Raw genomic sequence first — 120,470 nt, forward strand, 5'->3', positions numbered from 1 at the left:
ATTAGAAAATCAGTAATCTTAAATTAGGATGCATCAATGGAGAAGAAGGCAATTGTAATCACAATACAATAATAGATCTACAAATACCAAGCAATACATTAACCAAAAATCTCAGTGACACTGTTGTAATTATGTAATCTCCGTGGTCTTATTAAGTATATAAAGTTTTGTTTTACATGAAAATAATTATTCCATTTAATTATGCATTAAATTTTAGTATCAGCTTATTGATAGCTCGATTACCAATCAAATAGTTTCGATGTTTTCTATACTATGAAGAAAATTTGATCTGATTAGATTAATTCAGATGTAACTTATGTTATACTTGGTAAGATATTTAAACAAACCAAGAAGTTCTCTTCAGACAAGTTCTTGTCTGAAATTGCAAATATTAACGAAAAAGTTTTACATGTAGTTTCTATTCATAAATGTATGATTTTATTCTAGGTGAATGTATCGAGTCATATATTATGCAGAATATATTGAGAAAATGGCAACCAATCTAAAAGTGCTAACAAAATTTTTTAGCAAGTTATCGATATACCACTATTAGAAGCTGTAAATGTTCAAAGAGTCAGAGTATACTTTATTAGAAGTGTGTTAGATGGAATTATACACTTTAAAGAAAATATCTTTTATTATTCCAGGTAATGCATATTGTGTAATGCCATATAATTGTGAAATCTATTATTACATACAAAGATTGAAAATTATTTAAACAGGTACCTGTATGTTGTCTCACAATCTCATTTAGTGAATGGATTATTAAATATTGAACATATTTACACACAGAATATTGTGGATATGGATATCTGGTAAGCATGTTATAACCATTTTTATTTTTAGGATTTATGAAATGATTACATAAACAAACGCACCGTACACATTACATGAAATATATGACCAAAAGAAAATATCAGTTAATAAATCAAAAAAAAAAAAAAAAAAAAAAAAAAAAAAATACATAAAATGTAAAATTTTACAAGGATCGAAAAACTATGTCCAGTTGGCTCAATGACATTTCCTATATAAATTTACATATAAAATGACAGCGACCTTTATTTCATAGCCATCACTGATGACCCATTGTTTTTTCTCTCGATCATACAGTTTTACAAAAAAAAAAAATTCTCATTTCATATAAAATTGAGGTCTATTCAGGAGTATATTTGAATATAAATGTTTTTATGTACTGGAAGGGGGACTGTAGTTTTCAAATATAATAAAGAAAAATAGACTAAAAAAAACATGTGTGTGTTCTTTAAACTATCTCAGAAGTTACGTAAATGGGTTTCAAATAGGTTGCTTTTCACAATAAAGTCAATACACAGTAATTATACTTTACTTTTTCAAAACACACTCTTGTTTTTTATTATCAGAGAGTTATTAATATTAGAAAATTTGGTTACATGAATATAATAGGAGTAAATATTATGTTTCAAGTTTCAAATAATTAGAATATGATATGAGTCATAATAGCTTAAATATGATTGCTAATAAAATACCTAGTTTATACACATTTAGATATATCTCTTTAAATATAAATTAGTGTTACCACCATGCGACTAATGGGAAATACAATATGACCGTGAAAAAAAAAACGGCGAAAGCGATGGCTATGAAACAAAGATCGTCAATTCTATGTAAAACTTGAGAATGCTCGACCGTTATTTTCAAGCCATTCTGACGCTGTTTTTTCGACCGGTATTTCTAGGTATGGGATTATGTCTCTAATATGTGGTTAGTAATTTTTTCCATTTGCATATTGTTAATTATAACGTCGTCAAACTATAAAATTTGCTATATTTTTACTTAAATTTTTTATAATATCAGAACATGTTTTGAATAGTTTAATTAGTAATAAAGCTACTAACATGTTCAGTTATTTTTTTCTATAAAGCTTTTTGATAAAAAAAATATACCCGTTAAGACGTTAAATTGCCTGAGAAAATACGATCGATGCCATTTACCATCCACTTTTACACAATAAAATGCCATCGATCGTAATTTCAAAAGTAGAAAACTTGCCGTTTTCCGCAATGAAATGCGCGGTGGGGAGAAAATTACAGATTCCTACTAACGACATTATTAATCGTAATAAAAATAATAAAACATGTACCTATTAGAAATCGATCTAAATTCTAATATTATCGAGCTTTAAAAATTCGAGAAAGTGATCGGATATTGTGTTTAAAGTGTTGTGAAATGTTCGTTAGTACATATTTTTGTGTCGGTAATCGGTATCGGTATAGGCAAATCGCGATGGAGTATAGAAATCTGGAGAAGATGGATATGCTAAGAGCATATGTACTTTCTGGCAGGGGAAAGCGTTGTAGAAGCTCGGAGACTATTCCGAAGAGTATCCGAATAGATAAATCCCAAATGCTCGAAACCGTAAGCATGGTCTAAAGCATTTGAGGGATTCGGGAAAAGCAACGAAGAACTGTTGCAAAACGTTAAAAATTCCATGCTCAGAAGAAGGAGAGCATGTATTGGAAATGGAGGTCGTCATTTTGATCAATTATTATAATAGCATGCAGTCAAGAAGCGAAGGGGATACCGGTGTATCATCGTTGGAAATATAGGGTATTCCATGCGAATTTTGAACTGTCGAGATATTGGATCCCCTTGTGTAAATTTGTAATGTATCTTAAAACCATTTACGATATAGCTCTAAAATTAATAGGGGAGCCAATATTTCCACAGTTGAAAATTTGCATAGTGTTGTTAAGAATCGTAGTGAAGCGATGTTATTAAGTGTAGTGTTATGTGCAGTTTTAAGAGTGGTAAAATGGAAAAAAGAAAGCTCTGCAGCTGTATCTCTCTGCTATAGGGATATCTTTTATTGTTTGCAAGTTTTTTCTTTTAGTTTATTTTGTGGAATGTGGAAAGTAGGGCTACTGGCGATCACCCATTTAAAAAAAGTAACGCACCTCTGCAGAACCTCTTGGCTGGTGTGGGATTTTGCAAGTACTTTTAAGTCTTTCTAGTCAATGTGGCAACACTGAGCATCGAACAAGCCGAGACCCAAGTAATTGCGAGGTAATTTATGACTGATTATCGATTGCTGCCGGCAGCTCTCAAAATGTCGCAATTTTTTTTAAACTTTCAAAGTTAAATAACTCTGGTTATTTTCAATTTATTTTAAAAAATGGTAAAGAGAAAATATGTTTCTTTGGCCAGATCTACCACCCTTAAAATATCTGCACCCCATTTCTGGGACACTCTGTATAGCGAACTTTAGATCAACCCAGTAAACCTTTACTAGTAAAATATATTTTAAAGGTCAAATTGAACCAAAATGCTAAGTGCAGGTTAAATAAAGCTGGTAATAGTGTTGTTGATTTAATTAAGCATATGAAACGTTTTTTACTTGCTAAAAAATCTGTATCGGCTTTATCCACTCAATTGCATTACGCGAAACAAGATAGCAAATCTATCGATGAGTACGCCGAGTCTATCGAGAAGCTCATGGTTGAATTAACTTTAACTCAGGCAAGTAATGGCGATAATGCTTTGTTGGCCTTACGAGGAGTAAATTAGAAAATCGCTATCAGTACATGATAGTGCATAATGGTCTTAGAAACGCAGAATTAAGAACTATTATTAAGTCGCAAACTACTCAAACTTTAAATGATGCTATTGTCGGGGCTAAGGAAGAAAGCTGTTCAAATCACGTTAGTTCTTCTTCAGTTTTTCATATTAAAAAGAAGCAAAACTTAATAGGGGATATTACCAGTGTAATCGTGGTAGGCCGCGCCAGTGTGAAAATTTAACCATGGATATAATACACAATTTTAATAGGTCAAATTTCCACCAAAGCCGACAAAATTACAACAAATAAAAATAACATTCAATAATTATCGCGGTACTATGATCCATAATCGTGGTTAGCAAGGTCGGGGACGATTTCCAACGCGTCGAGCGTATTTTGCAGACGATGCGAATAACACACAGGAGCGTCGCGACGAAGTAAATAATGATCAGCTGTTTTTTCGCTCCCCACAATAAAATAATAATTCTACTAATGCAATAAGTTTTCATATAAATTCACTAAATTACATTTCTATTTTATATGAATTAATAAGATAAAACTTTTAATTGATACCGGGGCTAGTATTAGTTGTATTTTGTAATTGAAAGAAATGACTGTTAAATTATCGATACGACTAGGAAAATTTTCATCAAAGCAAGGTAATTGCCGTTCTAATTTTTAACGAAAGTTGGAACTGCAAATATTGCATTAAAAATAATTTTTTTTCTATTAACTCATTCATTTTCAGTTATTAATAAATTCGATAGCAATATACAGGGTGGCGCCTCTCATACGCCGCGGAAGCTCCAAGGAGAACGGTAGTTTATATCGAAATGAAATTTATAGTGATGAAATGAAATTTTTAGTGATATAAAATTACCGGTAATATTACGTAACATTGGTAATTTATAGATAAACACAGTTTTTTAAATAATGTTGTTTTTTTATTTCAAAACTGTAAAAACATTTCAAAAACAAGAGAAGACCGAACGCAGGCAGAGTCAGAGTGGCCTATATTATAATAGATAATGGAGTGGATAATGGTAAATCATCCTCAATCTCGTCATATGGTTCTTCTTTCTCTTTCGTTGAGTCAAGTCTATTACTTCGGTATCTTCTTCCATTTCTTTCTCAGCAGCCTCTACCATTCTTGGATGTTCTTCTCTATTTAGTAAATTATAATTATGGGCAATATAAGTAAGTTTTCCGGCTCTTTCTAAGGTAAGTTTGTATCTTCTTGGCCGATGGACAAATTCATAAGTAGGGGAGAGCGGGTACAGTTGTAAAACTTTTTCGAAATTTATTTTTCAAAAATAAAATGAGAAATTTCGCGAAGTGTACTTATTATCTTTAGATAGCCTATACATTGATCATCAAAATGCACATAAGGAATCGAAGGTATATTCACCTATGTAGTCTTAAAAAAGGCAACAGTGGTGTGATGACATGTGTTACAATTGTACCCTGCGGTGGTATAGTTTTAACATAGAGGAGGGACAAATGTAACGTGTTTAGTATATTGATTTTTCATCTGAAGCAAATAAAATTTTAGCTCCTACAATCTGACAAACGTTAAGATATGATTTGGATGCATTCAAACAATAATAATTGCTAGAAAATGAATGCCAACTTTTATTTACAATATGTGAAAAAACTAGTTCAGACAACAATCTTCAAAAGTTATACCTATTCTATAGAATTTTTTCTAAGAATAATTCTAACCTAGTCACAATAGATTTTTCCAAACAGCGTTCTAAAAAAAACTGATGCGCCTATAAAAAAGTACAATATTAAAGACAAGATAATTAAAAACTTTAAAAAAATATCAACTTGCGAATTTCCCTTTTTTCCAAAAAATGCTTTTTCTTGTTCGGGGGATAAAATTCGAGTATGTGGATTGTAACCACTTTAGGAGTTTCACCAGCTTGTATTTTTTTTAAATAACGGAAAAGTGTTACATGAGAGAGGTCCAAACTTCTAGCAACTTGTCGAAATCCAAGATTTTCGTTCACAACCAAACCCGCAGCTCTTTTTATATGTTGTTTTGTAGGTCCCTTATCACTAATAGTTATTTTTACTTAGGCATGTTAATTAAAAAAATGAGTACATCTAACGAAACAATGGGTAGGTATCATTGTAACATGTTACAAAAGTACCCTTTGCCATTGTTACAATTGTACCGAAGTAACAACCCTGCACTTTTATTGAAATTAAAAAACTAGAGCAAAATTTACTTTAAACTGAACATATCATGTTAAATATACATGCATAGGCTACAAAAGTATATATCTACATTGACTGTAAACTATCAGATGTGATAGTTATTTAAGAACTGATAAAATGGCTTAAGTTTTGCTTTTGTGTCGATAAATAGATATAGCTCTATTGTTATGTCACTGCACCATTGCAAAAGTCTCAACTGTCGTCAGATTGTACTGAGTCTTGAACTTGAATAACTGACAAGGTGCCATAATAATGTATTTGAATTTAAAAAAGTTATGGTACCTGTTACATTTGTACCGCGGTACAATTGTACCCGCTCTCCCTACTAAAGATTCTTTCGGTTGCGCCTGTTTACGATGGTAAATTTAAATGTAAGCGAACATACTTATTTTTAAAGCTGAAGCAAATTTCACTGGAAAGGACAATTTTTTTAGCAAAAATATTACCTCTAATTTCTATTGTGCCAGTTAGTACTTCCATAATGAGATTTACTTGTAAAAAACAGTTTGGATAATACCTTGGAGTTTAATAGATGAACTCCGTTGCAATTAAATTTTCAGCTTCAGTAAAATTTTCGCCGTATAGATTTGGTTATAGTAGGTAGTCAGAAAGATGAGCAGGTCTTAAACATTTACTTGCCCGTTTTTCCAGAATTGCACACGTTTTCTTGGTTTCCGACAGCAACTGATGAAGTTGATATTTTGCTGCATAATATAGACGACCTTATTTCAAAAAAGTAGGTAAAAACTTTTGGGATTGTTGGTCCGTTAGTTTCAAAAATCCACTTATAGATTGGCTTAAACAAAACAAGTCATAAGCTGCTGGTATTTGTAGCCAAAATTTGTTTCGAGGGCTTACTGTGTTTGGTGAAAGAACATCAGAATTATCTGGGCTATCATCAACTGCTAAGCTTTCTCATGAGTGTTTAGTGTCCAAAAAGCTTTTTAGACAAGAAACAAAGCAGCCCCATCTTGTGTTCATCAAAAAAAAAGGAGCAGAGTAGAGCGAGGAAAAAAGCAATATTTCCAATGTTCCCGATCTTGCGGTAATATTACGTAATATTACCCTTTACATCACTAATTATTATACCAATTGGGTACCCACCGCCCATCACTGTTGGTAACCAATATATTCTTATAATAATAATAATAATACTTTATTTTGCATGAATATCATTTACAACAAATGTAATTTACAAATAAATAATAATAATAAAAAAAACATGCAAAAAAGGAACTGAAGACAATTAAAATTGGTTTAAATTCAGTTCCTGTCAGATTACGATATCAGCTAGTATAAATGTGTGTTATGTAGCTAAATTATTTTACTGTAACTTATCTACAAATATAACTAAATTATATAGTAATCCTATGACTAAGAAAATTTAGTATGAAATTCAAAGAAATAAAGTATCAAAGAAAGTATTTTATACTAAAATAATTCTGAGGTAAAAAAACTAAGAGGGAAGAGAACTATCCAGAAAATGTTTTTTAAGTTTATTTTTAAATGCATCACTCTGAAGGTTTATCATTTCTGCTGGTAAACAATTGTAGAGCTTCCAAATATTAAATGAGAAACATCTAGTGAACAATGCTGTTTTGTGAGGTGGTGGTGTAATAAGTCCCTTAAATCTAAGGTTTAAGTTGTGCACATCTGTTCTGAATTTTATTTTATTCACCAAGTATGGAGGACACTTCTTAGAAATAACTCAATTTTTAAAACTCGTTAAAATTAAACCAAATGAATGCATCTTACGTCTGTTTTCCATATTCACTATGGAGCCGCGCTCATATGTAATCAAATAGTCGGCTGATCGGCTCTATAAGAATGTGTTGTTTTCAGTTTAGCAACTAAATAGTCGGCTGACTAAAGATCGCCTGTCAGCGAATAGCCTTTTTCCCCAGAATTTTTTTTAATTAAAAATTAGCAGGGATGTAAAAGATAGAATAGTAGAATATTGCAAGTGAAGTAGTTGTTTGGTTTAGTTTCGTTTGTTTTGTTGAACACCCTCTATTAAATATACACAAGTATTGATTTTATCTAAAAATGCTGATCTATAGGTAATTCACAATACCCACCTACGAAATTTCATCATTTTGCTGTACACACTAAAATTAGTACAGGATTGCCACCTTTTGTATTTAAAACATCGGGACGTCACTAGTACAACCTTTTTTCTTAAATGTAAAATTTTATTTGTCTATTGGATTTTGAAACAATATTTTATACCTTTTTGAATTAACTTAAAAAACTATTCGAAATTTATGTAAATATTTAATAATTATGTAAAAATAAAAACTGAAAAGTTGAAAACAAAATTAGTGAACAATCAATTAAATCTAAAACAACTAGAACAAAACCCAAACAAAATCAAAAGTTTCAGCTGTATAATCTGTATAATTGGCTTTATTAGTTTATCTAATTATTTTTAAATGAACATTTTTTGGTAAAATAAAACACTTATTAAACACAATACATCAAAACACTTTAAAATATTACATACTTAGTATACACAAGCATAAAAAGGCCTTAACCCCTACAAGTGCGCTAATTCCCATTAAACTCTTTACTTTTAACACTGGACGCGCGTTTCGTTAACCAGCTTAGCATAAGCAGCAGATGATGAAAACTGATGGTCAGCTTCAAATTTATGGTTAGCGAAACGAGCGTCCAGTGTTAAAAGCAAAGTGTTTTGGTGTATTGCGGTGAATTTGTGTTTTATTTTGCTGCTGTAACTCCAAAGGTTCGAACCCCCAACTGTAAAGAATATTTTTTATTTGTTTTGTTGCTGTAATAATAAGAGCCTTGTCATTTTTAATAAAATCCAAAAATTCTTATATGCGATATATTAAATGAGATTTGAAGTTCCGTTCTAATGAGCTTAACTGAACATCTATTTTTAGCCTCTGTCTTCTTCAACATCATACGTGAAAATATATAAATAGCAACCTTAAACAAAGAAGGCATATAATTTATTCTAGTTTTAAAAATTCTTTATTTTTTTATTTAATTCTTTATATCCTTTTGGACAAATTTCCTTTACGCAAGTTTTTATTATCGAATATTCATTTAACAGAGTATCAATATCTATTTCTTTTAATTATAAAATTTCTAAGATTTTAATTAATTCCTGGAAAAGAACTGTTTTTAAAACCAAAAAATTAATAAACATGTAATTTTAATAATAAATTTTACCATTTTATTATTTGAATAATAAAAACGTTGCTATAAAACAAATAAAAGTCGGGACATTAAGGCTTTGCGTGGGAACGCGGGACTTTTGGATCAAAATTGGGACTGTCCCGACAATATCGGGACGGGTGGCAACCCTGAATTAGTTTGTACAGTTTTTGAAAAAAAAATCGATATTGTTAATTTAATTTATTTTTTTTAATTTTTAATTTTAAATGAACCTCTTCCCTTATTTTAAAATTAGTAAAGTGTTCATTTAGTTTCGTACTTATTCATTTATCCCTTCTGTATACAGACTATTATATTAAATTAATTCTCTTAAGCGTGGTCCAGACACAACGACTTATCGTATACGATTTGCTTGCGTCGACAAAACGTTGCGTGTGGCAGTAAGTGTGAATCAATTTTAGAACTGCACAAACACGGAAGACTGAGTTAAAAGTTTGTAACGAAGTTCTGGACTATCTTGAACGTTGTCTGTAGTTAAGACGTTTAACTTGTTTCTTTTTTTTAACTTTATTTAAATAAATAGCCAAAACTAACCACAACAGTGTTTCTTGATATGACAGAATACATAGACTGGAGGACAAGACGTTTTAAAATGGACACAACTTTGTCTGTGCCTTTTATCTGCAAAGTTTTGTCGACGCAAGCACATCGTACGACAAGTCGTTCCGTGTGGACCGCGCTTTAGTTTATATATATGCAGAATGTGATTCTATCTCTATCCCGGTATGCGTTTTTTAGAATCTGCTCTTTTTTCTTGCGAATATTATTTTTGTTGAACATCGCTATGAAGCACAATATTTTTATTTGAATAATTTTATTTAGATTTGTTTGTAATGTACTATTTCATTTTAAATAAATATTTCATTATATTGTCAGGTGGCATAGATTATTTGATTTCAATAAGATATTTCAAAATCTATTTTATAAAGTCTTTTAATGGCTACATGGCCTACCAAATATTGTGCAAATATCGCCTTAATCAGGATATATAAGACAAGGTAAGTTTATTGTTTTAATTAAAAAAAATAATTATATTATTTAAAAACAATTGCATACACTGGATCTTTTTCACGTTATAGGTATATTAATATTATATGTAATGCATATGTCGGGATATTTATAATTTAATGATTAAATGTAAGACGTGGCAACATCTTTTATATTATCAGTATTTACTAAATAAAGTTTTTTGTCTGTATTTTCGAAAGAAAGGTGACGCAATCGAAATGTCGATTGCAAATGTGGTCCCGAGTCGGCTTCTAGTAGTCTTTATGCTCTAAGGTGCGGAGCGTAGAGAGAGGGAAAACCCAGTCACGGGTGATGAACAGACAACAGACGGCGTGGTGTGCCGGTCGGTGCGCGGTGTCTTGCACGTGGTGTCTTGCACGTGGTGTCTTGCACGTGGTGTCAGGAAGACAAAAGAAAGAGCCGACTTGGGAATGGATGGTCGCCATCTTCTTGTCGGTTCGAAGGGATTTAGTTAAAAATCCGGATAATTATTAATTTTAAAACCCTTTCGCGACATCAGAAGTGTGGATAGAACTTACCAAACCACAATAAGCTTTTGAGTGGCATGGTGAAACCTGTAGGATGCATTTGAATAAGATAAGTAGGTACACAGTTTCTAATTAGGTTTACAAATCGAAAGTATTGGTTTTCTTTTTGTGGCTTTGGTCAGCTAGAGTCAGGAGCAAATGCTGCATTTAGACGGAGCATTGCTGCATTTAGATTGAGCATTGCTGCATTTAGATTGAGCATTTAGATTGAGCATTGCGGCATTTATATTAAGCAATTTAGTAGTTTTAGAGTCCAAACAGATAGCCTGTATAATGTTACGGAGGGAAATATTACAATGATTATTATTAAAACAAGTATTTACGGCATTATTTCATACCGATTTAAGTTTAATTAAGTTTTTATAGTCTGAAATTGTCTGAATAAGTTTTAATAATCTGTTTATTCCTGGTAAATACATGGTACTATGGTACAGAATGGTGGTTTAGAATATTAGCCACACCGTTTAAATTTTAATTCTGAATAAGTTTTCTGATTGCATAACAAATAGCAATACAGCAAAGTTTTTGTCGAAGAAAATATTGATCGGTATGATTTGTTTATTTATTTAGGCGAGGTGATAAAAACTCTCGCTTGCGATGGCTACCGTTGTTTTTCTACTTGTTTTTTGGCAGGTAAAATAGTTTGTTTATTGTTTATAATTTGAATAGATCTTTTAACGATATGTTTTGTTTATTATAGTCGAGAGCTAGTGTTTGATTTCGTCTTGGAAAATAGATAATTTTAAAAGTATTTTCATAACATGTTTAATGAGGGTCACAGCCTGTTTATGAGCAACCTGTCGAGTTGCGATGGTTTGTACAGGACTTGTTGTGGTCCTGTTCTGTAGGGCCAACTTATTGATGGTCTTTTCGGGTGTGGAATTAAAGTACACTGTTGTTTTTAATAACTTAAGTAACTTTAATTATGATGAAATAATTACAATGGTGACCCTAAGGGAAACTGTCTAAAATAAGTACGCGTCGAAGAGTAAAAAGATAAAGAGGCAAACAGAGTTGAAGAGCATAAAGTATAAAGTAACTAAAAGTGTAAAGTGACAGAGAAGCTGTCTTTCGTTTCTTTAAATAATATCTAACCTACAAAATGCCAGAGGCGTACAGTATATATTTTATATTTTTAAACCTAATATCACAGAATATCTAGCTACGCAACAGAAGCCTCGTTACATGTATAAAATTGTAGGTAGCAAAAGGAGACAGGCTTTAAAAGTCTGTCTCCAAATCAGATATTTTGATGTGGTAGTTTCGCTACTACATAATAGAGGGCAATAAATTTAAAAGAAAACAGTTTTCTACAAACAAAATTTAAAGAATTTTGTGCAGTGTTGCCATTGTGTAATTCATATCGTAATACTTCCTGATAAAGCCTACCTTCAAATTTGCTACATCATTTAAACATATTAAAATAGATCAGAGCTGTTTTTTCAGTTTGCTATGTTAGTTGAATTTTATGAGCTAAATTATAATCACTTCCTGGCGTTTGATTGTATAATGAATCCTGAATTTTCATTGTAATTCGGCGACAATATAATAAGTATTGTTCTACTATTATTATAGTTCTACCACTTCCTGACGTTCGATTGTATTCATACCAAGTTCATATCGTAAAATCGGGAAAAAACGGCGTTCGCGATAGCTATGAAATGAATATCGCTGTCATTTTATATGTAAATTTATATGGGAAATGTCATCGATCGTCCTTTTCCAGCCAACTGGACGCCGTTTTTTTCAGAAGCATATCCAAGTGATACCATAATATAGTACTATATTACGATACATGGCGTTCGATTGGGCTTAAACTTGGTATACTATATCTTCAGTGACACTGTAATATTATGGTACCATGAAGCATATAAAGTGGTACCTTCTATAGTACCATATTTGATGACATAGCAATATTAGGTATATGGCGGCAATAGGGCTTAAACTTGGTATACTACGTATTTTCGGTGATATTGTAATATTATGGTACCATGGAGCATAATAAGAGGTACCATAATATAGTACCATATTATGATACCATTTCCTGGCGTTCGATGGGGCTTAAACTTTTTATACTACGTATCTTCGGTTACATTGTAATATGATGGTACTATAATGCATATAAAGTGGTACCTTAATAGAGTACCATATTTCAATACCATTTCCTGGCGTTCGATTGAGCTCATATTTGATATATACTTGCGTATTTTTTATGACATTGCATTATTATGGTACCATGAAGCATATCAACTGGTACCATAATATAGTACTATATTACGTACATGGCGTTCGATTGGGCTTAAACTTGGGATACTACGTATTTTCGGTGACATTGTAATATGATGGTACTATGATGTATATAAAGTGGTGCCTTAATATAGTACCATATTACGATACCATTTCATGGCGTTCGATTGTTCTTAAATTTTTTATACTACGGATCTTCGGTGACATTGCAATATTATGGTACCTTAATGTATATAAAGTGGTACCTTAATATAGTACTATATTACGTACATGGCGTTCGATTGGGCTTAAACTTCATATTATTATATTATACTACGTATTTTCGGTGACATTGTAATATGATGGTACTATGATGCATATAAAGCGGTACCTTAATATAGCACCATATTACGATACCATTTCCTGGCGTTCGATTGGGCTTAAACTTGGTATACTACGTATCTTCGGTTACATTGTAATATGATTGTACTATGATATATATAAAGTGGTACCTTAATATAGTACCATATTACGATACCATTTCATGGCGTTCGATTGTTCTTAAATTTGGTATATTACGGATCTTCTGTGACATTGCAATATTATGGTACCTTAAAGCATATCAAGTGGTACCATAATATAGTACACTATTATGATATAATTTCCTGGAGTTCGATTGGGCCCAAATTTGGTATACTTGCGTTTCTTTATAAAGATTTCTTTAATTAATAATTTTAATTTATTTTACGAATTTTAATTTATTGTTCGATGTCGTGACAGCAACTTTTTGCCGAACTAATATATTATTAATTGTACCTGTGTCACTTTTTAAAATCTACCTAGGTCTATATAAATAACGTGGCAAACGGAATAAATTTGTTATTATAGTATTTTTTAGTCAGTTAACATTTTTTCTACTGCATTTTAATAAATTATTTCCATTATTATTAAACTTATATTTCATTACTAACGTTCCAGCATTAATAAATATCACTATCAATCGCCCTGTATATTATTAATTTTAAAGGTAATTAAAGGTATTTTCTTAGTTAACATTATAAGGGAGTGTATATTAAAAATGTATATGTTTTGTAATAATATACTTAAAACTATTTTAATAGCCGAAGGAATAATTAATATAAGTGTATCTGACAAGAAAAGAAGAAGAATAGAAAGAAACACATACTGCACTATACACAGTAAAAAGAATGGGATGCCAATTCAAGTCTTTTTGAATCTGGCAACTGTGCATATTTAGCCGAGCTATAAGGCCGTCGACGAGCCGTCGATCCAAAACCGAAAGTTCAAAATTTCTAATTATATTCTGATTATGATATTGTCGCGCCATCTAGTATTCTATTTGTGCAATTTTAGCTCTTTCATTTCGAGTATTTTTCTGTTGCGTAGCTAGATATTCTGTGCTAATATTCAGAGCAGTATTCTGTGACTGTCCTAGACTTGATTAGATTGTTTAGATAGACAGACGTGTGTCTGCGATAGCTATATAGTTTTGTGATCGAAATTCTTAAGTTATAATTTATAATTTTGTGCAAATATTTAGGGGTCGTTTATAAGCTTAAGGGTGTGATGCCTTTAAGGGGTTTTATTGGAGGACATTCATAAACTAATATTACAAATTTAAGTGAAATGACGATTATAACAGACTTTGTGTCCCTGTCTCTATGTTTTCTTTTCTTATGTGGTTTAACAGGTTGGGTTCTGGGCTCCGTTGAGGCTCTGTTTACCATCAAATTTTCTGCTCTGGCTGCTGACTTTTGTGCGGGGGTGAGCGATGCTATAGAGGCGCGGATGCTCGGGAACGTGTTGAAATGTCTGACTTCCCAGTCAGTTGTGATAAATATGAGTTGTCCATGAGTTTTTATAAATATGGTAGTGATTTTTGAGGCAGTATTTTTATTAATAATATTATTTTTAAATTGTTTATTGTTAGTTGATGGGTTTAATGATCATTAATAGTAATAAAAATGATTGATTCGATATTTGAGATATAAACAAGGGTTCTGACGAAGGCGAACTGTTCTATTGATATTGTTGACGATATGGCGTTGATTATTCTGAGATTGTTATAAGTTAAAGAAGTCTAAGAGATTTTCAAGCAATAACAAGGGCAATGATTTAGGGAATTTGCAGTATCTTAAAATTATTTTGAAAGTCATTTGTGAATGGTGTTAAGGTTTGGAGAATTTCTTAAACTATGAATGTTTGAATTCTGTAAACTTTGATTATTATTTACAGATGTTAACTGAAGTAAAAATAAATAATCGTCCATTAAAGATTATGTTTCATGTTGTTCCGTACGATTATTTAAAGCACGATGTAGGTAATGTTTGGTCGTGTAATTGTCAGTCAGGGTTTTGGTATAAACATTACATTAAAAATTTTGAATATTTTTAAAATCGAGATTATCAATATTTTTGAGTAGGTCAAACAGAAATATTTTTTCAAAATTAAATAATATTAGTAGTGAAATTGTTAGTCATAATAAAACACTGAACAAAGTTTATGATTATTATTGGTACTACTTGTACAATAATGGTACTACTTGTAAACTATGTAAATATCAGTCTAGCACTATAATCATATTGTTGTTTATGTCACGCATAATTTGTAGGTAACTAAAGAAGATGATTTGCAAATTAAGATTTTCGTGAGTTTTGTGTAAGAAGATATAAATTCGCACCTAATAGCCACAGGGTTATGTTGAGTTAAATATGTCTTGAATACTCTCAAAGAATATAATAGTTTTAAGAACTCTCGTGTGGAAGCTTTAGTGCTTTGTCACACGGTGGCGCTTTTAAACATAATCGAAGCCTGAAAATGCTAATATTTTAAATTTTGGGGACAACGCGCGGCGATATTTCGTACGGTGTTGCCAAAACATATTTTATTTCTCGATATTTAAAGAAATATGTATTGATTATATATTTCGTATTCGTTAGTACATGAGGCATTCTAAGGCTATAAAAACGTAGCTATGAAAATAAAATTTTAGATTTTTAATTTTTTTGTACCTTCTAATAAAAATTACTTCTATTCCAATAAAAAATTAACTAGTCTGATTATGTGTTATCTGTGCTAGTATTAGGAAACTAGAGTAAATACGGAGAATATTAATTCGTTCTCTAAGATGAGCACTACTAAGTAATTTTTTAAAATTCGACCCATAAGGGGGTGTAATTAGATAAAGGGGTGTAATTATACAAAAAAAAATCTGTACCTACTAGGAGTATGAACTTTTGCACAGAGTTTCCTTAAGTGACGAAAGTGAGTACCTAGAAGCTAATTTTTGACATTCATCCCCTAGAAATAAGGGATGAAAATTTGTACAAAAGTTTGTTACAATCGGTTTTAGAAGTATGAAATTCTGCACAGACGTTCCTTATGTAACGTAATTTAGCACTAAGTAGCACTTTTTGGAAATTCGCCCTCTAAGGGTGTGAAATGAGGGGTGAACGTTCTGAAACAATTCTGTTGAAGGAATATGAAAATTTGCACAGAGGTTTCTTATGTAGCGTAATTGAATAATTAGAGTTTTTTTTTGGAATTCATTCCTTAAGGGGGTAAAACTAGGTGTGAAAATTTGTATAATTTTTTATGTAAAATCCGTTCTAGGACTAGGAGTATGAAATTCTGTTCAGAGGTCCCTTAAATGATGAAAGTGAGTACCCAGAAGCGAATTTTAGGCATGCATTCCCTAAAAAATAAGAGATGAAAATTTGTTAAAATCGGTTTTAGAAGTATGAATTTTGCAAACGTTCCTTATGTAACGTAATTTAGCAATAAGAAGCAATTTTTGGAAATTCGCCCTCTAAGGGTGTGAAATGAGGGGTTGAACGTTCTGGAACAATAAATTCTGTTCAAGGAGTATGAGAATTTGCACAGAGGTTTATTATGTAGCGTAATTGAATAATTAGAGCGATTTTTGGAATTCATTCCTTAAGGGGATAAAACTAAGGGTAAAAATTTGTATAATTTTTATGTAAAATCCATTCTAGGACTAGGAGTGTGCAATTTTGTACAGAGGTCCCTTAAGTGATGAAAGTAAGTAGGTACTCAGAAGAAAATTTTGGACATGCACCCCCTAAAAAATAAGCACTCCCTATAAAACAATTGAAATAAAAAATTTTGTCTAAAAAATAAAAAAAAGTTGGGGTCCGAGTGATAAGAGTGGTCCATCTTATCACTTAGGGGTATAAAAAATATATAACAACCTAGGAATAGGTTGTGACCATACCAAACCAAACCAGACCTACTGAATATACATATAAAATTTTATCAAAATCGGTCTAGCCGTTTCGGAGATGGTAACAAAAAATTAAAAAAAACAACCCCTATTAAAAAATAGGGGATGATGGTGGAACGGTGAAAATTTAGGGTTATTTGTATTTTTTAATGCCAACTAAAAAAATAAAAACATTTTTTTCTTTTCAAAAAATAAAAAATGAGGGTGGGCTACCCTCTCGGCTACCCTTACTACATAAGGGTATAAAAAATAGATAACAACCTATTTTTAGACGTACTGAATATACATATAAAATTTTATCAAAATCGGTCAAGCCGTTTCGGGGATGGTAACAAAAAATTAAAAAAAAACAACCCCTATTAAAAAATAGGGGATGATGGTAGAACGGTGAAAATTTAGAGTTGTTTGTATTTTATAAGGCCAAAAAAAAATATTTTTTTTTTCCAAAAATAAAAAAATGAGGGGGGCTACCCGGCTACCCTTTTATCACTTAAGGGTATAAGAATAGATAACAACCTATTCTTAGACGTACTTACTGAATATACATATAAAATTTTATCAAAATCGGTTAAGCCGTTTCGGAGACCGTAACAAAAAACTTAAAAAAACAACCCCTATTAAAAAATAGGGGATGATGGTAGAACGGTGAAAATTTAGGGTTGTTTGTATTTTTTAATGCCAAATAAAAAAAATTAAAATATTTTTTTTTTCAAAAAATAAAAAAAATGGGGGTGGGCTACCCTTATCACTTAAGGGTATAAAAAATATATAACAACTTATTTTCAGACCTACTCAATATACATATAAAATTTCATCAAAATCGGCTAAGCCGTTTCGGAGATGGCAACAAAAAAAAAATAAAAAAACAACCCCTATTAAAATATAGGGGATGATGGTAGAACGGTGAAAATTTACGGTTGTTTGTATTTTTTAATGCCAAATAAAAAAAATTAAAATATTTTTTTTTCAAAAAATAAAAAAAATGGGGGTGGGCTACCCTTATCACTTAAGGGTATAAAAAATATATAACAACCTATTTTCAGACCTACTCAATATACATATAAAATTTCATCAAAATCGGCTAAGCCGTTTCGGAGATGGCAACAAAAATAAATAAAAAACAACCCGTGAAAATTTAGGGTTGTTTGTATTTCCTAATGACAAATAAAAAAATAAAAACATTTTTTTCTTTTCAAAAACTAAAAAAAAATGCGGGTGGGCTACCCTTTCGGCTACCCTTATCAGTTAAGGGTATAAAAATAGATAACAACTTATTCTTAGACGTACTGAATATACATATAAAATTTTATCAAAATCGGTTAAGCCGTTTCGGAGATGGTAACAAAAAATTAAAAAAACAACCCCTATTAAAAAATAGGGGATGAAGGTAAAACGGTGAAAATTTACTGTTGTTTGTATTATTTAATGCCAAATAAAAAAATATAAAATTTTTTTTTTCACAAAAAAATGGGCGTGGACTACCCTTATCACTTAAGGGTATAAAAAATATATAACTACCTATTCCGAGGGGTGTCTCACTCGGGTAAAAAATGTACACGTACTGCCAAAATATCCTTCCACTGCTAAGCGACTGCCAATGACTATGAAGAAGACTGCTTATGACTGCCATGTAATTATTATAGGCGACTGCCATAAGACCTACTGAATATACATATAAAATTTCATCATCATAGGTTCTTAGACCTACTGAATATACATATAAAATTTCATCATAATCGGTTAAGCCGTTTCGGAGGAGTGCGGTAACCAAAACTGTAACACGGGAATTATATAATATTATATGTGAACTGGCGGAGTGCGGAGAGCGGAAAGACTGATTATAGCAATAGAGAAAATTTAAAACTATAATTTAAAACTATTCAAGAAAGTGCACACAAAACAAGGCAACGCCGCGCGTCTATTCGTTCAATTCCGACCAAAATAGCGAGGCTCCACGAAGTTGGGGCCTCGCTCGCCAAAGCGAGGCCCCATCGACAGGTCAGATTTTGATTGCAGATGCAAGCGAGACGAGACTTCTAGGGTATGGTTGGTGATATTCTATGGTACTCTAAATAACATGTTAATTGTCATCGAATCTAGTTGACCATTTCGGTAAAATGTAATAGGGCAAGTTTAGTTATTAAGAATATTCTGCTAAAACAACGGCCCAGCTGCGTCGAAACACCGGTTCCCATTAGTTCACCGAAGTTAAGCGACGTAAGGCGATACTGGTTGATGGACGGGTGACCGTCTGGAAACTCTGTGTCGTGCTGTTGTTCTATGGCATGAGTGTAAAATCTATTGACGCACACTGCTCATTCACGCCGATTTGAGGCTGGATGAGATTGTATATCTCGTGAGTAAAGTCGATTTAGACACTCGCCAGATTGATAGGCTATTGACAATGATATGGCCGAGTACCGCGGTTCGGATTCCGTAAGAAAAAATATAACTTTGGTATGGATCTTAGTTGAGACACCCCGTACATTTGGAAAATTTTAAATTATGCACATTGCCCCTCTACATATACCCATAATTTTTTTTGTTTCTACATCTTTCCGTTTTCGTATAATCAACCGAGGCGAATGAGGTGCGTCACCCTGTATAATCACCCTATTCAACTAAATTCGTTAAATTCAAAAATTATGAAAGGAATAAGGAAATATCAAATGGTAAAAAAAATAGAAACTATGTATTATCATAATTACGCTAGATTCTCTTTAATTAGTTCAATAATCAGTACAATACGATATACTGAAAGAGAAAAGACTATAAAATACGGGAGAAAAATGAGAAGTTTATTACCTATCCACTTAATCCGGATCGGTCGACAATAGAATTTGTGATATTTACAACATTATGTAATTAATTGATTACCGGTCCTATTATGTAACTGACGATGTACGTAACTACGTAATAGAGCATATTTTTTGGTTAGTTTATTTAATGAAGCGTACACACGGCTTTGGTTGCTGATTCTCGTGTGTCAACGTGTTCAGTACAATACGATTTACTGAGAGAGATGCTGATGCTCTATTACGTAGACACGTACATCCCTAGTTGCATAATAAGACAGATAATCTATTAATTACAAAACGTACTAAAAGCGCAAATTCTGTTGTCGAACGCTGTAATCAGTATAAGATTATGTATTAAATAATTATGGAGGTGCATATGAAACATTAAACAATTCATCATTGTGTTAAGTTATACCACGTAATTTAACAAAAAGATCAATCATTTAATATCTCACTTCACACTGTCTCACTCCATTTAGAATGGTCGACAATAGAATTTGCACTATATACTACGTAATACAGCATATTTTTTGGTTAGTTTATTTAATGATATAACCGATAATGTGCACACGGCTTTGGGTGCCGATTGTCATGCACAGAGTCTATAGACTCTGTGATTGTATAAATGAACAAAGAGAAAAGAGCAAGAATTTTCCCAAGCGCATGAAGTTGAGCTCCGGATTAAGTGGATAGGTAATAATTTTCTCTCCCCGACTTACAAGATTGCCATAGCGATTCACTTCTAGACATGTAGGTAAATGATGACTAAAATAAACGACCCAAGATTTTCTCTTGCCGACCAGTATATTATCGTAGTCTTAAAGAAATTAGAATAAAATAAACTATGTTAAAAATTTTCATGTATACTACTGAAATGAAGATAATATATCTAAGCTAAATGTAATCTATTGTAGCTGTAGTAAAATGAGTAACTAATTGTCGAAAATCCAGATCCAACCCTAGATGCAACATTTTTTTGAAACCTCTCCTTATGGGGTTTGAAATTTTGATGCAAAATCTGGCAATACCGCTTAGAAGAAATGTACCCACCCATACCCACCCAATTTTTTTCTCTTTTTAATACATTTGATTTGCCATTAAGCTGCCTACATCACTGTCTTAGTGTGCGAACACAGTGCAAGCAGGTTTGCCGCTTTCTGGTAGCCAGCGCCAATCTGGGTACCTATTCTTGACATCGTTCGCAACTTTACGTATACGCATCACGTGTATTGTTATAAACAGGGTATCCCAGAAATAAGTGCAAGTATTTTAAAGGGTGGTAGATCTCGATAAAAGAAACATATTTTTTTCTTTATCGTTTTTCAAATAAGTCCAAAATAACGGAGTTATTTTACTTTGAAAATTTCCAAAAAAATGATTTTTGCTAAAATTTTGAGCACCTTCTTCATGTGCCTTCTCCTCATCGAAGGTTGGCTACCATCAATTGGAATTCCTCCCTGTCTTGAGCCAAACGGATAATTGCACTTGCCTCTCCTATATTAAACCACTGGCGCAAATTCCGCAAGCAGGAAAACCGTTTACGCCTGATGCCTCGTCGTCCTTCAATCTTTCGCTCAACGATCAGCTGTAGGAAACTATATTTGTTATTTCGAAAAATATGATCAAAATATGCTGCTTTCCGTCGTTTTATTGTAGTCTTGGTCCTTACATATTCTTTCCAATACTCCGAGATTTGTTTGAGAACCACTGGATCTTTTCTGGATTTTCTTTCTTATAAATTTAATCTACTACCTATGTTGCCATATTATCAAGAAATTATTTTTTTAAATAAAAACTAAAAAAAAATGCAAAAAAATTCCAAAAATATTTTCAAAAAATTCCGAATTTTAAAAAAAAATTATTTAGAAAAAAACCTCATAGGCATGTTTCTGGGGTTGAACTATACTACCAGTTAAGTTAAAATACTTGCACGTATTTCTGGGACACCCTGTATATGGTTACATAGTAGCGCCGCGCCGCGCCAGCTCGCGCTTATAACCTTGAAAAATTAAAGCGTGTTATCAAATCGGCTAGTTCACAGTGAAAGCAGGTAGGAGCCGTCAACCAGCGTTCATCGGCGTTCTCGCTTTTACCGGAACGAAAATTTATTTATTTCTGCTTTTGCAGGCGCCGACGGCGCACAGAGGGTATTAAGAACTAGAAGTTGGCCAAAATTATGTTTTATGATTTTTTTGCTTTTTTTGCTAGTAATATTAATTATTAGAGGAGAGGGTGCTAATATGGAACCCCATTTTGTTTTTCCTACACAATATTTTTTCCTCTACTCTGAAACCCTTTCCACCGATCAAATAGGGCCATTCTGTGCAAAACCAAGCAATTGGATGAGGATGCTAGAACAAGAAAGTAATTTGTATATTATCGACGATATTTGAGCGAGGATGGGTGTTATAGGGTAAAGACTATTTTCTTTAAGAATCTATTTAAATCAATGTTTTTTTGGCAGTGGCAAATATTGGCAAGATTTTTGTACATATTCCAAAGCTGGAGACTTTAAGCATTGAACGGATACTAATTTCAATGCGGAATATTGCCGAATAGTCTTACACCTTATAAAAATGCCTCTGATTTTTTAAATATTAAACATTATAAAGAAATAGAAGGAAACGTTTCAAAAAAAACATGGCATAAAACAGGACTTGCCAGCTGGCTCTGTATCCATCATGACAGTTATTATAAACAATTTGCAAAAAAAGCACTACAAACAATTCCACTATTTTATAATCTTAGAAATATTCAGAATACACTCAAGATAATTCATACTTATAATTGAAATATATTATTTATTTGATAGTCAACTTACGACTTAAAAAAAGCTAATAAACGTGCTTACATTTAGTATTTATAGATTTGTATTCAGTTAAAATAAAAAATGAAAATAAAAAAAATATCACTTTTGGCCAGGTTTATAGACCAAATACCCCTATGTGCGGCCCCGGCGCGGCGGGCGCGGCGATTCAATATGGTTAGGTTAGGTTAGGTTAGTTAATCAGGTAAATTTCCTCTTAATTAGCTACTTCCGAACCCTGCTCGCATCTCCGAAAAAAGCCATATAACAATACACGTGATGCATATACGCAAAGTTACGCATCACGTGTATTGTTATATGGCTTTTTCGGAGATGCGAGATGTGAGCCATATTTGAAGATGCGAGTGATCAAGAATAGGTGCCCAGAGACGGCGCTGGCTGCCGGAAAGCAGAAACCTGCCTCCACTATGTTCGCACCCTTACACGTTAAAATCCTATACACAGAGTTGGCCTGTCCCGATCGGTTTACATATTAATGAAGGCTTTCATTTGAGATTTTCAAATTTTGTCTAATAATTTTGTGTGATTAATTTACAGATATTTAGTACAATAATTTTCTCTTAAAATATTTTAATCTCGTTTTTATATTAATAAAATATTTGAGAAAAATTATCTAAATGTGTTTGATGAATGTTTGTACACAATTTTTTCGAATTCACTTAGTTTTATTTATCTGCATTACTTGGTATAATTAAATGCGATACATTTTCTAAAAAAAATCTATATAAGGTTTCCTAATTAGGTTAACAGTTGAATCATGCTTGCAAAATATACGAAATATAGTAGCGCATATTTTTCAAAACTACAAAACATTTCCGTAAATACAGGGTGGTCCGAACTGTTTTCCGGAAAGTTCGGCAGCATATTCTGCAGATAAAAATAAGTAAAAAGTTCGTATAAATGTATGGCCTAAAATGCTCAGTTTCGGAGATATAGGGTGTAGAAGTTTATTTAGATTTTTTTCCAAATAATTTCTGAAGTAACATCAATATTTGGATGAAATCAATGGTGTCTGGCAGTTTTTTGACATGAGAAATTTGATTTTGATGTTAATATGACCCCATGAGGCGCCCCCTACATGTGTTTTAACTGTTTTGAAGAGTAATAACTTTTCGTCCGTGCCTTTATAAAACAAAGAGTCAAAAAATATACATTTTCGTGATTTTTAACGTAAAAATGTCTCTTGGTAAAAATCGCTACAACCAACCGTTCTCAAGGTATTTAGAATGGAAATAGTCAATACATGTCATTATTAACAAAAAATAACATGTTATTTATTTTATCATTATTTATTTTGTCATTATTTCATATGGCATTTTCCACAGTAAATTTTTATCAAAGCCACCCAATGATTTTTCTCACGCGAAACCGTTAAAAATTTTGAAATACTCTAAATACAAAAAATGTTCATTTTTGAATTCTCCATTTAATAACAAAATAATATACAGGGTGTTTCATTTAAAAAAAAAACAAAGTAAAATATTTTATATTTTAGAAAGTTTGGCGTACAATATTGAACATCCTGTATGTTTTACGATTACCATATTTATAGCAAAGTAAGAACAGACCATCTAAAGTAAATACCTATATACAGCGTTCTTGCATTTTTAATATTTTTTTAAGAAGGGCTGAAAAATATATATTTTTGATTTATTTTTTAATATCTCTGAAACTATCGAAATATATTTATTCATATCTTAGGGTTATGTAAAGTGGTTTAAAAGGAATCCAAAAATGCAATAATATACAGGGTGTTCAATTTAAAATAAATCATCCAGGTTCACTCACACTTTTTGAGCCATCCTACAGGAGTTAAAATATTTTCCTGAAATACATCCTGGTACATACTTTAGGCACGGCATATAAATCACACGGCAGGCCGACTCGCTTTGGCGGGAACGCTACGCGCATATCCTTGCGCACGCCGCCATTATGGGTGCCAGCAACAGAAATTAACCAGTGTCGTAGTCAGTCGTAGTTTTTGTCATCGACAACATACAGTTACGGCAGCTTTGAGTCAGTAGCGTGCGGCTTAATTTATTTCATTCTTTTCTTGAGTGATATATTTTGTTTTTTTAGTTTTATTTTTTTATTGTGTGATATATTTGGTTTTTGTAGTTTTACTTTCGTTTTTTGTGTGTTATATTTTGTTTTTGTAGTTTTATTTTTGTTTTTCTGAACATTTTTAATATAATAGTGGTTTGGTAGTGTATTACCATAACAACATTAGACACCCGAGCTGGTTTAAACTCTCTGTTCTCCTTCTCCTGGTCCTCAAAACCCACAATATTATCACGATCACTATTATAAAATAAGTTGAACTTGATATTCATATCGATTACGATTAAGTAATACATAGAACACAATATCGATTAAGTTCATTCGGTTCATCGAAACTTTCAACTTTGTTTTTTAGAGTCTCAAATACACTAAAATTTTCTAAGCCAGGTTTGATATCGATGTCATATATTCATTTTCTTAGTGTCTCTGGGTCTTTGGACGTGGAAGGCAAAATAGATTTGTCAAGAGCGTCTTTGGGCGGGAAAAGTATATCGCCAGACATTTATATTTAAATTCATCAGTTTCCTCTTTGAGCTGATTTGTTAATTAGCGAAATTTGAATATTAACAAAATTTGCTACGTCCATTGATGGACATAATTTGTACGTAGCCTCTTTATATTGTTCAACAGATATTTTATTGGGTATTTCTTTAATTCTTGTTTGTAACTCCTGGCATGTTTTATAATTTTAATTGTCTATTCTCTACAGTTAAATATTTAATTGATTTTATCATTTTCACTTTTCGAGGAGTATGCGCGGTTTACGATTCATTTGTTTAGATAAAAGTATTGTGTAAATAAAATTCAGTTTCAGTCAATTATATTATTTTTTTTAATACGACCCTGTCTAATAATAGTTTATTTTCTGGGAAAGTTTTTGATACGTTTTAATCCGGCCCTGACTCGGCACCCATAATGGTGTTTTCAATCTCAAATTTTATAGAAATTTTAAACAATGGAATCTGGGTAGAGTTAGCCTGCCGTGTGATTTATATGCCGTGCTTTAGGTTTACACTTAAACAAAATTCTTAAGTTTTTTATTCTAGGAGCTACAGATGCCCGACGCACTATTGCCGGACCCTGTACAAAAAAACTAAAACTTTACTGTGCTACTATCTGCGTACCTATTTAACTTAAGTTGGAGTAAAAATATCAAAAATTGATATGGAGAGGTTTTGTAAAACTGTGGGCTAGGATGGGTCAAAAAATTGACTATTTTTTTTTCACTTTATACACTAAAAAGAAGGTTTGTAGACACCTCAAAAAAATGCTCTCTAAGTATGAGCTCTTAATTTTAATAGGAAAGTCCTCCGCCTTTTATTTTTCTATTTTTTCCTTATTATTATTAGAAATAAGAAATCATATATCGGTATCTACTATTTGGAAAAAATATCTAGTGCCATATATTTGTAAGAAATTGAATTCTTTACAAAAAAGGTCTCTTACAATTTTTTGTAAACCTCACCGTTCGAAAGTTATCAAAGGCTGAAATTTGATTATTTTAAGGCATATTTCTTTTTTCTTATGAATTTTATAACCCGCTAACAAAAAATCATTATGATACGCACAACTCATGGTTTAGTTAGGTTAGGAAATTCACTGCTTTACAAAAATACTTTCTTATGATTAGTCGATTAAATTAACCCTTTAAAATATAAGATCATCGTCTAACTGTTTTTGATTAATAATTCGAACAATTCCAATCCAATTATATCTCGTTGATAATTAAATAGAAAAAACTTTTTCATAAAAAATTGAAATTTATTTTTCTTCTAGATCAATACTTTTTATATTAAATTTGTCACCAAAATGTTATTTACTCGAAATTTAATGAATCATTGACTCTAGGTTAGAAAACATGCAATAATTTGTTTTTTCAATGTACTGTAACAATAGATCTTGTATTTTCAAATAAAACACTGGATTTCCCTCATAACTTCTTTATTACATTTTAGTACTTAGGATTACGACACAAACATGTGTATCGTGCGAGCGCACGGTACCGACTGACTGCTGCGGACGCCTCACTCCCAATCTTATCTCCCGTAACATTCTATCGCCTCTGTCATAAAAACCATGCATTATGAATAATACAATCTGACATAATACATAAACCATAATTTGTTAATCATAACAATATACTATATAAACAAGGTACTCAAAAAATCATAACACTCGGCCATCCTACTTTCTGGTCGTCCTCGACTGCCCTCCTTTATTGCTTCTGAAAAGATAAATAATAAAAAAAAAATAAAAAAAAAAGAAAAAAAAATATTTATTTTTAAGTTTCTATGCTCGCATTAGAGCTTTACTTATTTTTAAGTTTTTATGCTCGCATTAGAGCTTTACTTATTTTTAAGTTTTTATGCTCGCATTAGAGCTTTACTTATTTTTAAGTTTTTATGCTCGCATTAGAGCTTTACTTATTTTTAAGTTCTTATGCTCGCATTAGAGCTTTATTTGTTTTTAAGTTTTTATGCTCGCATTAGAGCTTTACTTATTTTTAAGTTTTTTATGCTCGCATTAGAGCTTTACTTATTTTTAGTTTTGATGCTCGCATTAGAGCTTTATCTATTTTAAGTTTTATATGCTCGCATTAGAGCTTTATTTATTTTTAAGTTTTTATGCTCGCATTAGAGTTTTACTTATTTTTAAGTTTTTATGCTCGCATTAGAGCTTTATTTATTTTTAAGTTTTTATGCTCGCATTAGAGCCTTATTTGTTTTTAAGTTTTTATGCTCGCATTAGAGCTTTATTTATTTTTAAGTTCTTATGCTCGCATTAGAGCTTTATTTGTTTTTAAGTTTTTATGCTCGCATTAGAGCTTTACTTATTTTTTTAAGTTTTATGCTCGCATTAGAGCTTTACTTATTTTTAAGTTTTTATGCTCGCATTAGAGCTTTATTTATTTTTAAGTTTTTATGCTCGCTTTAGAGCTTTATTTATTTTTAAGTTTTTATGCTCGCATTAGAGCTTTATTTGTTTTTAAGTTTTTATGCTCGCATTAGAGCTTTATTTATTTTTAAGTTTATATGCTCACATTAGAGCTTTACTTATTGTTAAGTTTTTATGCTCGCATTAGAGCTTTACTTATTTTTAGGTTTTATGCTCGCATTAGAGCTCTACTTATTTTTAGGTTTTATGCTCGCATTAGAGCTCTACTTATTTTTAGGTTTTATGCTCGCATTAGAGCTCTACTTATTCTTAGGTTTTATGCTCGCATTAGAGCTCTACTTATTTTTAGGTTTTATGCTCGCATTAGAGCTCTACTTATTTTTAGGTTTTATGCTCGCATTAGAGCTCTACTTACTTTTAGGTTTTATGCTCGCATTAGAGATCTACTTACTTTTAGGTTTTATGCTCGCATTAGAGCTCTACTTACTTTTAGGTTTTATGCTCGCATTAGAGCTCTACTTATTTTTAGGTTTTATGCTCGCATTAGAGCTCTACTTACTTTTAGGTTTTATGCTCGCATTAGAGCTCTACTTACTTTTAGGTTTTATGCTCGCATTAGAGCTCTACTTACTTTTAGGTTTTATGCTCGCATTAGAGCTTTATTTGTTTTTAAGTTTTTATGCTCGCATTAGAGCTTTACTTATTTTTAGGTTTTATGCTCGCATTAGAGCTCTACTTATTTTTAGGTTTTATGCTCGCATTAGAGCTCTACTTATTTTTAGGTTTTATGCTCGCATTAGAGCTCTACTTATTTTTAGGTTTTATGCTCGCATTAGAGCTCTACTTACTTTTAGGTTTTATGCTCGCATTAGAGCTCTACTTACTTTTAGGTTTTATGCTCGCATTAGAGCTCTACTTATTTTTAGGTTTTATGCTCGCATTAGAGCTCTACTTACTTTTAGGTTTAAATCAGTAAAACCTCCGTTGTGTTTTATATTCAAAAATAAATCTCATAAGGTCATCTTAACAAAGACCAGAATCTAATCCTTAATAAAATAATTAATAACCAAATTTCAAAATATAGCAACTGACAATACACGCTTTATACTGGCTGCTAAAGTATTTGCTTATATTAACACCATCTAAACATTTAATCCTGATCTACTTAAATTTTGATTTTTGTTTTATTTTTTAATAGTAAGTAAGAATGAAAATAAGTAAAGTGGGGAAAACCTAATCCATTTTAAATTGTTGTATTAAGAGTAAATTGTAACTTTAAAAGAACGTTCGTTCATCCTGACCTTACTAGCATCGTTGCAAATGGATGTCCCTTTTTATGGTTCTAAGGAATTGAATGTTGAAACATACAAAACTTTATATCTACTTAATAATTGTTCACCTTAAGTGAATCCATAAAGTCAAAGAGTATTTTATATTAGACGTTAGATTTCTTTTTTTTTAATATTAGACGTCACATTATGGCAGATACTGTATTTTGTAGTACCCCAATTGTCAGAATTAATTATTTATTACAAACTCATTTGCTCTTTGATTATTGCATAGATTTCATTTAGTTTTTGACTGAAAATTTTATTTACTATGGAACTGTAATTTTTTTTTATTATTTAGAAATATTATCTGCCAAAAGCTTTCATAAACTGATTTATTTTTCTTTTACTTCTATTTGCAGTTTTAAATCACACTTCTCCAAATTTGAGAATTAAATTCACCTTGCTTTTCATACAGTAACCAACCAAGTATATTTTCAATCGATTCATATTTTGACCCTATTTTAATAAGAATAAATATTAATGAATAATATTCCAATTATTTTTAATACTAAAGATATTTCGTTTTTATTTTTAATTATTATTTTTTTTTTACTATTTTTACTGAAAAGTTTAGATTCAATTAGACCACCAATCAGAACCCAGTTGAAGAGGATCGGGCCCATAATCCCCTGCAACCAACGATCCTCAATGATCATTATCGAAGCCAAACATTAATTAATTAATATGGGTTGCAGCATTGTAACCCTGTGCTTTTACTGATACGTGTTACTAAAAGTATAAGAACATTTAGTTCTAATTTTTTTATACCTTCCTGTAAAGGCGGATTCTCACGACTGGCGTACTTGACAAGTACGCCAATATTTGCTTACTTGGCAAGTATCCCCACCAGTCCCCACTTTGTACTACATTTGCAAGTGTACTTGGCAAGTACGCCAATATTTGCGTATTTGCGAAGTACCCCTAAAATCCTTTTCAAGTAAACAGTATAGTCGCATCGATGAATACTGGTCGTCCCGAAATTGTCGTGGCTAGTGATTCTTTTTTCTTTTTAAGTTCTTTTACTGTACACTGCAATACGATTTCTAGGTTCTTTATGTTTGGCCATCCATATGAAGAGCTCATTTTCGTATAAATCCCTAAATTCCAAAACAACATCATTTGAAGACTACACGGGAAAACCCAGTTTTGTCCATTTTAATTGGAGCCGACAAAAATGCAATTTACTGTTTTTAAAGAAATATGTTTTTTTCGGTTGAATAATTAGAAAAATATTTATATTACTACCAATTCTGAATTATTAATATTGCGAATTATCGCCATATTCTGAAATATTGAAATAAAAATCTAAATAGATAATCTAAAAAAAATAGTCAAAATGCAAAACAAAACAGGGGAAAACCAGAGATGTTCAATTAATTAAAGGTTGTATAAAACCTAAATCTAAACTGTTATTTTTTGTTGAAAATTTATATTTAAGTAGGTTTTTATTACAATACATAAATTTATAACCATATTGATAACGAAAAAAATATTCTGTATATACGTACATAAATTAATTACGTATGTGTGTACCTTTAAGATTGTTACATAAGGATAATAGTTTTCTATCGATCGTGTCAGATGATGTTTTTGAGAGATTTGTTGATTCATCTATGTTTTTCGGTCAGTGGAGATTATTGTTGTTTATTGTAAGCTTCGGCAAGTTTCAAGCGGAATAAATTTGTTTGTGTTTTTGATTTTCGACGTTTATTTTCTGTAATATCCCTTGTTTTAATAATATAATACTAATTGCAAGATACATGCTTGTCGCCCATGCGTAAGTACATCTCTGGTTTTTGCCATTTACGCGTGGACTACTCTGGTTTTTCCTTTGTACGGCAAAATAACCAAGCTGTAATATCTCTGGGACTAAGCGTATTATTGCTTTCTTTTTTCGAATGACGTTAACATTTGTCTATAAATTTGTATCGCTATCTTAATTTCTATGAAAATGTGACATATCTGTTTTTTCCCGTGTAGTCGTCATTTGTCCACTCCATTTATCGCTGTGAAAACGATTTAGGTATGTTGCCAATATTGATGTTATTAATGTAAATTTGATATTACATAATCTATTATTGTTTTAACGTTTTAAATTATCCGCAATTAACTCGAAAAACACTACGATCCGGAAATAAATAGGACATACGCTATAACAGTAACATTATTTGCGCAGTCGTTTTTTTGCGCCTCGGCAAGTGTAAACAAGGCTGGCCAAGTATACTTGGCAAGTGTACGATTAATCGTTTGACTCGGGCTATATTTACCGGCAGAGAGTGGGGACGCGACAAGTGACCAAGGAACCCGTTCTCACGACATGGCAAGTATATTCCAATAACAAATGTTTGTCAAGTACGCCAGTCGTGAGAATCCGCCTTAAAATTTAAAATTAATTAAAACTGAAACTTTTGTTAAAACTGGAGATGTTTTTTTTTATACAGTCTTAAATATTAAATATCAATTTACTTATAATAGTCAACTTCATGAAAGACTGGTATGGTTTTTCATAATTCCTTGTACGAAATATAGTGTTAGTTGTATGCAGTAATTTGTTTGTAACAGATTTTTTTATAAGTTATTTTTTTACCAAAGAACTTTAGTTTTTATCAATATGCTTCGAACATTTTATTAAACTATCGCAGTTGTCTTTAAAACAAAATATAGAAATATTAGAAATATTGATGATATTCTGATCCTCTTTGTTTAGCAAGTACTTAGTCATATTTAATTCTTGGTATATTTAATTAAAAAGAAAATTTTATCCTGTAAACATACAGAGGTACTCAATTGTTTTTAATAAGAAATTAATGAGTTTTGATAAACTATATACAGCAGTCAAATTTGCAACATTCCATGAAAGCTGGAGGCAATGAAATTGATATCTGTACCTAACTGCTATTCATAAGTAATAAACATAAATTATTATTTTGTTTTTTTTTCTGATACTTTAGTGTTGATGAACACTACAGATTGGAAATTATATTTTAATTTAATTAAATTCGATTTTTTTTAAATGCATTAAAAATTTTGTTAAATAAATAGTACAGAGTGAATAATGGTGTGATGACTTGAAAGGATACATATGATGGTTAAATCAAGTTCCAACTATATAAGTAGTAGGTAGTTGCTCAATTTGTTTCTATATAAAAGAAACAGATACTTCATATTCTTCTAAACTTCATATTCCAAATCGCTCAGCAAACTTATCATCTGTAAATGACTCTACTCGGCTGTGCTACCAAAAGAGACACCTTGCTCTCTCTAGGGTTCTAGAATATTGATAATATCTCCCAATTCATTTATAATTTTATAATTCATGAAGCACTTTAAATATGTCTTCAATGTCACTAAAACAGATTTCAATAAAAGAGATTAGCGAATAAATCATGGAACAAAATAATAATCATTCAAAAAGTGAAATCATATACTGTTTCCAAAGAGAACATTCAGAATAAACATTTTTTTTTAGAAGTAGAATGTTGTGAGGACATTGCGTTCAGTGCTAATTTATTTTATTTTTGTTGCAAAACAGTCTGATTTCTTATATTGATAAACTTTATTTTTTTTAATTGCTATTGTCTGAAGTTACAGCTTTTGGTATTTCAAACTTCTTATTTCCTTTTATTTTCTTTTTTTTTGAGGCCGAACAAAAGTAATTATTTAAACTTTTTATTTCTCCGACAATCTATCTTCTGGTAAAATCCTGAAGGCTTTACTAAAACCATAACATAAAATATAATCAACACAACACGAAATTAATTAAATGGTTTCTTTTAAACTCCTCTGTATAAATTGTTAAACATACAAAACAATTTTTTGTGCATACTAATTTCTTTTTACAAATCCAAACAAATATTGTGTTATGTAAAAAACTCTGTGTGTTTATCGACCTGTGTACGAACATTTTCTGTTATCAATTATCACCATATTTTTTTCCTGACCGTCCTGAAAATAATAATTAGTTCTTAATTATTTTAAAAAGAACGTTATATCTTTATAAGAAACAGAAATAATTTTTGAATCATAAACTTTATTAAAACAATAATTATTTTTAGACTATATCGTTCTATAATGTTTGTAGAGACTTATTTTTGCGATTATTTGTTCACAGTGTAAATTTAAACCTTGGTGATATTTGAAACCTTCATATTGTTTAATTTTATTCACTAGAAATTAATAGCCTTTACAAAATCAATTTAAATAATTTAGACATTAAAAATTTGATTTTGCTTGTATCAAATTTGCAAAGAGATTATGCAAAAGATGCTTGTTTTTAATTTTAGTTAAAACATTTTTTTGTTATACAGGCTGTCCTATATTGATATCACTATCATTAATTGATCTGAACCTTTTATTTTATTTGATTCTTTTACAAATTCAATTTATTGGAATATTAATTTCAATAACGTCTTTAAAATCATAAACAAGCTACTAAAAATTTTATATTCGTAACTATGAAACATAAATTAACAATTAATTGATATCTGTGTACTTATCTTATTCGAATGTATCCTCTGAAGCTATATTTTCTCACTGCTTTAGTGTTTATGTCAACATGGTCAATCAAAAGACTTATTTTAGCAAAAATGACTTGCAGTTTGCACCTTGCACATCGTAACAGCCTTGTCTTTTCCCATTTTTGAAGTAGGAGTGGATAAGCCAATTTCCAAATGTTCCTGTATGTATCCTTTTTATTCACTAACACTGCTGGACTTGTTGCTTTATGGCTTTATGTCCTTTTCCAGCAACTTAACTTATGGATTCACACACAACATGGCATATTGGCACTTTTTAAACTCTTGTGGTACTTCTAGTAGTTCTATCCCGCTTCTGATATGTAAACAATAGATCTTGTATTTTCAAATAAAACACTGGATTTCCCTCATAACTTCTTTATTACATTTTAGTACTTAGGATTACGACACAAACATGTGTATCGTGCGAGCGCACGGTACCGACTGACTGCTGCGGACGCCTCACTCCCAATCTTATCTCCCGTAACATTCTATCGCCTCTGTCATAAAAACCATGCATTATGAATAATACAATCTGACATAATACATAAACCATAATTTGTTAATCATAACAATACACTATATAAACAAGGTACTCAAAAAATCATAACAGTACCCAAACATGCTCAGGACTAAAAAAAAAAGTTTAAATAATTTCTTTGTTCATAGTTATAAAATTTATAAGAAAAAAGAAATCTGCCTTAAAATAGTCAAACTTCAACCTTAACTTAATAACTTTCGAACGGTGAGGTATACAAAAAAACTATAAGAGACTTTTTTTGTAGAGAATTCAATTTCCTATAGACATAGAGACGAGATATTTTTTCTAAATAGTAGATACCGAGATATGAATTTTTCTTTCTCATAATAAAGGAAAAAATAGAAAACTGAAAGGCGGAGGACCTTCCTATTAAAATTTAGAGCTCATACTTGGAGAGAATTTTTGAGTCTACCAACCTTTTTATCAGAGTATAAAGTGAAAAAAAATAGCCGATTTTTTTTACCCACCCTACTGTAGGTATATTTTTAAAAAATAGGTTGTTATAGTTACAATGAAATATTTATTTTATGAAATAAATTCTCCTTATTTAATTGAAATAATATTGAATGAAATAAATAAAAAATGAATTATTTTTATAAGCGTTTTTAAGTCCTAAAACGTCCATTAGGCAAATGTTAGTTTATTTAAGTTGTTAAAATAATCAGTCAGGCTATTCTCTGTCAAAATCCGAAATCTCTATTGAAAACGACATATTATACCCATGAAGAGATATAGCGTATTCCTGATTAAATCAACTTTAGCTTCATTTTATTTCGAATTGCTTTTCTGCTAGATTAGATCATGCTATCATTTTACAAATTTTTCGCGGATAAATTTTTTAACACCCGTTATTTTTGCATATGTTTTGCCTATCTTATAATATGTACCTTTAGCTCTCAAGAAATACTTACTATCTTTATTAGTTATTATTGGCTGTACCATGGCTGTATCCCTGTTTAGTACTTAATAATTTTAAATGAAATATAAGTTAGTAAACAGGGTTGTTCACCACATACGACACGGAGTATTGTAGCTAAACGATTAGATTTTTGCAAATTGTAAGTGTTGGGTTCGTTGAGGGACTATTACAGCCACAATCTAAAAATATTTTTACAGTGTCCCAAATAAATAAAAAATATCAAAGTTGTATTTTTTATATACCCTCTATATTATTACATTTTTAGTTTCTACGATTAAAATAAAGGTAAATTTAATTAAGGTTTACCGTTAAGGAATCGTTGGAGAACTACTAAAGCTACAACCTAAAATTAATTTTACAAGATACAGAGTGTCCCAAATAAATAAAAGATATCAAAGTTGTATTTTTTAAATAGAACACCCTTTGTATTATTACATTTTTAGTTTCTACGATTAAAATAAAGGTAAACTTGATTAAGGTTTATTACACTTAAACCTTACCGTTTTTGAAATATTTAGGTTTTTGTCAAAATACAGTAATTTTAATGCTTCATTTCTCTAGGCGCATTTAAGTTTTTAAAACCAAATATTGTACTGAAGTATTTCTATTGACTAATTTTGTGTTGCAATTATAAAAATTATTCTACCTTATATAGAGTGTCTACAAATTTATTTTAAATAATTACTAGCTGTAAATAGCAATAACTTGTTTAATTTAAAATAATAATAATTTTAATTTAAATTTTTAACACCCTGTAAATTTTATGAGAATCAGATGCAGAATCTCATTGTCTATCAAATTGTATTATACCATTCTTACCTATCTCCAAGTTTTTGTAGAAAATGCATTTTATTATAATTTAGACCTCATTTAATATATCCATATTGGCATTTTAGATTATTTTTAAAGATGTAACAAATTTTTAAAGAGTACAGATATTTCATTAAAATATAAAAAAAAACTGTTTAAATATTTGTTAAAGAGGACCAATTACTATGATCCAGTATTCAAACTACATTAATTTGACTGTTGCGTGGATTAATAATAATTGCTCCAAATACTAAAAAACTGAATTTTGTATCTGTATTAGACAATGTGGTAAAAAGTAACACCTTAAAAATTTTATTTCATTTTTTGACGAATGCTTATTTATACAGAGACGTTCATTTTCATGATTTATTATTATATTCATTTCTGATTGAAATCCACATTTATTTAGAATAATTTATTAACAAACACAATTAAGTATGTAATTAATTAAAATTTGGGCGGTAAATAATGGTGGTATATTTAATTAATGGTATACTCTTTTATAAAGATTTAAATAGTTTTCTTTTTGTATACAAATGGGCTAGTAATATTATCGTTTTTAGCACCTGCACTGTTGCATGTCGTACCATTTGTTGCTTTAAAAATATCTAAAATATTTCATGGGTATATTGATAAATAAGGTCTAAATTATAAGAAAATACATTTTCTACGAAAACTTGGAAGTGATAGATAGTGGTAAAAATCGTATAATACAATTTCATAGACAATTAAATTGTGCATCTGATTCTCCTAAAATATACAGGGTGTTCTATTTAAATTAAACAAGTTACTACCGTTTAAAGCTAGAACTTATTTAAAATAAATTTGTATACACTCTGTATGAGGTAGTAATATTTTTATTATCCCAACACAATAACTGATCAATAAATAAACTTCAGTAAATATTTAGCGTTAAAAACTTTGACGCCCTGGGAGAAATGAAGCCTTAAAATTTTTACTGCAATTTCACGAAATTGAAAATATTTCAAAAACGGTAAGGTTTAAGTGTAATAAACCTTAATCAAGTTTACCTTTATTTTAATCGTAGAAACTAAAAATGTAATAATACAAAGGGTGTTCTATTTAAAAAATACAACTTTGATATCTTTTATTTATTTGGGACACTCTGTATCTTGTAAAATTAATTTTAGGTTGTAGCTTTAGTAGTTCTCCAACGATTCCATCACTCACAATTTCTAAAAAAATCTAATCGTTTAGCTACAATACTCCGTGTCGTATGTGGTGCACAACCCTGTATACTTAATGGCACATTTAGTTTTTAAATTCCGTTTTTGGATTTTGATAATGGCCGATATACATATAAAATAATGTATGTCCTAAAATGCTTCGTTTTGGAGATACAGGGTGTAGAAGTTTCATTTTTATTTCGGTTTTTCCAAATAATTTTTGAACTAACGTTGTTTTTGATTGAAAAATGGTGTTTTTTGACATGAAAAATCCACCCTACTAACCCACTAGGGGCCCCCTACAAGTAGGACTCTTACTTGTAGGGGGTGCCACCTACATGTTTCTTTACTGATTTGAAGAGTAATAACTTTTTTTGTCCGTACGTGGCTAAAACCAATCAGTGGAAAAGTATACATTTCCGAAATTTTCTACTTAAAAAATATCTCCTGGTAAAAATCGCTACGGGCAACTGTTTTTAAGGTATTTGAAATGGAAAATAGTCAATACATGTCATAACTGACAAAAAATAAACATGTTGACTAGATAGTTATTTGACTGATATGGTAGAATTTGGGAACTTTTAATTTTTAAATTAATCATAATTATTTATAGAAAAAATTATGAAAGTTTCTGTTGAACCTTTGGCACAAAAACATTTCAAATCTATGATTTCAGTCTAATATCTATATTTACAACGTGTTCAATTTTTGTCAATGACGTATTGATAATTTCGATTCCAAATATCTCGAAAACCATTACTCGTAACGATTTTTACCAAGAGACCACTTTTAATGTAAAAAACGGAAAAAAATATTTTAACATTGAAAATGTTTCTGTTATCCTATACAGGGTGTCCCAGAAATGAGTGCAGATATTTTAACTGGTAGTATAGTTCAACCCCAGAAACACGCCTATGAGGTTTTTTTTGCAAAAAAAAAATGTTGAAAATTTTATATTTTTCTTGACATTTTCCGGAAAATGTTGAAAAACTTTGAGTGCCACTGTTCACTCCCCGGGAAATTCGTTTACCGGGCATAGAGGAGTGTCGGAGAGAATGCAACGTTGCCACCTCCTACCATACCCACATTCTGCATGTTTATCTATAAATTCAATTATTTTAGTTGCTACAGAAAAAAATTCGAAAATTCATTTTATTCATATTAGTGTAGATTGCTCTACTAATTCTAGAGAAACGCGCAATATTTTAAATACTTTTTACAAGTGGAGTAAACTGAAAAATAAATCTTAACAATTATAGCTTCTTTTTTCGCCATATTAGGAAATATTTTCAATCGTTTCAATAAACAGTTATAACCTTTAATGTTTAGTTAGAGCTTACCCTCTTTTAATGAAAGTGTTTTTTATCCAGCACACATATACGTAAACACATACACACCAAATATCTATTAAACTGAACATCACAAACCTATCACATGCCGATCACTTTTTAAAATATTATTTAAAAATTTTTCACATGATAATAATCAAACACTAAATTCATAAATACAATAAAAAATGTTAAAAAACTTGCTTTAATAACTACTCATATCCGGAGGCTGATGGTAGACAGTCCGGGGTTTTCTTCGACATTTCAAAACCGACACAACCCCGGACAACGATTTCGAAAACACTGAAGGAATTACAAATTACAAATTTTTATTTAGAAATTTTACCTTAGCGTCCTCTACTGGACTGATGTATTACTATTATGGGTCAACGTTTTGGTGGTTGTATAAAGATAGATAAATCAATTTTCTAAATGTTTAATGTATGGAGTAGGGATATCCCAAAAATAAAATAAAGTACAAGAAGGGTATACCCAAGAAAGAATTAAGGTAAAATCAAAGAGTATTCTACGTTATCTAAAATATAAAAATATGGGAAGCCCCGACAACAATCTGACACCTGATATCAAAGTGATAAACAAACATCGGCGCATGCGGCAGCGAGCACTTACACTTAATTTTTCAGTTCATTGCTAGATGGCCTTTTACTAGGGATGCACTGCAAACCGAGGGGTAAACCGCAGAGGAATTATGGTGTACACTATGAAGGAATTCTACAGGAATTCCAAGGAATTACGAGGAATGCCAAGGAATTACGAGGAATTCCAAGGAATTCCATAGGAATTACTAGGAATTCCAATTATTTCCGTAAGAATTCCAAGGAATTCCTTAGAAATTTAGAGGAATTCCACAGGAATTAAGAGGAATTACAAGCAACTTTATAAGAAATTAACGAACATTAGTAAACCATAGGTAGTACTAAATTTAAAGAAAAACATTTTGCAGGCGATTTTTTACTATCCGTTTTTCGTTTTCGCTTCCAAAATTTCCCAATATCAAATATCTACAGGTCAGATATTCTTTTAATTTAATATATTACCCTCGATTATATATCTAAAATATTTTCCAATAGTACGGCCGAACCATCCCCGAGGATCTACTTATAACGTTCCCTCATTTCGCCATTTTAAAGAAACCCTTATAAGATTTTTTATTCAGTACTCAGAAAGTGTAAAGTTGATTTTTTCATTTCCTCGAATAATACCTAGGTATATACTATATAGGGAAATTAATACAACTTTAGGTGCACTTCATCAATGATACCATGCGTAATCTTATGGAATTTACAGGTGATCGTATTATGACGTGCAACTGAAGTTTTATTAATTTCCTTTCCTATAGATACGAGTATAACTAGGTACCTATCATTTTCAAAAAATCCCGAGAAAAATTAATTTTAATAAGTAAGTGCCGACATATTTCCAGTATTTTCACCTCATGATCCCCTATTGGTCCTAAAATTTAACTAAAAAAAACGTAAATCTCGTAATAGTACTTTTTATTGTAAGATCTAGTACTTATAAAGACATTAGACATTTATAAAAATCACCTGAAAATTCATAGCGGAACTGCGAAACCGAGGTGGCAACGCTGGTTCAGACTGACAGAGTTACCGAGTTCTTACCAAGGAATTCCAATGAAGTTGTCGTTTCAGAAATTTATCTATTTAGTGCTTTATTATTATTATTATTAAAAACTCATACCTACATCGAAAATATTAGCCATGAATTACACTACCGAAGAAAAAGTATTGATGATTAAATGGTATTATCAAACAAATAGTTATCAAAAGGTGTCGGACATGTTTGTTGCTCTGTATCCGAATAGACCGGACCGATGCCTGGAAAATCTACAATCGCAAGGAATATCCAGAGATTTGAGACCAAAGGTACCCTAATAAATATCTGCAGATGTGAAGCAAGGCAGGAACAAAGAGAAGATGCAAGAAATGATACTGACTTGGAAGTTTTATTGTGCCTGGAAGAGAACGATGGAAAGATCAGCACCCGGTATAACTAGGTACCTATCATTTTCAAAAAATCTCGAGAAAAATTAATTTTAATAAGTAAGTGCCGACATATTTCCAGTATTTTCACCTCATGATCCCCTATTGGTCCTAAAATTTAACTAAAAAAAACGTAAATCTCTTAATGAGTACTTTTATTGTAAGATCTAGTACTTATAGAGACATTAGACATTTATAAAAATCACCTGAAATTCATAGCGGAACTGCGAAACCGAGGTGGCAACGCTGGTTCAGACTGACAGAGTTACCGAGTTCGTACCAAGGAATTTCAAGGAAGACCTTGAATGATTGACCTTGACCTTGAAGACCAAGGAATTCCAAAGAATTCGAAGGAATTTATTACGAATTTGAGAATTATTGAGTAAAAGGAATTACGGTGTACACTTTTCCCTCTGCGGTTTACCCCTCGCTGCAAACAAATATTCCAGCAAAACTAAAGTGTTTTTTCTTATTCTAAATTCTAACAAATAAATAAACCTGTAAAACTGTATAAATAAAATCGGTCTTCGATTTAAAAAAAAAGATCGATTATACCAAAAAATCGTTTGATAAAAATCACGTCGATTTGATAATAATCGATTCGAATCGTACATCCCTAGTATGGTGTGTAGTTTAAGGTTATGTTTAAGGTTAATCGTGGGGTTATTAAACTCGCACAAAAAACAAAACAGAAAACAACAAAAACAATGCAAACAATGCCAAATAAACCTGTAAAAAGTACTTTTTTATTATTCAAAATGAAATATCATATAATTCAGTTGGTATACGAATATTTTTGATTTATTTATAATGTTTGGTGTCAAAAATATGTGAGAAATGAGGTAAACAGTTTAAATGTCTTAATAAATTCGTTTTAATTTATTAACCTTTCAGGTATCTACCTAATGGTGGAAGAAATTAATTATGTAATGGTAGGAAAAATAATTTCACTTTAATTATGTATTAGAAAATCAGTAATCTTAAATTAGGATGCATCAATGGAGAAGAAGGCAATTGTAATCACAATACAATAATAGATCTACAAATACCAAGCAATACATTAAATCAAAAAAATCTCAGTAAACGCTATTGTATGTACTCCCTGTGGTCTTATTAAGTATAAAGTTTTTTGTTTTACATGAAAATAATTATCCCATTTAATTATGCATTAAATTTTAGTGTCGACTTATTGATAGCTCGATTACCAGTCAAATAGTTTCGATGTTTTCTATACTATGAAGAAAATTTGATCTGATTAGATTAATTCAGATGTAAATTTATGTTATACGGTAAGATATTTTTAAACAAACCAAGAAAGTTCTCTTCAGACAAGTTCTGGTCTGAAATTGCAAATATTAACGAAAAAGTTATACATGTAGTTTTCTATTCATAAATGATATTATTGATTTTATTCTAGGTGAATGTATCGAGTCATATATTATGCAGAATATATTGAGAAAAATGGTAAACTAATTAAAAGTGCTAACAATTTCTTAGGAAGTTATCGATATACCTAATTATTAGAAGCTGTAACAAATGTTCAAAGAGTCAGAGTATACTTTATTAGAAGTGTGTTAGATAGAATTATACACTTTAAAGAAAATATCTTTTATTATTGCAGGTAATACATATTGTGTAATGCATATAATATGTGAAATCTGTTATTACATACAAAGATTGAAAATTATTTAAACAGCTACCTGTATGTTGTCTCACAATCTCATTTAGTGAATGGGTTATTAAAAATTGAATATATTTACACACAGAATATTGTGGATATGGATATCTGGAAAGCATGTTATAACCATTTTTATTTTTAGGATTTATGAAATGATTACATAAATATACTAACAACAAATTGCAATGCATCTGTATATTAGAGACAAAGATGAAAGAGAGTAACAAGAATATATGTATTCAAAAGAAAAATATCAAGACCATATTTGTAGTAATTAAAATTAAAGAATAAAATACATAAAATGTACCATATGACCGAAAAAAACGGCGTCCAGTTGGCTGGGAAATGACGATCAATGACATTTCCCATATAAATTTACATATAAAATGACAGCGACCTTCATTTCATAGCCATCGTTGACGCCGTTTTTCTCGATCATACGGTAGTTTATGTGTGAACAAATTCTCATTTCATATAAAAATTGGAGCTCTATCTAGAGTATATTTTGAATATAAATGTTTTTTATGTATTGAAGGGGGGACTGTAGTTTTCAAATATAATAAAGAAAATAGACTAAAAAAACATGTGTAAAGTTCTTTTTAAACTATTCTGTAGTTACGTAAATGTAGTGTTTCAAATAGGTTGCTTTTCACAATAAAGTCAATACACACAGTAATTATGTTTACTTTTTCAAAAACACACTCTTGTTTTTATTATCAGAGAGTTATTAATATTAGAAAATTTAGTTACATGAATATAATAGGAGTAAATATTATGTTTCAAGTTTCAAATAATTAGAATATGATATGAGTCATAATAGCTTAAATATGATTGCTAATAAAATACCTAGTTTATACACATTTAGATATATCTCTTTAAATATAAATTAGTATTGCCACCATGCGATTAATGGGAAATACAATATGGTCGTGAAAAAAACGGCGTCAGCGATGGCTATGATATAAAGATCGCTGTCAATTTATGTAAAATTTTATGGAGAATGTCACCGACCGTTATTTTCAAGCCATTCTGGACGCTGTTTTTTTCGACCATACGGTATTTCTAGGTATGGAATTATGTCTCTAATATGTAGTTAGGTAATTTTTCCATTTGCCTATTGTTAATTATAACGTCGTCAGACTATAAAATTTGCTATATTTTTTACTTAAATTTTTTAGTAATATCAGAACATGTTTTGAATAGTTTAATTAGTAATAAAGCTACTAATATGTTCAGTTATTTTTTTTCTATAAAGCTTTTTGATAAAAAATAAGTATACCTAACTAAGACGTTAAATTGCCTGGAGAAATTACGATCGATGTTATTTACCATCCACTTTTACACAATAAAATGCCATCGATCGTAATTTCAAAAGCAGAAAACTGCCGCCGTTTTTTCCAATGAAATGGGCGGTGGGGGAGAAAATTACAGATTCCTGTATTATATTAACGTTATTAATCGCATGTACACAAAGCATGTACACTATTAGAAATCGATCTAATTTCTAATATTATCGAGCTTTTAAAATTCGAGAAAGTGATCGGAGATTGTGTTTAAAGTGTTGTGATATGTTCGTTAGTGCATATTTTTGTGTCGGTAATCAGTATCGGTATAGGCAAATCGCGATGGAGTATACAAATCCGAAGAAGGTGGATATGCTAAGAGCATAGGTACTTTCTGGCAGGGGAAAGCGCTGTAGAAGCTCGGAGACTTATTCCGAAGAGTATCCGAATAGATAAATCCCCAATGCTCGAACCTTTGTAAGTATGGTTCAGCATTTGAAGGATTCGGAAAAAGCAACGAAGAATTGCTACAAAACGTTAAAAAATTCCATGCTCAGAAGAAGGAGAGCATGTATTGGAAATGGAGGTCGTCATGTTGAACAATTATTGTAATAGCATGCAGTCAAGAAGCGAAGGGTATACCGGGTGGTGCATCATCGTTGGAAATATAGGATATCCCATGCAAATTTTGAACTGTCGAGATATTGGATCCCCTTTGTGCAAATTTGTAATGTATCTTTAAAACCATTTACGATTTAGCTCTAAAATTAATAGGGGAGCCAATATTTCCACAGTTGAAAATTGCATAGGGTTGTTAAGAATTGTAAGTGGAGTGATGTTATTAAGTGTAGTGTTATGTGCAGTTTTAAGAGTGGTAAAATGGAAAAAAGAAAGCTCTACAGTTGTATCTCTCTGCTATAGGGATATCTTTTTATTGTTTGGCAAGTTTTTTCTTTTAGTTTATTTTGTGTAATGTGAAAAGTAGGGCTACTGGCGATCACCCACTTAAAAAAAGTAACGCACCTCTGCAGAACCTCTTGGATGGTGTGGGATTTTGCAAGTACTTTTTTAAGTCTTTCTAGTAGATGTGGCAACAGCGGGCGGCGAACAAGCTGAGATCCGCGAGATCTCTCCCCCGCGCCGGGGATCCGCGAGATTCCCCCGACGGCTCTCAAAATGTCGCAATTTTTTTAAACTTTCAAAGTTAAATAACTCGGTTATTTTCAATCTATTTTAAAAATGGTAAAGAGAAAATATGTTTCTTTTGGCCAGATCTACCACCCCTTAAAATATCTGCACTCATTTCTGGGACACCCTGTATAAGGGAGCTCAAATCGAATTAAAATGCTACATTTGCCACACCATGACGTCATATATACAAGGGTATAGGAAATCTCGGCGCGTTTCTGTTATCCTATATAAGGGAGCCCAAATCGAATTAAAATGCTACATTTGCCACACCATGACGTCATATATACAAGGGTATAGGAAATCCCGGCGCAGCGGCGGCAGTCGGCCAGCGCGCGCAAAAACCATTACATCGCTAATTGTTTATTGATATATCTTTATTAGTTTAAAAGCAAAAAATATGGGGTTTGCTTTGATACCTTGTCAAGGCATAAGCGAAACTTTTAAATTGTTTCTTTTTTTCATTTAGGCCTTCGTTTTTCGTTAAATGAAAGTTATATTAAAAAAAATCTATTTTTAAACCAAATTTTCGCATGATTGAAATGATTGAGAAAGTCAAATTAATATTGACGTAATTACTAAATAATTACAAGATTTTTTTTCTAATTATTTTAGTGTATTTTTAGTCACCTAATTATAAAGGAGAGATATCCAACCATTGCATTATTTTACTCACAAATAAATGTTTTATGGTTTTCATTATAAAACATAATTCATTATACATCAATCATAATTTATTATACACGCCTTAACCCAAACACTCCAAGGAGGATATTTCGTGACCCCGTATTTAAAGTGGACAAGCTTTATTAGTCAATGTTTTAATTACCCAGCGTCTTTAATAAAAAAACAACTAATCGCATTATAAGGCCAATAATGCACAAGTAATACCATTAAAATTTTAGCGTTTTTAATTTGTGTAACATATTTCTTTAACGAATTAACCTGTAACAATAGTGGTAGGTACGCGCACAGGTTTTTTCGATAGGTAACTTATTAAGTCGTTAAACAGGCCTACATAGGTAACTAGTATTTATAATTTAATTCGAGTTTTAATCTCAAATAATAAATGTTTTTACTGGTGTATTTCCGAAGTGTTCATTATTAAAAGTAGATATTCTTCTAGTTATGTGAAGTAATAAGTAATGTTTCTGGTGAGATCGCGTATATGTCACCGGATTCTGGTTAGTATAAAGACTTTTTTCTATAGAAAGAGCTTTTTCTATATTTTCCTTTCAAAATAAGACTAATTTGTTCTTATTCTTTTAAATATTACAGTGTTTCTTTTTCCTAAAATGTTATACTTAATTTTCGCTTAAAATTAAAAAGTCACCAAATGGAGGAAAATATACGTTATTAAATAAAGTTTATACAAATCACTTTACCATAACAAAAAAGTAAAAACATGTCATGGCGGAAGATATTCAGGTGGCATTTCACACATTTATCTATTAAAATCGAGATTAAAATAATAAACTTGCGTAACATGTTATACATGAGATAGAAAGTTTCAGAATCGATTAATACGCAATACGCTACGCAGTCAACTTGTTCCTATGCGCGGATGAGCGTCTTCAAGACTCTTCCATCGGCCAGGGTCACGACGCCGCCGAAGAGGAATCGGCCTACGTTTGGCTAAACAGGTTGGACACGGTGGACTACGATATTGGCGAGTCTGAATATTTATAAAAATTTGCAAAGTAAAATATGTTGGAAAAATAATTAATCCATACATATATAAAAGCTCAAAGGGTTTTTTTTGCATCCATCCCGCCGAAACCGCTTCACCAATCTTGATGATTCTTTTTTTAAATGAAAGGTACACATATATGTGTAGATTTGTTATGAAGCATTTTTATAGTGCTTAATGGCAATTTCTTTGTGTAAAGCGACTAAATACTAAAACATACCTGAAAAACACCTAAACACAATACCTCCAGAAATAAATTATTTGTGTTATTTTAAAGGGAAAGACCTTTTTCTGTAGGAGATAGACGAAAACTAACATCGGTGTCTGGGGCTTAATTTTTATCGTTTCGGAGTTACGGGATGTTTTCAAAAAAGTGCATTTTTAACAAATCACCGTAACTTTTTTGCTATAGAAAATTTTGTATTTTTATGAAAACATTTCCAAAGCACCTTTTTATATAGAATTTAATAGTTTAAGAATATATTTTTTTAAATTAACAATTTAGGAATTATGAAGAGAAAATTTGATTTTTTATATGGGACACCCTTTATATTTTTAATTCATTGAAAAGAATTTAAAATTAGCTTGATATTTTGCTCGTTTCCTCTTTTCTCCAGATATACAGTTTGTAAAAATTCGCCCACGCTTTGAATAAGTCAGCTTTGAACGGCGGAATAATATTTGCAATGAGAGATGCAGAATTTTATAACAATTTAAATTACATTTAACAACATCAACACATTTAAACTATATATAATAACAATAAAAATTAATATCAAACCAAGACTTGAGATTTTGGTTGTTCGATATGTCGACCGTCTTCTGTTATGGATAGACGGGGCCGTTTTTGAACATTTCTCGCGGAATTAATTAACTCAGTGGGGATGAAAGATACCCTCGCATAAGTAGTTCTAATTCTTGCTTAGATTATATATGGGCAATTTAAAAATAAGAACCTTTATTCTTCCGCAAAAATTAAAATCCATAGGAACTAAGTCCGCCGCGCCGGCCTCCATGTCCAACGCCTGGGATCTTGGTTAGCTATTCAATTATTCTCGAAATTGGCTGCAAAAATTTGCTGATAACTTCAGCATTCTGAGGCGGTGCTTTGTCTTGCTGGAAAAATAAGTTTTCGTTTTCGATTTTTTCGAATATACAGGGTGTCCCAGAAATAAGTGCAAGTATTTTTATGGTGTGGTAAATCTCGATAAAGAAACATATTTTCTCTTTTCGTTTTTCAAATAAGTCCAAAATAACGGATTTATTTTTACTTTGAAAATTTCGAAAAAACATGATTTTTTGCTAAAATTTTGAGAACCGCTGGATCTTTTCTGGATTTTTTTTCTTGTAAATTTAATCTAATACCTATGTTGCCATATTATCAAGAAATTATGTTTTTTAATTAAAAACTAAAAAAAAAAATCCAAAAAATTTCGAATTTTCAAAAAAAAATTTCGGGAAGAACACCTCATAGGCGTGTTCCTGGAGTCGAATTATGCTACCAGTTAAAATACTTGCACTTATTTCTGGGACACCCTGTATATACAGGTTTCAAAAAACATGTGCCATCTTTCCTCACATAAAAATAAGATTTATTTTCATATCAACATAGGTCCGATTCTAATTTGTTTCGTAGCTACAGGTAATATTTTTTCCATTTATTGTAATTTTCTTCCAAGTGCTTTTAGCGATTCGAATGAAATTTTGAGGGTAAAAGTTACTATTAATACGATATATTTTAACGCTAAAAAAGTGTCAACATATTCACCAGGGACGTGCATATGGGTTTTCTTTGGAATATCTTTCTAAAAAAAGCATGTACGCCACTGCCTTTTTTTCTCTTGTTAGCGCAATAGTGTAAGCCGTTTAATGCCGATTAAAAGTTGTCTCTTCATATTTTGTCCATTTCGCTTTTCATTTGATTCAAGTCTAATAGAAACCTTATTATAAAAAAATAATATCATTAATTTGCAAAAGTTTTAAAAAGTACATTTTGATTCCTCATCAAAAAATATGAAAAAAGTTATTATAAACATGGGTATGGAAATGCATAGTTTCAGAGTTACAGGGTGTTAAAACTTTTTAAAATATTTTTTTTGTAATAATTATCTTAAACATCATTATTTTTTTATTTGAAAATGCTGTATGTTGGTCATTAATAGTAATGATAACAAACAGTAATAATATTCAATAATAAGTTAGGTAAAATATATAATTTATTAATTTTATTTTTATTTTATTTTATTAATTGTAATAATAAAATTGCATTTATCTCATCAAGGAGGCCGAACTGGGCAAAATATCAAGAGATAACTTTTAATTGGCATTAAACGGTCTACATAATTTTGATATCAAATGAAAAAAGTCAGTGGCGCACATGTTTTTTTTTGAAAATATCCCAGTGATAACCCGTATGCACGTCCCTGATGCATTTATTAACACCTTTTTAGCATTAAAATATGTAACACCCTCAAAATTCCGTTCAAATCACTAAAAGTACTCGGAAGGAAATTATAATAAATCGAAAGATTATTAAGACTAACATCCTGTAGCTACGAAACAAAGCAGAATTGGAACTATGTTGGTATGAAAAATAAGTCTTATTTTTACGTGAGGAATTTCCCCACGATAGATGGCACAGATTTAAAAATAATAATAATAATATAAAAGTAAATTATACACCCTGTATAATTTTTGTTTTTCGATTAGGGGCAGATCATCAAAAGGGGGCCACACCCTACTAGATAAAAGTGACAAACTTTTAAAAATTCTATATTTCAACGGGGACTATAACAAAATATTAAGTGTGCTATACAAGGTGTCCCAGAAATAAGTGCAAATATTTTAACTGATAGTATAGTTCAACCCCAGAAACACGCCTATGAGGTTTTTTTCGCGAAAAAAAAATTTTGAAAATTTGAAATTTTTTGAAAAATTTTTTGGAATTTTTTTTTAGTTTTTAGTTAAAAACATAATTTCTTGGCAACATAGGTATTAGATTAAATTTACTAGAAAGAAAATTCAGAAAAGATCCAGTGGTTCTCAAATTTTTAGCAAAAAATATTTTTTTTTGGAAAATTTCAAAGTAAAATAACTCCGTTATTTTGGATTTATTTGAAAATCGATAAAGAGAAAATATGTTTCTTTTATCGAGATCTACCACTCCTTAAAATATTTGCACTTATTTCTGGGACACCCTATATATATTTTTGTAAAGGTAATTTTAAATTCTTTTCATTTAATTAAAAATATTCTCAGAGTGTCCCAAACAAAAAATTATTTTTTCTAGTGATAACTCGAAACTTATTATTAATTTTAAAAAATATACTTAAACCATTAAATTCTACGTAAAAAGGTGTTTTGGAAATGTTTTCATAATACATACAGAATAATACAACAATATGAAAAGTAATGTTTTTATTTTTACTTACTTACTGACGGCTACGACTGTCGCGACTGCTTCAACGTATCTGTACCCCAGAAGCAAACTATAGGGAACTTCTAGGGTACAGGCTCGGGTACAGGTATGGAGTTTGTATACTAATACCCCCTAATACTAAATCGTTGAACTCGTCTGTGATCGAGTCGCATCGGCTGCGTCTCGACTGCTAGGACCAGTTAAATCGCAGTCGCTGCGTAATTATGGCGCGTTTTTTACCAACAATAGAAGAAATAAACAATAGCCTTCCAATTACGAAGATGAAAATTATAAGAATTTTATTTCGTCCTGATTAGTCAACTTTTTATAATAATTGTTATCCTCGAACCATATATAGATGGGTATATTTCTATTTCTTTGGTTGAAATTTCAAAAATAATTTTTTTATAAAAATGAGAAATTTCAAAATTATTCGGGGTTTCTATTTTGCAGAAAAATAGTTATTTGTACTTATTCAGGCCTATGCTATATCATATACGAAACATAATAACTATAATTAACTTGTTTCACTGTCTGTTTCTATTTCTTTAATCGGTGCGTCTCGATTCTAGATCGAGACGACGCACCGGACTCGATGTGGCACCGAAAGCACACCTCAACTGCGATAGCGAAAAATCGTAGTCGGCGGCACAGAATATACTAACGAAAAAGAAGCCCAAGTTACTTGTAATAAATCGGTTCCATTTTCGTGTCGCCATCTCTCGTTGTAGAGGACGTTTATAGGATAGCCAAAGGGGTGCGGGGCCGGGGGGAACAGGCGGGAATTGTAAAATACACTTTTTTATTTTAATTATTTTTATTCGCTTATTATGCCAAACAATCACATAACATGTTTTAAAAATAAAATTACAAACGGAAACAAAAGGAATTAAATAATCTGAAAATCTACTAAGTTTATTGATAAAAAAGTTATTAATGCAAATTGATATATTAAGTATAACCTCTTTGGTATAACATTGTTAAACAAACATTAACAAGTCATAACATATCAGATCATAGAACTAAAAAAAGTACTATTACATAAAAGCAGGTGATACAATACTTCAAAATTAATTTTAACATAATATCAAAACCGAAAAATCAAACTGCAAACACAACCACACTTATCACAACAGAAATTAACACACACTTCAGGGCTGTCTAAGAAAGACTGATCGTTCTGATTGGTCCTGGTCGTAGCTCACGTCGTATTGTCTGTAAGGAAAATCCCTGTACAAACATTTTTCCATTACTTTGACGATCAGCGCCAACAGCCGTCGTGAATCGAAAATTTTTGCTGGATTTTGAATATTTAACTCACATGGCCCTGGTCGGCAGTGGCAGTTGTTTTAGCCCGATGGTACACTGGACGTTTTTGCGACTGTTATGTCGCAGAAACACTGGCGCAGACGCTCTGTGTAGCTTATTTAAGGTCGATGCCGGTGCCGCGCGTTTCTGCGGCAACCACAAAAACGCGCAGTGTATAACCGGGATTAGTCGCACCAGTAAAAAAGTATGTATTATCATTTTTTCTGATAGAATCTACAAATTTTGCATCACTGATAATTTTTACCGTATCGAAATCTAACATTTCTCTAAATCTATTAATTTTAATATATAATATCATATCGAGGGTCACAAGGCAGGATTTCGTATTAATTATAAAACAATTTTTGCGATATTTTCACAAAAATAATTCAAAATATTTCATTTGATAATAAAGCATTGATATCTCGGCTCTATAAGATAATAATTCGTTTAAAAAAAAATATAATAATTTAATGTAAAATTGGGTATGTTTTGGGGATTTCCTGGAAAATCGTATCAAAAATGATACGAGTTACTGCACTGTGACCTTCGATATACAAAAAAGTTACCGAATTGTACGTAGAATCTAATTATAAAATAAAAATAGGGTATTCTCATTAAAAATATATGTTATATCCGAACAACAATCACAAATCCAAACATTTTTTGATATACCCTGTATACTCTACAGTAATTTTAAAATGTGCTTCTTAACCTTCCTTATAACTTTTCTGTTTAACATTTTGTTCTAAAAAGCGTTAAAAAAAACAAAACCAAAACATTTTTTATATACCTTGTAGTCGATAGCTTTTCATTATATATTATACTGCAGTTATTATGAATTAATTTAGCATCATTAACCATAAAACAAAAATCTATCTGGATGTATGTGAAATTTTCGAGAAAATTTTCTTTTATCCGATCATTATGACTCGTTTTATATATATTTTGTTAAAGAAGAATTATGCTGCAAGTTTTTTTACATTAAATTGAAAAAAAATATATATATACAGGGTCCGGCAATAGTGCGTCGGGCATCTGTAGCTCCTAAAATAAAAAACTTGGGAATTTTGTTTAAGTGCAAACCTAAAGTATGAACTAGGATGTATTTCAGGAAAATATTTTAACTTCTATAGGGTGGCTCAAAAAAGTGTGAGTGGATCGGGATGATTTTTTTTTAAATGGAACACTCTGTATATTATTGCATTTTTGGCTGTCTTTCAGATCACTTTACAAAATTTACAATAAAAATTATATATATTTCAGCCTTTCTTAAAAAAAATATTAATAATACAAGAACTGTCCTGAAATGAAAACTATATTAGATATTTACTTTAGATGGTCTGTACTTACTTTCCTATAAATATGGAAATCGTAAATCATATAGGATGTTCAAAATTCTACGCCAAACTTTCTAAAATATAAAATAATTTTTCTTTGTTTTTTTAAATGGAACACCCTGTATATTATTTTTTGAATAGATGGAGAATTAAAAAATGAACATTTATTGCATTTAGACTATTTCAAAATTTTTAACGGTTTCGCAGATATTCCCGGTTTTGTATTTCATATGGCGTTTTCCACAGGAAATTTTTATCAAAGCCACCCAATGATTTTTTCCTCGTATTTTACCTCTATGTATTTTACCATTGAAAGCGCCATATGAAATAATACTGCGTGTATCCGGAAAACTATTCAAAATTTTGAAATACCTTAAATACAAAAAATGTTCATTTTTTAATTATCCATCAAATAAAAAAATAATATACAGGGTGTTCCATTTAAATAAACCAAGAAAAATTATTTTATATTTTTGAAAGTTTGGCATAAAATATTAAACATCCTGTATGATTTACGATTACCATATTTATAACAAAGTAAGAACAGCCCATCTAAAGTAAATATCTAATATAGTTTTGATTTCAGAACAGTTCTTGTATTTATAATATTTTTTTTAAGAAGTGTTGAAAAATATATATTTTTGATTTATTTTTTAATATCTCTGAAACTATCGAAATAGATTTACTCATATCTTAGGATTATGTAAAATGATCTCCAAAAAAGGAAGCCAAAAATGCAATAATACACAGGGTGTTCCATTTAAAAAAAGTCATCCAGATCCACTCACACTTTTTTGAGCCACCCTATAGAAGTTAAAATATTTTCCGGAAATACACCCTGGTACATACTTTAGGTCTGCACTTAAACAAAATTCTCAAGTTTTTTATTCTAGGAGCTACAGATGCCCGACGCACTATTGCCGGACCCTGTATATTTGCTTCAAAATTGACATGTTTTTAAACAAAACATCTCGGAATTTGCCGATTGACTTCTGAATTCCAAGAGACTGCCAATGACTGCCGCGACTGCCTAGCGACTGCCAGTGACTGCCGCGACTGCCTAGCGACTGCCAAGCGACTGCCGATCGACTGCCGAGCGACAGCCTATGACTGCCATGTAATTATAGGCAACTGCCGAAAGACTGCCAAAGACTGCCAGCGACTGCCAAGAAAATGTACATGTAATTCCAACAGTGAGACACCCCTCGCAAATGGGTAAAGTTAGTAAAAATTTATATAAAACTTGGTGACCTCTGGATTATACACATAAAAATTGGCACAAAGATAAAGCGAATTTATGAAATTTATACCCTTAGGGAGTAGAATAGGGAATGAAAGTTTGCTGTACGAAAATGCAATACTATAACATTATAAACCAGACAGTATAAAATTTTATACAAGGGCTTATTTAGTGACATCATAAAGAAATATATCTTCCTCAATTATCCTTCAAAGATTAAAAAATAACCTATAAAGAGAGTATTAGTGCTCTTAATAAATAAAAAAAGATGAAAAATAAAAAACATCTATGCTCACTAGCTCTCTATAAAGAAGTAAAAAATCATTTAAATCAATGCATGAACGATTCGAGGTGTAATGCGAACGTAGTCGCGGGAAAAAGCTAGTAATTTATTAAATTATTTTATTTAACTGATTAATTTTCATTGAAAAGGAATTTTTGTAATTCGCCACTATATTAGTTAAAAACTAAGAAACTCATATCAAATTTAAGTTTTGCGATTTTGACTTATACTTTTTACAAAATCTGAACACATTTTAAAAGAAAAAAAGTTTTTGATAATATTTGTGTAGATTGACTACAAGTTGTATAACAACGACCGGTCTACCTAGTGGTCTGCAGCATCGCCTTGTGGTGCAAACGTGGGCCTGTTAATCTGTGACGTGACGCACAACAGCCAAGAAAAACAGAAGCGTGGCTAAGAATTTAGTAATTTAAAAAAAAGTCTTTTAGATACAGTAGTAGGTATTAAAAGTTTTGTGGGGGGGGGGTTTAAATGGGGTTTGCCTTTAACAGTTAAAAAATTATATCGTAAAGTGTAACTTTCCGTAAGAATTCTTATCTGTCATCGATCATGATCTGTCATCATTTTTTTTTGCTTGTTTGTTTTACGGATAGGTGCGATCGCATAATTATTATTGATAATGTTTTATTTAATGTTAACATTACTACTTTTTCAGTAAATCTTTAAATCTGTGGTTTTTTAAAAAACTTAAAGTTCGTTATTTAAACATATGTATGTAATACACTCATATTAACACTAATCATATTTTTACGTTTTTATTCATCATTTTCAATGCCCCCCCCCCCTGTAAAGGACTGTGAATTTTTTCACTCAGTACTTTTATACAGGTATGGACGAAAAGTTGTTACTCTTCAAACCAGTTATACCAAAAATATGTAGGTGGCGCTCTCTACAAGCAGGAGTCACCACAGCAAAAAACACCCAGACACCAATTTCAAAAATCGCCATTAGATCAGAAATTATTTGGAAAACCCCGAAGTAAAAATTAAACTTCTACACCCTGTATCTCTGAAACGAAGCATTTTAGGACGTACCTACATTATACACATTTTATATACCGGGTGTTTCAAAAAACATGTGGCATCTCTCGTGGGGGGATTCCTTACGTAAAAATAATATTTATTATAATTTTCTTCCAAGTACTTTTAGCGTTTTGAATAAAAATTTGAGCGTAAAAGCGACTACTATATTACTATAAATGCGACTTTTAATGCTAAAAAAGTATGTACGTATTCACCAAGGACGTGCATGTGGGTTATCACTGTCAAGTGGCAACATTTCACTCTCTCCTACATTCTCTCTATGCACGGTAAACGAATTTCCGGAGAGTGAACAGTGGCACTTAAAAGCTTTTTAAAATTTTCTGGAAAATGTCATATAAAATTTTCAACATTTTTTTAGCAAAAAAAACTCATAGGTGTGTTTTTGGGGTTGAACTATACTACCAATTAAAATATTGCACTTATTTCTGGGACACTCTGAATAATTTCATAATAATATCAAATATTCTGCTGTAATTATCATAGACAAACAAGGGGCATTCTTTGTCGAATTTTTTTGATTCTGTATCTTTCTTATTATAAGTGGTAAAAAATTAGTTTCGGCCCCTAATACAGATTTTATTGACGCTAGTTTCTTTCAATATAATGTTAATATATTTGTGTTCTTAACTTGTTAAATAATGCCAAAAATACGGTAATAATTGACAATGCATTAATTAATATTTTTGTAATTTATAAATCTGATATTTATTAAGAAATATCTTGTTTAAACGTTTAAAATTAATATTTGGCGAAGTACCTATATTTAACTTATTTGATTTTGTTGTTTCTTATAAATTCTCAAATACCTTGGTTGAATTGCGACAGATAATCGCATGGAATTTATATTAGTAGCGAGCAGAAAGATCGATATTTTGTTATTCGATCTTTAGACTAGATTGGTTTAGACTTAATTTTGTGTTACCACACATTGATTAAATATATATATATATATATATATATATATATATATATATATATATATATATATATATATATATATATATATATATATATATATATATATATATATATATATATATATATATATATATATATATATATATATAGATACCTAAGTGTAATTTATTAAATAACATAGAATACTCGTTACATATTAATATTTCCACCTTTAGCTGCATTTGGTATTTACATTCCAGAGTATCGAACTTTTCCATTGCTCGATACATTTGCTCCTCTAAATTTGGTATCGATTTTATAGATAAAAAAGAAGTTCTGGTCAGTTTTTGTTGTACGTACATCCCATTCTTCTATAAGGTGTTAATAAATAGCACTTTGGTACTGTTGTGAATGTGTTTTTGCCTCTGGGGATATCACATCATTTTGATAAATTTTGTTTGATTCCCAAGTAAGTGTTCGACTAGTGTTTAGTATTTCAAATTAGCCGAATATTGAACATTATTGTGCAAACACGATCTTTTCCATTAATTTAGGATTACAACTGATTTTAAGGTAAGCAGTAAAATTCTCATGAGATTAGTTGGCCATCTCTGATCTCTTTTATATTTCAATTTCATCTGAATCGGTGATTGGATATTTTTGAAAATTTGTATTTTTTCATAAAGGTACCTGCTCCATGTGTCTAAATTATTTTCAGCATTACAGTGTTGCCGCTTCATACTAAAAGTAGTAGCATCTTTGTTATTTTAAATGGAATGCCCGGTGTATTATTATATTTTTTGAAACCACTTTCATATCTCAATTTTTTTTATTATACTCAGGGGCGGATACAGGAATTTATTTTAGTGGAGCCCAAATAAAAAGTAATGTAGAATATGCTTTTTAGAGCGTCACTTTTAAACCAAAAGCTTAATATTTAACCCAATTTATAGATTTTAGGGGGGACCTTGACCCCATGGGCCCCCCTCTCTATTCACCACTGATTATAATAACCTATACTAATCTCTAATAATTAGTTTCGAGATATAAAATAAAACATGTGTAAAATTGACAAAAACATGACCTTTGAATTGATAGAGACATGAATACTCATTGGTTAAATCATAAATTCTGCATATTAAAAGCTGAAATTTGGTTTATAGGTTAAGGAAAGTCGACATATTTGATCTGTCTAAATCAGGATTGGATATGAAACAGGGAGGTCAGAAAAAATAATTATTTCCGTTTGTTATAAAATCGTTCAAATCATTGTGATTTTAAAATCAAGCCTATGTATATTATTTAAAAAATCGAAACCCAAATAAAATTGCTTTTCAATGATATATCATGTTTCTATACCTATGCCTTCTGTGTTCTCCAGTAAAGCCCTTACATGATAATAATTCTATTATAAAAATGATTTCATATAAAGAAAATCGGTACCATGACAAATATTAAAACTTTATAAGTATTTAGAGTTTACGTGCGAAATTTCTAAAATTCTCATGATAACGAAATACTTGAAATGAAACTATAATAATAGAATTATTATTTTTAGTTAGCTCTACTTAAAAAACCGAAAGGTTTAGGTATATAGGAACATGATATATTGTTGAAAAACAAGTTTATTAGTCTTTTGATTTTTTTAATAATATACATAGGGGTGAATTTAAAATAACAAAGATTTGAGCAATTTTATAACAAACGGAAATATATAATATTTTTCTTTCTTATCTGTGTAATATCCAATCCGTTTATTTAGATAGGTTTTATTATATCCACTTTCGTTAACTTATAACCCAAATTTCAACTTTTAAAATGTTTAATTAATGATTTTACCAATACTTATTCAAAATCATAGTTTCTTTAGTTTAATAAATAAAGCGTATCGAATATACATGGTGGCGCACCTCATTCGCCTCGGTTGTTTATACGCTAACGGAAAGATGCAGAAACAAAATATTTTATGGGTATATGTAAGAAGGCAATGTGCATAATTTGAAATTATTTTGAAACGTACAGGGTATGCCAGAACTAAGATCTACACCAAAATTACATTTTTTTTTATGGAACACCCTGTATTTTACGCCATATTTTGATCCTTGTACACAAAATAAGGCATTTATTATAAGGATTTTTTTAAACATGTTTACAAGCTTTGGTTTTTGAGATATTTAAAAATATTTAAATATGCGCGCTGTATTAAAAAAGATGTCAATACCCTGTACATTGCTTTTCAGAATTAATTCTTGTGCTGACTTTTAAGCCAAAGAAATAAATATGCTGAAAAATTTGATTGCTTCGTTTAATTTACACATTGGTATCAAAAATTGCTGGTCTATTTTAAATATTTATTTTACACACACCCTGTATTTTTTAAAATAAATCGAAGCAGATTCAAATGCTCTTTCAAACTATATTCGGGTTTGCTATACCTATCTAGCTCAGATTTTGAATAAATGGCAATTTTTCAATAAAATGGCAACCAAGAGGACTGGTGTCGTCATGGAAAGTTTCTAATGACAGTTCGACCTATTTTTGAAATCGAAATTAGTTTATGGACTTTATTTAAATTTCTAGCAGTTTACTTTTATTTAATTTACCTACAATAATTTAATAAATAATAATTTGTTAAATATGTATTTATTTATCAAGAAAAACGAAGAACTAGTTCTTGGATTTATTTTCCGATGACTCGTAGATATATGGATTTTCTTTAAAAGAGCCAATTACGGCAAATTCATTTACTTCACTTCCAACGACAGATTTCTGCCTAATATTTTTTTTATAAATTACACTACCAGCTCTGTGAAATAGGACAAGTAGTTTTTCAAAGGAACGCTTATCAGAAATATTCCTATTTGGATATCTTTTGAGCATAAGCTCTTGAGGCCAAGAAGCCATTTTCCTTAAAAAATAAAATCACTAGAAACATATCCATTCGTTCCGTGAGAAGATACTGTTTTATTTTTCTGGATAAAATAAGGAATACAATAGAACCCCAATTATCCGAGTCGCAATTATCCGAGCTCCGGATTAACCGATCCAATCTAAAGACCCTGGAGTGGAACTCTATAAACCAAATAGCGATCGAGAATACGGTCGCTTGGCCGTTTGGCACTCTCTAATGCAATTCGGATGATTCCGGGCATAATACGAGAGACCCGAACGTACTAGAGATAAAGACAAATGAATAGGTGTTTCTTCCAAAGCGATAGTAGTTCTATTTCACTTCAACTTATTAAATCGTATATCGTGTTGCTTTGTCTACGTTTCATGGAATTTGACATTTGACTTCACAATTTGAATTACGATATTATATATTATTTGTATCTGTTTGTATTTACAATATATTTTTATAGTTATTTATTTTATAGTTTACCTTGAAGAAATTAAATTATTTTTATTGTTTAAATTGGGTGAGTAGGTACAATAGTATTGGATGTAATACAAGTAGTATCTTTTAAATCTTATGTGAAATTAAAATAGCATCATCTAAACATAACCTTTTTTTCAATTTTTTTACATTTGCATATTTTTCTTTTATTACGTTTTAACCAGTTTTAACATTTGAAGAGGTACATTACATAGGTTTTTCTTTTTTTTTGTATATATGTATTTATTTATATTATTAATTTTAATGTACTTCTTGTCTTGTTTTTTCAAAACAATTTATACCTACTTGGTTGTTAAAAATGCGATTTTGTGTTTTATGTACGTATAGAAGAATGTGCAGTGAAGTAAGCCCTTTAGCTGTGAGCTCTGAAAGAGCCTCAAGGACAAGTCCGGCGCAGTGGTCTGCTATGGTTGATTTTTTTCTTGACCATCCAGAGATGGTAACCCGGACATTTTCAGGGCTAGATGCCCGACAAAAATACAATGAATTGTGGAAGGAACTGGCAACCAGCCTTAATAGCATGGGCTATGGAGCAAAGACTCCAGACAAATGGATAGACGTAAGTGTAAACAGGGCAAAGTTTGCATGTTTAAATAGATCCCAGTTATTTAATATTAAATTAAAAAATATGTTTGCCTATTTGTTTTTTATTTAGAAATAAATTAATTAAATACATTGTTACAGGCCTTTACAAAATGGAAAAGTAAAGTTAAGGCAAAAGCTCAGGCAATACGATTGGGGTTAAAAAAGACTGGGGGAGGGGCTCCTCTTCCTCCACTAACTCCAATAGAGGAGAAACTAATGGGCATCTTAGGATGGACCATTGTGGTTGGAGACGGAACACCTGAATTAGGCCTTGTAAGTTATTTTGTTATTATGTAGTCCAACAAAAATATCATTGTATTTTTAGGAGAATGTTTCTATGCCATCAACATTGTCGTCTACTCCGAATATAGTCCAGGCTAGTAAAATTTTAACGATGCCACCATTGGTCCCTTTAACAAAAAGTGAAGCTACACCTGTTCATGTGCCACCATTGGTCCCGGTTGAAACTACACCTGTAGCAGTAGTTCAGTCTCCAGTACTGCCTCACACTAGCTCTCAATCAACATTAGAAGCCAACTTTTATGATCCCGATGATCAGACAATGACTGATTCGGTGAATCCAGCCCCCATAGACAATAGGGAGAACGTACAGAAGCGTACAGCAACAACCAGGAATTTGGCTAAAAAACGGAAGAGGGTAGGAACTGAAGTCACCCTGTCCAGCATGCATCAAGAGACACTCTCTGTGTTAAAAGAAATTAGTAAGAATATAGGAAGACTTGCCGACAAGCAAGGGTGTAATTGCAATTGTAATTGCTTAAAATAAGTTTTTTATTTATTTTTATTTTGGTTAGAAGAATTTTGCTTTTTTAATTTTAGTTATCAGAATCGATTTTTTTAAGTTTTATTTTGTTGATGGATTTTTTTTTTAATTAATTTATTTTGATTATTAGAATTTATTTTTTATTTTTGTTATCAGAATTTATTTAATTTTTGATTTTGGTGATGGGATTTTTTTTTATTTGTTTGTTTCGATTAGAATTTTTATTATTTTTGTATCAGAATTTTTTTTTAATTTGTTTATTTTGGTTATTGTTACTAGATGTTAGATTAGTATATTTGACTGAATATTAGGATAATTTAAGGAGTATGCCTTCATTTAACTTTGTTGCAATACTTTCCAAAGATTTTGTTTAGTTTTAGTGTTTTTTTTGTTAAACAATGCAAATGTTAACTTTTATTTGATTTTTTTAGTTTTGTTATGCGAATTGATTTTCGTTTTTTTATTGACATTTTTGTTACTAGATGTTAGAGTAGTATATTTGACTGAATATTTTAAGGATAATTTAAGAGTATTCCTTTGTTCATTTAACTTTGGTGCAATACTTTCCAAAGATTTTGTTTAGTTTTAGTGTTTTTTTTTTGTTAAACAATGCAAATGTTAACTTTTATTTGATTTTTTTAGTTTTGTTATGCGAATTGATTTTCGTTTTTTTATTGACATTTTTGTTACTAGATGTTAGAGTAGTATATTTGACTGAATATTTTAAGGATAATTTAAGAGTATTCCTTTGTTCATTTAACTTTGTTGCAATACTTTCCAAAGATTTTGTTTAGTTTTAGTGTTTTTTTTGTTAAACAATGCAAATGTTAACTTTTATTTGATTTTTTTAGTTTTGTTATGAGAATTGATTTTTGTTTTTTTATTGACATTTTTGTTACTAGATGTTAGAGTAGTATATTTGACTGAATATTTTAAGGAGTATGGCCTTTGTTCATTTAACTTTGCTGTAATATTTTCCAAAGATTTTGTTCAGTTTTAGTGTTTTTTCCTGTTAATGTAAATGTTTTAAGATTTGTTTCTGGTGGTTTAATTTATATTTATTTTTTATATAATTACATGTACCGTATGATCGAATAAAAACGGCGTCAGCGATGGCTATGAAATGAAGATCGCTGTTATTTTATATGTAAAATTATATGGGAAATATTATCGATCGTCATTTCTTAGCCATCGCTGACGCCGTTTTTATTCGATCATACGGTATATAGTATAAGTGTTAACAAGTGGTATTATTGAAAAAATAAATAATATTTTTGAAATACAGCAGTATATTTATTATTTAAAGTTTAGTTTTATTTAACGTTGTAAAACATAAGAGATGGTGATTAAGATATAATACTAAAACTGTTAAAAACTAAATTTAAAAATGTAAATCATATAGAATAATTATATTTATTAATTTTTTAACTTAACATATGTATATAACTAAGAAAATAAAAAATGGATCATAAAATTATAACAATTTAGCAATTTTAGTATTAAAAAGCAATAATTTTATCTTTGAAAATATCTATTTAGGAGTTGCTGTCTGACTTGCCTAGCTTCTTCTAATACTGGCAAGCCTGGAACTTGATTGTTGCCCTGGAAGTTGATGATGTCCATATTCAAAATATTGTCTTGGAAATTGATCTCGTACTGAACTGCAGCTCTCAGAGATATGTTATGTAACACCGCACAAGCATTTATTATTGTTCCCACTTTAATAGGATTATACCGGAGTTTTCTTTCTCCTAAAGTGCATCTAAACACAAGTTTTAAGCGTCCATTACACCTCTCTATTATACTTCTTGTTATCTTGTGAGAGTGGTTGTATCGGCCTTCAGGACTGTCTGGATTTGGATTTTCAAATGGTGTTAACAGCCATGGCTCCAATGGATATCCTGAATCTCCTAGCAACCAATTATTTCTTCCTCCTAAAAGAATATATGCAATTTTAGTGTTTTTAGGCAAAAATTTTCTTAGAATGCTTTCAAAAGTAAAAAATATATCTTAAATTATAATCAAAACTAAATCAGCAAATGCACTCTTATACACATATTAAACTGTGGTTTTCCATGTTTAGATTTTATTTCAATTTATATTATCTTAGTTAGCTTATTAACTACACTATTCAAGAAGATAAACTACAAGTAAGTACCTAACAATGGTATTCTAATTGCTTTTCATGCAAATTAATAGTTTTTCTCTCGAGTATATACCTATATATTACAAGTTTATTAATTACTTACCTCTGTTATATTCTTCTTCAAGCAAGTGTTTTATTTGAGAACCTCTCCAAATAAATGCATCATTTGTTGAGCCTGGATACATGGCATTAATATTAAGAATTTCTAATTTGTCGTTACAAATTATTTGCACATTTTTGGAGTGAAAGCCCTTCCTGTTAACATAAATGTGTTCCTCATGGGCAGGTGCTAAAATTGCGATGTGGGTGCAATCTATGCATCCAATGATTCCTGGGAATCCAGCTTTTTCCATAAAGCGCCTTTTTATATCATTTCTTCTTCTTTCATCCATGGGAAATTTAATCCATAGTCGACTTAAATTTGTAGCTATACAAGTGGCTACCTCATCTATACACCTGCTAACCACTTGTTGACTGGCCGAGAGCAAGTATTCTTCACCCACACCTCTTTGGTAGTCACCAGTCGCAAAAAATCGCAGCGCAACTAATATGCGGGTTTGACGAGGAACCCGTGACCTTCTCTCTTCAGCTTCCATAAATGGCATTAAAGTCTCAAACAAATAGTGGACTACATTTTTATTTAATCTGAAGAGATCAATGAACCTCCTATCGGGCAATGCAAATGGATCACTTGCATCTCGCATGGTTCTTTTTTGTATGCGGTTTTGGTACATTCGTTCATCGTTTTGAACTTCATTTATCAAAAACATCTGAACCGGCAACATTTTTATTACAAATAATCACTGGTTGAAGAACCAAAAACTACAAAATAACAAGTAGGAAGAACTAATAACTACGAAAAACTACAAAATATCTAAGAACTACTAAAAACTATGAAAATTTAAAACTACAAAATAACAACTAGGTGGGAAAAACTAATAACTACGAAAACTTAAAAACTACAAAATAACAACTAGGAACAACTAATAAAAACTAGGAAATCGAATCTACGTAAACCAAAGACCAGCCAGAGAATAGATGTAAAAAAATGTGAGGTTATTTTCACTCAGACGTCATTTTCTTCTTTGTCCAGTTTGGCAATTAGACAAAATAAGATGTTTTCAGGATTGATTATATAAAAAATCTCTATCCGATTAGAAGTACGAATATTGCCGAGATTATACGATAGTCTTAGAGATTTGCTTATAAAGTTTCAATAATTTCAACGATCTCTATCTCTTCTCTTACTTATCTCTTTCGCTTTGGAGAAAATGTCGAGATACAGAGTTCCACCCCTGATTATCCGAGGTCGCGCGTCTATGCTCCGTATTAACCAAGCTTCTAAAATATACTATATGTATATTTACATACTTCCGTTTAAAATCGTTGGGACCGACGGAGAATCCTCTTGACCCGTGTGAGTGGTTCCCCTTATTTATATTTTTGGACTCTTTTAGCATGTAAATTTGAGTGAATGCAGTTCGTTATTGCGTTCGTAAGTAGTATAAACAGCTGGAGAAACATGGCAGCGAGAAAAAGAAGATGCAATATGAAACAGCAGCGCATAGATACTTATTTCACTGTTTTATAATGTAGATAGTATGTTATGTAGGTACTTATGTATTTACATGTTAAAAATGTTAATAAACCGTTTAAAGTATGTATATTGGTGCTTATTTTTTAATAAATCCGGATTATCCGAGGAGGGTGTACCCCACGTTACCTCGGATAACCGGGGTTTTACTGTACTTACTTATTAAACAACTGTAGGTAAATTTAAGTACACTGTTATAAATCTAAATAATAATGTCCATAAACTAATGTCGGTACTGAAAATACTTACTGTCACTAGAAAATTGCCATGGCGACACCAGCCATCTTGATTGCCATTTTATTGAAAAATTGCTTTTTATTCAAAATCTGTGCTATAGGTTAGGTAACCCTAATACAGTTTGAAAGGGCATTTGAATCTGCTTCGATTTATTTAAAAAAATACAGGGTGTTGCATTTGAAATCACGAAGTTTTTTTATAAAATAAATCTTAAAAAAGATCAGCAATTTTTGGTACCCCTGTATAAATTTGGCATAAAGGAGGCAATAACATTTTTCCGTAAAGTTTATTTCTCTGCCTTTAAACTCAGCACAAGAATTAATTCTGGAAAGTATTGTGTGGTATTTGGTTTGGTTGGTTGGCAATAATAAATACCTTTTTTGGGCCAAGAATCCAAAAATGCAATAAAATACCGGGGCTCCATAAGAAAATATATAACTTTGGTATGGAAGTTGGTTTGGATTTTGAAAAAAAAAATTTCATCTAATAAAAAAATAATATACAGTGTGTTCCTTGTAAAAAACGAAGAAAAAATATTTTATACATTAGAAAGTTTACCACTGAATTTTGAACATTCTGTATGATTTAAGATTACGATATTTATAGCGAAGTAAGTACAGACCATCTAAAGTAAATACCTAATATAGTTTTGATTTCAGGACAGTTCTTCTATTCTTAATATTTTTTTAATAAAGACTAAAAAATATATATTTTTATTTATTTATTAATCTTTTGAAACTATCAAAATATATTTACTCTTAGGATTATGTAAAGTGATCTGAAAGGAAGCCAAAAATGCAATAATATACAGGGTGTTCCATTAAAAAAAATAACCCCTATCCACTCACACCTTTTTGAGCCACCCTGTAGAAGTTAAAATATTTTCCTGAAATACATCAATATCAACCTTACGTTTTAATGATATACTTTTTAATAAAACTCACCTTTATTTTTCCCTTTTATTGGTTGCTAAATGGTCCTAGATGCTCTCTCTCTCTCTTTCTCTCTCTCGCGCGCGTTCGCTCTTTCGCTCTTTCTTATTTTTAAATTTTCAAATTAGCTGATATATTGTGAGATACAGAGGCCAACTTAATTTTTGTAAATACGGACCTGCATTTTTTATTTCAGGTTTTGAAAGAACTCGGCCTCCTGAGTACAATGATATGCCACACTTGATACGTCCAAAAAATCCTTTTTTTTTTAAAATTCAGCAATCCTTAAAATTTTTAAAAGTTTTTTGATGGCATCTTGGTGAACATGCCAAGGAGCAACTTTTCCCCAATTTAACCATCTTGTTACGTATCTATTACGGTTTCCGAGATAGCAATGCTCGTACCTCGAATTGGTAGCTCCCTGTATAGGGTGTGGAATCACAAAAAACACAACTTTGATATGTAACTTTTTTTTTCGAGACACCCTGTAGAACTCTATATTATAAAATGCTTTCAATCCTACATTTGCTGCCAAAATTTCATTTTAATACAAACTACATCAGTTCTCCTGACTTCCAACTGACTTTATTTTTTTAAGCAAAAACTATGCGTCGGAGAGATTAAAAACGTTTAGAAATGAATGGCAATCTTGAAAATATTTTTTAATTTGAGATAAGTCAGTGGTATACCACTTTTTTCTAACGTGTATCAAATTTCATAAAGATATCTGTAACAAAATCAGAGTTATTATGAAAAAAATATCTTTTTTTGAAAAATTTATCACCCTCTATCTTAAAAATTAAGATGTTTAGGATATATATTCATATGAGTTTTTCTCTTAGAATAGATCCAAGAATCACACACTTAAATATTAGCATTTCGTTAAGGAACACCCTCTATATTTATTTTATATTTTTTGTACTTTCTTCATGTTATTGCTCCACATTTCATGCAATTACGTAATAATTGCTTGTTTTTTTCTTTTCCGTTTTTGTTTGTTTCGTCTAAATTATTTCACGAATAATAGAAAACCAAATTTTAGATTTTATTATTTATTAATTTTTCTATTTTTTTTTTCATTTAACCAATGGGTTTTGTGGACACAGTTCCTATGCATTGAAACAAATTAATATAAATTATCAACTGCCCAAATTATGAATAATGCTATAATTGCTAAAGCCTGAATTTCGTGTCGGAAAATGTATTTTTACTAAAAATTAAAAAAATACACCACTGTCCTACATAATATTCATCAAAAATAATAATTGTTAGTTTATTAGTGTTATTTTTCTATTGTAATTTATCAATTTCCATTCTCACTCCTCAACCTAATATGTTGTCTAAAAACTATTAATTCTGTACTGCTACTTGGAGAAGCACCATAAGTTTTTTATAATGGAATTAATACGATATAGTTTAAAACAGAGTATAAAACAAGTGTTTTAAACATATTTTCGACTTTGGAATTCAAATTGTTTTAAACAATAAAAAACATGTATTGTTTAAAAATATTTTTTTTTCAGCATTGCTTAAACTAAAACTGTTAACAATTTAAAGTTTATTTTAGAATTTTTAATAGATCTTAGATATTGTAAATTTTTAAAAAATATACAGGGTTGTTCACCTCATGCGACACGGAGTATTGTAGCTAAGCGATTAGATTTTTACAAATTTTTTAGTTTTGGGTTCATTGAAGGACTATTAGAGCTACAATTTAAAAATGTTTTCACAAGATTTAAAACGTCTTTCCCAAATAAATCAAAGAGATCAAAGTTGTATTTTTTTTAAATGGAACACCCTGTATATTATTACATTTTTAGTTTCTACGATTAAAATAAAGGTCAATTTGATTAAAGTTTATCACACTTAAACCTTACCGTTTTTGAAATATTTTCAATTTTGTGAAATTGCAGTAAAAATTTGAAGGCTTTATTTCTCCAAGGCTGTCAAAGTTTTTAATACTACATATTTACTGAAGTTTATTTATTGGTCAGTTATTGTGTTGCAATAATCAAAATAATACTACCTCATACAGAGCGTCTAAAAATTTATTTTAAATAATTTCTAGTTTTAAACGGCTGTATATTTTAGGATAATCAGATGCATAATTTACCTAATTGTCTATCAAATTAAAAAATTAATTAATTATTATACCATTTTTTACCTATCCCTTCAAGTTTTCGTAGAAAATGCATTTTCTTATAATTTAGACCTCATTTATCAAAATTTTGAGAACCACTTCTTTTCTGGGTTTTCTTTCTTGTAAATTTAATTTATTAGCTATGTTGCCATATTATCAAGAAATTATGTTTTTTAAATAAAAACTAAAAACAATTCCAAAATTTCGATATATATATATATATATATATATATATATATATATATATATATATATATATATATATATATATATATATATATATATACAGGGTTGTTCACCACATACGACACGGAGTATTGTAGCTAAACGATTAGATTTTTACAAATTGTAAGTTTTGGGTTCGTTGAGGACTATTAGAGCTACAATTTAAAAATATTTTTACAAGTTAGAGAGTGTCCCAAATTAAAACAATATCAAAGTTGTATTTTTTTAAATGGAACACCCTGTATATTATTACATTTTTAGTTTCTACGATTAAAATAAAGGTAAATTCGATTAAGGTTTATTACACTTAAACCTTACCGTTTTTGAAATATTTTGAATTTTGTAAAATTGCACTATAAATTTTACGGCTTCATTTCTCCGAGGGTATCAAAGTTTTTAATACTAAATATTTACTGAAGTTTATTTATTGATCAGTTATTGTGCTGCAATAATAAAAATTATACTACCTTATACAGAGTGTCTAAAAATTTATTTTTAATAATTACTAGCTTTAAACGGCAATAACTTGTTTAATTTAAATGGAATACCCTGTATATTTTATAAGGATCAGATGCACAATTTAATTGTCTATCAAATTGTATTATACGACTTTTTACCTATCCCTTCAAGTTTTCGTAGAAAATGCATTTTCTTATAATTTAGACCTCATTACAGGCTAGTAATATTATCGTTTTTAGTAAAACGATGATATTACTAGCCCATTTGTATGCAAAAAGAAAACTATTTAGATCTTTATAAAAGAGTACCATACCATTAATTAAATATACCACCAGTATTTCCGCCCAAATACTAATTAATTACATATTTAATTGTGTTCGTTAATAAATTATTCTAAATAAATGTGGATTTGAATCAGAAATCAATATAATAATAAGTTATGAAAATGAATGTCTCTGTTGTTATAAATAAGCATTTGTCAAAAAATGAAATATCATTTTTAGGGTGTTAGTTTTTTTACCACACTGTCTAATACACATAAATAATTCAGTTTTTTAGTATTTGGAGCAATTATTATTAATCAACGCAAACAATCGATTAATGTAGTTTGAATACTGGAATCATATTAATTGGTTCTCTTTAACAAATATTGAAACAGTTTTTTTTATTTTTTAATGAAATAAACGAACTGTAATGACAATATTAGTATCTGTACTCTTTAAAAATTTGGTACATCTTTAAAAATAATCTAAAATGTCAGTATTCCATGGGTAATAAAATAAATGAGTTCTAAATTACAAGAAAATGCATTTTCTACGGAAGCGTGAAGAGATAGGTAAAAAATGGTATAATACAATTTGATAGACAATTAAATTGTGCATCTGATTCTCATAAAATATACAGGGTGTTCCATTTAAATTAAACAAGTTATTGCCGTTTAAAGCTAATAATTATTTAAAATAAATATTTAGACACTCGGTATAAGGTAGTAACATTTTTATTATTGCAACACAATAACTGATCAATAAATAAACTTCAGTAAATATTTAGTATTAAAAACTTTGATACCCTCGGAGAAATGAAGCCTTAAAATTTATACTGCAATTTCACAAAATTGAAAATATTTCAAAAACGGTAAGGTTTAAGTGTAATAAACCTTAATCGAATTTACCTTTATTTTAATCGTAGAAACTAAAAATGTAATAATATACAGGGTGTTCCATTTAAAAAAATACAACTTTGATATTGTTTTAATTTGGGACACTCTCTAACTTGTAAAAATGTTTTTAAATTGTAGCTCTAATAGTCCTTCAACGAACCCAAAACTTACAATTTGTAAAAATCTAATCGTTTAGCTACAATATTCCGTGTCGTATGTGGTGAACAACCCTGTATATATATTTTTTTTTTTTGAAAAAAACCCATAATCATGTTTCTGGGCTCGAAATATACTACCCCTAAAAATATTTGCACCTATTTAAGACTCACCCTGTATAGGCACCCTATATGTATCTATTACTACCAAATCTGACAAATTCAGCGAAACGAGCGGGACAATAAATTTAACTGGACTAGCAATAAGAATACAAAACTAGAAGAGATGGAACGATAATCTCTGTGCATATTGTCTTTATATTTATTTATTCTGAAGATCTGGGAGTGGGGGAGGGGTTCAACATATTAGCTTTTTTTGTTTTCCTGTTATTACCGATTCTGAACCGTCCTAGAATTGTGATGCGTATGCGCAGAAGGAAATATGAAGACATTATTTCATTTGCGCATGCGCTGGAGCGTTCTAGGACGATTCAGAATCGATAATAACAGGAAAACGAACAGACCTATTATTGATACAGATCAATGTATATGTATATGTTAATAATTATTAGATTTTTGTGACAAGTAAATTGAAATTGTACTTTGTTATAGACCCAACACTGATGAAGGCTATTGTGTTAGCCGAAACGTTTGTTTTTTTTTAAAAACAAATAAAGACAATGAAAAACCAAATGAAAACTTATCAACGTTTTTCCCGAATCTAGATCCCAAAAGAGTCAAAAAAAATTAGAGCGAGTATTAAATTTTGAGTAGTTGATAATTTAAATTTAAACATTGTGTTCTTAAATTACAGGCAATTAGATCCTTATGGATTATGGAAGCATCAAAATAAATAAATGTAAAGACAACTTGAACAGAGAATAATGGTCCATTCCTTCTAGTTCTCTGTTCCTATTTCTTTAGTCTCGGTAGTTTTATTGTAACGCGCAAGTAATTTTCCCTCGCTTCTCTGATTTTGTTTTGGTTCTAAACGACAATCGGGTGCCTATAATAATGCTCAATTTTTCTGTTGTTACCCATTAGGTTCCAACTGCAACTGTATTATACAGGATGCATAAAAAAATGTGACACATGAAATATTTTTAGATGAAACACCCTTTTTTATTTTCAGATTCAGAAATAAAGTCATAATGTTTTCTTTTATAAATTATAAAAAAAAACTACTAAAACTATAAAACTATTTATACTAAACTTCCTAAAAAAATTCCTAAAACTACTACAACTATTTCTAATGGTTAGAAATAATGTTTTATGAGATAGTATATCAACAGATATACTAAAAAGTATTTTAGTTAAATGCTACATGATGTTCAAATACATTTATAAATATCGATGACACTTAAAATACACAAAACCTTGTTTGAAACATGTTCTTTTCGTTTAATTACATGGATTTTTTAACGATTTAATAAGTACTTAACGACGAATCTATACTAATATATAAAATCCTTAAGTGACTGACATAATGATTAATCACGATCCTGCTCAAACCACTCAACGTAAGAAGCTCAATTTTGGCATACAGAGGTTCGATAACAAGGAATTTTTCGAAATTCCAGTTCCAAGAGGGTGAAACCACCACTCAAATATTACAATATTTTTTATTTAAAAAACGGTCATGTTTCCGAAAAAACGCTTAAACACGTATATTTTATTTTGGTTTTTTACATATTTTAAGATTTTTTAAAAATGTATACAGGGTGTTTCGAAAAATCTGGTCATTGATTAATCACGATCCTGCTTAAAGCGCTTGACGTAAAAAGCTGATTTTTTTAAAACAGATTGACTTTAGGGTATAGAGGTTTGATAAGAAGGGATTTTTCGAAACTCGAATTCTAAGGGGGTGAAACTATCCCTCAAGTATTAAAATATTTTTTATTTAAAAACCGTAGAGTTGTTCGGAAAAACTCTTAAACACGTATATTTTATTTTGTTACATATTTTAAGATTTTTTATAAATTTATACAGGGTGTTTCATAAAATATGACCATTGAGTAATCACGATTCTGCTTAAACTGCTTGACGTTTAAAGCTGATTTTTGGCAAACGGATTGACTGTGGAGTGTAGATGTTCGATAAGGAGGGGTTTCTCGAGTCTCAAATTCCAAGAGTGAGAAAACGCCCCTCAAATATTACTATATTTGTTATTTAAAAAACGGTTAGTCTTTTGGAAAAACGCTTGGACAAGCATAATTTATTTGGTTTTTTTACATAATTTGAAATTTTTTAAAAAATCATACAGGGTGTTTTTCAGGAAGTTGGGTAATTTCTTAACCACGATTCTGCTTAAACTGCTTGACCTAAAAAGCTTATTTTTGGCAAACGGATTTTTCGAAAATCAAATTCCAACGAGATGAAACTACCCCTCAAATATTACCAAGTTATATAATAATATCGCCATATTACTTTTTCTCATACTGACATAAATGTGAGAAAATTTTATCCAGTTTGTATGTTAATGGAAATTCTTGCTTTGCTTTACCATCACCATTACAAATGATTAATCGACGCGAACGAAGTCGCTGGTACACGCTAGTTAATTTATATTTATATTTGTTTTAGGTGTCGTAGGCTGCGCAGCAGATAGAACCCCAAAAGAAGATATCTCTGTTATTTGGAAAATAGTTAATAAAACATACAAATTACAGAACAACTTAAAGTATCAAGAAAATATACGCTAACAGGTATAGCAATAAATAATTTTTAAATTTAGTAAAATAACCGGAATTTTGTAGTTAGTAAATAATGATTATTATAATCGTCTTTATTAAGGCAAAATATCCATATAGTCTATACATACATCACATACAGGGTCTGTCAGTCAACAGTAAAGTGCCGTCTAGCTTCTTTACCTCCTATAATAATAAACTTAGGCATTTTCTTTACGGGAATACCTATAGTATGTACTACGACAGTGATGGCGAAGCTTTTGAGCTGGGTGTGTCAAAATTTTGAAAAATCGAAACATACTTTTAGTGGCGCGTTACACATCTCAAAAGTAAAACCTAAAAAAATATAAATATTTATAAATTTTGTAAGTTAATTGGTTTAATATTTTGTCACCTATTTGTTTATCACCAAAACTACACGAAATATTGAGCTGAAAATTAGTATAGTTACCCCTTACGGGACATACACGCTCACTAAGAACGGATTTTGATCAAATCCCATCCAAATTATAATTTTTTAATATTTTTCGGAAAATTATGAAAAACTTTTTGTAGCCCCCATATAAAATACAAGCAATGACATTAAAACTTCAAAATATAAATCTAAGTGATGTTTTGATAGTTTGTTATTAGCGTGGAGAAAGGAAACATTTCAATTTTTACTGAACGATGTGTAATAAACTAATTCCAGTTCAATTAGATAGTATAATAACGGCTTCTACTATGATAACGGTAAGCGATAAAAAATACATTTTTATAAATAAGTAGGTAAATACAAACGTAATTACTTAAATTTATAAAAATTGTAAAATTTTATAAAAATGTCAAAACTATCAAATACGTCAACAATATTTTTGATTGATGGTAAATATGGTTGATTTACGCTAAAAAACATCGAAATTGTTAATATCGAACTTTAGACTACTTTATTTCTTTATTCGAAGAGACCAATTGCAATAACTCTTTTGTCGGATTTAGCTGAACCGTTAGGGTTCCCAACTTGAGCATCGGCGATTCCGGGACAATTATTTTTAATTTTTTAAATAATTGAAACAAAACATTAAATATTAGAAATTCAAATATATTATATGTAAATGTGATTTTTTTGGTCCCGGCCAAGGCGAAATTTTCGCCGGGACAAACTTTCTGATTCCTGGTTAATCCCAGTTAAACCGGGACGGTTGGGAACCCTATGTACTGTTACATTAATAATTTTAATAGTGTGAAGTTAGAAGAGATAGCTTCTCATCAAATCGATATTTTAATACTCATAGGATACGGGGGCAAATTGAAAAAATCAGAAATTTAGAGAAAATATCGTGTACGAAAATTAGAAATTAAGCAAGAACTGCATATTGCGAAAATGTTAAACTCAGTATTAAACTCACTGTTGTGTTGAACTTTCAAAAACATTATAATAACTAGACGACCCGACCCAATAAATTTCAATAGAAAATAAAATTAGTAAAAATGTGTCAGTAATATGGATACTTAAGCATTCAAAATTTCATCCGTATAAATTGCAGATTATACAGGAATGAACTGAAGATGATCGCGAACACTGATTGAGGGCGACGTATACGCAGTACCCACAGAAATAATTTCAACGTTTGAGCGGGAATATACAGGGTGGCCCGAGCTGTATTCCGGAAACTTCAGCAGCATATTCTAGAGATAAAAATAAGTAAAAACGTTCGTATAAATGTATGTCCTAAAATGCTTAGTTTCAGAGATACAGGGTGTAGAAATTTCATTTTTATTTCGATTTTTTCCAAATAATTTATGAAGTAACGTAAATATTTGGATGAAAATTGGTGTCTGGGAGTTTTCTGACATGAGAAATTTGATTTTGATGTCAATATGACTCCTACTTGTAGAAGGCGCCACCTACATATTTTTAACTGGTTTGAAGAGTAATAACTTTTCGTCCGTACTTGTATAAGACTACTGAGTAAAAAATATACATTTACGACATTTTAGACGTAAAAAAGTTCTTTTGGAAAAAATCGCAACGAGTAATGGTCCTCGAGATATTTGGAATCGAAATTATATTCTTAACACAAATTAAACATGTTGACTAAATAGTTATTAGACTGAAATCATAAATTTGAAATGTGTTTCTGCCAAAAGTTCAACAGAAACTCTTTTGTCATCATTTCTTCGCAGAAAAATTTATTATTAATTAAAAAAAATAAAAATTTAGCGAATTTATTATATCAATAATGACACGTATTGACTATTTCCATTCTAAATATCTTGAGAACGGTTACTTGTAGCGATTTTTATCAAGGTACATTTTTTACGTAAAAACTCACGGAAATGTATATTTTTTCACGCATTAGTTTTATACAGGTACTGACGAAAAGTTATTACAAATGGGAGTCATATTGACATCAAAATCAAATTTCTCATGTCAAAAAACTCCCAGACAATAACTTTTATCCAAATATTGACGTTACTTCAGAAATTATTTGGAAAAAAATCGAAATAAAAATGAAATTTCTACACACTGTATTTCCGTAAACTAAGCATTTTAGGACATACATTTATACTAACTTTTTGCCTTATTTTTATCTGCAGAATATGCTGCCGAAGTTTCCGGAATGCAGTTCGGACCACCCTGTATATGGCAGACAGGCAGTTTCTTCGCAGTCATTGGCAGTCGCTTGGAAGTAAAATTATATTTTGGCAATACATGTACATTTTTTACCCAAGTGAGACACCCCTCAATACTCAATAGCCAGAGAAATGACTTCAACGTTTAGGTGGGCGTTATTGGTGACAAAATGTTATTAATATTAATCAGTAGTAATATCAATCGTAATCTAAATGGCCAGACTTACTTGCAGTATTTAGAAGGAGCTTATTTCAAATCTGGCAATTTTATTCCCCGATCCTATTTTTAGAAAGATTTCTACATAAAAGAAATATCTGCTTTGTGTAGAAATATTTTTTTATGTAAAAATATGAGCAACTTATAAGAATAATTGACAGGGTCAAGCATTTTGTTTAAGTTCTGTGTTTGATATAACGAATTTATTCCACTTTAAAGACTCACACTGTATTCCAACATTGCAAGATTCATAAAAAAATATATCGTTTCAAATTTTTATGCACGGCAAAGTGGGCACGTATCAGCTATAATTATTATGAAATACTTATCTTTAAAGATGCGTGTCATCAAAAATCAGGTCGCGTGTCAGCATTGACAGGCGTGTCAGGTTCGCCATCAGTGTGCTAGAGCCTACTTCAGAAAAATATTTTTATTTCTACAGGGTATCTTTTTAATTGGAATACCCTCCATATTATTGCATTTGTTGCTTCCTTCTTAATCACTTTACATAGTCCTAGGATATTAAGTTTTTATTGACTTCAGAATATAAATAAAGTTTAATAAAGAGAAAGAAATATATTTTTAGCCTTTTTTTAATTATTAAAAATATAAGAAATTACCTGAAATTAAAACTATATTAGGTACTTACTATATTTAGTTTGTGCTTATTTTTTATAAATATCGTAATCTCAAATCATACAGGGTGTTCAAAATCCCATGCCAAACATACTAAAATATAAAATAATTTTTGTATAATTGTTTTTTTTTATTTATTATTTTTTGTTAGATGGAGAATTAAAAAATAAAACATTTTTCGTATTTAAAGTGTTTTAAAATTTTTAACCATTTACCATTTAACGGTGTTATACTTTTTAATATCATATATATTTGGCTTATAACTTTTGATATACAGGGTCCGGCAATAGTGCGTCGGGCATCTGTAGCTCCAAGAATAAAAAAAATGGGAATTTTATTTAAGTGCAAGCCTAAAGTATATAGGATGTATTTCAGGAAAATAATTTAACTTCTATATAGAGCGGCTCAAAAAAGTGTGAACGAATCGGGATGATTTTTTTTAATGGAACACCCTATATATTATTACATTTTTGGCTTCCTTTCAGATCACTTTACATAATCCTAAGATATGAGTAAATTTATTTTAATAGTTTCAGAGATATTAACAAATAAATAAAAAATATATATTTTTCAGCCTTAAAAAAATTATTAAAAATACAAGACCTTTCCTGAAATCAAAACTATATTAGGTATTTACTTTAGATGGTCTGCACTTAACTTTGCTATAAATATGGTAATCGTAAATCAAACAGGATGTTCAAAATTCTATGGCAAACTTCCTAAAATATAAAATAATTTTTCTCCGTTTTTTCAAATGGAACACACTATAGGTTATTTTTTTAATAGATGGAGAATTAAAAAATGAACATTTTTTGTATTTAGAGTATTTCAAAATTTTTAACTTTATTAATTTATATTAATTCGCGGTTTTATATTTCATATGGCATTTTCCACAGTAAATTTTTATCAAAGCCACCCAATGATTTTTCTCTCGTAGCCCTCGGAGCCCGACGCACTATTGCCGGACCCTGTATATATTGTATTATCTTTCGTTATGCATTTTAGCGTAAATGTTAATGAATTGGATCACCAAGTTGGTTGTTGGTGTGCGAATTATATTTAACATGAAGTAAATTTGATTCAACTGTGGATCTTTTTGTTGTCCATTAGGGTGCACCAAAAAAAAATATATATATTTTTTTGAAAAAAAAAATTCTGGCAAAGTTTGAGCTTTTAATATTGATATTAAGAGGTGCCTCATCATGATTTGGAAATTAACACGGGGAAACATTTTTTTTTTCTATGGAATTTTATTTTCGTTCTAGCAAATCAGCGTTTTGTAAAAATGAATACATATTCTTGTAGAAAATTGAACGGTATTCAAAAAATGTCTAATATGAATTTGCATTTAATCGACTGGTTTGTGAGTAATTGAAGGTTAAAGTTCAACTTCAAATCGGATATGATACCTTCCACGATTTTTCAGATTTTATCACGAAATAATGGATAATTATGAATAATGAATAATTATAAAACATATTTTATGTTTTTGAGCCATTATTTAGATAAAATATAAAAAATTGAGGTTAGTTAATAATTAGTAAAAGTTATCATATATGATTTGAAGTTGAACTTGAACCTTCAATAACTTTCAAATGAGTCGATTAAATGAAAATTCATATCAGAGCCTTTTTGAAGACCGTTCAATTTCCTACAACAATAGGTACTGATTTTTACAAAACGCTGATTTGTTAGACCGCAATAAAATTTAAAAAAAATTGCTTCCCCATGTTATTTAAATGGGAAAAAGAAAATCACGAGAGGGCACCTCTTAATATTAAAATTAAAAGCTCAAACTTTACCAGAATTTTTTTTCATCATTCTGAATTATATTTTCACGATAACTAAAAAGAAAATATTTTTTTTTGGTGCCATCCTATATTGTCCATAATATTCTCAGATATATACTAATAGGTGAATTAATTTATATTTATATTTGTTTTAGATTTATAATGCATCAATATATTCCTAGAGACCCATATAGAAGATATTTGTGTTTATACCAAACCAAACCACTTGAAGTTTTGACGTCGACGAAGTTCCTAATTACAAGTTAATTAAAAGCTCTAAAAATTATCTAAAAGCCTAGATGTTTCTCTATAGCAGGTACTGCAATGTGTAATATAAAAAATAATTAATATTAACGGAATTTTATATAATCGATAGTACGGTTAGTATCGTAATATCGTTTATTTGTATATTGCTAAACAGGTATAAGAAATAATTCAGTGTTAGTTTGTCAATATATTCATATCTTATATAGATATCTAAATGATATATTATGCGCTTTACTCACTGTAATTTTTTAATTTAACTTAATTTTTCTAAACCTGTATCATCTAACTGAAGTATCTTTACACACATTTTTTTAATCCTTCTAAAAGTCTACTACCTGAATCCAACTTCAGAAACAATAGCGTCATTGACATTTTTTATCATATTGAAATCTAATATTTTTTTAAAAATAAAATGAAATAAAAAATAGGGTGCTGCATTAAAGAAAACATATGTTATACCTGCCATTCTTCTTTCAAGCACCTTGTATCTAACATGTCTTAACATCTAAACCTTTTCTATTTAAAATTTTCTCGTAGTTTTCAAACCAAACAACATAATGAACTTTATCGTTGACTGATCCTGTACAGTTTATAGGTATATAACATTGAGAAGGAGGTACATTGCAGATACTCTATGGTATCAAAAATATTTAAGAAATAAAATTAAGATCTTTAGTGTGTTATTTTTCCCCTTGCCCTTTATAATTTATCTATTTTTTATTTAAAATATAAAACTACATTTCAGGTGTTTTAGAGGTTGTTAGGTTATAGTATCATATTACAAATACATACCTAATTATATTTGGTTATGTTTTAAAAAATAATGTACTGTCGTTTTTGTGGGAAAGTCTTCTTTTGTTCTAGATTAATACTTTCTATGTGACACGTGATGTCTAACTTATGTTACATGCGAATAAGAGGTAAAAATTACATTCCTTCTGTAATTGCTGAATATTAAACTGCTCAATATTTAGTACATTTAATTTAGCTTCCAGGTGCTTTGAGGTAATTTAGCTCCGAGGTGCCCGGTGGCGTAGAGGTACAGGCTCTCGTCTACCAATCTCAAGGTGTGGGTTCGATTCCCACACCCGGCATTTCATCAGCCGACTATTTTTATTAAAATAAAAACAGTTTGGGTACCTAGGTCGACTCAGCCTTAAATGAGTACTTGGGATTCACAATCCTGAGGTAATAATAGGCGGTTGAAGCGTAGTGCTAGCCACATTACCTTCCTTGTATACCGAACGGCTTCAGTAGGGCAAGCTGTACCTTGCTACTCCCAAGACGTTAAACGCTATATATGGGAGCTATTATTATATAATTTAGCTTCCAAAGTACATGTCCGTTGTTATATTGCTGAACTTGTCAGTATGGGAAGATGGGTTTTACCTCCTCAACAATATATTAATCTTAAAGAACATGCTCCTTACTTATTGTCAGACTGGCTAGATAGTACTAGATGTAGAATAGCGTTTTATGGTCGTTTTTATTTTGCACTTAGTGGTATTCATATAGTTTTTGTGTTCTATGAATCTATTTTTAGCTGTTTAGAAATCTAGTTCGTAACTGCATGGTGGTATTCATATAGTTTTTGTGTTCTATGAATCTATTTTTAGCTGTTTAGAAATCTAGTTCGTAACTGCATATAATTTTATATAAATTAAATTTTTATAAGTATTATATCTCTATCCGTCTGATTATAAAATCAAAGTCTTTTTTGACGTAGTCACGTGGTACGACGTATTATACACATCAGTTTGTTTTCAAAGGCTGCTATAACATATTTAAAACTTATCTATATAATTTTAGGCAAGTAAGAATAGGCTTCATCTGCCTTATTTGACTGCATTTTTTTATTATAAAATGAAAGCCTTTTTTGACGTAGTGGTTTGACATGTGTGTTAACATGTTCAATAATTCATTATTCATACAATTTCATTCGTATGAAGAAAAAACTACTGTTGTCTATCTCCCAAGAAACTAAAATATCTCTGTCAAACTATCAAGAAAATTGATTAAAGGTCAAGGCTTCAGTGAAATCTGTAAGGTTTTGCCGGTTATGTGTTGAAAATATTTACATCTCCTTTCTGATATGCCTTGATCTTCAGCTTCTGACATATGAGGAAAAGCGCCATAAACATTAATACTACTTATTTCTTGATTCACCTATTAAGGGGGCTGATGCGACGGGAAGACACTGATAGCTGATACTGACTGGTGAGTGAGAAAAGTATGGTGTGCAACATGTATACCTCTGAAGCTGGGAGCAGAGGCATAGGATATATCAAACTTGTATTTGAAGGGTCGGCACTAAAAAATTATAATTTAATTTGCACAACTGATTCATAATGATGAAGCTCACTCTTAGTTAAAATACAATACTGACGAATAATTATAAAAAACGAAAACAATATAGGTATTAGCTCTTGTCTTAGCTGTTTTTCAAATTATATATGGTTATGTTTCAAAAAATAATGTACTGTCGTGGAAAGTCTTCTTTTGTTCTAGATTAATACTTTCTATGTGACACGTGATGTCTAACTTATGTTACATGCGAATAAGAGGTAAAAATTACATTCCTTCTGTAATTGCTGAATATTGAACTGCTCAATATTTAGTACATTTAATTTAGCTTCCAAAGTACATGTCCGTTGTTATATTGCTGAACTTGTCAGTATGGGAAGATGGGTTTTACCTCCTCAATAATATATTAATCTTAAAGAACATGCTCCTTACTTATTGTCAGACTGGCTAGATAGTTCTAGATGTAGAATAGCGTTTTATGGTCGTTATTATTCTGCACTTAGTGGTATTCATATAGTTTTTGTGTTCTATGAATCTATTTTTAGCTGTTTAGAAATCTAGTTCGTAACTGCATATAATTTTATATAAATTAAATTTTTATAAGTATTATATCTCTATCTTTCTGATTATAAAATCAAAGTCTTTTTTGACGTAGTGGTACGTCACGTGGTACAACGTACAATACGCATCAGTTTGTTTTCAAAGGCTGCTATAACATATATAAAACTTATCTATATAATTTTAGGCAAGTAAAAATTGGCTTCATCTGCCTTATTTGACTGCATTTTATTTTATTATAAAATCAAAGCCTTTTTTGACGTAGTGGTTTGACATGTGTGTTAACATGTTCAATATTTCATTATTCATAAGAGGCATAGGATATATCAAACTTGTATTTGAAGGGTCGGCACTAAAAAATTATAATTTAATTTGCACAACTGACTCATAATGATGAAGCTCACTCTTAATCTAAATACAATACTGACGAATAATTATAAAAAACGAAAACAATATAGTTATTAGGTCTTGTCTTAGCTGTTTTTCAAATTTAATTGATGTTTGTATGTATATTCGAAAATATCGTTTTTAACAACCCTACGATTTACTTTTTATTCGTTTCCCTGTCAGTTTATTTTTAAATCTTTGTGTGCTTATATTACACATATGGTTACAGAATTTTGACTATGGCATAACACGTACAATAGTACTATTATTTCTATACTTTATTTGTGAGAGCTACTGTGGGATTCGGTATTCATATAGTTTTTGTGTTCTATGAATCTCTTTTTAGCTGTTTAGATAACTAGTTGGTAACTGCATATAATTTTATATAAATTAAATTTGTATAATAATTATATCTCTATCTTTCTGATTATAAAATCAAAGTCTTTATTGACGTAGTGGTTTGACATGTGTGTTAACATGTTCAATAATTCATTATTCATACAATTTCGTTCGTATGAAGTCAAAACTACTGTTGGTCTATTTCCCAAAATACTAAAGTATCTCTGTCAAACTATCAAGAAAATTGATTAAAGGTCAAGGCTTCAGTGAAATCTGTAAGGTTTTGCCGGTTATGTGTTGAAAATATTTACATCTTCTTTCTGATATGCCTTGATTTTCAGCTACTGACATATGAGGAACAGCGCCATAAACATGAATACTACTTATTTCTTGATTCATCTATTAAGGGGGCTGATACGACGGGAAGACACTAATAGCAGATACTGCCTGGAAAGTGAGAAAAGTATGGAGTGCAACATGTATACCTCTGAAGCTGGGAGCAGAGGCATGGGATATATCAAACTTGTATTTGAAGGGTCGGCACTAAAAAATTATAATTTAATTTGTACAACTGACTCATAATGGTGAAGCTCACTCTTAGTTGAAATACAATACTCACGAATAATTGTAAAAAACGAAAACAATATAGGTATTAGGTCTTGTCTTAGCTGTTTTTCAAATTTAATTGATGTTTGTATGTATATTCGAAAATATTGTTTTTAACAACCCTACGATTTACTTTTTATTCGTTTCCCTGTCAGTTTATTTTTAAAGCTTTGTGTGCTTATATTACACATATGGTTACAGAATTTTGACTATGGCATAACACGTACAATAGTACTATTATTTCTATACTTTATTTGTGAGAGCTACTGTGGGATTCGGTATTCATATAGTTTTTGTGTTCTATGAATCTCTTTTTAGCTGTTTAGATAACTAGTTGGTAACTGCATATAATTTTATATAAATTAAATTTGTATAATAATTATATCTCTATCTTTCTGATTTTAAAATCAAAGTCTTTTTTGACGTAGTGGTTTGACATGTATGTTAACATGTTCAATAATTCATTATTCATACAATTTATTTCCTGATTTCATTCGTCTGAAGTAAAAACTACTGTTGTATATCTCCCAAAAAACTAAAATATATCTGTCTAACTATCAAGAAAATGGATTAAAGGTCAAGGCTCCAGTGAAATCGGTAAGGTTTTCCGGGTTGCGTTTTGAAAATATTAACATCTCGTGTCTGTTGTGTCTTGATCTTCAGCTACTGACGTATGAGGAAAAGCGCCATAAACATTAATACTAATTATTTCTTGATTATGCAATTTGTGTTGTTTGTGTGTTAGACTTTACGGTTATATTTGTTACACCATTTGGGTAAAGTTGTTACTTGTTTAGCTTTTGTTGTTGATTTTGGTTTATATTGTTTTTGCTAAATTCCAAGTATATAGGGTGTCCCAGAAATAAGTGCAAATATTTTAACTGGTGGTATAGTTCAACCCCAGAAACACGCCTATGAGGTTTTTTTCGCGAAAAAAGAATTTTGAAAATTCGAAATTTTTTGAAAAATTGTTTGGAATTTTTTTTAGTTTTTAGTTAAAAAACATAATTTCTTGATAATATGGTAACATAGGTATTAGATTAAATTTACAAGAAAGAACATCTAGAAAAGATTTGGTGGTTCTCAAAATTTTAGCAAATTTTTTTTTTGAAAATTTACAAAGTAAAATAACGGAGTAAATAAGTGCAAATATTTTAACTGGTGGTATAGTTCAACCCCAGAAACACGCCTATGAGGTTTTTTTCGCGAAAAAAGAATTTTGAAAATTCGAAATTTTTTGAAAAATTGTTTGGAATTTTTTTTAGTTTTTAGTTAAAAAACATAATTTCTTGATAATATGGTAACATAGGTATTAGATTAAATTTACAAGAAAGAACATCTAGAAAAGATTTGGTGGTTCTCAAAATTTTAGCAATTTTTTTTTTTGGAAAATTTACAAAGTAAAATAACTCCGTTATTTTGGCCTTATTTGAAAAACGATAAAGAGAAAATATGTTTCTTTTATCGAGATCTACCACCCCTTAAAGTATTTGCACTTATTTCTGGGACATCCTGTATAGGGGCATTAAGAGGGCTGATGCGACGGGAAGACACTGATAGCAGATACTGACTGAAAAGTGAGGAAAGTATGGAGCGCAACATGTATACCCCTGAAGTTGGGAGCAGAGGTATGGGATATATCAAACTTGTATTTGGCGGGTCGGCACTAATAGAGTATAATTTAATTTTTTTCAAATTTAATTGATGTTTGTATGTATATTCGAAAATATTGTTTTTAACAACCCTACGATTTACTTTTTATTCGTTTCCCTGTCAGTTTATTTTTAAAGCTTTGTGTGCTTATATTACACATATGGTTACAGAATTTTGACTATGGCATAACACGTACAATAGTACTATTATTTCTATACTTTATTTGTGAGAGCTACTGTGGGATTCGGTATTCATATAGTTTTTGTGTTCTATGAATCTCTTTTTAGCTGTTTAGATAACTAGTTGGTAACTGCATATAATTTTATATAAATCAAATTTGTATAATAATTATATCTCTTATTATATTATACAAATCAGTTTGTTTTCAAAGGCTAGTATAATCTATATAATCTTATTTCTTTATGAATAAAAATAGGCTTTATCTAATTTACAGGCTCCTTGTTTGACTGAATTTTTTCTGATTATAAAATCAAAGTCTTTTTTGACATTGTGGTTTGACATGTGTGTTAACATGTTCAATAATTCATTATTCATACAATTATTTTATAAATATGAAGTAAAAACTATTGTTCCCTATCTCCCAAGACACTAAAACATCCTTGTCTAACTCTAATATATCTTTCAAATTCTAAAATATTGAGCCTGACATCAAGAAAATGCATTAAAGCTCAAGGCTCTAGTGAAATCTGTAAGGTTTTGCCGGTTGTGTGTTGATAATATATATGTTACGTTTAAACTTCGAAATTGGCTAATGTCGACGTTACACGGATAATCTCGAGTTTAACCGAAAGATAACGTTAAAGTCGTAGGAAAACCTACGAAATAAATATATATAGACTTTACCCGGTTAATGTCGAGATTAGCTATTTTCTCCTGTTAATGTTGAAAAGTATATTACAAAATGATGCAACGTTGTCAATTTTATAAAAAGAATTTTTATTTATTCAAACAAGACTTCCATGACATTTAGAGTTACATAGAATATTAGCTGCCCTACAGAAGAGCCTTCTTTGGCCTGTTGGCTTTTACCCTAAGGCTACAGCCAGGCTGCCACCAACCATCTAACAAAAGTCACTCCCAAGACAACACTCTACTACCCATCTCACTCCAAAAATTAGCGTTGAACCCCTCTTTATTTATTATTTTTTCTGACTCTAATCTTACACTTTTGCTTATTTTATATTCGTGCCCCAAATTCTTAACCTATTTATCAAAACACATTTCTTAAGTATTTAACACAACAATTCTTAACCCATTTAACAAAATTTCCTACCCTAAATTATGTCTTTTTCTTTTCTTAATTTAATCGTCACGTTTTCTCATATTTTGTCTCTCTTGCTTAACTTGTTTTCTTCACTATCCTATCTCTAGTCTTTGCTACTTTTTTTTACTATTTTAATATTAACAACCTAACATCTTTACTATTTACACTGTTTACACTAAAATTTTTCTCTTATTTCTCTATCCTAGTTCTTTATTCATTTCTCTTCACATCACTATTCCTCACCACCTTTTCAGCGTGCTTGTTTTTCTGACTCTAATCTTACATTTTTTGCTTATTTTACATTCTTAACCTATTTAACAAAACAAACTTCCTTAACTTATTTAACAAAATTTCCTAACCTAATTTTTGTCTTTTTCCTTTCTTGGCTTAATCTTCACCTTTACAATTACTATGTCTCTCTTCCTTATCTTATTTTCTACACTATCCTATTTCTAGTCTTTGCATTAATTTTTACTATTCTAATATTAATATTAGACCAAACATTTTTTATTTACACTATTTACACTTAAATTTCGTCCCTTAATTCGCTTGTCCTAGTTCTTTAATCGTTTCTTTCCTCATCGCTATTCCTCACCACCTTTTCCGCAAATTCGTTCCATACCCTCACTATATCCACATTGTTCTTTTCTTGTTCGTTTCTTAAGCTCACTAATTCACTTCCTATCTCTTCTAGTTTTTTCCCTATTTCCCTTCTTGCTACAATTATGTCGCTTAATCTACACTCTTCCACTACATGCTCTCTATCTTCGAGCCCCCAACTACATTCGCACTGTCCATTCGTTTCTTTCAACCTAAATCTCTTTATATATCCCTAAACTTTCCATGTCCTGTAGCCAATTGGACTCCTTTCCCCGTCAGTCCCAAATGAACGAGATCCACTTTGCTACATATGTCATACAGTGGCCGTCCATCCTCTGACTCTTCCCACTCCGTCTGCCACGACCTCAGCATTTCAGCTTTTTTTTCCTTTTTTATTATTTCAATTCCGTTCCATTTCTTTTCTTCAATATCCACTTCTTCCCTTTTTCTTGCCTCTCTAGCCTCCCTATCTGCTCTCTTATTTTCTTCTGTTGTATTTCTCTTACACCAGCTTACCTTCCACTCTCTTTCAGTTTGTAAGAATGTGTTTAGGGTCATGTAAATGATTACTCGATTGCTGCCATACTAATACTAATTTATTCTACCTTTGTATAATATAAATTTATAATGTTCGATTGATTATTGCTATGGTTGTAAAATATTAAAACTAGGTTACTTTAACACTAATGATTGTTAATAGCAGAGTTTACTGAATAAGCATTTGATTTGGTTGCACCACATCTTCCCCTTTTCAAATGAATGAAATTCAGGGCAATGAATTGAAAAAAAATTATTACTATACAAATAAGGCCTAAAGTAGTTAATTCCCCAATGAATGGCAGCTAGTTCTTTCTCAATGGTGGATTTATTAATTCCGCCTTTCGTGAATCCTCTCGATGCAAAAGCAATGGGTAGGTCTTCTCCCCCGAAGTTTTGCGATAATACTGCTCCACAAGCTTCTCTCGACGCATCTGTTGTGAGCAGAAAAGGCTTATCAAAATCGGGATACTGTAAAATTTGTGGTTCTAAAAGTTTGTTGAGTTTTTTCAATTTTCCAAATGATTCTTGGCATTCTTCGGTCCATAAAAATTCTGAATTCTTTAAAAGTTTATTTAAAGGTCTTGCTATCTCAGCGAAATTTTTTATAAAACAAAAAAAATGCAACAAATCGCCTTGCGTCATCTGATGACTTGGGGTAATTACGAATAATATCATATTTCGTTTCGTCTGGTAGTACGCCGTTCGATGTAACTTTATGACCCAAATACGTAACGTTATTTTGGAAGAACATGCATTTTTTTGGATTTAACTTAAGATTAAATTTTCGCCAAGTTTCAAAAACTTTTTTTAAATTCTTGAAATGATGATTTTCCGAGCATCCTCCATGTACAGGAATATTTTTTCAGACGTAAGTCCCGCAAAAGCGATACTCATCATCCTTTGAAAACTGTTAGGACTGATCTTTAATCCAAAGGGCAGTCTTGTAAAGCGGTAAGAACCATTGTTTGTGCTAAATGATGTAATATCTCTTGAGCTATCTTCTAGCGGTATTTGATGAAATCCTGCCTTCAAATCCAATGTAGAAAACCATTTTGCCCTACCGAGTTGATCCAAAATTTCATCAATTCTGCTGATTGGGAACTTATCCGCACACAATTTTTTATTGACTGTATGACGGAAATCCACAACAAGTCGCCAACTTTTCTCCGCATCATTAGATTTTTTTGGTACATGTAGGATTGGGCTATTATATTCTGACTGAGACGGTTCTATTATTTCGTCTTTCAGCATTTTCTCAACTTGTTTGTTAATTTCGTTTACCTGTGAATAAGGTGTTCTGTAGTTTTTTTTATATAAACTGGCATGTTATCTGTTAAACGCAATTTTTGTCGATAAAAATTGTTTGTTGTCAATGAATCGTTCTCTAAGGAAAAAATATCTGAGAATTCCTGACATAAAGCAATCATATCCGGTTTAACAAAATCTGGCATTGAACTTATGTTTAATTCTTTTAGCAGCAAGTCGTTTCTTTTTGGTTTGCTTGCTTCTTTACTGCTATTTGCATAAAAAATATCGAAATTTTCTAAAGAAGAATACGTGATTTTGGGATTTTTTATGACTATGCTTTCAAAATTAGTATTCATTATTCTCAAATAAGGGCTTTTGTTTGAAGGCTTTTGTTTGATATTGTGCTTCCGGCCACGAAAACTCCTGGAGCTATTTCTTCATTTAATACTACCGAATCTTGTTTGACTTTTTGGAGTGAGTTTAACGTTCTTATCACTTCACATCTTGGTGGAACAGATATAACGTCATCTTCTGGACTATTATAAATTGGTAAAATAATGTTCCGATCCAAAGTTTCTAAGGTCATGTTCCATTCATTGTAGTCTAGTTGACAACGATATTTTACAATAAAATCTTTTCCTAGGATTCCATCGGCAGGTATCGGAAAATTTCTGTCTACTATATGAAAGTTGTGGCTAAAAACATAGTCCTCGATAAAAATATTTACGTTTGTAGTACCTATTGAGTTTGTACCTTCCGTAATTTGTTACCTTCCGTAACTACCTTAATTCTGCATATGTTTGATCTATTTACTATCTGTTGGGGATCTATTTTGTTTCTCTTGAATAATGATACGTCAGCTCCTGTATCGACTAGTAGAGTGATGTTTTGCTCTCCTGTCATATCTGTTTGCAATATTACAAAGTTTGAAAGCGTTAGGTCCATATTAAAAACTTTTAGGAGTGCCCCAAAGGACCTTGTTGAGGCTCCCGTCCGTTTTCCTGGTTGGCGTCCTGTGAAGATCGGTTTTGATCAGCATCATAAGTCCTTACATACCTGTTTGGTCTGCTTCTATAGGAAAATTGGATTGGTCGACATTTCGTACATATTATGATTGTTCCGTTGGTACCTATCTGCACTATAATTATTGTAGTTTGATTGACTGTTGTTTCTGTATTGAGAAGAGTTTCCAACACGTTGATTAAAATTTCCTCTTCCTCGAAAGTAATTTCTGGATGTTCCTCTACTCTGTCGCCTGTTTGCATAGAAAACTGATGCGCTAGATGAGTTTTCTGCGGTGACATTTACAAATTTTTGTATAGCTTCTTCAACTGTCTGGAAACTTCCAGCTTCCATAATTATCTTGATTTTTTCTATACTTGTGTTGGTGCTTAAAGCCTTGACAGTGGTGTTTTTCGTGTAATTTTCTGCTACAGACTCTGGTACGCCGTCGCTAATATATGCGTATTTAAGTTTTTGTGTCAAATTTTCGATGTCCGCCATATACTTATCATTATTATGTTTGAGATTAAGCATTTTAGAGGTGACCGATTGGGAGCTTTCAAATTTAATGCCATTCTTCAATTTAGTGTTAATTTCATCCAAAGTGGCACTTTCTCCTACTAAATATCTTGCTTTACCTGTTAGCCTGGTTTTGACATAAGCAACAGCATTTTCTTCGTGTGCTTCCACATTAGCCTTTAATAGTGTAAGGGCGTCTAAAAATGAGGTTAGCTTATCTTCAGACCCATCGAACTCATTGGGTACTATATTGCTAGCGAGATTGAAAAATTCAGAGCCAGTAAGAGGCATGATAAAATCTAATGCAATTGGTTGCTCTATTTTAATTTGTATGTTATCATCACTGTTACGTGAGTCGTCTTCTTCGGTAAGATCCACAAAAAATAACTCGTCTTTTATCTTGGGATCAATTTTTCTCAAAACGTGAGTAGGGATTTTATAGTTGGTAAGACCTAACAACTCTATCTCGTATAATATTAAATAATGGTTTCATATTGTTATTATATTTGATATCATCAAGATCGTTTTAGCAACTATTTACACTAAAATTAAAATCATTATAAAGGGTTAGTAAGTTATCTCTCACTTGGTTTCTGATAATTTCTGACCCGGGTATTTTCGTTTTTAAAACTCTTTTTGACTCTTTAATAACTTCTTCTTTGAAATTTGATAACTTGATTAAAATTTCCTCCCAAGTAACTTTAAAACTGACATTAAAATTTGAATAAACCAGAAAATAAAAGTTCAACTAAAATACTAATATTAATACACTAATATTAATAATCATAAAATAGTACATAAATATATATTATAAAATATAGAAATATATGTAATAACGTAAATAAAATTAAAATAATTAATAAATTTTTACCCATATCAAATAAAAATATAAATCATTAAATTAATATTTTAATTCTCTTGTAGATATTAGTAAAACGAACGTGCTTGACCTAATAAAACTTAAAACTGACCAACGCCAATAATAAAACAATAAATATACCGAAAGTCCTTTGCTTTCATTGTTGAAATATGATCTGCTGGTTTAATTGGCATCAGCTTACTGTTATTTTTTTATGTTCTTCTGGGAAGTTCGTGTATTGGGTGATTCACTTGTATTTTTCATATACCATCAGAAACGAAATATCTTGTAAGTGACAAACATAGACAGTACATACCATTGATTTTTGAGTTGGAGTTTTTTTTTCGGTGTTACTTAGCTTAGCATTGCCTAAGCATCTTCGACAGTTGGGGGTTGAGGAGGTCTTAGGTACATACTTCTGCTTATATTTCTCTTCAGCCCTCTTCTATACGCTTTCCGTAGCTTCACCACGGTTATGATAACGATGCAGCATGTAGTGATATACATGAGAATCTTCACATCAAGCGGTACGCCCGACAATCCTTGTTCATCAACAATAAAATTCGAAGTAACCATTCCCGAACTTGTAACGTCACTTTCTCGTTTTTGATTATTATTTTAATGTACTTAATTCAAATTCGCGTCCACACCGTTACTTAGGTGCCCAACGGACATAGACGACGCATAGTCGAGTTCGTAGGCAGGGTCGCCATGTAAGAATGTGTTTTGGGTCATGTAAATGATTACTCGATTGATGCCATACTAATACTAATTTATTCTACCTTTGTATAATATAAATTTATAATGTTCGATTGATTATTGCTATGGTTGTAAAATATTAAAACTAGGTTACTTTAATACTAATTATTGTTAATAGCAGAGTTTTTTTGCTTAATAAGCATTTGATTTGGTTGCACCACAAGTTATTTCGTATTTTAACTCTGTTAACTCTGCTATTTTACTTTTTCCGCTTTCTATCTTGTGAATTGCCGCGATACTATCTGTATAAATTGTCCATTTTCCTTCCTTTCCATTATCTTTTAAACACTTCACTGCTTTCTTAATAGCTTGTAATTCTGCCTCTCTACTGCTCAAACCGTCCGTCATTCTGTAACCTTTTACTATCATTTTCCCACTTTGTTTTATCACCATTCCCATGCATACTTTTTCCTTCTCTACACTTGCGTCAACGCACACCTCTCCGGTTATTTCCCTTTCCCCCTCCTCCTCTTTTTCTATACTTCGTCCCGGCCAGCTCACTTTTGTTCTATCTTTGCTTCTTTCTCCCATTCTTATTTTTTCTTCGTATATTTGCCTCCTTCTTAATGCTTCTAAATATAATGGCGGCTTCCCCGCCATCACTCCTAGCGCTTCATTTGATGTTGTTTTGTAAGCCTTTGTCACGCTAAGCAATACTTTTCTCTGTATGGATGCAAGCTTCCTCATATTCCTCCTCTTTCCGGGCTCGTTGCCCCATATTTACGCTCCATACAGAACTGCACTTTTAATGGCTTTCTCATAAACTCTCCCATAAAAATACCCATATTGCTTTTCACTTTCCTTCTTAATATTCCCTGACACTTCAACATAAACTCATTAGCCTTGACCACCATTCCTCTCAGATGCGACACATAATTCATCTTCTCATCGATACTCACTCCAAGATACTTTATTTCACTTTTCAGCTGTATCTTTCTTTCTCCTTGTTTAATTTCAGGTCTTCTTATTTTACCACTGCCACTTATAAACATTCCCTCTGTTTTTTTCTGTATTATACTTGACTTTACATACTCTCTAGTTTTTAACTGATCTCGCTGTTATTAATATGATTTGGTCATCCGCAAATGCTTCAATGTTTATTGTCTCGCTTTTATCCCAACAACTGCCCTACAGTGGCATTTTTTTGAAGCACATTTGGTTTTACAAGAACATCTTTTATATCCCTCTCCATCACAAAGTAATGAGGCCGCTGCTATTTCACGGAGTGATTTTTCAACGTTTGAAACATTTTCCTTGGCAATGAGAGGTGCCGGACAGACACTAAACTGATTTCTGGTAAATAATTGTGGTAATCTGCCCTTTTCAGTACCAATTTTATAGCACATATTATCTTCAACTGCCATAATAACGCCTAATATATTTCTTGCATCTGCTCGTCCTCTATCAAGATCGGGGACAGGCAGTCTAACAGTATCACCTACTTAAGCAGATGGTAATAACTTATCGGAATTCAGTTCTGTGCCAATTTGCCTGTTGAAGCAAACCCTCTTTTGCTTGAAACCTATTTTCAATAATAGATTCCTTTCTACAACATATTAGACATTTAAAATCATTTCGGTTGTCCTCGCTATTTTCTACGCAACAGTGTGTATGAACAAACATGTTGCACGAAACGCATATGCAACCATTCAAACAATCGGACTCGCAAACGACACAAAATATTAAGTTTTTATCTTCTCTAGCAGTATATAATATACCTGTATCTGAATTATATGATAGTGATGAGCCTATATCGGCGGAAGGGCTAGATTTGTTTCTTTATTTTGAACACATTGCGCCTATAATTAGTGAGAAGCATTTAATTATTATCAATAACTTGCTATCAATATACAATATATTATGTGCCTGTATTTTTGTTATTAGATACTGATTCGTCTATATCAGTAGAGGGGCTAGATTCGTCCCTTTCTTTTGAACAAATTGCACCTATAATTCGTGGGAAACATTTCATTAATATCAATAACTTGCTACCATTATACCATATGTATTTGTGTTATAAGATACTGAAGGGTCTATATCAGTAAAAGGGCTAGATTTGTCCCTTTCATTTGAACAAACTAATGAGAAACTAGTGAGAAACATATATTTAATATCATTAACTAGCTACCGATATAAAATATACCTGTATTTTTGGTACAATATTCCGATAAATTCGTGTCTGAAGAAGGGCCAGGTGTTTCTGCAAATAGTAAAAATTTAGTTACTATTAATAATTTGCTATCATTATACACTACCTGAATTATTATTTACCAGAACTACCTGTAGTTCTGGTAAAGCTACTAGAAGGTTCTGCAGAGACTGTGTCAGCAATTTTGCCATTATTGTTACTATTAGAACCATTTACTTTATCTAATAAAACTTGAAGGTATCTATTTTATTAATGCAGTCTTTTGGAAAAATAGAATCAGAGAGTCCGACTTATATTTTCGAACCAAACATTGCTTCATAAGGGGATTGTTTGATTGCGGCATGCAAGGCTGTTTTTCACTAATTGAATAAATTTAAGACCGTCAGACCATGTAGATGTATTATTTGTTTGCATCCAAGTTATCAACATATCCTGAATATCACGGTTAGCTCTCTCGACACTTCCTTGACAACTGCCGTGGCTTTCCATGAACAATTCGTAATTCCGGCCACTTAATTTTTTGTTCGTTAATTACACTGTTAACAAACTCGCGTCCATTATCTGACTGAAGTATTGATGGTGCTCCAAAAGTACAGAAAATTTCTGTTAAATGCCTAACTACTTCATCTGCCTTCTTTGAAGTTAACGGTCTTAATTGAACAAACTTTGTAAGGTGATCCAGATACACAAATATGAAACGAAATAGCCCATCAGATTGAGACTGCATGTCAATCAAATCGACTTGACACCGGCTATTCATTTCAGAAAAAATCATAGGTTTGACAACACGGCCTTTTCTTTTTGTACCGATTTTCTGTTGACACGGAATGAAGAATTTTAAAAAGAGAGCTACTACTTCTTGTGTTATATTTTTATATTTATCATTTAGAAAATTTAGCATTCTTGTTCTTCCTCCATGACCAATGCTAATATGTGCTTCATACAGGATATCAAATAATTCCTCATTTTTTACGAAATATAAAAATTTCTCTTTACCCTCTTGCAAAGGTACAATAAGTTTTAATTCATTTCCCACATTCACTAAATCATATTTAGCTAAACGTCGATATGACAACGCTGTTTTCTTATCTTGTTGCTTTGCTACTTTAACCTGATCACAAACTAAATCATATTTTCGTGTGATAAATACGCACTGTTATCATCCCTTTTTGATAAAATAAGTTTATTAAAATTCTCGTAAAACTTATTCTTAAATTTACTGGACATTTTACATTAATTAACATTAATTACACACATTGAGTACACATTATTTCCAGAAACAAAAAACAAATGCAGTTACAGTATCGACATTAACTAGGCACTAATGCTAATGTCGACGTTAGCTGGTTAATGTTCAACTCAGTCTGAAGGTCAAATAATATTCGGAGTTTAACCAACTAGCCGTGTTATTCTCGATATTAACCGGGTAATATTGAGATTAACATAATTTTGAACCTGAACCGTAACATATACATCACCTTTCTGTTGTGCCTTGACCTTGAGCTACTGGCATATGAGGAAAAGCGCCATAAACATTAATACTACTTTCGGTTATATTTGTTACAATATTTTTGTAAAGTTGTTACTTGTTTAGTTTTTGTTTATGATTTTGGTTTATTTTGTTTTTGCTAAATTCCAAGTATATAGGGGCATTCATCTATTAAGAGGGCTGATACGACGGGAAGACACTGATAGCAGATACTGGCTGGAAAGTGAGGAAAGTATGAAGCGCACCATGTATACCTCTGAAGCTGGGAGCAGAGGCATGGGATATATCAAACTTGTCTTTAAAGGGTCGGCACTAAAAAATTATAATTTAATTTGCGGAATTGACTCATAATGGTGAAGCTCACTCTTAGTTAAAATAGAATACTACAAATAATTATAAAAAACGAAAACAAAATAGGTATTAGGTCTTGTCTTGGCTGTTTTTAAAATTTAATTGATGTTTTCATGTATATTCGAAAATATTGTTTTTAATAACCCTACGATATACTTATTATTCGTTTCCCTGTCAGTTTATTTTCAAAGCTTTGTTTGCTTGTATTACACATATGGTTGCAGAATCTTGTCTATGGCATAACACGTACAATAGTACTATTATTTCTGTAGTTTATTTGTGAGAACTACTGTGGTATTCGATATTCATATAGTTTTTGTGTTCTATGGATCTCTTTTTACCTGTTTAGATAATTAGTGGGTAACTGCATATAATTTTATATAAATTAAATTTGCATAATAATTATATCTCTATCTTTCTGGTTATAAAATCAAAGTATTTTTTGACGTAGTGGTTTGACATGTGTTTTAACATGTTTAATAATTCATTATTCATACAATTTCATTCGTATGAAGTAAAAACTACTGTTGTCTCCTAATCTCCCAAGTAACTAAAATATCTCTGTCTAACTATCAAGAAAATGGATTAAAGTTTAAGGCTCCAGTGAAATCTGGAATGTTTTGCCGGTTGTGTGTTGGTAATATTTGATCTCATTTCTGTTATGCCTTGATCTTGAGCATACTGACTATATGAGGAAAAGCGCCATAAACATTAATACTACTTATTTCCTGATTATGTAATTTGTGTAGTTGGTGTGTTAGACTTTAGGGCTATATTTGTTACACTATTTGGGTAAAGTTGTTACTTCTTTGGCTTTTGCTGTTGATTTTGGTTTATTTTGTTTTTGCTAAATTCCAAGCATATTGGGGCATTCATGTATTAATGGGACTGGCGGAAGACACGGATAGCAGACATTGACTGGAAAGGGAGGAAAGTATAGAGCGCAACATGTATACCTCTAAAGCTGGGAGCAGAGGCATGGGATATATATCAAACTTGTATTTGGCGGGTCGACACTAAAAGAGTATAATTTAATTTGCGCAACTGACTCATAATGATTTCAGGTGAAGCTCACCCTTAGTTAAAATACAATACTGACAAATAATTATAACAAATGAAAACAATATAGTTATTGAGTCTTGTCTCCTATTGGTCTTAAAATTTAATTGATGTTTGCATACTATATATTCTAAAATATTTTTTTAACAACCCTACGATTAACTTATTCGTTTTTCTGTCAGTTTATTTTCAAAGCTTTGTGTGCTTGTATTACACATATGAGTTTTGGTTTCTTAAAACTAAAATTACTTTTTAAAAAAATTTATTTTTACTGAACTACAAGTTAACAGTGTGAAGGCTCGAATCTGACTGCCTGAGAATAATGGTTGAGTTCCCAAGGAAGGAACTGCTGACGCTGACGCTTGGGATGACGGGGTCCGCTAGGTGGGCTGCTCCCATAAGGATCTGCACTGGACCATCATATAATTCCTCCCCCCGAAGATCCAACGATGAGGGCTAACGAGGGAGTTGGACAGCTGGTAACTCCTCTGGAGGTGGCACACGTCTTATGAAGCATCGTTTTGAAATGAATTTTCTCCATAAAACGTAGACAATAAAAATGATTAAAAGTCCGTAAATGATTAATGTCCAAAAACTAGGACGGTTGGACACTTGACCAAAGTTAAGTTTCGGTTCACTCTCGAAAATTTGTGTTTTTATTAGGCTAAGTTCATCTAGTTCGAATTCGCCAAGTTTTATGCGAGATTCGGCACTATTAATATTGTCATTATTATATTCGATATCGGGAAATAAAAGCATACGATATTGATTGCTTATTGATTCGATATTACTAATAGTCTCTCGCGAAGTTGATATTTGACAGTTTCGCGGAATGTTTATGATATAAGTACCGGCTTGTAGCACTTGGATATCTTCTTGTTGTCTGCAGCTTAGCTTCAGTGTTTCTTCAGCTGGAACTAGGCTGATCCATTGGTCGGTTTCGGCAATGTTCTTGACGATCGGCTCGGAGATTTGGACTATAACTTTTTGACAGTTTGTAGTAGTACTGGAGCTTAATATTTGGAGCTCGCAAGGACTGGATTTCTGGGAATCTTGTAGATCGTTCTTCTGACAGAAGTATTCGTTCGAAGATATTTCGACACAAGGGTCGTTCATAAATGCGTGGTGCAATTCATTGCTTAATAAATACTTTTTTCTAGGTATTAAAGCCTTGAACTGACCTTCGTTTAATATAGGTATTGAATACAAATGAAAGTAAGAGAAAGTTTCTTTATATACAATTGGAATTTCGAAAATATAAGTTATTTTATTATTTAATAGAAAACATTTGATTTTTATGATTTTCTGATAAGTATGAATATTTTCTAATTTGAGTTCGATTGGTAATTGTTTATCATTTAAATGATTTTTTAATATTTTTAATTCTTCAAGTAAATCTGAAGGTTTGATTATACTAGGATGCATTACTTGTAAGATAGAGAATGTTAATGCGTTCTCAACGTCTTGAAGTATAGAATTTATGACGTCATACAAGTTTATAATTTGTGTGATAGTATCCTTTATGGTGTCTACGTGATTTCTCATAGTCTGTTGTTTAACTATTAAAGAAACTTGTTTAAGCCTTGTCTCCAAAAGCTTTTCGTTATGACTTATTTGTTCAATACTTTTGTTAAAATTCTGTATCAGTTTAATCGATAAAGAATGTTGATTTAAAATATTATTAGATAATGATTTTTGATTTTCTTGTAAATCTTCGATTAATTTATTATATTTTTCGCCGTCTGATGCGTCAAGATTTCCGGTTATAGATTTAAATATAGAACCTAAACCGTTAATAAGTCCTCTGCGATATCTTTTTTGTGGTGCTAATTCTAGCATCTTTTCTATCACTCTGAGCTCGGTAAAATTTAACATTTTAATATAGTTAGAAGTTTCATAAACATAATCATTATTTTCGTTAATATGATTTCTTAATAAGTTTGATTGATTGTGTAATTTATTTACTTGATCAAAGATTGGATTCAAGTCATTATAATAAATTATTTTATGAGAGTATTGCTCGATTTTTGCTGTCCCTAGTTTGATTGAATTATCCCTGGATTATCCTTTAAATTTTGAATCGTTATTTTGTCCTCTAATCCGAAGATTATTGGTAATCTATAAAGAAAAATAACAACGAAATAATATATTGTTATATAAAAGTATTTATGTATTTTTAAGAGGTCTTTTAAGATTATCCATATGAATTTTACTTTGATTTTCTGTCAAAACTACTTTTTTCTGTGTATCTTTAGATTTTAAAGGTACTTTCTTTGTAAATTTATTAGCGTGTTTTTGTCTTATATGCTTTTTAATGTGAGCCGTTTCTCTATTTTCGAATATATTCGGATCGTCTCGATTTTCATTTCTTTTAGAAATTACTTTTTCTTTATTTTCCATGATTCTAGAATTAATTTGCGAATAAAGTATTTTTGCTCGGTCTTTGTGTTCGTTTACATAATCGTTTAATAAAATTTTGTCTATTTCAATTTCAAAAGGATCGTCTTTACTAATATGTCCTTGAATGACATCTATTGGTTTAACTTTTGTGACACTATGTATAGAATGATTATATGCGAGAATTGCGTAAACAATTTTCATTCTTATAGGTGTTTTTTGAAATCCTCTAGTATTTAACAAGCGTACATGCTCTATTAGAGTAGAATGAAATCTTTCTATGACGCCGTTTGATTGTGGGTGATTTGGGGATATAAAATGTATTTTTATTTTATGTAGCCCTAGGAGTTCGGTTATAAGGGAATTTTTAAATTCAGTGCCATTATCTGAAATTATTTGTTTAGGAATTCCGTGGTGCGAGAAAAATTGTATTAATTTATCAGCTACTTCGGTGCTGTTGGTCGAATTAAGCGAATATGCTTGTGCGTACTTCGAAAAACTATCAACAATGGTAAAGAATTTGCTATGTTCAAGCGTAAACGTATCTACGTGTATTATCTCGAATGGTCTAGACGCTGTGGGTGTTATATTCATTTTTATTTTTACAGGGTGTCTTTCGTATTTACTTTGTTGACATATATCGCATCTATTTATAAATGTTTGAATGGAATTACGTACGTTTGGCCAATAATATTTATCTTTTATTTTTAATAGGGTCTCTTCAATTCCGCGATGATTTGATTTACTAGTGTGGTAGTTTTCTATAATTTCGTCGATATCGTTTTTATCGGTTACATCGATCAATTTTTTCATGCAACGTTTAAATTTGATTGAGGGCCATCGAAAATATGTTTGTAAAGTTGTCGAAAAACGTTCATAGATATCGGGATTTTCAAAATAAACATAATATTGAACATCCGGTACAATATAGCTCTTAAGAAATGAAATTATATCTTGTTCAAAGTTATTATTTGAAATTTGGACTATAAGTCGTTTTTTCTTTCCGAATAAAATCTTTGTTTTTGTTTTTACGGGAGAATGTAAAACAGATGATATAAATATTTGATTTTGTCCGTAATTTACAGCATAATCAACTATTGGTATACCTACTACAGGGTGTTGCTCTGCGTTAGAATGAACAGTAGCGTCTTCGTCTTGGTTTTCTACATTATCTATGGTTTCGATTTGATTTTCGCGTTCGTCAAGCTGTACTTGCATTGATATATTATCAATATCACGATATTCGGGTTTATTTATTTCCTCTCTAATTAATTGATCTAAATCGATTGGGTCGTTGGGTATTTCTTCGATATTCGTGGGTTCAATAATTGATTGGTTTTCAGTTAAATTTTGATCTGTTTCTTTTACATGAATTTCGACACGAGATAGGGCGTCTGCGTTGGTGTTAAGCTTTCCTTTTTTATATACAATTTTATAGTCGTACTCTTCAAGTTTTATACGCCATCTGAGTAATTTAGAACTTGGATCTTTTAATGACATAAGCCACTGCAAGGGTTTATGGTCAGTTATAATAGTAAATTGTCTACCGAAAAGGTATGGCCTGAAGTATTTGGTTGCCCATACGATAGCTAATAGTTCCTTTTCGATTACAGAATAGTTTCTTTCGGAATCGTTTAATGTCCGAGATGCGTATGCTATTGGTAAATCTCGACCAATAGGGCCTTGAGATAAAATCGCGCCTATAGCTACATTACTCGCGTCTGTCGTGAGATTAAAACTTTTAGAAAAGTCCGGGTATTGTAAAATGGGATCATTCATTAATAGATTTTTACATTGATCAAAACATGAAATAAATTCTTCATTATGTTCGATTTTGGCATCTTTTTTTAAGCATTTGGTAAGAGGTTTAGTAATTTTGGCAAAGTTATTAATAAAACGTCTATAGTATCCAAGGAGTCCAAGGAAACCTTTTATTTGTTTCGTAGTTTTTGGCAAAGGGAAATTTTTAATGGCTTTAATTTTGTCTGGATTTGGTTTCACGCCGCTTGGGGTAACAATATGGCCTAAATATGCTACTTCCTTGCGTAAAAATTCCGATTTATCAAGTTGTATTTTAAAATTAGAATCTCGAAGTCTTTGAAATACTGTGCGTAACCTATCAATATGTTCTTGTAACGAAGTTGAAAAAACTATTATGTCGTCTAAGTATGTTAAGCATTTTTCATTCTGAATACCTCGTAGTATATTATCCATAATACGTTGAAAAGTTGCCGGAGCATTCTTTAGTCCGAATGGCATACGAAGATACTCATAATGACCGTTTTCTGTGTTAAACGCGGTTTTTTCTATATCTTTTTGGTCCATTTCAATTTGGTGGAATCCGCTGGCTAAATCTAGTGTAGTGAAATACTGACACTTGCCTAATTTGTCTAAGAGATCGTTTATGTTGGGTAATGGATATTTGTCATTAATAGTTTTCTCGTTCAATTTTCTATAATCTACAACAACACGCCACTTCTGTTTGCCTGAAGCGTCACTCTTTTTAGGGACTACCCAAATAGGGGATGACCATGGCGAATTGCTGGGTCGGATTATATTTTGATCTAACATTTTTTTAACTTGATTTTGAACTTCTTGACGGTGAACATAAGGATATTTATAGGATTTGGAATAGATAGGAATTTCATCATTAGTACGTATTTGGTGTTTGATTTTGCTAGTGAAAGTTAAAGGTAAATTTTCGTCATAAAAAATATCTGAAAATTCGTTACATAATTTTAAAATACTATTTCTTTCTTCTTTATTTAAATGGTCTATACGAAATTTGGAGAAATTTAATTTTTCTTTTTGTTTTCTTTCGGCGTTAAAATTATTAAGATTAAATTGTTGTAGGTCATTAACATTAAATGTTTCGACATGTATCGGCTGTGTAAGATCTAGAGTTACATTTTTCGTACTGCTATTAAGAATGGTCGTCACTGCTTCGCCGTTTTGCGCTGTTGCAAGACTTTCTGGTATTTCGCAGTTTCTAAGCTTTTGATACGGTATTATTATATCGCCGTTTTCGATATTAGTTTTTATTTTTATTATTTGTTCAGATCTAGGAGAAACATTAATTAAATTTGTATCGCTTCCTACAGAATGATAACAAAGTTTAATTTTTGAAAATGGAGTAATTAAATATCCATCGTCGAAATTTAAATTAGCCTGGAGAATTTTTAAATTGTCTATGCCTAGTAGACCGTGAAAAACGTTGTGGAATTTAAAAAGGAAAAATTTAAGTTCTTTTTGTTTTGGTAACTTAAATATTTTTGATGTTGGTAATGTCGCGCTAAATTTGTGAGAAGATTTTTGGAAAACAGTTGAAACTACAAAAGGATCATATTTAATTAAATTTGGAAAATAATTTTTGGCAATTTCTGGGTCAATAAAAGATTTTGTTGATCCGGAATCGATTAATATTTTTATATTAAATTCAGGAAATATTATATATGGTAGTTCGCTGTAATTTACTGCGTTAAAAGATATTTTTGGTGGTTCTTGCTCTAAGTTTGGTCTTTGGTTTGAGGCTGGGTAGAAAAATTTTCCTCGTAATAATTTTCTTCCGTATAATTTTCGTCTTGTTCGAACATTTCAGGTTGTTCAAAATATTCGTGACTAGTAGAAGGTATTTCGCTATAATCGATAGATTGATTTTGATTTATTTGGTCAGAATTATTTGTTTCCGTATTAAATAGTTCTTCCGAGATGAAATTTCGAGGACCGGTGGCTTGGAAAATGTTTTTTATAGGGGGTTGATATTGTCTATAATTATGCGAGGTGTTTCTAGTCGAAACGCTCATTGGAGTTGGTTTAGGGAATGTCTGATTTGGATTGGGTTTAAAAACGTTGACATTTTTTTGTGGTTGGGGTTGTTTAAATACTTCAGAATTAGTAAAGAATTTTTGTGGTTTCGGATTAGGTCTAGGCTGTTGCCGGAAAAAGTTGTTAGGGGTTGTATTAGAATTAAATTGGTTATTAAAATTAGAATGTTTTGGCTGAACAAAATTTTTATTTTGATTATTTTGAGGTTGATTTGAACGATAGGAGAAATTTTGGAAATAATTAACGTTATTTTCTTGTGTAACAAATTGCATTGCCTCGTTTAAACTGTTGGGTTTCATGCACCTAATAGTAGTCGCTAGTGGTTCTTTTAACCCTGACAAAAATGTTCTTAAAGCTAGATTATTGTATAGACTTCTTTTTAAAATTTTCGATTCATTGGTAATTTCATGTGCGTCTATATAGCTACATAAAAGGTTAAGAATGTTTAAAACTCGATCGTAAAAATTTTGTGGTTTTTCTTGCGGTTGTTGTCTCATCATAACGAGATCACGATTCAAGCAACTTTCGTCTCTCTGATCACCAAAATTATTTAATAAAGTTTGCTTTAACTCTTCCCAAGTCGAGCAGTTTTGTATGTTTACAACTAATTTGGCATTTCCCGTTAATTTGGAAATCAAAGAATTCAACAAATAAGTGTTATGAAAATTTTGTGGATTTTCTCTGTCGTAAAAGTTTAGTATCAAAGAATCACAAACTTGTATATATCTGTTTAAATCATTTGCGTTGCCATCAAACTGTGGTACGCAGCTCAAATATTCAGTTTTAAATTGAGAAGGCATTTTTAAATTATTTTGATTATTACTATTATTAAAATTACTAAAATTATTTTGAGTCAGATCGATTTCCGCTTCACTACTTGCAAAACTTAGGTCAAGACTTGAGTCAGTTAAAGGGTTATCGTTTTCAATCGATAAGTTTTCAAATATATCTGATAAATTTTCTATATTCATTTGAATTGCACTTACATTAAAAAGACGACTGCTATCTTCATCTTTTCTATAAGGCTGCAGGCTGGTTTCGCTATTTTGTCTCCGCCAGTCCAACGTCCTTGCAAAATTGGGCAATGTGGGTCCCAATTCTCGATAAATCGTTGTGGAATCGTTGTCTTCTTGTTCGCGATGAATGGATTTCTTGAAACCTCTCAGGAAAACTGTCCGATTACACTCCGAAATATCTCGACACTTTCAGTTAATTGGTGAAACAAAAATCACTCGTTCGATACGATAATGACCCGAAAGTATCCTACCGACTGCGCCAGTTTTGGTTTCTTAAAACTAAAATTACTTTTTAAAAAAAATTATTTTTACTGAACTACAAGTTAACAGTGTGAAGGCTCGAATCTGACTGCCTGAGAATAATGGTTGAGTTCCCAAGGAAGGAACTGCTGACGCTGACGCTTGGGATGACGGGGTCCGCTAGGTGGGCTGCTCCCATAAGGATCTGCACTGGACCATCATATAATTTATGGTTGGTATAACATATAAAACATATCTATATAATTTTAGGCAAGTAAAAATAGGCTTCATCTGCCTTATTTGACTGCATTTTTTTATTATAAAATCAAGCCTTTTTTGACGTAGTGGTTTGACATGTGTGTTAGCATGTTCAATAATTCATTATTCATATAATTTCATTCGTATGAAGTAAAAACCACTCTTGTCTATCTCCCAAAAAACTAAAATATCTCTGTGTAACTATCAAGAAAATGGATTAAAGCTTAAGGCTCCAGTGAAATCTGTAAGGTTTTGTCGGTTGTGTGTTGATAATATTTGCATCTCCTTTCTGTTATGTTTTAATCATGAGCTACTGGCATATGAGGAAAAGCGCCATAAACATTAATACTACTTATTGTCTGATTATGTAATTTGTGTTATTGTTGTTGATTTTGGTTTATTTTGTTATTGCTAAATTCCAAGTATATAGGGGTATTCATCAATTAAGGGGACTGGCGGAAGACACGGATAGCACACACTGACTGGAAAGTGAGGAAAGTATGGCGCGTAACATATATACTATGTATAACTATATACTATGTATAACTATGTATAATGGAAAAAATATTATGTATACTAGAAATACTACTATGTATCTCTGAAGCTGGGAGCAGAGGCATATCAAACTTGTATTTGCAGGGTCGGCACTCAAAGAGTATAATTTAATTTGGGCAACTGACTTATAATGATGACGCTCATTCTGAGTTAAAATATAATGCTGACAAATAATTATAATAAATTAAAACAATATAGGTGTTGAGTCTTGTCTTAGCTGTTTTAAAATTTAATTGATGTTTGCATATACATATATTCTAAAATAATTTTTTAACAACCCTAGGATGTACCTATTATTCGGTTTCTATTTACCTACTATTCGTCAGTTTAATTTCAAAGCTTTGTGTGCTTGTATTACACATATGGTTTGTCTATGGCATAACACGTACAATAGTACTATTAATTTTGTACTTTATTTGTGAGAGCTACTGTGGTATTCGGTATTCATATAATTTTTGTGTTCTATGAATATATTTTTAGCTGTTTAGAAATGTAGTTGGTAACGGCGTACAATTTTATATAAATTAAATTTGTATAATAAATATATTATCTCTTATTTTATCATACAAATCAGTTTGTTTTCAAAGGCTGGTATCTATACTAATATATAAAATCCTTAAGTGACTAACATAGGTACTGATTAATCACGATCATTCAACGTAAGAAGCTCAATTTTGGCGTACAGGTTGGTTCTAGGGCGTAGAGGTTCAATAAGAAGGGATTTTTCGAAATTCCAGTTCCAAGAGGGTGAAACCGCCCCTCAAATATTACAATATTTTTTATTTAAGAAACGGTCAAGTTTCCGAAAAAACGTTTAAACACGTATATTTTATTTTATTGTTTTACATATTTTAAGGTTTTTTAAAAATGTATAGAGAGTGTTTCGAAAAATCTGGTCATTGATTAATAAGTCCTGTTTAAAGCGCTTGTGAAACCACCCCTCAAATATTAGGATAGATTTTATTTAAAAACCGGTGAGTTTTTCGGAAAAATTCTTAAACACGTATATTTTACTTTGTTGTTTTACATATTTTAAGACTTTTTAAAATTTTATACAGGGTGTTTCATAAAATATGACCATTTAGTAATCACGATTCTGCTTAAACTGCTTGACGTTTAAAGCTGATTTTTGGCAAACGGATTGACTGTGGGGTGTAGAGGTTCGATAAGGAGGGGTTTCTCGAATCTTAAATTCCAAGAGGGTGAAAACGCCCCTCAAATCTATACTAATATATAAAATCCTTATCCAGTTTGTATGTTGATGGAAATTCTTGCTTTGCTTTATCATCAACATTACAAATGATTAATTCGATGCGAACGAAGTCGCGGCTACATGCTAGTAATCTATATAATCTTATTTCTTTGTAAATAAAAATAGACTTCATCTAATTTACAGGGTCCTTGTTTGATTGATTTTTTTCTGAATTTTTTTGCTTATTTCGTTATGGCGTCCTATGCGCCCATAATGAGTCACAGGACAGCCTTGCAACACGTGTGATAATGATTCTGTACGGTTGCAGCTTCCGCGACATTTTTATTGTTCGGGAGGGTTCGAGGGTATGCCTTTGGTTGGTAAGGCATTGGCACGGAGGTGTACCGCACGCACAAAGTCGCGACCAGACCATCCCCTAGGACGTCTTACGAGCCAGCTCCTACTGGCCTGGTCGTCCGCTGCATGAGTTATACCTGATGTCATAGGCCCGTTGTCCGCCGCTGCACGCCATTTTTGGTCTGGAGGGATGTTGCCCGCTAAGTTCTGCAGCTTTTCAAAAGTCTTGTGGAGCCTTCTGTCTGCAGCACCCTGTTTACCACCTCGTCGTCCGTCCTGGCCAGCAATCTTTGCATCCTTCCCAGTAGTTGGTTGGGAACCGATGAATGCAGCTCTATTATCTTGAGGCCCCCGTCTTTGATTTTTGCGACAGGACTGCATCCGACACATGGTTGTGAAGGTGTAAGATTTTCTTCGCTGCGCCTTTCTGCATCCTGTCCGCTTCTTTCAAGATCTCCCCGGTCATTTGTGATGTTTGGAGACCGTATAGGGCTTTGGGTATTATGTGACCTTTCAGAATCGCCAGTTTTTGATCCGGTTTAAGGGGGGCCCGGTGCATTCTTGCTAGCCAGGTCTGTAGATTGCACAGGGATGGTTTCCGTATGCCTGTTGTGCCATACATGTGGCCAAGGTACTTGAATGCAGACAGACCGCCATTGGCCGGGATTTTAATGCCATTCACACTGTATAATGGCTTTTCTATGATGGAGGACTTTTTGTTGCCGTGATGCGTTGAGGCAGATATTGATGTGCACTTCTTCGGATTCAGACTCATGCCACGCTTGCTCAGGAATTTTGTTGTTTGGTCTATTGCATATATATTGCAAGGGGCATGAGCCTGATATCGTCCTCCATCAGTACCAGGTCATCTGTGAAAGCCATTATTGCCATCTTCACGTCGCCGTCCAGAGTGCCGCCGCCATTGTCCGCGTTATGTTGTTCCAGCAGTTCGTCCATTACTATATTAAACAGTAGTGGACTCAGAGGGTCGCCCTGTTTCACCCCGCGGTTTATACTGATCCTCCGGGATGTTTGTTGCCTAATTTTAATGTTAGTGGCCGCCATATTGAGAGTCCCCATTATGTAAGCAATCGTTCTCTTGTCAATGCCCATCCAGCCCTCGGTGCACGCTGTGATGTGACACCGTGTCGAACGCCTTGCTGATGTCCAGGGGACCACGCTAAACGACTTGCCCTGTTCTGTTCTGGACCGGATGAAATGGTCCAGAAGAAGGACATTCGCCAGGGTTCCGTCTATCTACGTGAATCCCCTCTGGCTGGCGTTCAACTCCATTGCTCCCACTGCTCTTAAGTTTGCTGCTTAGGGTCCTGTGCATTAGGCGTTGGCCGGTTGACCCCATGGTAATGGGACGCCAGTTAGCTGGGGAGCTTCGATCGCCATCCTTGGGCACAAGAACACTCCTCAGCAGCTTCCAGTTCGTGGGATGCACGTTCCTAAAAAGGATGGCCGACATCACTATGGCCCAGTGGTTCGCTGGGACGCTCTTGGCCTGTTGAACTGTTAGCCCGTCTGGGCCTGGGGCAGAAACCTTCCAGTGCGCCGTAGCCTTCTCTACGTCGCCTGGTGATATCGGTTGGAAGGTTGGAGCAGTGGTTTTGGGGCTGATGTCCTCCAGATCTAAGGGAGATTGGCCTTCTAAAATGTTGCTGTAGAATCTCTCAACGTCCTCCATTAAGGGTGTTTCAGGAGGATCGTTGAGGGCTCGGCCAGACAGAATTATGTCAGCTAACATTGACTTGTCCTTCTTAAACAAGTCTTGGGCCTTCTTGTAGGCGCTTGCGCGCGGGCCCCTACCACCCCGTGACGCTCCATAATTTCTCGTTGGTTGTGCCTGGTTGGTATTAGGGCGATTTGTGTGGTTTGTTCTTCTGCTTCCTTATCCAGTTTGTATGTTGATAGAAATTCTTGCTTTGCTTTATCATCACCATTACAAATGATTAATTCGACGCGAACGAAGTCGCGGCTACACGCTAGTAATCTATATAATCTTATTTCTTTGTAAATAAAAATAGGCTTCATCTCATTTACAGGGTCCTTGTTTGATTGATTTTTTTCTGAATTTTTTTTGCTTATTTCGTTATGGCGTCCTATGCGCTCATAATGAGTCATAGGACAGCCTTGCAACACGTGTGATAATGATTCTGTACGGTTGCAGCTTCCGCGACATTTTTATTGTTCGGGAGGGTTCGAGGGTATGCCTTTGGTTGGTAGGGCATTGGCACGGAGGTGTACCGCACGCACAAAGTCGCGACCAGTCCATCCCCTAGGACGTCTTACGAGCCAGCTCGTACTGGCCTGGTCGTCCGTTGCATGAGTTATAAGCCTAATGTCATAGGCCCGTTGTCCGCCGCTGCACGCCATTTTTGGTCTGGAGGGATGTTGCCCGCTAAGTTCTGCAGCTTTTCAAAAGTCTTGTGGAGCATGTCTGTCTGCAGTACCCTGTTTACCACCTCGTCGTCCGTTCTGGCCAGCAATCTTTGCATCCTTCCCAGTAGTTGGTTGGGAACCGATGAACGCAGCTCTATTATCCCGAGGCCCCCGTTTTTGATTTTTGCGAACAGGACTGCATCCGACACATGGTTGTGAAGGTGTAAGATTTTCTTCGCTGCGCCTTTCAGCATCCTGTCCGCTTCTTTCAAGATCTCCCCGGTCATTTGTGATGTTTGGAGACCGTATAGGGCTTTGGGTATTATATGATCTTTCAGAATCGCCAGTTTTTGATCCGGTTTAAGGGGGGCCCGGTGCATTCTTGCTAGCCAGGTCTGTAGATTGCACAGGGATGGTTTCCGTATGCCTGTTGGGCCATACATGTGGCCAAGGTACTTGAATGCAGACAGGCCGCTATTGACCGGGATTTTAATGCCATTCACACTGTATAATGGCTTTTCTATGATGGAGGACTTTTTGTTGCCGTGATGCGTTGAGGCAGATATTGATGTGTACTTCTTCGGATTCAGACTCATGCCACGCTTGCTCAGGAATTTTGTTGTTTGGTCTATTGCAAGGGGCATGAGCCTGATATCGTCCTCCATTAGTACCAGGTCATCTGCGAAAGCCTTCACGTCGCCGTCCAGAGTGCCGCCGCCATTGTCCGCGTTATGTTGTTCCAGCAGTTCGTCCATTACTATATTAAACAGTAGTGGACTCAGAGGGTCGCCCTGTTTCACCTCGCGGTTTATACTGATCCTCCGGGATGTTTGTTGCCTAATTTTAATGTTAGTGGCCGCCATATTGAGAGTCCCCATTATGTAAGCAATCGTTCTCTTGTCAATGCCCATCCTTTGCAGCCCTCGGTGCACGCTCTGATGTGACACCGTGTCGAACGCCTTACTGATGTCCAGGGAGACCACGCTAAACGACTTGCCCTGTTCTGTTCTGGACCGGATGAAATGGTCCAGAAGAAGGACATTCGCCAGGGTTCCGTCTATCTGCGTGAATCCCCTCTGGCTGGCGTTCAACTCAATGCTGCTCTTAAGTTTGCTGCTTAGGGTCCTGTGCATCAGGCGTTGGTCGGTTGACCCCATGGTAATGGGACGCCAGTTAGCTGGGGAGCTTCGATCGCCATCCTTGGGCACAAGAACAGTCCTCAGCAGCTTCCAGTTCGTGGGATGCACGTTCCTAAAAAGGATGGCCGACATCACTATGGCCCAGTGGTTCGCTGGGACGCTCTCGGTCTGTTGAACTGTTAGCCCGTCAGGGCCTGGGGCGGAAACCTTCCAATGCACCGTAGCCTTCTCTACGTTGCCTGGTGATATCGGTTGGAAGGTTGGAGCAGTGGTTTTGGGGCTGATGTCCTCCAGATCTAAGGGCTTCTAAAATGTTGCTGTAGAATCTCTCAACGTCCTCCATTAAGGGTGTTTCAGGAGGATCGTTGAGGGCTCGGCCAGACAGAATTATGTCAGCTAACATTGACTTGTCCTTCTTAAACAAGTCTTGGGCCTTCTTGTAGGCGCTTGCGCGCGGGCCCCTACCACCCCGTGACGCTCCATAATTTCTCGTTGGTTGTGCCTGGTTGGTATTAGGGCGATTTGTGTGGTTTGTTCTTCTGCTTCCCATTGGTGCGATCTCGGCCAACCAGGCGTCGATCGACTCTCCAAGCGCATTGCTTGAACCCAATAGGGCCTGGTCAATGATTTTGCGTAGGAGCTTTTGTGTTGGCTGTAGCTCACTACGCTGGGCGCAGAAGAATTCACTGAACTCGGTGCTCTCCGGTATAGGCTCTTCTATGTTAGTTAGCCAAGATTTATTTGGTGAAGTGTCGTCCGGAGGCACGTTGGTACTTGTTGCTGGGGTAGCAGGAGGATCGGCGTTGTTATGTTGCGCCTTGCAGTCTGGTGTTGCGCTGCGGTTACGTATCACTACGTTGCTGAGGATCTGTATTCTTGGCGGGGTGGGGGGATTTGGGCTTCCCTCTGGCTCTAGCGTAAAATAGACAGTCTCGTTCGGACTACTGCTGTTTGGTCTTGGTGTTAAGAGAGTCATAGTTAATCGCCGTTTACCCGCGCTTGATTGAATTTCTTCACTTTGACATTCAGAGCACTAGGCAGAAATCACATTGCGACAACATCAAGTTAAGACCATCGCAATGCTTTGTTTTAATTAGACAGTCGGATTCCCCCGGTCCGTGAAATCACATTGCGACAACATCAAGTTAAGACCATCGCAATGCTTTGTTTTAATTAGACAGTCGGATTCCCCCGGTCCGTGCCAGTTCTGAGCTGACCGTTAAATAGCGGCCGAAGAGGACACCGAAGCTTAACGTCGTGAAACGCTACGCAAACGGGCCTCTCAGCAAAGCGGTTCCGCGGGAGGCCAAGGCTCAGGACTGAGCCCGAATCCGGTTCGCAAAAACTTTCACCTTGCTTCCAGACTTTAGGAAACATCCCTCACCCTAAACAGGCGTTTAAGAGCCTCCCAAAATCCTCCCTCCTCTCCTCCCAGACAACTTTCACCAGTTCATTCGGGATTCGATCAGACCCACTGGCCTTACCCATACCCATCCCTCTAATTATCCCTTCTATCTCCCCCGTAGAGAATTCCTCAACGAGTCTACCCCCGTTTATACCTTCTCTAACGATCCGATCCGAGGTTATGTTTATTACTGGTGCTATGCCCCCGAAACAAATTGAGGTTAGATTTAACACAGTTCGCCAACCAACACACGTCTTGCTTCAACGAAAGCTAGAACACACAACCCTACGATTTACTTATTTTTCGTTTTCCTGTCAGTTTATTTTCAAAGCTTTTTGTACTTGTATTACACATATGGTTGCCGAATTTTGTCTATGGCATAACACGTACAATAGTACTATTATTTCTGTACTTTATTTGTGAGAGCTACTGTGGTATTCGATATTCATATAGTTTTTGTGTTCTATGAATCTCTTTTTAGCTGTTTAGATAATTAGTTGGTAACTGCATATAATTTTATATAAATTAAATTTGTATTATAATTATATCTCTATTTTTCTGGTTATAAAATCAAAGTCGATTTTGACATAGTGGTTTGACGTGTGTTAGCATGTTCAATAATTCATTATTCATACAATTTCATTCGTGTGAAGTAAAAACTACTGTTGTCTATGTCCTAGGAAACTAATATATCTCTGTCTATTAAGAAAATAGATTAAAGCTCAAGGCTCCAGTGAAATCTGTAAGGCTTTGCCGGTTGCGTGTTGATAATATTTACGTCTCCTTTCTGTTATGGCTTGGTCTTGAGCTACTGGCATATGATGGAAAGCGCCATAAACATTAATACTACTTATTTCCTGATTATGTAATTTGTGTTATTGGTGCGTTAAACTTTATGGCTATACTTGTTACACTATTTAATTTGTGCAACTGACTCATAATGGTGAAGCTCACTCTTAGTTAAAATACAATACTGACAAATAATTATAAAAAATGAAAACAATATAGGTATTGAGACTTGTGTTGGCTGTTTTAAAAATTTAATTGATGTATATGCAAAACACACACACATATATTCTAAAATATTTTTTATTAACCCTAGGATTTAATTTCAATGCTTTGTGTGCTTGTATTACACATATAGTTTGTCTATGGCATAACACGTACAGTAGTACTATTAATTCTATACTTTATTTGCGAGAGCTACTGTGAAGTAGGAATATGTTTATAGCTCTTTAGAAATCTAGTTGGTAACTGCATATAATTTTATATAAATTAAATTTCTATAATAATTATATCTCTGTCTTTCTGATTATAAAATGAAAGTATTTTTGACGTAGTGGTTTAACATGTTCAATAATTCATTATTCATACAATTTTATTCGTATGAAGTAAAAACTACTGTTGTCTATCTCCCAAGAAACTAAAATATCTCTGTCTAACTATCAAGTAAATGGATTAAAGCTCAAGGCTCCAGTGAAATCTGTAAGGTTTTGCCGGTTGTGTAGAGACACCCCTACAAAGCTGACCATTTTTAATGGCCTCCCGCCAAATCTGGTCCACCATTACGTTGCCCGCCAAGGACACCAGCCTAGTCATAATGCCCCCAATTCGCTCAGACTGAAGCATAGCACTAGCAGTCATATCCTCGATGTTGTTGAGGAGGTTGGCCATCTTCCAAAGGATAATTTGTCGTCCAGGCCTTGTACTGACAAACCTTTCATTGCACATTTCATTCGTACCTTCGCAGAGGAGATGGAGTAAAATGTAGATGCACCCCTTTGATTAATGCCAACTCCCTCGTCGTCTTCAGCCGACGGGGTCTCGAATACTTCCCCATACAGCTTCTCCACACCTTCCACACTTGGGACTTCATTTGTGTCATAGAGGCCCTTGCCGGATAGATTCGACCTGTTCTTTCTGTACATATCCTGAACCTTCTTATACTCAGCGGCGCGATTTCCACGACCGCCGGTTTGCATGTTGTAGTTGCGAGTCCGTACAGGTTCTCGCCTAGCTCTGATGTTATTAGGCTTCTTTGATTTAAAGGACTCCAGCCAGCTCTCGATTTCGAGAGTTAGCTCCCAGCTGGAGCCCATCAACACTAAGTTGAGGATACTAAGTTGCAGCCTTCTATTTATTATCCTATCCAATACTTTTCCAAGTGTCGGCAAGAGGCTTATAGGCCTCTCACCCTCACTTTTCTTTTTCAACCAATATAATTTTGCCACCTTCCAGGGCCTTGGGAAATACACTGCTTCCCAACAGTTATTATAGAGCATCAGCAATTCCTTTTCGTATATTTTTTTAATATTCTTTATCGCTTCGTTTGGTATTCTGTCATCTGCTGTTGCTCCATTTGGTCTGGAGTTAGGTCCCCCTCCCCCTCGTTATCCTGTTTCCAATCTTCTGTCTCTGTCTTTGTTTTATTTCTTTCAATTCCGCTTCCTCTTCTTTACTTTTCGCTGGATGGCGTTTTCTCACTCTTGTTACTTCTCTTATTTGTCTACTCTCTTCCTCTGCGTCCTCCCATCTTTCCACTTTCCTTCCTTTCCACTCCCATCCTCCTCATGATTTCCCATATCTTATTCCATGGGTTTTCTTCCATGATTCCGTCTATCAACGTACACTGCCACTTTTTCTTTTTTTTTCCTTTATTAATTCTTTATATTGCTTCTTTGCTTTTTTTATTTTTTTATATTCTTCTCCTAGCTGTGTTTCTGATGGCTAGTTCGCCTACTCGATGTGAGTCATGTGACTGCTCATTACATTAAGAGAGTCTTCTACAAAGCTGACCATTTTATAGAGACACCCATACAAACCCCCCCTGACCATTGTCTTTATTTGCATCTCCTTTCTGTTTTGCCTTAATCTTGAGCTACTAGCATATGAGGAAAAGCGCCATAAACATTAATACTACTTATATCTTGATTATGTAATTTGTGTTATTGGTCTGTTAGACTTTACGGCAATATTTGTTGCAATATTTGGGTAAAGTTGTTACTTGTTTAGCTTTTGTTTTTGATTTTGGTTTATTTTGTTATTGCTAAATTCCAAGTATATAGGGGCATTTATCTATTAAGGGGACTGGCAGAAGACACGGATAGCAGGATACTTCCTGGAAAGTGAAGAAATTATTGAGCGCCAGATGTATACCTCTGAAGCTGGGAGCAGAGGCATGTGATATATCAAACTTGGATTTGCAGGTTCGGTACTAAAAGAGTATAATTTAATTTGCGCAACTGACTCATAATGGTGAAGCTCACTCTTAGTTAAAATGCATTACTGACGAATAATTATAAAAAAATAAAACAATATAGGTTGTCTAGGCTGTTTTTAAAGTTTAATTGATGTTTTTTTGCATATATATTCTAAAATAATGTTTTTAACTTATTAGTTTAGAGATTTATTTATTAGTTGTTTTCCTGTCAGTTTATTTTTAAAGCTTTGTGTGCCTGTATTACAGATATGGTTACAGAAATTTGTCTATGGCATAACACGTACAATAGTACTATTATTTCTGTACTTTATTTGTGAGAGCTACTGTGGTATTCGGTATTCATATAGTTTTTGTGTTCTATGAATATATTTTTAGCTGTTTAGAAATATATTTGGCAATTGCATATAATTTCATGTGAATTAAATTTGTATAATAATTATTTCTCTCTGCGGCGTTTACACTATGCAAGTTTTGCTTACGCAAATACTTGATGGCAAGTACAATTGAACATTTTAAAATTATATGTTTACACTATGAAGAGCGCTTTAACTTGATTAATACTTTTAAGCTTTAATATATTTTCATTTTCCCCTTTAGGAAAAATATTGCCTTGCCCATATTTATAACCAATTTTCTTGAGATTTCTGGCTTTGCAAAAACTATTTTTATACCCTTTGGTATGTTTTCACATTCAGAAACATATTAGAAATATCTTTTTGCCATTTAGTCCACAGTCAGTTGAGTATAAGCAACCAATGAGGCTGCCCTTTTTTAATATTTCGTCGCGTTGTTCGCTACTTGGACCGTGGTTGACAATCAACTGGCCAACTGTTAAAACAGACAATTAAAACAGATTGAGATGAAATTTCGATAGATTTACTTCTTACTCATTGACATGCATGGCTACAAAGTACATATTTTCTTTTAATACAAATTATTCTAAAAATTTACAGAAAAATTAAAATTTTTAACTTTTTGAGAAGAAAAAAAATATTTTACAGAACAAATGCGTATATAAGGTAGTAATTATTTGAATATCGATATTGGAAAAATACAAATATCGATACGACGAATCGACAGCCGTTACACAATCCGGTGCCCAGATCCAGGTTGCATGACAACAGCTCCAACTTTCACTTTCAATTCATGCGGCGGCAAATTGGATGCTTTTACTGAATGTTATAAATCTGCGGGCACGTGAAAATCGTCCCCGTCTTCGCCTAGGTATTCGTCACACGAGTAATAGTAGAGCGTTTCTCCTGTCAATTTATTTAATAAAATTTCGTTTATACCATCTGTGCCACCATTGGTCGGGTACAAAATCGCGCGATTACCTAATTCGAGGCGCTCTTCTACCCTTGAGTGCCGACGACTTCCGTGTGAGCATCCGTGTCGTACACATAGTCTATTAGTTGGGCGATATTATTGACAATTATATTGCCGTTAATCATTACCAGATCGTTTGGAGCGTTCGGCGCCAACTTTCACCGCGGGCAATGGATCCTCGCCCATACACAACAGCCAGTCGGCGTAAGCTTGAGCGCGCTCCGATCCGCTATTAATTGCCCGCAAGTTAATTTTGAACGCTTGACAATGCACCTGTCGCTACAAAGGGGACGCGGACGCCTTTACTGAATTGTTACTATGAGTAACGTTTGCCTGAAATCACCCCGAATAGTACTACTTTGCCTCCAAATGGTAAGTACGACAAATTGGTCAAGTCGTCCGGCAAATCACGCAAATACCTATCGACTGATTGCATGGCATGTTTTGGTTTGGTTTGGTTTGGTTTGGTTTGGACTGATTGCATGGCATGTTCCGATGCCATACTGATCTCGTCTCACACGATAAATCGCACACGATTTCTCGTGTGCGATTTATCGTGCTCGACGGGCCAGCTAACGATAGTCGTCCCCTCAATTTGCAACAGCAAACGGAATGCACGGTGGCACGTTTTACCGTCAATCATTAAGGAAGCGGCGATTCCGGTCTAAGCTACCGCGAGAACCGGAATCGGTACGGGACTGCTTTTAAACTTGGAAATGATGGCATTAAAGAGGAGGTCTTGCCGGTGCCTCCCGGACCGTCTACGAACAGTAAGTTCTTGTCGACGATTTTGGCCGATAGACGTTGCGTCGGATCTCTGAGATAGGCGAGAACGTGTTCGTTGATAGACGGTTGTTCTAGGGACGCCAACAGCCGCAGCCGTGTCCACACATCATCCTCTATCTCAAAATGTGTTAAAATTTCCTGATTATTAAGCCATCCTTTCAGAGCCAGAACACGAAATACCACGTCCTGATACAGGGCCAAATGCTCCGCGTTTAATTTGGAAATTATTTATTCTGCTTCGGTACGTTGGCGCAAATCTCTCTCGTCTACATCGTTTTCGTCATCTAAAAGTCGTCCCCGGACGCAGCTTCAATATCGTTTATACCGATTAGATCGAGCGTGATATATCGGTTTGGACCTAAAATCCGGACAAAATTCAAAATTCAATTTTTTTGTATTTTTTGCTAAAAATGTGATATTATGCCATAAAATGGCAAGGTTTATTAATTAATTGAATGAATATACAGTATGTCACAATTTTTTGGACAAATAAGTTATATTTTATCATTTTTAACATTGAAAATGTTTCTGTTATCCTATACACTACTGGCAAAGGAATATAGCAATTGGAGGTTTTCAATGCGATAGAAAAAGATGGTAAGGCTGCAAAATACACTGCAGTGCAACAGAGACGGATAAAGTGTCTTTTCCCTACCATCGTATAGGGGAAGTGATCATAGAAGTGATACGACGAGAGAGCCCCTGCGAGAGGGGGCGCCGGGCGGGTCTTAATAGAACAGAATCAAAAAAATAGAAACAGGACGGACAGTGTTGCCATTCAATTAAATCGAAATTATGTTGGCTTGTCAAAATCCTAAATCTTCTAATCCCATTATCTTGCCTACTTAATGAAATATTAAATAAAGTACGAAACAATTTTACGAATGTTTTCTCTAGGCACATAACTTCTTTCTAAAACGAAAAGTAACATGCAAAACTTTGATATCATTTCTAAAATAGCAAGTGCAATTCTATGAAATGGCAATACTGTACGATCTTCCTAGCAGTCGCCCCGACACAGTCGGTCGGCGGCGGCGCTTCACAAAGCCGCGGCTGTGACAAAGGAATTAGGCCGAAAAAAACTTTATAAGGAGTAGACGAACAGGGTTGCCGGGTTTGTTAGATTATAATTCCATACGAGAACAAAATTCTCGGTAGATCTTCAACAAAAATTAAAAGTACAGAAACGAAATAAAATATAATATTTAAGTCCAAAATTAGCATTCCTATGTGTCGTAATAATAGATCACTCAAATAAAATACAAATATAATAAATATAACAAGAATTAGAAATAGCTAGGTATATTATTTAATATTAAAAAAAATATTGAATTAAATAATATTAATATATTAATAAAAACATATAAAACTATAACAAGTAGGGATAGCAGTCACAAATTAGTGTAGCAGTCACTTTTTACCTTTGTACAAATTTTGATCAGTGATATCTAAAATTAATTTCATTTCAATGGGAAAGCTGTAACTCTCAACTCTTTTTTCATATAATATATTTTTTTGACGGGAAAATCACTAAAATATTTGTCCGAATTTAGGTTGTTTCTTAACTTAAATTTTGTTTTTTGTTTACATTTTTTGGGGAAAATATGGGTTCAACTTTAGTAGATGAATGAAATAAAATCTTTTCAAAAGATATCAACTTCTTCGGGCATGTCGCCAATACCGCGCCTAATAAGGAGTAATAAGGAGTAATAAGGATTTTTAGGAATATCTCTGTAACTCTGCAACTAGACAGAACGATGACCTGTATGTGTGTTATTACTAAATAAAATTTAATGAAACAATAATAAAGTCAAATTATACAGATTCCAACACGGCAGTCGCTTAATTTTTAGTCAAATAAGTCAGCTTTTTATAAGTGCTTCTATTGTAAAAACTAAAGACGCAGTTGAATATATCGTTAGATTTTTCTTTAAATCGGTAGATCGGTAGCTTACAGACGAAACCGGTAGACCTGGCAACTCTGTGATGAACTGACGGGAGTCAGAATAGCGAGGTGCGGAGGCGCGGGAAGGGAAATAAAATAATGGCGATAAATAAAGGGCAGGGAGATGGGTATCATGAGTGGATGGGAGGTGGCGGAATTTCCAAAATTTGTTATCTTATTGGAGTTTGTCTAAGTAGACAGTCGTAGTGGAAGTGGAAACGGGGAAGTTGTTGTCCATCTCTGTTTAAGCATAGACTTTTTATAGGCGTTTCATTCCAATGCATGTAATTCCTATGCCTAGAGATCCATTGCCGGGCCTGTATAAGGGAGCCCAAATCGAATTAAAATGCTACATTTGCCACACCATGACGTCATCACGCGTATACGTATAGGAAATCTCGGCGCGGCGGCGGCAGTCGGACATCGCTAATTGTTTATTGATATATCTTTATTAGTTTAAAAGCAAAAAATATGGGGTTTGCTTTGTTACCTTGTCAAGATATACGCGAAACTTATAAATTGTTTCTTTTTTTCATTTAGGCCTTAGTTTTTCGTTAAATGAAAGTTATATTTAAAAAAGTCCATTTTTAAACCAAATTTTCGCATGATTGAAATGAGCTATTCATGTTTAAAGTTTTTTTCGGTCATAAGCGATAATGGAAATGTTTTTTTGTAAATAATTATAAAAAATTACTCCTTACGAAGACTTTATTTTGTACTGGATCAAAAAATAAGTATTTGTTTTCTCTATACGGTGGTATTGATATATCGATTTTTAATGATAGTGCTCTTTTCCCGGTCTAATTTTGTACTACTTTTGGAATAAGGGTCCCCTTATCACGTACTTGTACTTCCATTCCTGAAAAATTCAGCTTGTGACACCGAAGTGGGATACATATATAAAAGCTCAAAGGTTTTTTTTGTTACATCCATCCCGCCGAAACCGCCTGACCAATCTTGATGATTCTTTTTTTAAATGAAAGGTATATATGTCTAGATTTGTTATGAAGTATTATTATATCGCTTAATCGGTATTTCTTTATGTAAAACGAATAAATATTAAAACATACCTGAAAAACACCTACACAAAATACTTCCAGAAATCAATTATTTGTCATTGTCAGTGGTGTATCTGTTAGATTATAGAGATTATATATAAAGTTTTTAGATATTTTAGGGGTCAGTTCATACCACCAGCTTTAGATACATCAATATTAGCACAAAGGTTCGTTTAAAGGACATTAGTGATTAGTGAATTAGTTATGCAAAGCAAATTATACAACCTCTTAGAGTGTAAAATTATGTCGAACGATTTGTTGTATGAAAATCATTTACTATCTGGTCTAGAAGAATGAAATTCTACAGTACAGAAAGAAGAATAAGAAGAGATTTTTGAAATTCATCAACCAAATGGGTAAAGTTAGTAAAAAATTATATAAACCTTCGTGACCTTTGGATTTACCTCTATACACATAAAAATTAGCACAAAGGATCATTTAAAAGACATGAGTTAATTATTTGGACATAGGAATTTATGAAATTCATACCCTTAGGGAGTAGAAAAGGGAATGAAAGAGTTTGCTGTACGAAAATACATTACTATAACATCTAGAAGTATAACATATTATACAAGGGTTTATTTAGTGACATCAATAATATGAACGAAATATTTCTTCTTCAAATCATCCTTCTAGGAATAAAAAATAAAATATAAAGAAAGTATTAGTGCTCTGGAAAAATAAAATAAAATCGGGAGTATATCAAGAAAAGCGACAATTAAAAACTTTATATGTCAAAGCTATTTATTTTAGTAATACAGTTTATATGGGACCATAGGTAGGGTTCTATCCATAGAGAGTAAATGTCATTTCACTATTTATTATTTTCGAGAGATTTTCTTTTTCGAGATTTTGCAAAATTTCGACTTTGGTTCGAGTTCTAAAACACTATATATATAATTATTAAGACATAAAAAGCCGCCACAGAAGAGCGCCATAAACCCTCTATCCAAACATACATAATTAGTTTCAGTCAATGGAAGTAGTTAGAAAAATTTAAAAAGAGTTTTAAAAAGCAATATTTCAAAATCATTTTGGGGCCAAAATTGAACTTCTTAGAAATACTTTGACTTCGATAACTTTTAGAATTATTAAGATTATTTATTTCAGACGGGTATAATTAAAAGTTTTATTTTTGATATACAAAGTGTGTCCTAAATTCATATACTGGGGGATGAAAAAACGGTTTTTAAATTTTCGCATTCGGCATATAAATGTCTAACACATACATATGTATTGAGTTTACTTATTTTAACCAGTGCATTGTTTTGTTTTTTTAATCTATATTATATATATATATATATATATATATATATATATATATATATATATATATATATATATATATATATATATATATATATATATATATATATATATATATATATATATATATATATATATATATATATATATATATATATATATATATATATATATATATATATATATATATATATATATATATATATATATATATATATATATATATACAGGGTGTCCCAGAAATGAGTGCAGATATTTTAACTGGTAGTATAGTTCAACCCAGAAACACGCCTATGAGGCTTTTTTTTTGCGAAAAAAAATGTTGAAAATTTTATATTTTTCTTGACATTTTCCGGAAAATGTTGAAAAACTTTTGAGTGCCACTGTTCACTCCCCGGGAAATTGGTTTAGCGGGCATAGAGAGTGTCGGAGGAGAATGCAACGTTGCCACCTCCTACCATACCCACATTCTGCATGTTTATCTATAAATTCAATTATTTTTAGTTGCTACAGAAAAAAATACGAAAATTAATTTTATTCATATTAGTGCAGATTGCTCTACTAATTCTAGAGAAACGCGCAATATTTTAAATACTTTTTACAGTGGAGTAAACTGAAAAAATAAATCTTAACAATTATAGCTTCTTTTTTGCCATATTAGGAAATATTTTCAATCGTTTCAATAAACAATTATAACCTTTAATGTTTAGTTAGAGCTTACCCTTTTAATGA

At 32.0% G+C, this 120,470-nt stretch overlaps 2 protein-coding genes and 2 long non-coding RNA genes across 8 annotated transcripts; 3 read left to right on the plus strand and 1 right to left on the minus strand.

The window, feature by feature from the left end:
- The first annotated feature begins 10,356 nt into the window (after nucleotides 1–10,356).
- On the plus strand, nucleotides 10,357–78,277 carry LOC115877001. 2 transcript variants are annotated; one of them, XR_004049256.1, is made up of 4 exons: nucleotides 10,357–10,568; nucleotides 72,026–72,147; nucleotides 77,547–77,707; nucleotides 78,196–78,277. It is a non-coding gene; the product is annotated as an uncharacterized LOC115877001 (long non-coding RNA). The 2 variants fall into 2 exon arrangements; XR_004049257.1 differs by lacking the exon at nucleotides 10,357–10,568 and adding an exon at nucleotides 56,049–56,202.
- On the plus strand, nucleotides 41,383–42,119 carry LOC115877000. The gene is made up of 3 exons (XR_004049255.1): nucleotides 41,383–41,529; nucleotides 41,658–41,861; nucleotides 42,061–42,119. It is a non-coding gene; the product is annotated as an uncharacterized LOC115877000 (long non-coding RNA).
- On the plus strand, nucleotides 58,687–60,488 carry LOC115876999. 4 transcript variants are annotated; one of them, XM_030893053.1, is made up of 4 exons: nucleotides 58,687–58,826; nucleotides 59,354–59,585; nucleotides 59,711–59,884; nucleotides 59,937–60,488. In XM_030893053.1, the coding sequence occupies exons 1-4, from the start codon at nucleotides 58,819–58,821 to the stop codon at nucleotides 60,396–60,398; spliced, it is 876 nt and encodes a 291-aa protein (XP_030748913.1). In that variant the 5' UTR covers nucleotides 58,687–58,818; the 3' UTR covers nucleotides 60,399–60,488. The 4 variants fall into 4 exon arrangements, with proteins under 4 accessions (XP_030748913.1, XP_030748915.1, XP_030748912.1 ...); XM_030893055.1 differs by lacking the exon at nucleotides 58,687–58,826 and adding an exon at nucleotides 58,904–59,207; XM_030893054.1 differs by lacking the exon at nucleotides 58,687–58,826 and adding an exon at nucleotides 59,006–59,048.
- LOC115876998 (putative nuclease HARBI1) lies at nucleotides 60,587–63,850 on the minus strand. The gene is made up of 2 exons (XM_030893051.1): nucleotides 62,645–63,850; nucleotides 60,587–62,329 (listed from the first exon to the last, which is right to left on the minus strand). The coding sequence occupies exons 1-2, from the start codon at nucleotides 63,324–63,326 to the stop codon at nucleotides 61,911–61,913; spliced, it is 1,101 nt and encodes a 366-aa protein (XP_030748911.1). The 5' UTR covers nucleotides 63,327–63,850; the 3' UTR covers nucleotides 60,587–61,910.
- Nucleotides 78,278–120,470: the final 42,193 nt, after the last annotated feature.

This window comes from Sitophilus oryzae, unplaced genomic scaffold, assembly GCF_002938485.1.
Source record: "Sitophilus oryzae breed Bouriz unplaced genomic scaffold, Soryzae_2.0 scaffold_1442_pilon_pilon, whole genome shotgun sequence".
Taxonomy (NCBI): Eukaryota; Metazoa; Arthropoda; class Insecta; order Coleoptera; family Curculionidae; genus Sitophilus; species Sitophilus oryzae.

Bases quoted from the DNA above. Each gene is read 5' to 3' on its own strand.
- LOC115876999 (XM_030893052.1), top strand. From the start codon at position 59,325: ATGCGATTTTGTGTTTTATGTACGTATAGAAGAATGTGCAGTGAAGTA. The intron at 59,586-59,710 runs GTAAGTGTAAAC...ACATTGTTACAG, and splicing joins CTCCAGACAAATGGATAGAC to GCCTTTACAAAATGGAAAAG. The intron at 59,885-59,936 runs GTAAGTTATTTT...TTGTATTTTTAG, and splicing joins GAACACCTGAATTAGGCCTT to GAGAATGTTTCTATGCCATC.
- LOC115876998 (XM_030893051.1), bottom strand. From the start codon at position 63,326: ATGTTGCCGGTTCAGATGTTTTTGATAAATGAAGTTCAAAACGATGAA. The intron at 62,330-62,644 runs GTAAGTAATTAA...ATATTCTTTTAG, and splicing joins TGAAGAAGAATATAACAGAG to GAGGAAGAAATAATTGGTTG.